The 104144-nt window shown below is 37.5% G+C and overlaps 1 protein-coding gene and 1 non-coding gene across 2 annotated transcripts; both read left to right on the forward strand.

Moving 5' to 3' along the window:
* Nucleotides 1–40003: 40003 nt before the first annotated feature.
* KPNA4 (karyopherin subunit alpha 4) lies at nucleotides 40004–97993 on the forward strand. The gene is made up of 17 exons (XM_061194510.1): nucleotides 40004–40237; nucleotides 66117–66161; nucleotides 67001–67090; nucleotides 67199–67228; nucleotides 67323–67375; nucleotides 73218–73313; nucleotides 73830–73915; nucleotides 75526–75612; nucleotides 77464–77633; nucleotides 77739–77783; nucleotides 80731–80862; nucleotides 84614–84742; nucleotides 86108–86212; nucleotides 89405–89476; nucleotides 91251–91413; nucleotides 94104–94198; nucleotides 95939–97993. The coding sequence occupies exons 1-17, from the start codon at nucleotides 40169–40171 to the stop codon at nucleotides 96035–96037; spliced, it is 1566 nt and encodes a 521-aa protein (XP_061050493.1). The 5' UTR covers nucleotides 40004–40168; the 3' UTR covers nucleotides 96038–97993.
* LOC133094187 (small Cajal body-specific RNA 7) lies at nucleotides 84957–85280 on the forward strand. The gene has a single exon (XR_009701402.1). It is a non-coding gene; the product is annotated as a small Cajal body-specific RNA 7 (non-coding RNA).
* Nucleotides 97994–104144: the final 6151 nt, after the last annotated feature.

A 104144-nucleotide genomic window follows, 5' to 3' on the forward strand; every position in this document is an offset into this window, starting at 1 on the left:
TTGGCTCATGTGACTTGGAAGACTGGGAAGAGGTCTAGCTTCAGACACAGATGAATCCAGGAGCTCAAGCGATCTCATCATGCTCTCTTTCACTGCTCTCAGTCTCTCCTATTGCAACAGGTTCTCTTTCCATGTGATAGGGACATTTCTGGTCATGTGGTCACCTTTGTTCCTGAGGAGAAGAAGGTAGGGTAAAATGGAACCCTGTAACTGACAACCCCTCAAGGGCCATGGGAAGTGAAGTAGGAGTTCCCCAATAGAAGGGACAGGCTAAACACACCAAACAAGAGATAATTACCATAATTTCCCAGGCAGTTTAATTTAGAATTATTTGAACATTCCCTTATAGGGCAGTATGGATCTTCATGACTTAAAAAAAAAAATCACTGGAAACATTTTCCAGGTTCCTCATCCTGCCATCCTGGTCTTTTGCTCATCTGGCATATGCTGCCATGTTCAATCTGGTCATGAAGGTGCCACCATATTCAGTTATACCATGCTTTGTCCCAGGAATACAAAAGCATTCATTTGAACTTGCTGTGTGTCTGGCTTACAGCTCTCCTAAGTGGGCTTGGAATAAAAAAATAAAGATATTTAAGGCACCTGGGCGTTCTGTGCTTTTCCATATGTATTATCTAATTCTCACAATGTAGATGATGAGTCTAAGATGGAGACAGACTGGATAAATTAATTTATCCAAGGTCATTGCACGTAGAAATGAACCCAGGTTTTGTAATCTCCAAACCTTATCTCTGTCCAAGGTGCGATGCTGCACAGGAAGTATTAATAATAACAATTGCTACTATTTATTGAGTCTTTCCTATGTGCCAGGCAATGTTTTGCAAATATTATCTCACATATTCTCACAACAGGCTATGAAGAAAGTGTTATAAACTCCGTTTTACATATGGGAGAACTGAAGCTGCCAGAAGTTAAGTAACTGTCCAAATCACATAGCTCTCTGGTGGAGCCAGGACTTAAAACCAAGTACATCTAAGAAAAAGGAAAATTTCAGAAGGTCATATGCTGTATGATTTCATTTATATAACATTCTTGAAATAACAAAATTGTAGGAGTAGAGAGCAGATTAGTGGTTGCCAGGGGTTAAGGATGGTATAACGGATTATGAAAGAGTAGCACAAGGGAGATCTTTGTGATGATGGAATAATTCTGTACCTTGATTGTGATGGTGGTTACATGAATCTACACATGTGATAAAATGACACAGACTTATACACATACATTATACCAATGTCAATTTCCTGACATTGACATTGTACTATAATTACATAAAATGTAACCAATGGTGGGAATAAGGTGAGACCTCTTTGTACTATCTTTCCAACTTCCTGTGAATTTCAAATTTTAAAAAACTAAAAATTACTTCAAAATTAAAGTTTTTAAAAAGTACACCTGATTCTAAAGCCCATGTCCTTAACTGCTGTCCTATATTATGGTTTCATTATTTGAGGATGAGACTAGCAGTCGAGCAGAGCATAGCACATAAGAAACTGAACATGATTATACAAATGTAAGGTATCATTATCATTTGGTAGCATTAGTCTGGAAATGTCAGTTCTCCTAGAAGATAACTTCAATATATTTTGCTTCCAGTAAGTCAGAAAGAGAAAGACAAATACCATATGATATCACTTATATGTGAAATCTAAAATATGACACAAATGAACCTATCTATGAAACAGAAACAGAATCATGGACATGGAGAACAGACTGGTGGTTACCAAGAGGGAGGAGATTAGGGGAGGGATGGAGTGGGAGGTTGGGGTTAGCAGATGTAAGCTTTTATATATAGGATGGATAAACAGCAAGGTCCTACTGTATAGCACAGGGAACTATATTCAATATCCTGTGATAAACCACAATGGGAAAGAATATTTTTTAAAAAGAATATATATCTATGTATAACGGAATCACTTTGCTGTACAGCAGAAGTTAACCTTCACACAACGTTGTAAATCGACTGTACTTCAATAAAAATTTTTTTAATTAAAAAATTAAAAAACATATGTATATTTTTAACATCTTTATTGGAGTATAATTGCTTTACAATGTTGTGTTAGTTTCTGCTGTATAACAAAGTGAAGCAGCTATACGTATACATATATACCCATATCCTCTCCCTCTTGCGTCTCCCTCCCACCCTCCCTATCCCACCCCCTAGGTGGTCACAAATCACCGAGCTGATCTCCCTGTGCTATGCAGCTGCTTCCCATTAGCTATCTATTTTACATTTGGTAGTGTATATATGTCCATGCCACTCTCTCACTTTGTCCCAGCTTACCCTTCCCCCTCCCCGTATCCTCAAGTCCATTCTCTAGTAGGTCTGCATCTTTATTCCCGTCTTGCCCCTAGGTTCTTCATGACCATTTTTTTTTTTTTTTTAGATTCCATATATATGTGTTAGCATACGGTATTTGTTTTTCTCTTTCTGACTTACTTCACTCTGTATGACAGACTCTAGGTCCATCCACCTCACTGCAAGTAACTCAATTTCGTTTCTTTTTATGGCTGAGTAATATTCCATTGTATATATGTGCCACATCTTCTTTATCCATTCATCTGTCGATGGACACTTAGGTTGCTTCCATGTCCTGGCTATTGTAAATAGTGCTGCAATGAACATTGTGGTACATGACTCTTTTGGAATTATGGTTTTCTCAGGGTATATGCCCAGTAGTGGGATTGCTGGGTCATATGGTAGTTCTATTTTTAGTTTTTTAAGGAACCTCCATACTGTTCTCCATAGTGGCTGTTATCAATTTACATTCCCACCAACAGTGCAAGAGGGTTCCCTTTTCTCCACACCCTCTCCAGCATTTATTGAAAAAACAAATATATTTTGCTTCCAGATTTTTTTTTTAAATTTATTTATTTTTGGCTGCGTTGGGTCTTCGTTGCTGCACACAGGCTTCCTCTAGTTGTGGCGAGCGGAGGCTACTCTTTGTTGCAGTGCGTGGGCTTCTCACTGTGGTGGCTTCTTTTGTTGCAGAGCACGGGCTGTAGGCATGCAGGCGTCAGTAGTTGTGGCACGTGGGCTCAGTAGTTGTGGCGCATGGGCTTAGTTGCTCCGCGGCATGTGGGATCATCCCAGACCAGGGCTTGAACCCATGTCCCCTGCATTGGCAGGCGGATTCTTAACCACTGTGCCACCAGGGAAGCCCACTTCCAGATTTTTAATGCATAACAAATCTAGGCATAAAGCTTGCTTTGCTCCATATGTGAGTAACCAGACCCAGTTATGCACCTTAGCAAATTTACTTGGCCTCCACCTGTGCCCCTTCCCCCACTTCTGCTACTTGCAACTACTACCACCCCATCTCCTAACATCATCAACTTCTCAGCTTCCCCTGAGGATGAGGGCTGGGCTTCAGCAAGGAGCCCAATTGATAAATTCCTTCTCCTCCCTCCATGGACGGTTCTGAGTCTCATGGGGTTTTCTTTCCATGTCTTCCTCATTTCTCTTTTTCCCTCATTCTTGCTGCCCTGGGATTGCACCACCAGTGAACCCATAGTAGGTAAGGTTTTTTTCAGGTTTTGTTTTCTAGGAAAACTGGACTAAGATAATGTGTGTTGCCAAAAAGTTCTGCTCAAATTAAATTTTGTCAGATTGAACTATATTTTAAATGAATTTAAGGGGATTTTTCTGTTTAAGATTATTTTAATGGAATGAGAACCTCTCTGTAATTCATATAGATACATTCTACTATCACATTCACTTTTTGTAAGGTTAGATTTTTACCTATTAGTTTTTCACAATTAAGTTTATAGAACACAGGCAAATGGCTCATACTAAAACAAACACAGTTTAAAAATGTATACATTTTTAAAGTTTGTAACCAACAGCAACAAGCATGCCCAGTGTGCCCAGATTTTGAATTCTAATACATTCTTTAATAAAAAGAATCAAGGCTCCTTAGGGAAATGGCTGATTCTAAAGCTGGGACAGGGAACATACAAGATGAAGCATTCTCTTGTGCTCAAAAAACAAAAGGATGGGGCAGGTCAAGGACATATGGGAGCCAATGTGAAGGAGCTCCCAAAAACAAACCTGGAAGAATCTGAGAGCAAAAATAATATAGCGTTGAATTATAACCCCCAAAATAAATAAATGTTCAGGAGTCCATACTGGTATAAATAAATGACTGAAAAAATGAACAAGAGAAAAGAGATGTCTTCCTTCTATTAGAATTCCAAATAATTGTTGTAGATACTTCCTCTCAAGGAGGTGGAGCTTACTATCTCTTCCTCCCTTGAGTGTGGGCTGAGTTTAGTCATTTGCTTCCAAGGAATAGAGTATGATGAAAGGGGGAAAGTTTCTTTTTTTTTTAATTTTTAAAAACATTTTATTATAAAAAACAATAAAAACAATAAAATATAAATAAAAATAGCAGTATAATGAACTCTTCTGTATCCATCATCCAGGTTCAACTCATAGTTAATCTTTTTTTTTTTTTATTTCTGAGATACACATTTTAAAGTAATAACTAGAATTATGACTTATAACATTATACCAGAACATATAAGATTTTTAGAAATTTCATGTAATGTCTGAAACATTTATATTAACATATTTCCATACAAATAACCCAATGAAAGTTTAGTGTTAGTTGTTTTGTTTGTTTGTTTGTTTGTTTTTATACTGCAGGTTCTTGTTAGTCATCAATTTTATACACATCAGTGTATACATGTCAATCCCAATCGCCCAATTCAGCACACCACCATCCCCACCCCACCACAGTTTTCCCCCCTTGGTGTCCATATGTCTGTTCTCTACATCTGTGTCTTAACTTCTGCCCTGCAAACTGGCTCATCTGTACCATTTTTCTAGGTTCCACATACATGCGTTAATATACGATATTTGTTTTTCTCTTTCTGACTTACTTCACTCTGTATGACAGTCTCTAGATCTATCCACATCTCAGCAAATGATTCAATTTCGTTCCTTTTTATGGCTGAGTAGTATTCCATTGTGTATATGTACCACAACTTCTTTAACCATTTGTCTGTCGATGGGCATTTAGGTTGCTTCCATGACCTGGCTATTGTAAGTAGTGCTGCAGTGAACATTGGGGTGCATGTGTCTTTTTGAATTATGGTTTTCTCTGGGTATACGCCCAGTAGTGGGGGGAAAGTTTCTTTATGGTGAAGAAACCTGGCAAACACTACCTAAACTAAATGAGCAAGGTTAACATAACCAGTGATAAGTCATATTGATAGCATATATCCCTGATATGATGCGATGAGAATGGTACTACACTTCTGTGATCATCCTCTCCAAAGCCTGTGACACCAGTCTAACCACACACACACTCACACACACACACACATACACATACACACACACACACACACACACAAGTCAAATTGAGAGGGATGTACAAAGTACCTGACCAGTACTCCTCATCCTCAAAACTGTCAAGGTCATGAAAAATAAAGAAAGCCTAAAAAATTGTCATAGATCAGAGGAGGCTAAGGAAACATGATGACTAAATGTAATGTGGTGTCCTGGATGGGATCCTAGAACAGAAAAAGACCATTAGTGGAAAAACTAGTGAAATTCAAATAAAGTCTGGAGTTTAGTTCATAGCAATGTATCAGTGTTGGTTTTTTAGTTGTGACAAATGTAGCTTGCTAATGAAGATGCTAACAATAGGAGAAACTGGGTGAGGGGCAGACAGGAACTCTCTGTACTATCTTGGCAACTTTCTTGTAAATCTAAAACAATTCTAAATTTAAAGTTAAAAAAACCCCTAAAACATTCTAACTTAACAGGTACTTATGATGTAATTTAAAAACAGAAACCAGAAAGGAAAAACATTGCATATAGATTCAGCAGGAGAGGAGAAAAAAAGATATTGCTTATATTTCACGTGAATTGTTATACACTTCCTTTTTAAAAATAGTTCTCTGATGGTGTTACTGGAATATTGTAAATGAAGAGGGAAATCAGAGAAGTAAAGGAGAGCAAGAGGCAAGGTCAGAGATTGGGGTGAAGGCTAAGGAAGCCAGAGTGAGAGGTCAGAGGCTGCTGAGCAGGCACCGCAAGCTCGGGGAGCCCACAGGTGGGCTGAGCAAAACAGCCTGCTTCGCCTCTTCCCCGGCAACGCCTACCTTGCCCGACACTGTAACCCAGTTGGAATTGAGCTCAGTAATGCAGAAAGAGACTTTTTGGTGTCTGAGGCAAGTCATTAAGATCTGGAAATCTCCATATCCCAGATTATCCAGAACTGCCTGGGTCAAAATCTGGATATTGGTGAGGGTGGGGAGAAGCTAAGCGACTGAGGGAAAAATTCAGCTAAGATTCTGTTTGCTCTTTGCCCTGCAGGAGCTCACCATGGTGCTGTCCAGTTTTCTCAGACACAAGATGTTTAGAAATAGACAAACTGCTTCAGGGCAGAAATAGAGACACAGATGTGGAGAACAAATGTATGGACACCAAGGGGGGAAAGCGGCGGTGGGGTGGGGGTGTGTGATGAAGTGGGAGATTGGGATTGACATGTATACACTAATATGTATAAAATTGATAACTAATAAGAACCTGCTGTATAAAATATAAATAAAATAAAATTCAAAAAAAAAAAGAAATAGACAAACTGCAACATCATTTTCCCTTTCATGGGATGGTGGTGCTAATTCATATTCAATAAACTACTTAGAAAAAATACGCCCACAAATAACACTGATTTTAATTGATTCTTATAGCTTAAGTGACTATAAATTCTACTCTACAGGAAAACCTTAAAAAAGAATGTAAAACTTAGCTTATATTTACTTCCATGTTATAAATGAATCACCATATAAAGTTTATAATTTAAAAAATCTTAGCTGATTTTATTATATCAACCCACTGGTAGAATAGGTATTATTTCCGTCGTATAAATGAGAAAATGTGAGGCTCTGAATAATTAAGTACATGGTTGGAGGGCATACAACTAGTAAGTAGCTGATCCAGGTTTAGAACCCAAGTCATCTGGCTTCAGTTCTCGACCTGATGCTGGTCACTCCATACTCTCAGCCTGCCTGACACTGCCAGGTCCCTTTATAGGCTCAAAACTTCCAGCTTGAATGGGGTGAAGGTAGATTCTGGTACATTTTGGGGATAGGTTGTGCCTCTCACACTGGCAGGTGAGCTTAACCTTGCAGCTCGCAATGTCCTGATCATGTGCTGTCAAGCAATGGGGAATTGGCTTTTTACACAGTCACAGTTTCACAAAACGCACTGAGTTCTAGGAAAGGCAGTGGAGGTTTCTTACATGGCATTTAAAAGTCTCCAATGAAATGATATGTTGATTGAGATTCTGACATTTACTTTAAAATAATCCAGGAGGGGACGGAGGGGAAAGAGGATACCAATGACATAGGAATGGCCATAAATATGTAGGAAATGGCACATACACATAAGAAATAGGAATGGCCTAATAACATAAACATTGAAGTTTAGTGATGGGTACATAAGGCTTCATTGTATCATTTCCTCTACTTTCGTATGTTTGAAATTTTACAAAGTAAAAAGTTAATAAATTAACAAAGATACAGAAATAAATAACATCAAGACTAGATCCTGGGGGAAAAAATAATTTAAATAAATAAATTGATTAGACTAGACCCTGGGAGGGAAATAGGTATCTCAATTTTGAAGAAAATAGCTAATTAGTTAGGGTAAGTTCACTTACTTTATAAATTTATTTATTTATTTATTTTTGGCTGCATTGGGTCTTCGTTGCTGTGCGCAGGCTTTCTCTAGTTGCGGCGAGAGGGGGCTACTCTTCGTTGTGGTGCGCGGGCTTCTCATTGCGGTGGCTTCTCTTGTTGAGGAGCACAGGCTCCAGGTGCGTGGGCTCAGTAGTTGTGGTGCACAGGCTCAGTAGTTGTGGCTCACGGGCTCTAGAGCGCAGGCTCAGTAGTTGTGGCGCATGGGCTTAGTTGCTCCATGGCATGTGGGATCTTCCCGGACTAGGGCTCAAACTCGTGTCCCCTGCATTGGCGGGCGGATTCTTAACCACCACACCACCAGGGAAGTCCGGTTCACTTATTTTAATACATAAACTTTAAAAGATAATCACTCAGCAACTAAGCCCGTGCGCCACAACTACTGAACCTGCGCTCTAGAGCCCGCGAGCCACAACTACTGAGCCCACGTGCCACAACTACTGAAGCCCACGTGCCTAGAGCCTGTGCTCTGCAACAAGAGAAGCCACCGCAATGAGAAGCCCACGCACTCAACGAGGAGTAGCCCCCACTCGCCGCAACTAGAGAAAGCCCGCACAGAGCAAGAAAGACCCAACACAGCCACACACACAAAAAAAGATAATCACTCAAACACAATAGAAGTTTATTTCTCTCTAACAAAATTGTTGTTCAGGGGAGTGTTGCAGCCTGGAGGAGTAGAAAAGTGAAAGGGGGTAGAGAATGCTCTGTGAAGTCATTCAGGGACTCAGTGAGGCAGTGGTTCTGCCATCTTCAACATGTGGCTTCCAAGTTCCCTCCACTTGTCACCATATTGGCCCATGAGAAGGAGGAAAGTAGCGCAATACCCACTCTCCTGAAAGCACAGTCTAGAAAGGCACATACTACTTCTGCTGCATTCCATTAACAAGAGCTTAGCCACATGAAACACTTAGCTGCAAGGGAGGCTGGACATTGTGGCACCATAGTTACAGCCTCTTTGGAAGAAAGAACAAATTTTGGTGGAAAACTAGCTGTCTTTGCCACAACAATCTAGTAGACTTAGCCATTAACATTGGCAGAGACCAATTTATCATAAAGCTTATGAGATTCAAACTTCTAGGCTTCTCACTTGCATAGGCCTCTTCCAAGGCCCTGTGAGGGGCCTGCATTAGTTACCAATTTCTGTATAACAAATTACTCCAAAACTTATCAGCTTAAAACAATAACCTTATTATTCCACACAGATTCTGGGTCTGGAATCAGGGAGCAGTTTTCTGGGTGATTCTGGCTCAGAATATCTCATGAGGTTGTAGCCAAGTCTGTAGTTATTTAAAGGCTTGACCAGGGCTGGAGGATCCCCTTCCAAGATGGCTCACTCACATGGCTGTGGGCTGGAGGCCTTAGTTTCTCACCACATGGGCTTCTCCATGGGGCTACCTGAGGGTTCTCACAGCATGGTAGCTGGGTTCCCCAGAGTGAACGATCCAAGAAAGAGAGAGGTAGAAGTCATAATGTCTTTTATAACCTAGCCTCCAAAGTGACATCACTTCTACTATATTCTATAGATTATATTGGTCTCACAGACCAATCTCAGTACGGTACTGGAGAGGAATTACACAAGGGCATGGATACCAGGACATAGGAATGCTTGGGGGAAATCTTCATAATGGGAAGCTGGCTACCACTAGGCCCCCAGCAGTGTGTTCACATGTTCTTGTAACATTTGCAAGAGTAAGATATTTTTATATTCTTTCTCTTAATGAGCCCCACCCCCACCTCCATTATATAAGTTTTTGGCCCCATGAAGCACGAATCCTTTTCTTATGTGACCTTGCTTGAAACTTTAAACGTCATTTTAGAATTTGGTGAAACTATTCCACAAACCAAAGTCATAATAACTAAATTCTGAAGGAAAAGAAGTAATTTTTCAAAATGCTTTTGTTTTGATTACTATTAATTTTACCTAGTTTGTGCACTGCTGATTTATTATCAATGCTAGATGAGAAGTTAGGAGATCTGGATTCCAATCCAGATTCTACCTCTAGCAAACTGGGTGACCTCCTTTTGATAAGATGCAGCCTGCTTTTTAAGCTGGCTTTTTTTTTTTTTCCTTTTGTCAGTACAGTGAGGGTTGCATTAACTAATCCATACAGGTACTTCCATCCAGCTCTTTAAAAGTTTATGATTTAATGATGTCTCTCTATGCCACAAATTCCTCATCCTTAAAAAGGGATAACAGTATTTACTTCATAGAGTTGTAGAGATGATTAAATGAGATAGCCTACATAAGGTGCCTGGAATATGCCTGGCAAGCAGTGCATGCTCAATAAATATTAGTCATTTTTATTATCTTATGCCTGAAAGCTAACCAACCTCAAGAAGACTATTTTGAATGCTTTTATACTATCACAGTAAGTTCAGTTTTCATCTCAGATGATAGTATAAATTTTTATAAGTTGGCAAAAGATAATGTAAAGTAATATCAAGGATGTGGAACAACTGGAACTGCCATACATTTATTGATGGGAGTATAAACTGGTATGACTTTGGCAAAGTATTTGATAATATAACCACTTAAGCTGAACTTATGCATATCCTATGATACAGCAAATCCTCTTCTGGCTATACACCTAACAAAATTAGTGCTTATGTCCACCAACAGACATATACAAGACTATTCATAATAGCTTTATTCATAACAGTCTTGAAACTTGAAATAAACCCAAAATGTCCTCAATAGTAGAATGGATAAAGTACAATACAGTCATACAATGGGATGAGTATAGCAGTGAAAAAGAACAAAACTCACCAAGATGATGTTGAGAAAAAGAAGCTACTTCATTATGTGGAGTTCAAAATCTGGCAAACAAATCTGTGGTGTTAAGAGGTCGGAAGCAATTACCTTTGAGAGGATGCTGATTGGCAGAGGCAGTGAGCAAGCCTTCTGGTCTGCTGGAAATGTCCTACATATTGATCTGAGTAGTGGTTACACTGGCATATACATATATAAAAATCAATCAAGCTTTAGATTTAAGATTTGTACATTTTATTGTAAGTTGTACCTCAATAAAACATTTTTTTAAGTTGGTATAGAAGAACATACTGCCAGTATCCTCGACGTAGGAAAAGAGGCTTGGCCGTGATTTAGATTTATGCAACTCTGTTTCATTTTAGCTAAATCTTTGACAATTATGGTCATTAGGCAGTCATTAATGAATAATTAATCATTTATTACTCCCCTATCATTTACTACCTTATTAATTGTGTCAACTGTTCATTCATTTCACAAATATTTAAGTGCTGAGTACTCTGCTAGGTGATGGGGCCACCAACAATGAAAAAAAGAGACATAGTTCTTGCCTCCACAGGGTGAGGTGTATTGGGGCAAAACAGAAAAGTAAATCAGGAATTACAATTGCTTGTCACAAATGTATTATGGGGATGTAGAAGGTACCTCCTGCTACTGGAGAACAAAGCAGGGGCAACAACCCAGAAGGGAAAGATCTACTGAAGAAAATAATATCTAAGTTGAATTCAGTGCCTTTAGAGTAGGAGTAGCATGCTGTTCTCCAGGCCAAAGAGAACATGGCATATCCTAGGACCTGGGAGAAGTTGAATAGGGCTGAACACAAAGTGTGCTGGAAAGGAAGCAAGGGGTGCAATAAATGATGCTGGAGAAGCCAACCCATGGAAGACCTTGCAAGCCCTGAGAAGGAGGTTAAGATGTTATTTATTCTATGGACAGGGAAGACATGACGTGGCATGTGTTCTGGATGTAGCAGTCTGTCTTCAATGTGAAGAATGAACTAGAAGAAGGAAGAGACTGGTTAGGAGGCTGTTGCAGTAAACTAGGCTGGAGGTGATGGAGCCTAAAACTAAGGCAGTAGAGGTGAGAAATGTTTGGGAAATACAAGTTGTAGGACTTGAAGTGTGGTTGGTTAAGCACAGAAGAGTGAAGAGTGAAGGTTGACACCCAGTTTCTGGCTTGAGTGCTCCTGTTGACAGTAGTGCCATTGCCCAGGGTAGGGAAGATAATAAAGAAGTAGTTTGCTAGTTTGAGGGATTTTGATGAGGTGAGAAGAGGAAGCTAATGAGTTCTGTTTTGTCTATCTTATGTTGAAGGTGCTGTTGAGTCACTGAGGTAGAGATATTCAGAATGCAGCTGGTGCTGAGGAGAGGTAACTGTCCTGAAGAAATAAATTTGGGGGAATTCCCTGGTGGCACAGTGGTTAAGAATTTGCCTGCCGATGCAGGGATACAGGTTCGATCCCTGGTCTGGCAAGATCCCACGTGCCATGGAATAGCTAAACCCGTGCGCCACAACTACTGAGCCTGCGCTCTAGAGCCCGCGAGCCACAACTACTGAGCCCGCGTGCCACAACTACTGAAACCCACGCACCTAGAGCCCGTGCTGCACAACAAGAGAAGCCACCGCAAGAAGTCTGCGCACCGCAACGAAGAGTAGCCCCCACTCGCCGCAACTAGAAAAAGCCGCGGACAGCAACAAAGACCCAACACAGCCATAAATAAATTAATTAAATAAATAAATTTATTTAAAAAATTAAATAAAGTCGGAAGTCAGCATTGTACAGTAATTTTTTTTTACAAATTTCTATAAAATTTAAAAAAAATTTTAAATTTTATTTTATTTATTTTTTTATACAGCAGGTTCTTATTAGTCACCAGTTTTATACACATCAGTGTATACATGTCAATCCCAATCTCCCAATTCATCCCACCACCACCCCCACCACCCGCTGCTTTCCCCCCTTGGTGTCCATACGTTTGTTCTCTACATCTGTGTCTCAATTTCTGCCCTGCAAACCGGTTCATCTTGTACAGGAATTAATTAAAGCTGTGAGAGTCGGGAAAATCTAAAATCACCCCTGAATAAAATGTAGAGTAAGAAGAGGAGCAGATTTGGTGTAGAACGCTGAGGGATACACATCTAGACGATCAGCAGCAGAGAAAGAAGGCCCCTCGGAAAGCATTGAGGAGAAACGGAGAAAAAGTAAGGAAACCAGATTGTATACACAGAAGCTAAAGGGAGGGAGATTTTTCTAGAACTGTTAGGTGGGCAACAGGGTCAGATGGTTCCAAGAGGTTACATCAGGAAAATCTCGGTGATCTTAACAAATGCAGTAGCAGGGAAGGTAGATGCCAGATTTCTGTGGTTGAGGACTGAATGGGAGGTGAGGGGGTTATTGTGTCTGAATCTCAAACACTCACCTTCTCTGAAATTGGGGAATCCTACTGCCCTTGCATTGACTAGTTTAGTATCGTCATATTAGAGTACTAATTTTAGACAACAGAGTACACTCTCACTAGTTTAAGCAGAAAAGGATTTATTAAAGAGTATTGGTTAGTTTACAGGATGTCTGGGAAGGCTAAGGAACCAACCTTGGTTTTTTCTTCTTTGTTTTTTTTTTTTAAGTTTTATTTATTGATTGATTGATTACTTGATTGCTATGTTGGGTCTTCGTTTCTGTGCGAGGGCTTTCTCTAGTTGCGGCAAGCGGGGGCCACTCTTCATCGCGGTGCGCGGGCCTCTCACTATCGCGGCCTCTCTCGTTGCGGAGCACAGGCTCCAGACGCGCAGGCTCAGTAATCGTGGCTCACGGGCCTAGTTGCTCCGTGGCATGTGGGATCTTCCCAGACCAGGGCGCGAACCCGTGTCCCCTGCATTAGCAGGCAGATTCTCAACCACTGTGCCACCAGGGAAGCCCCCAACCTTGGTTTTTGCACAGTCGTTGACAGCACAGCCAGGGGAAAGGCCCAACCACATCGTGGGAACTTTCCAGCAGATCTGTCCTCGCTGCCATCACCTGCTGCCTGCTACCCATGAACCTAGGATCTGGTCACTAGAACCTCTACAACAGCTGCAGCAGAAGAAACAAAAGCCTCTACATCTGTGCTTGCCAGAAGAACCGTGTGGCCACTGCCTTGTGATGCTCACTTCTGCATGCCAAGTCTGGCAGGGGTACATCTGCCTGGCAGAAGCATGAGTAACCCTTGCTACACTTCACGAGAGTCTTGGAAATACAGTCTTTAGCTTTTCAGCTGCTGAAGCCCAGGAAGGCAGGCTACAATGAACTGAAAAGGTATGGCATGATTCAGTCAGTAATATTGTCACTGTCCATCCCTTTGGCTATTCAGCAACAGTTCATCATTCTCCCCATGCTTAAAATTTCAAACCACAAATTGCAACAACATGCTCCTTCCTTTCCTAATGCAATGATTTCTTGTACAAAAGAAGTTACATTCATTCTCTCCCTTCAAGATACAGAATCTCATCAATAACTTCATTCATCTTTGGTTAATGTTTTTCCTCCTCTGGTTAAGTTACAACTCAGTATTGATATCCTGAAATCTACGGACTAAACTGTGAAGCTAACCACAAAATTAAAAGGTCAAGGGTAGAAAAACAAAGCAAGGAAGAAAATAAGGATAGCTTCTACAGACCACGAGGCTGTAATGGGCGATTATAACTTTCTTCTGCTCCTATTTAGTCTATGCTCCCTTTGCTCTCAGCCAGAAGCTTAAGTGGTTGGAGTCATTTACCTGATGAGATGACCCAAACCTTCTTTCCTGAAAGGTCTGAGCTTTTTATGACTCTGGCATATAGATTCCTGAGGTTTTCCATTGGCTTTTACCACTAGGCATGGTAGTAATAGGAGGCAAGGAGGCCCTAGGTCCCAGATATGCTCCTCCTTGCCTTCATTGTATAGTAGAAACCCCATCTCCCCTTTAAAATCAAAATCAAGTACCCCAGCCAATACATGTAATCTACCCCCCTTGTTCATGATGCATCAGGAATCCAAAAAGACCAGGTGTCAGTCTCAACCTCTAGCTCAATGAAACCACTTTTGTGTCTCCTAATGGACTCATTCCTCCCTTGGATAAGAAGACTGTCAGACCAGCAGGGACAGAAAGCAAAAATTTTGGGAGTGGGTCATTAGATTTATTGGTGGGAGGTGTCACTCCCACTTCACATACATGGGTTTCTGGACCCGTGTATTGTGGGCATGGAAGATATGCATTTACTGCATCCTAACTGATAGCATCATACCTCCACGAAATGTTGTTTCCCAGCTGGTACCTTAACTAGATCTCCCAAAGGACTATCTACCTTTCTAAAAGTCCATCCACTTCTAAGTGATGGGATACATAATAAGATCAGTGAATCTCAGCCATATTCTACTTCATTCATCAATAAACAAATTCCCTGGTCAGAAGCAATGGCTAATGGGATACCACAACAATGAACTAGGTACTTAGTAGGACTAGAGATAATGACGCAAATAAAAATTTGGCATTCAGGGAAAGTAAACCTATATCTATAGTAAATACATATTTACAGCGAGGAAGTATTGCTGTCCTCTTCATGATGGAAGAAGCCTATGTAATCAATCTGCCGCTAGACGGCTGGTTGATATTCCAGTGTTGAAGCTGGCTCAGGGCTCAGTTACTGATCGCTGCTGCAGGTATGTTAGGTACTCAGAAGGTGAAGTAGCCCAGTCAGCCCCATTGGAGGAAGCTGATGTTGAACCTATGCATAATCTCTTTCCCTGCCGCTACAGACCCTTTAAAAATGAGCCTTTTGAACAAACAGATGCCTGGAGAAAGGCCATTTTGTCCACCTAATTATTGATAACCTTCTCTGTAGGAGTCCTTGACAAGAATCCACATGGGACACAGTTATTCTCATACTCTGGGCAGAATCTAAAGATGTCCATTCATGCACTTCCTTCCTCAAATCTCGTCACAACTTTCAATCTAGTTTTTTCCATGACTTGACTTAGCTCATGAATCAATATAGATCCACACCTCAGAACGTCTCCTTCCATACAAAATGGACCACGAGGTGTTCCTTGTAAAACTCACACATCTGCATCTGCTCGGCAGAAAGAAGCTTGTTATGTGAGAAAACCTTGATGATGATTTCTTTTTCCCTGTGAAGGGGAGGCAAGGTCATCTGCTAAAAGTGAGGAAGAAAGTGACAGAATCAGAGATATGAGGAATTTAAAAGTTTTAAAATAGGGAGAGAACCATTTGGAAAACAAAGAAACGATTTGGGAGCAGTTTTGAAGGTGTCCAATTACATAGTTATGTGATTTTTCTCCAGAAGCCCTACTGTAAGCCACTGAGAAGCAAAAACCACCACAGTGGACAGGTACAACATGTTTACTGAAACTTCAAGACTATCCATTCACCTGTGTTTAAGTAGAATTCCTGGGACTTCCCTGGCGGTCCAGTGGTTAGGACTCTGAGCTTCCACTGCAGGGGGCAGGGGTTCAATCCCTGGTCGAGGAACTAAGATACCGCAAGCCGCTCAGCGCAGCCCAAAAATAAAAGTAAAAGTAAAAAATAAATAAATAGAATTCCTAGTTCACAAAATCAATTTACCAGTTCTGACTGAATCAGGGTTATTATTTACATATTAGCTTTTTAATAGCAGCTTTTGTCAATTAAGGCATAAGAGTAACGTATAAAAATTATTTTTCCAAATAAGGATTATTTGGAATAATCATCTTTTAAAATCTGTAAAATCAATTGATAACAACGGTTGCCTCTGGGAAGGGGGATTAGGTGGCTGAAAGATGAGAGGGAAAAGAGATTTACTTATCCCTTTGTAGCTTTTTTTTAAAAAAACAAGACATTCCCAAGAAATCATTGCTTTCCTGGAATATACTTTGTCTTTTTAAGTCTTTTCTTTCCTCCTGGTAGTTCAGAGACTTCTAATGTTGATTTAGAGGTGAATAAAAGCGAAGGCAGGGCCGGTGCTGTGCGTTGGGCCATAACCCTCCACAGTCCACCGGGGCTCCATCTCACCCAGACAACAGCCATTTGCTCATCCCTGCCTGTCTATAAACAACAAGAATTTGAATAATTGCAGGTTATTTACTTGTTTCTCTGTAAGAAGGACCTGGAGATGTGTATAATCAAGGATTTCTGAGAAGGGCTTGAGGCTGAGAATTACAAAGAACAATCTTCATTTAGGCTATTTCAAAATATCAAAATCAATAGATGAGCAAAGAAATAAAAACTGCAGGGGCTTCCCTGGTGGCACGGTGGTTAAGAATCCGCCTGCCAATGCAGGGGACACGGTTTCTAGCCCTTGTCCGGGAAGATCCCACATGCTGCGGAGCAACTAAGCCTGTGTGCCACAACTACTGAGCCCACGTGCCACAACTACTGAAGCCCACACACCTAGAGCCTGTGCTCCGCAACAAGAGAAGCCACCGCAATGAGAAGCCCACGCTCGCCACAACTAGAGAAAGCCTGCGCACAGCAACGAAGACTCAATGCAGCCACAAATAAATAAATAAATAAATAAATAAATAAATAAAAATTTTAAAGCAAAAACTTCAACGAACTTAGAGGTTGCCAAAATCTAGCTCTGAGCTTCCTGGAGGCCAGAGCAAAAAAAGAAATACTTTTTCATTTTTTTAATTGAAGTATAGTTGATTTACAATGTTGTGTTCATTTTAGGTGTGCAGCAAAGTGATTCCGTTTATATATATATATATATATATATATGTATATATATATATTCCATTTATATATATAATATATATATATATTCTTTTTCAGATTCTTTTCCATTATAGGTTATTACAAGATATTGAAATAGTTCCCTGTGCTATACAGTAGGTCCTTGTTGTTTATCTATTTTGTATATAGTAGTTTGTGTCTGATAATCCCAAACTCCTAATATATCCCTCCCCCCTTCCCCTTTCGTGACCATAAGTTGTTTTCTATGTCTGTGAGTCTGTTTCTGTTTTATAAATAAGTTCATTTGTACCATTTTTAGATTCCACATATAGGTGATATCATGTGGTGTTTGTCTTTCTCTGTCTAACTTGCTTCACTTAGTATGGTAGTCTCTATGTCCATCCACATTGCTGCAAATGGCATTATTTTGTTCATTTTTGTGGCTGAGTGGTATTCTGTTGTGTGTATGTCCCGCATCTTTTTTGTCCATTCATCTGTCGTTGGACATTTGGGTTGCTTCTATGTCTTGACTGTTGTGAATGGTGCTGCTATGAACATGGGGGTGCGTGTATCTTTTCAAATTAGAGTTTTCTCCAGATATGTGCCCAGGGGTGGGATCACTGGATCATATGGTAGCTCTACTTTTGGTTTTTTGGGGAACCTCCATGCTGTTTCCCATAGTGGCTGTACCAATTTACATTCCCAGAGAAATAATTTTTGTATTTAATTTGCATTTGGAATAAATGGAAGATGGCTGTTTTTGCAAAAAAAAAAAAGAAATTCCTCTTTTTTAAAAAAATATTTATTTATTTATTTAGCTGCACCCAGTCTTAGTTGCTGCATGCTGTATCTTCGTTGGGGCATGCGGGATCCTTTTTAGCTGCGGCATGCGGGATCTAGTTCCCTGACCAGGGATCAAACCTGGGCCCTCTGCATTGGGAGCATGGAGTCTTAACAACTGGGCCACCAAGGAAGTCCCTCCCTTTGCAGCTTTTGAATTTATACCAATTCATAAAAATACCTCTATAGTCCCTCAGTATGTCCAGCCTCGCCAGATACAAGTACAGTTCTCTAGAGGGCTGGATTTTCATCAGAGACTTGACTGGGAAAAGATCTGCTTCTACACTTACATGGTTGTTGGCGGCATCCAGTTCCTCTCCGGATGTCAGACTGAGATCCTCAATTGCTTGCTAGCTGTTGGCTGGAGGCTGCCCTCATTTCCTTGCTACGTGGTCCTCTCCTTAGGGAAACTCACAACACAGCATCTTGCTCTTTAACGCCAGCAAGAGAAAGTCTCAGCAAGACGGATGTTGTAATCTTAGTAAGTAATCACATCCATGTAACCAAGTACATCCCATCACCTTTGCTGTGTTCTATTGATTAGATGCAAGTCACAGGTCCCACCCGCACTCACAGGAAAGGGATTGCACAAGGACATGAATAGCAGGAGGTAGAGATCGTGGGGCCACCTTAGAGTCTGTCCTATACCACAGAACATGGCTTCAGGATAAAAACTAGGGGGAGGTGTCACAGGGGTGCCCAAGGGATCTGTTAGGACCATTTTAGTGAATATTTTTCAAATGACCTGGAAGAGAGGAAAAATAACAAAATTTGCCAGTTTTCCAATGGAAATAATTTTCTAGAGAGTGAGATGTCATGACATTGGGAATAAGGAAAGACTGGTCAATGGAAATCACAAGCAACAACGGTAGCAGCATCATTGGCAAGCAGCATGGGGACTTATATCTGAGAACCGTGACACAGAAGCAATAACGGAAACAGTCTAGTGGAGTCTATCAGCAAGACAAGGTGCCTGCCTTAAGGAGTGTCAGGTAATGCTGCCCCGAGAGGTCAGCAGTGGCGGAGGAAAACATGCTGGTCAATGCCACAGCAGGACAGCAATGGGGGTGTGGTGAAGATTCTCTTCTCAGAGATTGAAGGGAATTCACTGGCAGTCCAGTGGTTAGGACTCCACACTTTCACCGTCAAGGGCACGGGTGAGAGACTCTGATTGCTTTAAAAGAGAGAGAAAGAGAAAAAAGCATTTGCATTCCACTTAATTCAGGGGTATTTGTCATGGGCAAAAACTAAGTAGGTCATAGTATATGGTTGTCAAAGCACAGAAAAGATAACCAACTGATTAATTTCTTACAGACTGAATTAATTAAAAATGCACTTTAATATCAAAAATCCCATAATCTAAAGCTAAACTATATGGTGTTTTATGAGTATTTGCCCTCATTTGTGTTCAAGAAATATTTATTGAGCAGTCATTATGCTAGGAAATGCTCCGGATGCTTGGAATACAATGTGAACAAAGACAAGTGAGGTCCCTGCTCTCGTGGGGCTTATAATAGTGGGAGAGATGAGCATTGAATGAATAGTTACACAAATAGCCATATAACTATTACTGATGACTGCTATAAATGGTAAGAATAGAGTGCTTTGAGAAAAATATAGCAGGGAGATACAATCTGGCCTGTAGGATCAGGATTGAAGGAAAAGTGACATTCAAACTAAGACCTGAAGGATGGGTTTCCCTTGCGAGAGGAGGAAGAACAGGGCAGCAGAGGAAACAACATGGAAGAAGGCCCTGGGAGGGAAGGAGTTGAGATGTACTAAAGGACGAGGGAGGCCGGTATGGCTGGGACATGGTGACTTAGAGCTCGAAATGACAGTAACATCATGTAGCACCTGGACAGTAAGCATTTTTAAATTTTATCTTAAGGGCAACGAGAAGCCACTGAAAGATTTTGCAAGCCAAAAAAATGACTGCTATGGTCTGAATGTTTGTGTCCCTCCTCAAATTCATATGCTGAATCCTAACCCCCAAAGATCATGGTATTAGGAGGTAGAGACTTTAGGAGGTGATTAGGTCATGAGGGCTGAGCCAACATGAATGGAATTAGTGCTCTTATAAAAGAGGCTCCAGAGAGATCTTTAGCCCTTCAACAATGTGAGGACACAGCACAGAGTAGTCCACCCACACTGAATCTGCTGACGCCTTGATCTTGGACTTCCCAGCCTCCAGAACTGTGAGCAATGAATTTCTGTTGTTTATAAGCCACCGGTCTGTGGTATTTTGTTATAGTAGCCCTAACAGACTAAGACAAATGCCATAACATGATCTCCCTTTAAACTGTCTCTCTCATAGCTATTGAGGATTGGACTGGAGAAGAGGCAAGTGTGAACATACAGTGGCCAGTGAGAAAGTTTTGGTTGTCCAGAGAGATACAACAGTGGCTTGGACCAGGGCAATGACAATGCAGATGGAGAGAAGTGGACAAATTCAACACATATTTTGAAGGTAGAAAGATCACTTATTGGACGTGAAGTACCCTTCACAGGGAGATGGAGTTTTCAAGCATGACAACCATGTTTCAGGCATGAGCAACTGGGTGGACAAAGTTACCATTTACTGATAAGAGGAATGCCAAGATGGGCATAGATTTGGGGAGAAGTTGAAAAGGCTTCAGTTAAAAGATGTGAGATGTTCCCTTCACCAATGGTGGTAATAATAATAATAATAATAATAATAATAATAATAATAATAATAATAATAATGATTGTAATGATTAGGTAAGAACTGAGCCACGTGATTTTTCCTTTTCAACATAAAATATGCCTTAAGAGTTAGGAGGTAGAATATTTATGTGCTGCAGAAGCAGACCAGGATGTTACAGAACAACCTTTGGATTTTGAACAACTTATTTCTGAATGGAAATGCTAATGACATTATCTTAGGTTGGCAATATCCCATGATCAACTCTAGCAAGTTAGTTCTAAGCAGACTGGGCACCCCCCAGTTGACCAATCTTACCCTTGCTGATATAGTGGCTCCCAGAAAGTAAAACCTTTGGAACTAGGACCAAACAACTCTTTCAGAGTTTGTAGAACACAAATTAAAATCATGAATGACCAAACATTTCTCTTCTGAATATAAAAGAACATTTCTGAGCTCTCGTCCAACCACCTGAGGATAGCAGGAGACCGTTTCTCTAAGTGAGAATAAAGCTTATTCTGCCAACATTATTATAATGTGTCACTGCCAAGTGATGCCCATATTGTGAAAGTATTTTCTATGTTAACATTTCATAAAATTGATTTGTTCAAGTGTGTTTTGCTTTTCCATGTTGATTGGCCTCTCAAGTCAAACATTGTGAGGCTGCTAGAAACAGCACTGTGTCTTATTCAACTCTGAGCCATAGTGGATGTTCAATGAATGTTTGCTGGGTAAAGAAATGAACGTTTATTGTGTGGAATGTAAAAAAAATGCAGAAATATGATAAGTGAATTCAATATAGATAAGTGTTAAGATAAATGCATTGGAAGAAAATAGCTCAGATCGCACTAATGAAATACTAGGTTCTGAGCTATCAAAATACAACCAAAAAAAAAAAAATCTAGAACATAAATAACTGGTTTATGGAAAATATCTATTCTGTGTTTCTCTAGGATAGCAGCTTAAAGCAATGAACTGTAAACAGAGACTCCATTCACCATGATTTTAGAAATGTAGTATTCGGATATCAAAAACAAACAGGCATTGACCATAAAGAGACAATTTTTTATGTGAAAAAAAATCAGACAGCAGTGCATACAAAGTTACACACTTACAACTGGTTTATAAAAATAGAAAGTGGACTTATTTTGTAATACATCTGTCTCTTTGGAAACTTCTATCAAAGATAATAATTACTTTAAACAGTCATTCGAATTCTGTGATATTGAGGCAGGAAGAATATTTCATAAAATATAAATTAAAAGGAAATTGGTTCAAATCTCTGATGAATGATTCACATATTACCATTTGTTTCCATAGTTTGGTTTCTTTAGCATGGTTAAATTGTAACCTACCTGGTACCTATTCAGTGATCCACAACAGGGCACTCTAATTTTTATTGTGCAATCATTTATAAACCTTGGATTGTAGCCACTTTACATGTAAACACCACCAATGATGACTCTTAGGAAACCGGTGCTGTGTGGTTCTTTCCAACAGTGCTAAAGCTATAGCCCAACATGGTTTTTTTTGGTCCTTAAAGACTAAGAATGAGTTGCAAAAGGATTAATTCACCACCTGCTCTTCAACTTTAGCTTCAGAAACTGTTGTGTTTTTCAGAGAGAAACGAAGATTGGGGAGCAGATCTGGGAGGAAGATTTGGTTTATTACTGGATAAACTCCTAACGTTTGATTTTCTTTACGTATTTTACCACATGCATGTATTATCTTACGATAACCGCAAAGCCACAATTTTTTTCAAGTTAGCTACCTTTTAAAAAACTACGTAAGTAATAGTTGTTGTTGCTGTTCAATCTCTGCTTTCCCCAAAGTTTCATAGAACTTACTGATATTCTTACTATGAAATTCTCTATTATATTATGTAAAAAACAAAGCTGAACCTCTACATAGTCAATCGGAACAAGTTAATTCTCTGTATTCCCAGGATCATGATACCAAAAATAAGCTGAACTCTTCAAAATTCAAGGCTCTTTTTAGCAAATGTTTTGATCCCAATCCCAACAACTTTTTGTTGAAGCTGCTCATAGGAAATGAAACGAGCTGAGATGAATTGAGTTGGATTGTCTTTTATTTCTTAACCTCAAGCTCCAATCAACGTGCCGTAAGCAGAGGAAATGCATTGAAAAAAAAAAAAAAGGTTGAGAATCTGGACAAGTATTGATGGGATTCAGTCACTGGGTAAGAAAGGACTGCCTGGCTGTGTGAGGCACTGACGTTAAGGTGATAGGAAGCAAAGCAAGTTGAAGTCACCTGGGGTCCAGGGTCAAATTCACCCTGGAAATGAGCCCCAGATAAATTAGCTAATGTTATCTGTGCTCATCTGTGGCTCAGTTGTACTAGTAAGTTAACTTATTAAAGAATAGTGGGCAAAGAGACCTAGATCACCTCCATTTCCTTTCTTGGTGAGGTAGGCCCACTTAGGGCTCCAAAGTACAAGTCCGCAATTGCTTTGGAGAAGTCAAAATCAGAACCTAGGGCTTCTCTGTTCATCAAAATCGGGTTTAAAAAAAAAATGTTTTCTTTCTCCTTCAGCTCTATGTTGGTTCAAAAATATGGAACCATTTATGGAGAAAAATACTTTGCTGACAAAGCCATCCTTTTTCCTTTAAGACGTTTCAACATTCATCTAGCCTGATGTTTTTGTGCAAAAAAAAAAAAAAAAAATTTAGGCGTTAGGAAAGTTTTCCAGGATGATCTACACTAAAATACACAGCCTTTGCACATAGTCCAAATTTCTCTCTATTAGCCTTAAGATTTCATATTTGTGGTTTTCAGCGAGGGTGGGACAGGCTTGACCTGTGTACTATAGTTTGGAAGATATACCATGGTGATTTGAATATATCAAGTCGGTACCTATCCAACTCTAGTGGACACATTCACACACAAGCACAAAAGCCAGGGTCTCTGTCAGTACATCTCAGATTTTATCCCATTGCATTCCAGTGCCTTCTCACAGTAGAACGCATCCATCAACTGAACAGATTTTATCAAGCTTAATTTTCTTGGATTGTATTAGGAAAACAGCAGTCATATTCAATACACTTTTTAAAATTACACATGCTCTCCCATCATGAGAATAATTGTTCTGAGTTTACCTTTCAATTCCTCTGCTAACAGCGCCCTTTCCTTAAGTATATTCCTCACACCTTTATGATGGCAAAATTCCAAATTCATAATAATGCAATGTGACATTACAAAAGATTGCTCTAATACATTTTGGGTGAGTTTCTACATAAATACAATGTCTCCATAATATATTGTGACATTTGCTGCCACTTGTTAAATTCACTTTTATGGTTTTGGCTTTCAAAAAAATTGTATTCGCTTTTCACGAAAATCCCACGTAGTAAGGCACCACAGACTTTGGATTGAAACTATAGGGGCTGAGATTTAAATGATAATTCTCTACTGAATCAGCCACAAAATTATAAAGTGAAATTTTCATATTTTATTTAAAATAATCATCTTTATTAAAACCACTCGACATTTATTACTTTAAATTATTTTAAAGCCACTTTGAAAAGTACAGTCGGCACTTGAATAACACTGGGGTAAAGAGTGCCAACTCTCTGCAAAGTTGAAAACCTGCGTATAGTCAGCCCTCCATTTAATTCGTTCCTCTGTATCCGCAGTTGTGCATTCTCCAATTGAACAAACTATGGATGGGGTAGTACTGTACTACTTACTACTGAAAAAAATCCGTGTATAAATGGACCCATGAAATTCAAACCCATGTTGTTGAAGGGTCAATTGTAAAGAAATTCCACACCTTTATTAATAAACCTGCCACGGGAAGTCTGTAGTGTGATCCTCAATGCACAAACCCTGGAGCCAGGCTGTAGAGTGGGGACCTAACTTCTGCTATTTTAATTTCTAATTTTTTCTTGAGTTCTATCACTTCCTTTTTGAGTTCTAATTTATTTTGCTCTTTTATTTCTTATATATGTATTTTTTAATGTATTTTACCTCATTTTGAGTACTACCTCATAGTACTTCAGATCTGCTTATTGAGTATGTCTTTCTGACGTGCTTTTAATGTCTGTATGAATGTTATTTTACTCCTTATTCTTTTTCCTTATAATAACTTTGTATAGCATCAGATCTTGATATTTTCTTGTTGCTCATTTTTATATGAATTTAGTTTTACTGAATTTAAGAAGAAAGCTTTGTTCAGATAACTTTTATAACTTTGTTCAAAATAGGGCAGCTTGCTTTCAGATGTTTCCTGATTGTTCCCCTTTCCCACATTAGTCTAGACCTTTTTTTTCTTTCTTTCCTTTTTTTTTTTAATTGAAGTACAGTTGATTTATAATACTATGTTAGTTTCAGGTGTACAGTAAAGTGATTCAGTTATATATATTTTTTTCAGATTATTTTCCATTATAGTTTATTACAAGATATTGAATATATTTCCCTGTGCTATACAGTAAATCCTTGTTGCTTATCTATTTTATGTATAGTAGTTTGTATCTGTTAATGCCAAATTCCTAATTTATCCCTCCTCCCACTTTCCCCTTTGGTAACTGTATGTTTGTTTTCTATGTCTGTGAGTCTGTTTCTGTTTTGCATATAGATTCATTTGTATTATTTTCTAGATTCCACAAATAAGTGATATCATAGAGTATTTGTCTTTGTCTGACTTACTTCAGTAAGTATAATAATCCCTAGGTCCATCCACATTGCTGCAAATGGCAAAATTTCATCTTTTTTATGGCTGATAGTCCATTGTATGTATATATACACCACATCTTAAGCCAGTCATCTGTTAAGGGGCGCTTGGGTTGCTTCCATGTCTTGGCTATTGTAAATAGTGCTGCTATGAACACTGGGATACATGTATCTTTTCAAATTAGAGTTTTCATTTTTTTTCTGGATGTATACCCAAGAGGGGAATTGCGGGATCATATGATAGCTCTATTTTCAGTTTTTTAAGGAAACTCCATACTGTTTTCCATAGTGACTGCACCAATTTACTTTCCCACCAACAGTGTAGGAGGGTTCCCTTTTCTCCACACACTCTCCAGCATTTATTATTTGTAGACTTTTTGATGATGGCCATTCTGATCAGTGTGAAGTGACACCTCATTGTGGTTTTGATTTGCATTTCTCTAATAGTTAGCCATGTGGAGCATCTTTTGATGTGCCTGTTGGCCATCTGTATGTCTTCTTTGGAGAAATGTCTATTTAGGTCTTCTGCCCATTTTTTGATTGGGTTGTTTGTTTTTTTGATATCGAGTTGTATGAGATGTTTGTATATTTTGGATATTAGCCCCTTGTCAGTTGCATCATTTGCAAATGTTTTCTCCCATTCAGTAGGTTGTCTTTGTTTTGTTGATGGTTTCCTTTGCTGTGCAAAAGCTTTTAAGTTTGATTTGGTTCCATTCATTTATTTTTGTTTTTATTTCTTTTGCCTTGGGAGACTGACCTAAGAAAATATTGCTACAATTTATGTCAGAGAATATTTTGCCTATGTTCTCTACTAGGAGTTTTATGGTGTCATGTCATATTTAGCGGACTTTCTCTTTCTTTCTTGACTGTTCCTGTCCTGCTAGATTTTGATTATGCGTCCAATCATTTCTCTTCAGTGTGAAGCCCCAGCCTTGAGGCAAAACTAATGCGTCAGTTTTTTTTGTTTTTGTTTTTGTTTATTTATTTATTTATTTATGGTTGCATTGGCCTTCGTTGCTGTGCGCGGGCTTTCTCTAGTTGCGGCAAGTGGGGGCTACTCTTCGTTGCAGTGCGCGGGCTTCTCATCACGGTGGCGTCTCTTGTTGCAGAGCATGGGCTCTAGGCACGCGGGCTTCAGTGGTTATGGCACGCAGGCTCAGTAGTTGTGGCGCACGGGCTTAGTTGCTCTGCAGCATGTGGTATCTCCCCAGACCAGGGCTCAAACCTGTGTCCCCTGCATTGGCAGGTGGATTCTTAACCACTGCGCCACCAGGGAAGCCCCTAATGGGTCAGTTTTGAGAATTAATGGGATTACAACACTCTGGCCTGTGGGCCTTACCTTGAGATCCTCAGTTTCCTAGCCACCTACTAGCTGTGTGACCTTGGACAAAAATTGCTGTACCTTTCTGTGCCTCCATTTCTCCTTTCATAAGATGAAAAAATAGGATGATCAGTTTTCATTCAAGGTGGTTAACACATTGACACCCAGGAATCACTTTTTGAATGTTTGGTTAATAAGTAAAATATCCATCTGCTCCTTCTTTACGAACTCATCTTTAAGTTGTAGAAGCTCTGAGGTCATCCGATCACAACTATCCAAAATCCCCAGTGCCTCAGGGAGTCTATTCATGGGCTAGCCATAGTTAAAGCTTTAATTTACCCACTCAACATACCTCACACCATTTTGGTTATTAATAAAAGATTCAAGAGAAAGGAAAACTGCTCAGTGTCATCCTACTAAGGACACAAATGCCCTTACTTTGGTGTTGAGTCATTTCTTATTACATTTTTTTCATTTTTTTCTTCCCTAGGCTCTCTAGAAACTTGAAGGTAACTTTATTTGTATATAATCAAATAGGACTTCTCAACACCTGGTACTTGAGCAAAAGTGGCAATCTTTTTAGAATGGCCCTGGAAAAACTTTTCTTAAAACTCCAGAGCATTTTTTTAAAGGTTTCTGAAGTTTTCATTTTTTATAGCTTATGATTTACTGCTGAAAATGTGTATGATCTATGGTAAGAGTGTGCCATTTCTTTAACCTGTTGGATTGTATGTTTTCCCTTTTAAGCAACTTTGTTTTAAAACTTATGAATACAAAAAAGGCTAATCAACCAGATTTTTGGAATTCAAGTTGCCAAAAAGCATTTTTCTACATCAACCTAGGATTTATCTACAAAAATATGACCCCAAAAAAGTGTGTGTGGAGAAACTCATGACAACTAAATGCAATGTGTGGTCCTGGTTTGAATACTGGACCAGAAAAAATGTTTTCTTCTTTTTCTATAATTATCGGGAATTGATGAAATTTAAATAATGTCTATAGAGAGCAATATTGTATCAATTTTCCTGATTTAGATAATCACGCTGTGATTGTATAAAAGAATGAACACAAAACATTTGGGGAAAGAGGCATCATGCCTGCAACTTAGTCTTGAAGAGTTCAGAAAAAAGAGAGGATGTGAAAGCAAATGTGGTAAAATGTTAACATTTGGGGACTCTGGGTGAAGGGTAGAGGGGAATTTTTTGTACTGTTCTCTTACAACTTAGTGAAAGTCTGAAACTGTTTCAAAATAAAAAGGATTTTTAAAAGTTGGGGGGTTAAGGGAAGAAAGATAGTAAGATTAATGTTGGTAGGGGCACTTTGAGCATTTACAGTATCCCTGAATGTTGCATGTGGAAACAAAAACCTTATTTTCATAGAAAAGTTGGGGGCTTAGAATGCCTCAAATATCTTGACTAGGATTCCAGAACAAAGTCACTCCCCAGAAGTATTCACTTTGATAGGTGCACTGATGTTTGAGTCAGTAAACTGCCATTCCATATTAGCTGAATCAGTGATATCCTAAAGAGCTAATAACTCAGGCTAAGGTCATTAGAAATAGCAGGCACTATCAGATTGGCAGAGATGAAGTTGAGTTATTATGCTCAGCTAGCATGTGGGGCAACGATGGTGCTTGTAATCTGTTGGTGGGATTTAGATTGGTATAATCTGGTATAATCTTTTTTAAGGCGCCATCGGGTAGTATGTATCACATTTTAAATGTTCATACCCTTTGACTCAGCAATTTTACTTCTAGAAATTTATCCTAAGGAAATAGTGGGGTAAGTGAACAAAGATGTATATTCAAGGATGTTCACTCTGTCACAGTAAAGAACAGGAGACATTATGTGTCCATCAGTAGGAGATTAAATAAATAATGGTTTATCCATACACGAAAACATTCTTCAGCCATCACAAAGTATGAGATAACTGACAGGGAGCAACATCTCTAATATATCAAATAAAAAGTAGGTTGCAGAATAGTATGTATAATATGATCCTATGTATATTTGCATTACTTATTTACATTTAAAGTAGAGATATTACATAGGCATTTATTTTTAAAGAGTGAAGAAACATATGCCAAAAAGAATTTTGGGTAGGTAGAGAGTTAGAAGTGTATACATTGCATTATCCATGGCAGACTATGTAATTTGCAAGTCCCAGTGCAAAATGAAAAGGGGGAGCCTCTCGATAAAAAAAATTAAGAATTTCAAGATAGTGACAGCGATCATTAAGGCAAATGTGGGGCCCTTCTAAGTGCAGAGCCCGATGTGATTATATAGGTCACATGTCCATGAAGCTGGCCCTACATATACACTGTACTATACACTTAGATATATACTGCACTATACTATACATTACACTACAAAGTATATGCTAAGATATACACTACACTAAGTGGTAGTGTATGGAAGGGTGGGTGGAAATATACATGTTGTCTATCCACTCCATCCACCTCTTTGTTATTTTGGGTATAATAATCAGGGCAATACTTTGTGATAAGGGCAATTCAGAGTGTGTTTAAATTATTCCTAAAAGGAGCTAGCATGTTAAGGGTGCCAAGATTAACAATTTGCCAGTGTACCCTTTAGATCACTTTGCATGCCACAAGAGTGCCTCCAAGAGGACTGCCAGAGATTCAATGAGGAGAGAGAGATGTGCATCTCTCAAGAGAAATGTCTGTGGCAAATTTGAATTACTTTTAAAGAGGTTCCACTTTAATGACTATCAGGACAGATAAATGATGAGTGATTTTTTTCTTCTTTTCATGTGGCAAGTAGAAGAAAAAAAAGAACAAAAAATATAAACACGAATTTCCTATCTCTAGAAATTAAATAGCTCTTCTAGGCCATCTGGGTATCCATAAATATTTTTCTACTGCTCTAATTGTTCTTTTTTTTTTTTTGGCTGCATTGGGTATTCATTGCTGCGCGCGGGCTTTCTCTAGTTGCAGCGAGCGGGGGCTACTCTTTGTTGCAGTGCACAGGCTTCTCCTGTGGTGGCTTTTCTTGTTGTGGAGCACAGGCTCTAGGTGCGCGTGCTTCAGTAGTTGCAGCACGTGGGCTCAGTAGTTGCGGTGCGCAGGCCCTAAGGCACGCAGGCTTCAGTAGTTGTGGTGCGTGGTCTCAGTAGTTGTGGCGCTCGGGCTCAGTAGTTGTGGCACACGGGCCTAGTTGCTCCATGGCATGTGGGATCTTCCCAGACCAGGGATCGAACCCACGTCCCCTGCATTGGCAGGCAGATTCTTAACCACTGTGCCACCAGGGAAGTCCCTCTAATGGTTCTGTGATAGACTTGAATTAACCAAATAATAGTATTGCTAGTCATTAGTTGACTGTCTACAAGCTAAATGCTCCTCTGATACTTGTCTTTATAAGTAGAACTAAAAACCTGGGAAGTCTAATTTGGGATCAGCATGGTAGCTTATGTTCTGCCATGTAGAACGTCAAGGTTTGATTAGGCAGATCCTAGGGATGTAGCCAAAAAGGCAAGAGGATAAGACATTCTAATATCTAACAGGCTTTAAATAAGATGGTCTAACACTAACCAGGCCCTGATTCTCAATAGTTTTTATAGGGCCTAATGAGTGAGTGTTGGGATAAGCATGTAGGTGAAAGGACAAGGATTTCCAGGGTTCAACCAAGTGGGGAAGAGGTAAGAAAAACATTAAAAGATTTGTTAAAGATTTTATTTTGAAGTCCATCATAAGGTAACTAAGTCTAACTGACACACCAGGAGTTCCAGACCTTTGACTCTGTAGGCATCTGGAAAATTTGTTGAAACTATTAGAGAAGTTCTCCAAGAGACTTCAGGGTTTTGTATAACATAGTGACAGAACTATAAATAGAAAACTGATAAATCCTATGAGGTGTTATGTATTTCAAGGCTAATTTCTATGTCTTGAATGTGTTCAATCTTGTACTATTTTTAAATTCATTTTCTAGAATTATATGTGTATACATGGTACCATGTGTCACAGCTAATTTATGCTCAGTAATAGGGAAAAACAACTAATAAATACATCAGAGTTCTACTTGTATGTGATTCTCCAAGGCAGTCAATTGTTTTAGGGCATCAGTTCTGTCTTCATTAAAGTTATTAAAATCACTCATATTCATGAGAATTAATTTTCACCCGTCTGACTAGCACTACTATTCTCAAATTTCAAAAAAGGACCCATAATCCAGGTGTAAGACATTACTGAAGGTGGGAATCTATCATTTTCACAAATTAAAAAAAAAAAAGAGCTCCATTAATGCATCTGCCCTTTTTTTGTCTATAGATATTTAACTGCTTTGATCTTAAATATTACAATGACTTTTTCTTTTAAATGATATTATATACACACATGTGTTTGACATGAAGAAATTTCTAATGATATCCTCTGAAGACCGAATGGGTTATGATTTAAGAAATATTGAATTCCCCATTAATGAATGTGTTGCCCTTGATGAGAATGTTGAAGTGAGAATTCAAGCACAAAGTAGGTGGTTGAACTAGTTAACACGTGTGCTCTTTTCCAACTCTGAGACATCATGAATATGAAACAATTCTTACAGGTCTTGAACAGGGCAGAAGATGGTCACAGGGAGATGGGAAAGGAGGCAAATGAGAGAGACACCGTGAAGATATCCTATTAATTCAATACCATCTGTTCTTGATTGGACATGGAATGGCAGGAGAAAAGGATGAAGAATCAGTAACACTTAATGTTTTCAGCTCAAGAAACTAAGTAGAGTAGCACCATTAAGAGAAATGAGAAAGGATTAAGAATTAACAAGTTTTCCTTTTTTCATTGTTTTGATTGTGAAGGAATCCCCTTGAACAGGGTGACTAAAAATAAAATTAACTCTGCATTTCTGTTTTGTTTGTTGGTATCAGAGACCATTCTAGGAGACCAGTCAAGATGTGGCAGGAGAACCCATTCCTGACTGGACCTGTGAGGGTGTGGCCCCGAGGAGGCGGCTGTAGAGGAAAACCTGGCAAACAGGCTAGAATTCAGGAGTCGAGGAAGAACAGTTAATGGAGACATGCTCTGCCTCTTTGCAGATTGACTCAAGAACTGGGACAGGCCTGAGCCTTCAAGGAGCTAGGCAAGTGGCAGAGGATATGAGGTTTAACCTAACAACAAGGAACTCAGACTTTACAGGCTCAATGGAGCTAGTCTTTTAGAAGAATGTCATCAGTGGTATTCGAGAAAACTCAAGGGAAAAACTGGAGGTAGAAAGGGGACCCAGGAAAGTATTGCATCAATCTATTCAGAAAGTAAAATGGAATTGGATATTACTGACCTGTAAATTCTATCCTTGAAACATTAATTATGTGGTACATTTTTCGAGTAAGAGTCATATAACCGTTATTTTATATTTGCATTACTTTGAAAATTTACATGACATATCATCATCTATTACTGTGATACTTAAATTAATTATACTTATTTAACTCTATCCTTACCTTAGGCTGAAACCACCTTAAATGGGATGGCAGGCCAGATCTAGTAGTTCTCAAAGTATGTTCCAGGAACCAGTACAAGCAGCATCAAGTGAGCACTTGTTAGAAATTCAAATCTTTACATGCTATCCCAGACCTACTGAATCACAAACTCTGCGGATGGAATCCACCAATTGGGGTTTTAAGTCTTGCAAGTGGTTCTAAAACACTCTAAGGTTTGACAACCACTGCTTCAGGCATTTCAGACTTAGACCTCTTTAGAGCCTGTTTAGGAAAAAAATACTCTTCTGTTTTCTGTCGACTCACAGCACTACTCTCACTTCGGATCACCAAATGTGTGATTTTCTTTCCCACACCAAACAATTCTGCCACACCAGCTGGGTGACCTACATTTAAACTGAGTTCTGACACTACCTGGAGATAGTGTCAGATCCAACAGGTTAAAGTCTTGTGGGACTGAGCCCCACCCCCTGACATCAGTCACCAGTTGCAAGTTCAAGGTGTTACCTGTGCTTCTGACCTATAAGCAGTAAATTGGGGGTTCATATAACCCCCTCCTGGGGCTTGATTAATTTGCTAGAGCAGCTCACAGAACTCAAGAAAACAGTTTACTTACTGGATTGCCAGTTTATTATAAAAGAATATAACTCAGGAACAGCCAGGTGGAAGAGATGCATAGGGCTCAGTATGGGGAAAGGGCTCAGCTTCCATGCCCTGTCTAGGCTCGCTGCCCTCTCAGCACCTCCATGTATTCACCAACATGGAAGATCTTCAAACCAGTTGGTCTGGGGTTTTTATGGAGGCTTCATTAGCCACTGCTTCAACCTCCAGTCACCCTCCCCTCACCAGAGGTCCCTATCCTTAGGAGCTTTCCAGAAGTCATCATATTAACATAAACTCAGAGGTGGTTGAAAGGATACCCATTTCATTCTGGAGCTATTTCACAAGCTGAGAAGAAAAGGTATCCCTATAACCCTTATTGCTTAGGAAACTACAAAGGTTTTAGGAATTATGTGCCAAAACTGTGGAGGAAGACCAAATATATATTTTTTAAATCACAATATCATTGTGGTCTGGCAGAGATTTTTGTTAAAAACCAGCGAGGTGGGAATTCCCTGGTAATCCAGTGGTTAGGACTCTGTGCTTTCACTGCTGAGGACCTGGGTTCAATCCGAGGCCAAAAAAAAAAAAAAACCAGGGAGGCAAAATGGTTTTTTTGTCTGTTCGGGCTGCTATAACAAATTGTCATAGACTGGGTGGCTTATAAACAACAGAAATTTATTTCTCACAGTTATGGAACCTGGGAAGTCCAAGATCAAGGTGATGGCCAATTCAGTGTCTAGTGAGAAGCTGCTTCCTCATAGACCATAGTCTTCTCACTGTAATCTCATTTGGCGGAAGGGATGAGAGAGCTCCCTGGGGCCTCTTTTATAGGGGAACTAATCCCATTCCTCATGACCTAATCACCCCCAAAGGCCCTACCTCCAAACACTATCACATTGGGGATGAGGTTTCAACATATGAATTTTGCGGGGGCACAAACATTCAGTCCATAACAATGGCCAACTATAAATAGTGGGGGTTTGCAGCTGGTCAGGCCTGGAATCAAACTGGGGCTCCAGTACTTGTTAGTTGTATAGGATCTTGAGCGAGTTGCTTAGCCTTTCTGAACCTCAGGTTCCTCACACAGAAAATAGAAACAATAATATCTACCTTGAGAGGTTACTATGAACGCTGAAGTCTATGTGCCTAGATGGTAATCAGAGTGCTGACTCTGGTGTCAGACCCAGTTCAAATGCCAGCTCTTCTATTGACTGTGTGATCTTGGGAAAATTACTAAACCTCTCTGTGTTTCAGATTTCTCATCTGTAAAGTGAGTAATAATATACTTTCTTCATAGGGTTGTTGTGAGGATTCAATGAGTCAATATTATTAATGGCTTAGAAGACTGCCTGCCCCATAATTGCTCAATAATTATGTTTATAATAGAAATACAAATAACAACAATGATAATAATAAAATACATCACATAGATAGACTACCTAGACCTAGAATATGGTAGATATTAAATATTTGGTAGCAATTATTATTATTATTACTATTTTTAAAAATTTTTTGGCCTCGCTGCATGGCTTATGGAATCTTAGTTCCCCAACTTGGGCCCTTGGCAGTGAAAGCGCCAAGTCCTAAACACTGGACCACCAGGGAATTCCCAGTAGCAATTATTATTGTTGTCATTATAAAATTCTCAACAAGCATAGGATTATAAGAGGCTCCAGTATGTAGGCACCCCCTGATACTTTCATATAGTCTTTACATTCTAATGACTCCCGTCCCCTATGAATAAGCTCTATGGATTATATCAACATCAATTTTCTGGTTCTGATAGTGTACTATAATTACTCAAGATGCTACCATGGGAGGAGATGGAGCTGAGTAAAGGATATATAGAACCTCCTTGTACATTTTTTTTTTTGGCAATGCCTGTGAATCTGTAATTATTAAAAAATAAAAAGTAAAGAAGAAAAAAAAAAGATAGGGGTAGGGAGCATGCCTGAAGTGAGAACTACTGGGGCAAGTGGTTGGGCCCAGTTCCTTATTTCTCAGCCCCTAGAATCCTAACATTCCTCTTTACCAGTTTGGGCTACTGGAAGCCATGGGAGCCTGACTAGTGAGAGCTAGCCCAGGTTCCCATAACATTAGGTAAGATATGAATTTGCAGAATCTCTGATACATGGAATTTTACACGTAAGGAACACTGTACTTTGTCACTTCCTCACCTAGCACAGTTCCTGGTGCATGGTGGCAAAGACAAGAAAAGTGCTCCTCCCAACCAAAGTTGTAACTCTAAATACAGCATTTTCCTCATAGAACTATTGCCACATATTGTCACTAGGTTCTATGACATTCATATAAGTACTTTATAGATTAAATAAGCCCTTGTGGGTTAACTTGAACACCTACTCACTAGTCATGACCATGCTTTTATGCACACATTTCAAAGAACTAATCTTCAAGCAAACTTTTGAAATACCACCCATTTGTAAGTCACTGTACTTACAAACTGGTGCTATTAATACAAATTTTTTTTTTTTAATTTTATTTATTTATTTATTTATTTATTTATTTATTTATGGCTGTGTTGGGTCTTCGATTCTGTGCGAGGGCTTTCTCCAGTTGCGGCAAGCGGGGGCCACTCTTCATCGCGGTGCGCGGGCCTCTCACTTTCGCGGCCTCTCTTGTTGCGGAGCACAGGCTCCAGACGTGCAGGCTCAGCAGTTGTGGCTCACGGGCCTAGTCACTCCGCGGCATGTGGGATCTTCCCAGACCAGGGCTCGAACCCGTGTCCCCTGCATGGCAGGCAGATTCTCAACCACTGCGCCACCAGGGAAGCCCAATACAAAATTTTTAAATTGAAGAGGGATAGTGACTCTTCTCAATTCACTGATTTCAAGTTTCCAAATAGTGTTCTGCTTAACACTGTCTCAAAGTTCCCACTCCCCGCACCCACCAAGTTCTAAACTTGTTAGACCAAGGAAAGTTTTTGTGTTCGTTTGTTTTGTTTTAAGGAATACTTACTAACATCTAGATCTGGGGAACTCTCTGTTTAAGAAACACTGCTCTAAGTCATATGATCAGTCTCCTCGACTATTTGGTTTAAGTGGCTCCTTCTGTGCTGTTTACTTTTTTTTTTAAAGGAATTCCTTTATTTTTATTTTTTATTTATTTATTTATTTATTTTTGGCTGTGTTGGGTCTTAGTTTCTGTGCGAGGGCTTTCTCTAGTTGCGGCAAGCGGGGGTCACTCTTCATCGCCGTGCGCCGGCCTCTCGTTATCGCGGCCTCTCTTGTTGCGGAGCACAGGCTCCAGACGCGCAGGCTCAGTAGTTGTGGCTCATGGGCCTAGTTGCTCCGTGGCATGTGGAATCTTCCCAGACCAGGGCTCAAACCCGTGTCCCCTGCATTGGCAGGCAGATTCTCAACCACTGCGCCACCAGGGAAGCCCTGTGCTGTTTACTTTTTAAAAATTAAAAATGAAGAGTATACGTATCTTTTCATTTTTTCAATATTAGGGTCCAAATAAAAAGCAAGTGAAGGAGGCTTCCCTGGTGGCACAGTGGTTAAGAATCCGCCTGCCAGCGCAGGGGACATGGGTTTGTGCCCTGGTCCGGAAGATCCCACGTGCCGCGGAGCAATTAAGCCTGTGCGCCACAACTACTGAGCCTGCGCTCTAGGGCCCGTGAGCCACAACTACTGAGACCGTGAGCCACAACTACTAAAGCCCATGTGCCACAACTACTGAGTCTGTGCTCTAGAGCCCGCGAGCCACAACTACTGAAGCCCATGCGCCTAGAGCCCGTGCTCCGTAACAGAGAGGCCACCGCAATGAGAAGCCCGCGCACCGCAATGAAGGGTAGGCCCCGCTCGCCGCAACTAGAGAAAGCCCACGCACAGCAACAAAGACCCAACGCAGCCAAAAATAAATAAATAAATAAATTTTAAAAATTAAAAAAAAAAGCAAGTGAAAAAAGTTTAAAAAAATCTATGGATGTTTGCCTGGTGGCAATACAAATAGATATTTACCAATAATCAATGATTTGTACACATGAATTATGAGTATTTCTCCAATTAATTAGTCAAAACTAAGCTTAAAAAAAAAACTAAGTTAAAAGAAAAACTGGTGGCTCATCTTTCTCAGTCAGATTATTATCAACAGCTATGCTTTTAATCTCTTACCATTCTGGGACTTGACTCAAAATAAGAAGTAATTTTTTCCAGGCTCCTCAAAAGTCTGAGAAATCCTGGCAATAAAGAGGAATAAATAAAGTCCCCCACTACCTGATCAGTTCTGTTTTCCTAAGAAAATAAAAGCATATTAACAAAGGTCCAATGTTTTTTTCTCTCTAAAAAAAAAAAAAAAAAAAAGAACCACTCAACTATAAAAAATAGAAATTACACTTTAGTTAAGATTTAGCAACACATAAAACTGCTTCTTGTTTCAGTAAATACTGCCTAGAGCTTTGCTCAAGAAATCACTCATAATTCCCCAAACAGTAATACAAACTGTAAGATCCATATTCTAGATTAAAGAGGGATTCCACAATCTTCAAGTTAATATATGTATCATGAGCATACTCCAAACTGCTTAAATGAAATAATGATCAATTATAATTATTTTTGAAATTACATTTGATCAGCTAAAGCCCTGTATAAAGCTTCACAAATCCTCTCACAAGTCTCTGCTGCAGAACAGAGAAATAAATAAGAAAATAAACAGATAAATTTCTTTATTCAGAAAGTGACTCTAAGAGAATTTCATGACACATTGAAAGCTAGTATCTCCATAATATTTTAGACTTTTCTTATACCAAAATAATAACAAGTCAGGATATTACGTACCTGCTATTGAATATCCTGTTTAAAATAGGTCTCATGTATAAGTCTTACAGTGTTTGGTTATAAATATATTTCATAATACACACAAAAAATTGTTAAATAGTCTGTGTTGAAATGGTATTAATGGCTGCATATTACTATTTCCTTAGTTCAGCAAATTAAATTTCTGAGACTTCCTAACTAAGAGCTACCATATCTTGCCAATTAGATTGCCGATCTGCATTTAGATCTATTACCAACTCCCCGGAAAAAAAAATGTACTCCTTTTATATAAATTATGTATCTTCTATCTGGAAAGAACTGGAGGTACAGACACTAAACATGTAAAGTGAGTGGCAATGGGTAGTGATAATTTCAAATGAAAAATTTAGGCCAGCAAACAGACTACCTAAGCATTATAATTAAGGACAACTGTTCGTTTTAGAAAAGTGTGTCACGACTCCTTCTAAACATGTGGGGGGGGGGTTGCTCTGAAGCCTATGTCTGATCTACCCCCTGAACTTTAACCCTGGAGTGAGCATGATACCAAATTAAGAATTATTAGAAGGAACCCAGTGTAGATTAGAAGCTGTACTAACTCAGTCAACATTTTTAATCACGAAGTGTTAGCTTGTCTTTTAACTTATGAAACATACACTCACAGCAGCTTAGATTCAGGTCCTGCCTTTGATAGTCACTGAGTGCACACTACCATGCCAAGTACTAGGTGTCGGGTATATAGAGAAAAAAAACAAATATGGCCCTTGACTTCAGAGAGCTTATCGTGTAGAGAGGGAGAGAGACCTTAGACAGACATTAAACAAATATTTAAAACCGAAATTACAAGTTGTGGTTATTTCCGGTTTGTATTGCATCTCTCTTAGTGGATAACTGTGATCACACCCTTCTTTTAGGAGTACGGTATTCTAAACTGAATTTTCTTATCCTAAACTCACTTTGAAGACATCAGTGCTACAGTGTGCAATGTTACTTCAATTAAATGATTCTTTGGGGAATAAAGATTTATAATGAACATCATTTTAAACTTAGAATCGGCCTAAATCACTGAATTTACATTCAAGTGAACGTTCAGTGTGAATTATTTCCAGGTACAGCTTCTGTTTGCCTAGGCAGCTCAAAGCATACAAAGTATTGAGGACTTTAAAGGTATTATACTCATTTTAAACGTTTTATCTCTGCACGTTCTACCCCGAAAAATATACCGGTAAGGAAGTGGGAGGGACCAGGTGTAAAAGTTCCCAAAGTAGTTTGAATAAGGGTCTCTTCCCGCTAACTCGCCAAATTTAAACACACCCAAAGCTTCTAAACACCCCGCTTTCCTTCCGATCCCAATTGCTCCTGCATATTTGAGGAGCTATTAGTTGGATTTAAATATATTTTAAACCATTTCCTTCTCCCGCTTTCTAAAACATTTTAGTACGTTCTTTGTAGCTTGTGTTATTTCTGCCTCTGGTAATAACATTTCTGGTAGAGATGTATATCTTTGGAACTCATTTCCTTTCTCAACAGAGTTAAAATATTACATTTCCTATGCCAGGTGCCACGGTCCCCGCCTTCCATAAGTTAGTACTTTGCGGCCGAGGAGCTCCTTTAACTTTCTAAGACGAAATATCCAGGGGGGTGGTATCGTCACAGGATCATCAGCGCTTCCCAAGTTCCCACCTGTTGCGGGACTTGGTTAGAGAGGATGAATCAGATTCGTCTAAAACGTCCTTTGCCTTTTCCACCCAGTCTCTCCCGCTTTCCACTGCGCCTCCCGAACGCACGTCACTCCTTCCAGTCCAGGCCCCGAAGCCGGGCCCCCAGACAGCAGAGACCCCTGCCAGGGTAGGGAGCTCGGTTGAGAGGAGGGGGTTGTCCCGACCCGGGATGGAGCAGAGGCGCAGATCCCACTTCCTGTAAAGCCAGCGGAGCTCGCAAAGAATGCTCTGGAAGAGAAGGCTCACCGAAGAAGAAAAGAACGTACTTTAAGTGGGCTTCGACCCCGGACCCCAGACGTCTGGGGTGGGCCGTACATGAGCAAACCAACTCTTTCCCTGGCGTCTCCTTCCCCTTCCCCTTCCCGCCTCTAATTCTCTTTCGCTTCCTCCCCCTTGCTCCCGGGGCACGTGGTCCCTCCCGGCTCTGCCCCCGCCGCGCCCCTCCCCTCCGGGGCCAGGCCCGGGCCCCTTCTTCCCAGCGTCGCCCGCTTCCCCTTTCCGTTCGCTCTTCCGCCCCCGCTCTCCATCGTTCTTTCTGATTGGTTGAACGCACCGGAGTCTGGTTGGCCAATCGGCGAGCTGGGCTGGCGGCGATGGGCGTGGCCGCGGCGCCGGGGCCCTCAGATCGAGGCTTCCTCCCCCTCGCAGCCGGCAGCACATTCCGCCGCCGTTGCCGCTGCCCGGCCCGCAGTTGTCTTCGCCGGAGCTGCGGTCGCGCTGGGGTTAGGGCGGGGGGGTGGGGAAACGGGCGGGGAGAGGAGGAGAAGACCGCGGCGGAGGCAGGTGAGAGGAGGAAGGAAGCGACGCCGCGGCGGGCACAGCAGCACAGGCGGCGGCCCGGTTGCTGGGAGTGTCGGTGCGGCGTGGTGGTTGGGGCGGATCCCGCGGGGCCCGGGCGGGGGAAGGAGTCACCGGCCCGGCCATGGCGGACAACGAGAAACTGGACAACCAACGGCTCAAGAATTTCAAGAACAAAGGCCGCGACTTGGAGGTAAACTCGGGGGCGCCGGAGGGGTGGGGGCCGTGGGCCTCGGGTCGATCTACGCCGGGACTCGGAGTGTGGGGAGTAGGGGCGGGAGCCGCCGCCGGGCCGTGGGGGAATGGCGCTGGGGGCCGGCCCGTCCGTGACGCCTGTGCTAACGCGCCGGGAAGTTTGTGTCTGGCCTGGTCCGCCTCCGCCGGGGAGCGAGGTGCCGGGGTACCGCCGGCGCGGCCTAGGCCTGCCCCGAGGAGCCGGCCCGGCTCGGGTGCGAGGGGCTGCGCCGCGCGGCGGGGAGGCCGGGCGCGGCGAGTGCGGAGGAGGCGTGCGTGTGCCGCGCTGCCCGGGCCGGGCTGCGGCCCCCATCCCGGTAGCGGCGGAGATTCCGGCTCTCGCTCCCGCACCGACGTCGGGCGCCGCGGGCAGGAGGGCGGTGGGAGGTGGCGGTGGGGGGGGGGACTAGCGTGTGGCGACCGAGTGGGTCTCAGAACTTCCTCAGCGAGGCCCGAGTCGTCTCCACTTAAAGGCATTTTCTCTGGTCTTCCCGACTCCCGCTTTACCCCTGCCTCCCCCCAGTATCCAAACTACAGGAGTCAACTTCTCCGTTGAAAAAAAACACCCCCGGCGTGAGAGGCCATCCTGGTGACGCTAACAGTGCCTTCCAGCGGCCTGTGTTTTACTATGGATATAGCTGATTCAAGATGTGGCTCACGCTGTGCCCTCTTCCAGGCAAAGGATACCCCTTATTTCAGCTTGTTCACAAATCTCTTTACCCCCTCCTGAGAGACCACCAGCTGCATTCTTACATATAGAGTCCAAAGGGTTATACAAAGCTGTCATCTTCTAGTCTACAGTATCCTTTCCCTCCACCTGCCGGTGGTGGTGGTAGCGGGGGATGGGGTGGGTTGTGGAGTGGTACCATCACATTTTATTATTTGAAAAGGGTGAAAAGCAACCTTCATTATCTTAACAGCTGCTCCTGAAGTTCTTAGGCTACATACGGTGTGTGGGTTAAGCACACACCCACATCACAGATTTTTAATAGAAGACTTCTTGCCTTCAGGTTTAGGCGTCTAGGTAAATAGGGGTTTTTGTTTGTTTTTGTTTTCCATTCTGCATCTGAATCAGGAGGTTAGCTTTTAGGAGAAAGTGGTCAAGTAGTATTTTTTATGTTGTTTCTTTGTACTTTTTTATACTGAGATCTTCAAATTCCCATCATCTGTTTCTGAACTTTGAGCATTTGCTTGACTGAGATAGTAACTGTCTTTTGGACTTTCCACAAAGCCATTTACTTTCCAAGGCAGTTAGTGCTGTCTTAGTGGGTTTCCTAGTTTGAGGGACTATTTCCTAGTTGAAGTGAAATTTCAGCATCTTTATTGAGATAATTCATATGCTATAGAAATTGCCATTTAAATGTAGAACTTAACGATTTTTATTAAGTTTACCTAGTTGTGTAATGATGTGATTAAAAATTTTTTGACCAGTATTAATATTTAAAATGAGGGAAAAAATCACAAATTACAAAACCTAAAAACATAAATACCACAAAGTTACAAACATCCAGAGAAATAGCAATTAAATGCTTGACAGTCCTTCTGATCCTTTTCCCCTCTACATTTCTGGCTGCGCTTTTTTTTTTTTTTTTTTTTTAACATTTCACTGAGATGTAATTCAAATACCATACAGTTCACGCATTTGAAGTGGCTTTTGGTGTTTTCACATAGTTGTGCAACCACCAGCACAGTCAGTCTTAGGACATTTTCATGTAGAAAGAAACCCAAAGAAGAAACCCAAAGAAACCCAAACTCACTAGCAGTCACTCTTTGTCTTTTTAGATTTGCCTATTCTGGATATTTCATATAAATGGAGTTATACAATATGTGATCTTTTGTGACTTGCTTCTTTTAGGTAGCATAATGTTTTCAAGGTTCATACACTCTGTAATCAGAATGTATTAGTGCTTCATTCCTTTTTATAGCTGAATATTCCAGTGTGTGGATATACTACATTTTGTTTATTCCTTCATCATTTGATAGACTTTTGCATTGTTTCCACTTTTTAACTATTATGCATAATGCTGCTCTGAATATTCATCTACACATTTTTGTGTAGACCTGTGTTTTCAATTCTCTTTGCTTATACACCTAGGTGTGGAATTACTGGGTCATATGATAACTTTATTTATTTATTAAACATCTTTATTGGAGTATAATTGCTTTACAATGTTGTGTTAGTTTCTGCTGTATAACAAAGTGAATCAGCTATATGTATACATATATCCCTATATCCCCTCCCTCTTTTGTCTCCCTCCCACCCTCCCTATCCCACCCCTCTAGGTGGTCACAAAACACATATGGTGACTTTATGTGGAGTTGCCAAACTATTTTCAGGTGATCCTTATTTTTTGAATTGATGTTTCCCCTTACTGTGTATCTCTTATTATTTTAGTCAAAATAAGATTGTGTTGATTCTATATTAGAACAATATTATGATATGTGACTTTTAAAAAAATAATTATAAATACATATTAGGTAAAATTTTTTTGAGAAGTTCATTGTGCCTTATGGGCATCCTTGTGACTTTGATAACCCTGTGTGTGTATTAGGAATATGAATATTTTCACATTTCCACATAAGGAAATGGAATATGACTTTAAGGGAAAGTCATACTCTCTCCTCACTTGTGATTTATTCTGTCACATATGCCTGCAATGAGATAGAAACATCTTTTATTATCCTTAGAGAACACTAGAATGCCTATTTTATGTACTTATTCATTACATATATGCCTGTGTCCCTCAAAATACTAATTATGCCCATTTCCTCCCCCCTCAAAATATGGTTTCTGTATTGTGCTACAACAAATTCTAAGAAAATACTGCTTTTTGGTTGGTCTTACAGTGCCATGTTTCATTGGAAGGTCTTTGAAAAGAAGTATGGACCAGTGCTGTCCAATGAATTTTATTTAATCCGGTATATCCAAAATACCATTTCAACATGTAATCAGTGTAAAAAAATTTAATGAGATGTTTCATGTTCTTTTCATACTAGTCTTCAAAATCTGGTCTGTCTTTTACACTTACAGCGTATCTCAATTTCGGCTAGCTACATTTCAGGTTCTTAAAAGCTGCATATGGCTAGTGGCTACCTTATTGGACAGCACGGATATAGAGGATAGCGTGAGATAATTATAACATTTTTTGGTTTGATCTAACATTGTTTGATTCCAAATTATGATGAGTACAAAGTCTTAAGAGTTAATTTAATCTAATCTCTAACTGTGTGTGCCTTTGGGAGAATCAGTTAGTCTTAGGGTTCTTTCCTCTGTAAAACTAGAGGTCCTTGACATCTGCTTCATGAGTGTTGTGAAGATTAATAGGTTAATGTTAGGAAGATGCCTGGCAATTCTCTGAGCATTTATCACCTTCAGCTTTTCTTAGGGGGAGGAAGAAGATTTAATAGGATTCAGTGAAATTGATTCTCTAACTCCCTTATTTGCAGTTGGCTCTTTGTTTTTTCTCTGTGTGCATATATAAGTTATGTTGAACTTAAAATTAATGGGAACATTTTTAATGTAGAGAGATGTAATTGCTCATTGAAGGGCAGTTTGGGCACAGGGAATTAGTGACCCTTGTAAAGTCAGAATTTCTAAGAGTTGGAATTGAAACTGATTCCATAGCCTTCAGTCTGATAGTTATTCCTGTGTTACATTCTACCATTCTGGCTCCTCCAAAATATGGTCATGCTAACTTCTTGAAAGATAAAAGCATTAAAGAAGTTATATGTCAGTATCCATTTAAAATAACTTGTAGGAACTGTCAGATGACATTCAGGGTGTGGTTTCTTTTGTGCAGTGTGGTAGAGGATCATCATTATTAGTTTGAGATAGTAACGATAGCGAGGGTATGCACAATGCAACACAGGAAATGGGTAGTGACCAAATTTCAAATTAAAAAATGTGTCAGAATAAAGCAAATTAATCTCATCTAGCTTATGTTTTAAAAGTAGAGGGGGAATTCTCTTATAGACTTTCTAATAAACCTGCATAATTTTTATAGAAGTTCTGAGGTTATCCAGGATTGAATAGAGCATAAGTTATGTTAGAAAAATAATTAGATCTTATAAAAACACTACTTTAAGAAAAATATCCTAAAAATAAAAGAATATTAAAATACTGCATAATTGGAAACTTGTTATTGTCCACACAGCATCAAATATGAAGTCAGGTTGAACTTCAGGAAAAAATAGTTGCTTGGTTGGCAAGAGTTTAATAAATTGATCAGCTGTTTTATTGTTTAGAAATGGCCTTGGTGATTTGTTAAACTGTACAGAGTGAAAGGCATTGTTAAGCTATTAAGTCTTGTTAACTTTTAGAGACTGACCTCTCTCATCACAAATCTTGGACCATATTTACTATACTTAAAATAACCACTGTCTAATTTTTCATATAATAGTCCAAGCATGTGACAATATGAAATATCTGATAGAAATATAGTTGGGAATTAAATAATTGTTTTTGTGCTTCCTTTCAGCTTTCCTAGTTTATAAGGCAACCAATTTCAGAATTGCTTCATTGATAATTTTCTTAGAGATATCAAGATGTCATTTTTCATAGAGACTAGTATGTCAAATGTGAATATAACAAGATTGGGAAGAGTTGTAGGAGTGATTTAGCTTTAAAAGAATGAAACAAGTTTAGGAAAAATGTGTAGGTAATTTTTAAACATTGATCTCTTGTATCTGATAGTGGTTGTGGGTCCTTAAGATATTTTTAAATGTTTACTGGAGCAGCATTCATCTACTTGAGGCCTATAATGGTGAAATAAGAGTTTGTCAAATCTAACCTTGAACAATGATTGTGATACTCACTGGTTTAGTTTTGGAACAGAGCAGAAGTCTGATTAAAGGGAACTAACTTCTTGAGCATCTACTGTATATGCTTTTAATTGTATTCTCATTTCTCTCAGTCATGTAAGTAGGAATTATTATTATGTAAAGAAAAAAATTCTAGAGTTAAGTGACATAATAGCATAACATTCAAGGGAAAGGTCTTAACTCAGGAATGTCAAAGTGAAGTCAATACTATTTGTACTGTACTATATTACCTCCCTTTAACTTCTCTCAGCCTTAATACAGATCTCAAAGTTGATTAAAAGGCTATATGTGAAAGCACCTAGCATAGTACATGGGGTATAATAGGCATTCAGTAAGTGTTGTTTCCTTTTTTTTTTTTTTTTTTTTAAAACCAGATATCTGTTTGGAAATTGTGTTTTATTTGTGGACTTTAAACTAGAGAACACAGTCTATTTACTTACTGTGCTTTCCATTTAGGTTTAATAAGACGGGGATGAGGGAGACTCCTTTCTTCCACGGATAAAATGAAAACAATCTTTGTATTGGCACCTACTAAATAAGGACAATATATATGTGCTTGTTATGGTCTTAGTTCAGAAATTTTCAGAGCTTTGGGGCTCAAGACCCATTTATGTGGTTAAAAATAAGGACCCTCAAAAAGCTTTATTTGGGGGACTTCCCTGGTGGCACAGTGGTTAAGAGTCCGCCTGCCGATACAGGGGACACGGGTTTGAGCCCTGGTCCGGGAAGATCCCACATGCCACAGAGCAACAAAGCCTGTGCACCACAACTGCTGAGCCTGTGCTCTAGAGCCTGCGAGCCACAACTACAGAGCCCGCGTGCCACAAGTACTGAAGCCCACGTGCCTAGAGCCCGTGCTCCGCAACAAGAGAAGCCCCCGCAGTGAGAAGCCCATGCACCACAACGAAGAGTAGCCGCTGCTGGCTGCAACTAGAGAAAGCCCACGTGCAGCAACGAAGATGCAATGCAGCCAAAAATAAATAAATAAATGTATTTTAAAAAATTTTAAAAAAAGCTTTGGGAGTTTCTATTAATATCAGTTTTTACCATTTTAGAAACTAAAAGTAAGAATTTTAAAAAATATTAACTCAAAAATAACACTAACAAAGCTGTTTTTTAAAAATAAATTTATTTATTTATTTATTTTTGGCTGCTTTGGGTTTTCGTTGCTGTGCGCGCGGGCTTTCTCTAGTTGCGGCGAGTAGGGGCTACTCTTTGTTGCAGTGCACGGGCTTCTCATTGCGGTGGCTTCTCGTTGTGGAGCATGGGCTCTAGGCACACAGGCTTCAGTAGTCGTGGCACACGGGCTCAGTAGTGTGGCTCGCGAGCTCTAGAGCGCAGACTCAGTAGTTGTGGCGCACGGGCTTAATTGTACCGCGGCATGTGGGATCTTCCCGGATCAGGGCTTGAACCCGTGTCTCCTGCATTGGCAGGTGATTCTTAACCACTGCGTTACCAGGGAGGTCCCAGAGCTGTTTTATATAAACATAAATTTCTAACCGAAGATAACTTATTTTTCAAAACCCAGAAAATTTGGTGAGAAAAATGGCCATGTGTAACATTTTTTTGAGTCTCTTTAATGTTTGGCTCAAGTAAAGATAGCTGAATTCTCATATCTGTTTCTTTCTTTTTTGTTTTTTTTTAGATTTATTTCACTTATTTATTTATTTTTTGGCTGCATTGGATCTTCTGTTGCTGTGGGCGGGCTTTCTCTAGTTCCCGCGAGTGGAGGCTACTCTTCATTGCAGTGCGAGGGCTTCTCATTGCGGTGGCTTCTCCTGTTGCGGAGCACAGGCTCCAGGCGTGCAGCCTTCAGTAGTTGTGGCACACGGGCTTTAGTAGTTGTGGCACACGGGCTTCAGTAGTTGTGGCGCACGGGCTTAGTTGCTCTGCGGCATGTGGGATCTTCCCGGACCAGGGCTCAAACCCGTGTCCCCTGCATTGGCAGGTGGATTCTTAACCACTGCGCCACCAGGGAAGCCCCCTCATATCTATTTCTGAATTCAATCTTTTGGTATGTTCTTTTGGTTGAAGTATATGAAGAACATCCAATTTCACACAGTAGGCAGTTGGAAAAGGGAGGAATGTTTAATAGCCTTTTCAGATAATTAAGGAAATTATTCGTTGATATACCATATTATACCATATATGCCAAAACTCCAGAAATAACACTTTCTTAAAAGTTAGTTGCAATGTGGAATCTGAAACCATATTAGTAAACTTTTCTTACTTTGTTACATTAAAATCCATTGGTCTGTCTTGCACTTGGACATGCCTGATTTTGTAACATCATGTATTGGTCATTTGGAAAATATTAGTTCAGTGAGTTGTGTAGATCTTCCGAATGCTGACACATTTTATTTTACAATGAAAATTCACAATTATTAGCATCGCCACATAGCTCATCAGAAAAATCTTAAATATTGGTAATCTGTCAAGCTCACAGTGGTAGATACAAGTTTTCCAAAATTCTTATCTTCACTTGAAAGCTCAAATTTTGTCATTAGCAAGAGATACTTTAAGTTGTTTTCCTTGAAGCCATAAGTTCACTTTGCTCATTTTTGTGAAAACATCTGCCAGACACTTTCTAAATAGCCATAATTTGTCTCTCAGTTGTTCTTTCAAGTAAAAGTGATGTTCCATGAAAAAAGTGGCTAGTTCAATTAGCAACTCAAACAGTCCCACAAATACTTTTTCCTGAAACAGTCATCCTACTGCAGAAGGGGGTATGCTTTTGAAATGGTTTATGTGTAATCCCCATTTTATCACAAAATTTTAGAAAGGAAAGGCCGGTTTTTAATAAAAGTAATTTTTTTACTGTTTCATCAAGGACATTACTCTTTTTTTTTTTTTAACATTTTTTTCTTTTTTTTTTAATTTATTTTATTTATTTTTGGCTGCATTGGGTCTTTGTTGCTGTGCACGGGCTTTCTCTAGTTGCGGTGAGCGGCAGCTACTCTCCGTTGCGGTACGCGGGATTCTCATTGCAGTGACTTCTCTTGTTGTGGAGCACGGGCTCTAGGTGCACGGGCTTCAGTAGTTGTGGCACGCGGGCTCAGTAGTTGTGGCGCGCGGGCTCTAGAGCACAGGCTCAGTAGTTGTGGCGCACGGGCTTAGTTGCTTCGCGGGATGTGGGATCTTCCCGGACCAGGGCTTGAACCCGTGTTCCCTGCATTGGCAGGCGGATTCTTAACCACTACGCCACCAGGGAAGCCTCTCATCAAGGACATTCTTTAGTGAACAGGCTTTTTTCTTTTTAACTGAAACACAATGACTATTATTACAGCTTGGTGACATTGCCTTAATTCATGCTAAAGCACCAGCGGCTTTACCTATTACAGTGCAGTACAGTGCAAATGTTAACATAATAAAAAAAAAATTAGTAGTAGTAATTTAAGAAAATAGTTTTGACCTTGTGGACCCTCTGAAAAGGTCTCAGTGTCCCCACAGGGGCCCACTGACCACACTTTGAGAATCACTGTCTGTGTTTATTATTGTTGCTTCTGTTATAGGTGATTGTCACTTTTAATTAATAAAAGACTCTTGAAAGGCTTTATAGTATCACAGTTAAATAACATGGACTATGGAGTCACACCTGGATTTGAACCCTAGTTCCTCTGTTTAATAGTTATGGAAGTTAACTTAATCTCTTTAAACTACTTAAATGCTTAATAGTGCTTGGCATATAGTGCAGGTAGAGTGAATGGTGGCTATTTTTATTTCTACCAACTTGCTTCATCATACATTACATCCAAATAACCCCCTGTATTCCCTGTCAGATTAACATTTTGTTTGCAGTTCCTTTTGTACCACTGTGCACCATAATTCAAATCACATCACATGAATTGGAGAAGGCTTCTTTTTCCCTTCATTAGCGCTCAAGTGAAAGCCTACTTTCTCCTGCATGCTTAACCAAATTGTCACAGAATTACTAGTTTCTGACTTCATTTCTCTAATCCTGTGTTGTAAGTAGGTTAGTAAATACTTTATGAAGATTTTGTAACTGTTGTCCCATAAGACTGTAAATTTAACCAGAAAATAGCTCTTATTCACACTATTTGGTACACGTAATGAAAAATGGTTTAAGGCCATACACATTTACTGGTACTACAAGATTAGCTTGATTGTTTACAATGCTGAACTGTTTTCTGTTACTGTTTGTTTACTGTTAGGACAAAATTTGATTAGCTATCGCTCTTACCCTAAATTTAATTTACATTGAACTTAATGTAAATTACATTTTCAATAATGGTATATTTTGGCAAACCTGAAATTTCTTTAAATTTGTATTAACAAAAGTCAGAATCCTAAGATAATGTGGTGTTTCATAATTTGGTGATAGACATATTTTTAATATTAGAAAGCAAATTACGTTCTGTCTCAGTTTCTAGTTCTTTAAATGAAAGCTTTAGTTGCCCAGTATCTACTCTTAATACTTGTTTCAGTTTTTACAGCATGTATGGTTCCTTAAAGTAAGTGTTATGTGAATTTAGTTACAGTAGTTGTATCCTGAAGGCCCTACAGCTAGTCTCTACCTGGTTGTATTAAACGATCCTAACCTTTTTGCCACCCATCCTGCCTATTCCCCTGTTCCTCTTTAGCCACTTTCAGCTGTTGCAGGTCCAGAAAAGAAGAAAGCAAAATAAAGTCTTAAGATTTTTGAATAATTGTTACATTACTCTTGGTTCTTTAGTGATTATGAAACCCCATATTTTCTGTCTTTGTTTAGAATAGTGGCTTTAAATACCATAAACTCTTTTTCCATAATGTTGATATTAAAAGTTAGGTCTCATAGCTTCAGGCTGAAAGAGCTGACTTTTTAATATTATACAGTTTTGTTTTGGGGAACAGAAACCCAGCTCAAATTAGTTAAAGCAAAGTGGGGAATCTGGCTCTCATAACCCAGTAAGTTCGAAGACATAGCTCACATTATAAGAGTTCTAATGAAAGTCTAGGGAGGACTCTGATTGATCAAGATTTGATTGCATACTTACACCTGAATTAATCACTGTGGGCAGAGGAATGTGGTTCTGTGATTGGCCAGCACAAAGTCATGTGCCATAGGCCAGCTGTGTGTGTGTGTGGGGGGGTGCTTTTGTTGGGGGAGGGTGTTGGTACCTCCACTTAAACCACAGGTTTCTCCAAAGAATGAGGGGTCTGTCTGTTAGAGTAAGAAGAACGGAAGAAAAAACCTATTGAAGACAAAATTATAAAGCACTACCATCCAATACAGATGTAGAATGGTTTCTTATTTTGCCTTTGACTATTATGTAGAGGTGTTCACAGGTATAGCTACATAATTGAGTTCATTGTTGATCAACTGTTTTCTCAAACGTCTTATATCAGAGTTTTCACACATTTTTCTCTTAATGTCTTGAATAATTTTTCCCAATTCCCTTTTGTTGTCCAGCTTTAAAATGGTATTATCTTTAAATTATGACAAAGCTTATTTAGGACCAATAAACAAGTATGATCCAACAGCATTAGTCATTAAGCTGAAAACCATAATGAGATACCAGTTCACACCTACTAGCATAGCTGTAAGCAAAAAGATAGACAATAACAGGTGTTGATGAGGATGTGGAGAAAGTGGAACCCTCATACATGGCTGATGAGAATGTAAAATGGTGCAGCCGCTTTGGAATGCAGTTTGGCAGTTCCTTAAAAAGTTAAAGGGTTAACATGTGACCCAGCAGTTCCACTCCTAGGTATAAAACCCAAAAGAATTGAAAACAAGTGTCTGCACAAAAACTTGTACATGAATGTTCATAGTAGCATTATCTAAAATAGGCAAAACATGGAAACAACCCAAATGTCCATCAACTGATGAATTGATAAACAAAACCTGGATATGCATACAGTGGAATATTATTCTACCATAAAAAGGAATGAAGTACTGCTACATACTACTACATGGATGAACCTTGAAAAAATGCTAAGAAGCCAGTCACAAAAGATCACATATTCTGTAATTCCATTTATACGAAATGTCCAGGATAGGCAAATCCAAAGAGACAAAGTTGATTAGTGATTGCCAAGGCCTTGGGACAAGGGGCACACGGGGACTGGCTGCTAATAGGTATAGGGCTTTTTGTGGTGAAGAATATGATCTGGAATTGGATGGTGGTGATTGATGTGCAACTTTGTGAATATATTAAAAACCACAGAATTTTACACTTTAAATGAGTGAATTTTATAGTATGTGAATTATATTTCACTAAAGTTGTAGCTTAATTAAGAGAAATAAGTAGGGATTGTGGCAACTTTCTACTACCTAAGGGTCACAGGTGAACTCTTGGCAGCTCTTTTTCACTCACTTTTCATCTACCCTTCCCTGTATTGAATTCATTTGTTCGGCAAATAATTACTCAGTTTCTGTGTCTGAGGTTCTGTTGTAAGCAGTGAGGCTAGAGCAATGAATAACACAGGCTAAATTCCTATTCTCATGGTTTTACATTCTAGAAGGTCAAGATTTCTCAGATCCCTGCTCTAAACTGACCCTGTGGTGATATTTAACCACTGTGAGCTAGTGTTGTAGTAGATCCCTTATCTTTCTTTCCTAAACTCAAATTTATAATAAATAACATACCTTAAATTTGAAAGGAAAGGATATCCTAAATGTGTGGCATCCAGTAACTCTTCCCTTAAGATTTGTGGAAAAGGTTGATTTTTAGAATGAGAAGACCTAGGATTGCATCTCATGAGCTATATGCCATCAGGAAAGCTTTATAATAATTTTTTTAGCCTCAATTTCTGTAAAATTAAAATCCCACTTTAGTGGATACTTTCTTTGATTAAGCTTTTAAAAATGCAAGGAATAGGGACTTCCCTGGCGGTCCAGTGGTTAGGACTCGGCGCTTTCACTGCTGAGGGGCCTGGGTTCAGTCCCTGGTCGGGGAATTAAGATCCCCCAAGCCGCTACGCGGCCAAAAAAAAAAAAAGAGAGAGAGAGAATGCAAGGAACACCCTTATTCAGACTATGTCAAATAAGGGTAGGGTGTTAGGAACATTAAGGAACCAGTTCTCCCATTATCCCAGATATTTCAGGTAGGAGTATCTTGGTAGGAATTCATGGATCTTTGCTCTACTGTTCTGCCAGCCACTAATTCAGCTACTAAATTTTATTTTTCCTAGGTACTGACTCTCTTAGTCTTTATATAATCTTCGTGTTGAATTACTGAGAGAATTTGCTTATGCTGATAAGCTCTGCCCAAACTGAGGCAGATTGTTTTTACTGCTGGCCTGCTTATGGATTGGCTTTTCCCCTTCACCTCCTCCACCAGTCACCTGTGGTGTGGGGAAGAGGGGTGTCACATAAGTAACACCCTTTGCTGGCTTTGCAACAACATCCCTGGAAAGAGAAGTTTCTCTATGATAAGGTTGTAAGTATGACTGTTATTTAGTCAATGTCACTCCATTCTTAACTTTTCTGTTTGCTTTGTACTCACTGTTAAAATCTGGGGCAAATCATTATTACTTCATCTCTACAGTGGTTGCCTTATTTCTGCTATTGCTCTGCTCTAATTCATAAAATAACCAGCGTGGTTCTTTTAAAAAATAAGTAAATCATATCAACGCTCCTCCTCTGCTTCAGTTGCATCCCACCACATTTAGCTTTCAAACTCCTTACTGAGACCCTTAAGACCTTGCCAGATCTGGTCCCTGTCTCCTTCTCCTACCTCTCTCACTTATTATCTCCTTTTACTATGCTCTCACTCATCTTCTTTTAATTCCTCTAACTCTAACACATTAATAGCCCTCTCTTCTTCAGGCCTTTCACACATGCTGCTCACATGTCAGAATGCCCTTCCCACTCCCTTTATCTTCATCCCCTTTCCTTCGCCTGCCTGGTTATTTCTCATCTTTTGAATCTTCAATATCATTTACTTAGAGGCCATCCCTGAACAGGCTAGTTGAAAGTTAAATCCCACTGTTGTTTTCCTTAAGAATACGTATCATAGGGCTTCCCTGGTGGCGCAGTGGTTAAGAATCTGCCTGCCAATGCAGGGGACACGGGTTCGAGCCCTGGTCTGGGAAGATCCCACATGCCGCGGAGCGACTAAGCCCGTGAGCCACAACTACTGAGCCTGCGCGTCTGGAGCCTGTGCTCCGCAACGGGAGAGGCCCGCGCACCGCGATGAAGAGTAGCCCCCGCTCGCTGCAACTGGAGAAAGCCCTCGCACAGAAACGAAGACCCAACACAGCCAAAAATAAATATAAATAAATAAATAAATTTATTAAAAAAAAAAAAAGAATACGTATCATAATTTGTTAGTGTATTTACTCAATGTTAAATTCTCCCATCAGACTATAAGCTCCCTGAGAGTATGAACCTTGTCTATTTTGTATACCACTCTATTCTTAATTCTTGTCACAGAGCCTGGCAGATAAGTGGCACTTAAGTAAATACTTGTGGAAATCAAAGGCAACTTTAAAAAAGAAAAAAAAAAAAGAGAGTCATGTACTCTGATTAGAATTAGTGACTAAATCAAATTTTTCAAATCAAGTTAATTTTTCTCTTTTTAAAAATGTTTATTTATTTATTTATTTTGGCTGCGCTGGGGCTTTGTTGCAGCATGTGGGATCTTCGTTGCAGCGTGTGGGCTTCTTAGTTGCAGCATGCGGGCTTCTTAGTTGCGGCATGCGGGCTTCTTAGTTGCGGCACTCAGGCTTCTTAGTTGCGGCATGCGGGCTTCTTAGTTGTGGCATGTATGTAGGATCTAGTTCCCGGACCAGAAATTAAACCTGGGCCCCCTGTATTGGGAGCTCAGAGTCTTACCCACTGGACCATCAGGAAAGTCCCAAGTTAATTTTTTTCTCTTGAAATGGTAATGGCATGGTAGTTGTAGAAATTTTTTAGAAAAATGGAAAAATAAAATAATCCTCCATAATCTTACTGCTATTAATCTTTTGGAATGTTTCCTTTTTCTTGTGTACATTTTGAAATATATTTGGACTTAATTTGGGTTCTAATGAGAATAACTCATAGTAGAATATAGCAAAGTTTCTCAAGTTTGGCACTATTGACATGTTGGGCCAGATAATTCTTTGTTGTGGGAAACTTCCCTGTGCGTTGTAGGATGTTTAGCAGCATCCCTTGCCTCTGCCCATTTGATGCCAGTAGCATGTCTGTCCCCTTCCCCCCAAGTTGTAAAAACCAAAATTGTCTCCAGAAATTACCAAATGTCTCCTGAGTGGCAAAATCACCCTGGGTGAGAACCATTGGGACACAGTCTTGTGGGATATAAAATTAACAAACACTAACAAGGAACAACCTGAAAAGGAAATTGAGAGGCATACCCATTTACAGTAGCATCAAAAGGAATAAAATACTTAGGAATAAAACTAACCAATGAGAAGAAAAACTTTTACACTGAAAACTGTAAAATGTTGCTGAAAGAAATTAAAGGGGACACAAATAAATGGAAAGGCATACTGTGTTCATGGATTGAAAGACTTATTATTGTTAAATGTCTGTACTACCCAAAGTGATCTACAGATTTAATGCAGTCTCTATCAAAATCTCAGTGGTATTATTTGTAGAAATAGAAAAATCCATCTTAAAATTCATGTGGTATCTCAGCGGGCCCTAAATAGCCAAAAGTAATCTTGAAAAAGAAGATAAAGTTGGAGGTCTCATACTTCCTTATTTTAAAACTTAGTACAAAGCTACAGTAATGAAAACTGTGGTATTTGCATAAAGTCAGACATATAGACCAATGGAATAGAATGGGGAGCCCAGAAATAAACCCTAGCATGTATGGGCAAATGATTTTTGGTGAGGGTGCCAAGACCATTCAGTGGTAAAAGGACAGTCTTTTCAACAAATGGTGCTGGGAATATTTGATATCCACAAGCAAAAGAATGAAGTTGGACCCTAACCTAACGCCATATACAAAAAATAACTCAAAATGTATCAAGAGCCTAAATATAAGACAAAACAATAAAACTCTTAGAAGAAAACATAGGACAAAGGCTTCATGACATGAAACTAGCAGTGATTTCTTGGATATGACACCAAAAGCATAGGTGACAAAAGAGAAAATAGGTAAATTGGACTACATCAAACGTTAACATTTCTGTACATAAAAGGACCCAGTCAACGTTGTGAGAAGGCAACTGGCGGAATGGGAGAAAATACTTGCACATCTAATATGTGGTTAATATCCAGAATATATAAAGAACTCCTACAACTCAATAACAAAAAAAAAACCTCTATTTTAAAATGGGCAAAGGATTTGAATAAACATATCTTCAAAGAAGATATACAGGTGGCCAACAAGCATATGAAAAGGTGTTCAATATTACTAGTTATTGAGGAAATGCAGATCAAAACCACAATGGGATACCACCTCATACCCATTAGAATGACTACTGAAAAAACAAAATCCAAAAAAAAAAAAAAAACAACCCCAGAAAATAACAAGCGTTGATGAAGACGTGGAGAAATTGGTACCATGGTACACTGTTGGTGAGAATGCAAAATGGTTCAGCCACTATGGAAAATGGTACGGTGATTCCTCAAAAAATTAAAAATAGAATTACCATATGACCCAGCAACTCCACTCCTGGGTTCAGAATATACCCAAAAGAATTGAAAAGGACTTGAAAGAGGTATTTGTACCCTTAATAGTCATAGCAGCATTATCTGCAGTAGTCAAAAGGTGGAAGCAAACCAAGTGTCCTTCAGTGGGTGAATGGACAAATAAAATGTGGTATATGCATGCAATGGAATATTCTCACTTAAGAAGAAAGGAAATTCTGGCACGTTACAATGTGGGTGAAACTTGAAGCCATTATGCTAAGTCACAAAAAGCAAAAATTGTACAATTCCACTTACATTAGGTACCTAGAATAGCAAAATTCATAGAAACAGAAAGTAGCTTAATGGTTGCCGGGGGGAAGGGGAAATAGGGAGTTGATGTTTAATAGGTTATAGGGTTTCAGTTTATTGAGATGAAAAGGGTTTTGGACATCGGGTGCACAAAAATGTGAATGTACTTTACTGAACTCTTCACTTAAGAATTAGTACGATGGCAAATTTTACATTTTTTAATAAAAATTTTTTTGTTAAAAATGGTTATGATAGTACATTTTATGTCGTGTATTTTACCACAATTTAAAAAGAAAGAAAAAACACTTGACAACCAATGTTAGTGAGGATGTGGAGCAAGGGGAAGTCTCATTCATTGCTGGTGGGAATACAAATTGGTACAGCCACGTTGAAAGACAGTTTGGCAAGGTTTCTTACCAAACTGAACATACTCTTACCATACAGTTCATTAATCACACTCTTTGGTTTTTATGCAAATGAAGGTAAGTAAACTATGATACATTGAGACAATGGAATATTTTTCAGCACTAAGAAAAAATGTTCTATCAAACTATGAAAAGACATGGAAGAAGCTTAAATATATACTACTAAATGAAAGATGCCAATCTAAAAAGGCCACCTACTGTATGATTCCAACTATATGACATTCTGGAAAAGGCAAAAGTGTAGAGACAGTGAAAGATCAGTGGTTTCCAGAGACTGTAGGCAGAGTACAGAGGATTTTTAGGGCAGTGAAACTAATCTGTATGATACTATAATAATGGTAGATACATGTTATTTTACATTTGTCAAAACCTGTAGAATGTACTCTAATGTAAACTATGGACTTTGGGTGATAGTGATATGTCATAGGTTCATCATTTGTAACAAAGGTACCACCCTGGTACAGAATGTTGATAGTGGAGGAGGGGCGAGGAATACATGGGAACTCTGTACTTTCTGTTCAGTTTTTCTGTGGGCTTAAAACTGCTCTAAAGTTTACTTTTCAAAAAGGTATGTATGGCATGATATTATTCATATTAAATGTATTAAAACTATTATAGATGTGTTGATATACAGTCAAAACACTCATGAGAATTCAGAAAAATGGTTGCTTCTGGGGAGGCAAAAGGGGAAAAGGAGTGGAGAGGGTTGAGGTTGGAATGAGGTTTCAGCAGTATCTGCAACACTTAGAAATTCTTATTTCTTTAAAAAATAAAGCAAATAGGACAAAATAGTGATATTTATTGATACATGAGTATCTTATGATTTTCTCTACTTTTTTGTATATTTGACATTTTTAAAAAATAATTTCATACTTAGAAGTGGTTAATTTGGGAATATATATGTTAAAATGTAGTCTACTTCATTGACTGCATTGATGGAGGGGGAACCATTATTTACACAAATTTAGTCTTGTCCTGAAATATACGACCTAGTCAGAAATAAGACTGCTTGCAGAGTGGCTTAAGAGAACAAGGAAGGGCTAGAGAGTGGGGTTTGTTTTCATTTGGAGAAATCTGTGTTGTGTAGATACCAGAGCTCACCTTTGGTTCTGTAATTTATTCAGGTACAGTACTGTAGCACAGTAAATAACATGTGGGTTAGAAGCTTTGAGTCTTGGGTAGTATTTTTCAGCTTATTAAGTGTCCAGGGATGGGAATAAATGGTAACAGGAACAGACCAGGATTCATAGTAGATTTGGGGTGGGATTCATAGTAGATCTGTGATGACAAGCCATATTAAATTATATTATTATTATATTATATTAATTATATTATAAATTATATTTAATTTATATTAAATTATAAAGTAAATATACAGTAATCTGTTGGTTCTCAGTCCTCATCTTATTTGACCTAACAGTACCATTTGACATAGTTAATTATGTATGCTTCCTTGAAAAGTAATTTTTTTTCACTTGATTCCAGATTTGCACAGATTCCTATTGCCTTCTGTCTCACTGACTGTTCCTTCTTAGTCCTCTGCCCCTTAATATTTAAAGTGCCTGAAGTTATGCTCACTCTGTAGATAATCTTATCAAATCACCTGGTTTTAAATACGATTTATACACAGCCAGCTTTCTCAGTTGGTATTTTTAGTCCTAACCTCTTCCTTGAAGCCTAGGCTCACACTGACTTCTTGACTCATTTTGATTCATTATAAGTATATTAAGCTTAGCATGTTCAAAAGTCATATTACTCCCCAAACCTGCTTATCATTCAGTCTGCCCCATCTCAGTAAATGGTAGTTCCATCTTTCACTTACTTGGACCAAAAACCTTCCATTCCTCATTGTTTCCTCTCTTTCACAGTCTTATCCAGCCCATTAATTAGCAAATTTTGTAGATTCAGTCTTCGGAATATATCAATCTTCAGAATCCGCATCTCGTATCTCCTCTGCTATCACTCTGCTCCAAACTATTATGTCTTATCTGGATTACTACAGTTATGGTGTATTCCCAACACAGCAGCTGGAATGATTCTGTTTTTTTTTTTTTTTTAAGTATGTAATGCTTAAAATTGATTCTGTTTTAAGTCAGAGTATGATGGCTCCTTTGCTCAAAACCCATCAGTGGCTTTCCATCGCACTAAGAGTAAATGCCAAAATCTTTACAGTGGCCATCCATTTCCTTCTCCTCTGTTCATTGCATGTCAGCCACCTGGACTCTTTGCCTTTCCTTTTCTCTCATGTCTGGTCCTTTTTTACTTGCTAATTCCTCTGCCTTGAATACTTTCTGCCAAATTACCAGCATGGCTTGCTTACTCATCTTAAGGTCTTTACTTAAAAATATCCCTCTTCTTGGGACTTTCCTGGTGGTTCAGTGGTTAAGACTCCACGCTCCCAATGCAGCGGCCCCAGGTTCAATCCCTGGTCAGGGAACTAGATCCTGCACGCTGCAACTAAGACCTGGAGGAGCCAAATAAATATTTTTTAAACATTTTTTTTTAAGTTAAAAAAAAATCCACTTTCTTGGCTTTATATTTTTTCTCTCTAATATTTGTCACTATCTAACATACTATATATTTTAGTTTTATTTATTGTCTTTCCCCACACTAGGTTCTGTGAAGACAGAGATTTTTATCCTTTAGTTCCCTGCTGTGTCCTTAACACTGAGAACAGTTTATGGTATATAATGGTCAGTAAACATTTGTTGGGTGAATTACTGGCTTTTTGTGTAGATGTACACATCTGTTTAGTATGTGAGCATAATTAGAGTTAATGCTTCTCAAATGGTGTTTTAGTAAAGTAATTCAGTGATTTGCCTTTTAATGAAGTTTTTCTGTTGCCATTGTGAAAGTCTTTGAACGTAAGTTCACAAAGAAAAATTAATATTTTGAAAATACTGAGGAAAAAGAAGGAAAAGTAGCTTATTTGAAGAGATATGCAACAGAAGCAGACCTAGAATGAAAAGGTAGTATGGTCTAGTATAAAGAACATTGGTCTGGGGCCAGGATAATCTGAGCCTTGGACAAGTCACTATAAAATGAGATAGTTAAATGATTTCTATTTTTTCCAGTTTACAAAATCCTACAATGATATTTGTATAGATTTTTCTGTAACAAAACCATGAATTTGAATTGATTATATTCATAAAATATACGTACAAGGAAAATATTCCTTAATCTGCTTTTCATGTTTTATTTTAATCTGATCTTGTTTTGTAAATGGAAATAATAATTGGTTTTCTCATGTGAGAATGCACCAAATAAGCAGAGATAGCAGATTTCTTTAGCAGTGTTGTAAAGCTTGGGTTCTGTTGACTTCCTTAACTTGGTTGAATCTCGTTTGGTTTCCTGTTCTTCATAGTTTTTCCCAATGTCTTTCCCGTATGTTTTCTTCAACTTGTTATTCAGTCAGTTCCTGAAATTGTATTTCTTCTATAAAGTACTCAAAACCTTTGAAGAGAAATGATCACTCTTGCCAGGTTTTTTTTTGATCAGTCTCATTCTAAAAGAGAGGGGAGTACCTTCCCTTTTGCTCATATAAAATTCAAACATGTATTGTTTGGTATAACAGGTTTCTCTATGTGTTGTCCTTAATCACTTTCTATGTGATTCTGAAAGTTCACCTTGCAACATTTCCCATCTTTGCGAGGGTTGGTCATATGTGTCTCACCAAACTTATGGTCATTTCTTAACCTTTTTTCTTTCCCTACCAAACACCTCCTCCTTGCCAGCAACAGACATGCACAGACACACATACACACAGAGTTCATTTGTTTGGTAATGATCTCTGTTACCAAATCTATTGAAAGCTCAATGATTTCCATGTCCTTTTGTCATTTGCAGCATAATTTAAGGCCAAAAAAACACAGAGCAGCGATGCCAGAGCCACACAATATCTTTTCATTGTTTAGAATTTTGAGCTATGGCTTTCTCAGTATTCTTAGCATAGAAGTTATTGCCATGGGTAGCAACTTGTACTAATGGCAATTTTAAATATTTTTGTGACTTTGTTTTTTGAAGTTGATAACATTGATACAATTTTTGAGACATAAAAGATGTTAGAATCCCTTCACTCTACAGATGAAGGAATTAATGCCCATAAACATGGTAACTTGACTAAGATTACAGTAATAAAAGGTAGAGCTGGGACTAGTAGCCATATACTAGTAGTTTAGCCATATGGTAGTTACCTATCCTGGGGGGAGACATGTATGTATTCATGTATTTTCTCCTCTGTTTGTGTGTATATACACCTCTTGTACAAGGTAGGTGAATATAGAAAACTTAGGAAATTTAACTTTTTCCTTTTCTTCTTACCTTTGTTTTCTAACTTTTCCAAATAGATATGTATAACTTTTGAATTTAATGTATTTCCCTGTTGTTTGAATATTGATTAGATAGTGAAACTCTACTGCAATGCCATTCCTTAGAGTTAACAACTATTAACAGTTTCTAACATTTTTGTGATTTTTATCTTTTTTTTAATTTATTTTTTGGCTGCGTTGGGTTTTCGTTGCTGCGTGTGGGCTTTCTCTAGTTGCAGTGAGCAGGGGCTACTCTTCGTTGCGGTGCGCGGGCTTCTCATTGTGGTGGCTTCTCTTGTTGCGGAGCACGGGCCCTAGAGCACGTGGGCTTCAGTAGTTGTGGAGCATGGGCTCAGTAGTTGTGGCTCATGGGCTTTAAAGCGCAGGCTCGGTAGTTGTGGCGCACAGGCTTAGTTGCTCCACGACATGTGGAATCTTCCCGGACCAGGGCTTGAACCTGTGTCCCCAGCATTGGCAGGCGGACTCTTAACCACTGTGCCACCAGGGAAGTCCCTTTGTGATTTTTAAAAAAGTACATTCATGTAATTTAATAAATTTAATAAGTTAAATTTCAGTGCTTATAATTTACATGTGGATCATTTTAAAGTATGGTATCTCTAGATTCGAATTATTTCTTAAAACTGCTCCAAAAGCTTGCCAAGGTTAAATCTGGCCTCCTACAGTGAATTTACTTTTAAACTTCTCTTATACTCAACCTCCATTCATCTTTTTACTTGTCAGAGGTAAGAACTTGATTCTGCTTATGAAGACTTTTGTCTATCACTAGTAGTGCTAATTAGAACTTTTCTCTCCTACTGCTGCTATTAATAAATATTATCGCTGAGAAATAAATCCACAGTTTGAGCAAGCATATAACGTTTAAGCATTTAACATTAAGCATTTAACTTTTTATTGTCATAAATGTGAAGTTCGAATTTATTTGCTAATCACCTGCAATTTAACAACATATATGCTATTTGGCAAAGGCATAAATAAGCACCATAATGACTGCTGCTGGAGAGATCAACAAGTGGAGATGAGAGGAGGGAGAAATAGGTAAAAAATGGGAAAACAGACTTTTATAGTTATTTATTTTTAGCATTTGGTTTACCATATTTATTGGGTTAAACAGCTGTTGTACTTATGTTTAGGATGCGATGGTTATTTAGGTTGAAAACACTAGTAACTCACTTTTAATTCTCTCTTGTTGTATATGCTCTATTTTCTACCTGAAATGCCTGTCTCTAACTGAATTTCCATTCAGTCTTAAAGATTCAGCTTATATTTCATCAGCTTATATTTCATCTCTATTACATAGTCTCTCTGCTGTTAAGATTCGTATGCACGTTATAACACATTACATATATTTAAATGAATAAAGTCAAGTAACATTTAGAATGGTGTTTGGCACCCAATGTTTGCTAAATGTTAGGCCTTATTACTATTTTATTAAATTGTACTTTTTTGTCATAAGAGTACTACCTCCTTAAGGCCATGGATATGCTATGTCTGGTCCATCCTTGTATTTCTCGTGATTGGCAAGTAGGTGATTAATAAATATTTGAATAATTGAGTGTGTGCTTTTTAGCAGGCTCTAAGTAGTAATACAGTAGTAATCCACGTTGGGGGGAGGATTTGTGTGTGTGTGTGTGTGTGTGTAACTTTTTAAAAACTGCTTTATTGGGGTATAGTTCACTTTGCATAAAATTCACACATTTTAAGTATACAATTAAATGATTTTTAGCAAATTTTCAGAGTTGTGCTAACATTACTACATACCAATTTTAAAATATAGCTCATCACTTCACAAAAGATCTTATGCCTGGTAAATTTTTTTATTCTTTTGCTTTTTTGTGCTATTATCTAAGTATCAGTATTCCTAGGGTAAAAATGACAGGCTGGATGAAATAAAATCAAAGTATTATATTCCTTACCTTTGAATGACTAACTTGAGAATTTTCTTTAAACGTTTTTCTCTAGTAAGACTTACTGAGTCCTTACTGATCTAAACCCTAACTTCTTACTCAAGAAAATTTAAACCGTTCAGTTTCATACAGTATATTATTACATCATCATATCTTAAATTAATAGTGTTTAAAGTTTTAAAGAAAACAGTATATTATATGGATAAAAAGTGACTTAGAAATTAACTAGCCATAAATTGGAAAGAAAGTACTCTACTTTTCACCCCATTGGAGCAGAGAAAGTAATTAATCCCTAGAACCTAGCACAGTAATGGATACATAGTAATTATTTGTTAATTTTAAAAACTACATACCTATTAAATGGAAATACCATTCTGTGTTCTGTAAGATTCACTTGTTTGAATTTTTTGACAATTTCTTGTTCCCTTTTGCCTGAATTTAGAACTTTGAAGCTGTATTACAAGCAAAGAAATATAAAAATTCTGGATGATCAGAGCAGCCTGAACTCTACTCTTTATTGGGGGTGGGGGGCTGGAGGCGGGCACCCTCTACAGCCTTTGTTTTTTAGATAGTCTTTGGCCTATAAATAAGCCTTTGGCCAGTTTGGCAGCCTTTTGGAATTCTGATTGACAGCTTACTGCATCAGTTAAGTCATGCGAATCCAGAACTATTCTATTTGTATGTAGTATGTAAAAACCCTGCTCTTTAAGATAAGTTAAGATTTAGAAAAAGAAGCCTTGTAAATCCCTTTCATGAGACCTCAGAGAAATAAAAGTCTTTCTTGATTCGAGATGGGGTTGTGATTTGAAAATGTCTAAATATCTAATACCACTTTTAAGACACTTTGTTTTTTGCAATAAAAAACATGGGTAAATGCTGCCAGGTTGTTGCGTAGGATATCTTTCTATCTTACTATTTCATTCAATCTTCTCTTTACCTTGGAGGTAACAGCTTTCTCTCAAGAGAAGAAAACTCTTTCTTGCTGTATTATAAAGAGGTTGTCAGTTCTTTTATTTTGCAACTATTTCTGTGGATAGTAATAGCCCAAAGCTTATGTCACAGCAACTACAGTGCTAAATTGTCTTGATAAATCCTTTATTAAGAGTTTCAAATTATCAGAAACTCCAAATTTAATAAGTAAGATGTACTAAAATGGGGAAAAATTGTGTAAATAAATATTTAGGTCAATATATAGCAGGTGTTTAGGATTTATTAATAGTTTGCTTTATTAAGAAGTTAAAGCCCATTCATTGTACATTAATCCCACTTCTTTAGATGGGATTAGAGACTAGACTAGAAATAATCTCTGTCCCTCAAAAGTCTACCTTTTACTGAACAAATCTTTTAAGTAGTACATTTTGCAGATTTTATTTTCTGTGAGAAACAGGAGATAGTTTTATGTTATTGTTTATTTGAATTATTTATTGTTTTTGTATTGTGATACAGCAAAAGCGCATTGTCTTGATAATAGTACTTTTGCTTTGGAATGAACCATAGGCTCTAAAATTGGCTTGAACTCTATTTGACTTTAAGACTTGTGGGAGACAATATGGCATAGTGGTTAACTGGCTTTGTATGAGACTGTCTGAATTCTAATCCTGGCTGTCCCACTTCTAGGCATGTAGCCTTGGCCAAGTAGTTTAACTTCTCTAAACCTCAGTTTCCTTACTTGTAAAAAGAAAAATATTTCTTCTTACTTCTTAAAGGCTGTAATGATTAAACTATGGTGAATATTGAAACTCTTGTTGTAATACTTGTCTAATTATTTTTATTCATTTTGCAGCCTATCTTATTAGTATTTTTTAATTATCTTGGTATTTTTATTTTATTTTAATATTTATTTATTTAATATTTATTTATTTATTTATTTATTTTGGCTGCACTGAGTCTTAGTTGCAGCATCAGGCTTCTTAGTTGCAGCATGCAGGCTTCTTAGTTGCGGCATGCATGCAGGATCTAGTTCCCTGACCAGGGATCGAACCCGGGCCCCCTGCATTGGGAGCTCGGAGTCCATTTTCTTAGCAGTTGCTGTACAGTGTATTAGAAAAGGCCTTGAAGAGAGAATTTCCAGTGCATTAGAGGAATAGCAAAGTTAGTGAGGATACAGCAGAATGAATGGAGAGAATGATAGGAGCTGAGATCTTAGAGGTGGTAACCAGGACGGTGGTGAGGTGGGAAGACTTAAGCCATTATAATGACTGGGCATTTACTCCAAAGTGGAGAGCCATTGGATGGTTTTGAAGAGGGGAGTAACATGACCTGATTGACTTTTTAGAAAGGAGTTCTAAAAAGGAGAAAGGAGTTCCTTACTGAGCCCTTATTCCCATGGAGTCTATGGGTGGAATTCAGGAGGTCCCCTGAACTTAGAAAAAAATTAATTACATCTTTGTTTTCACTAACTTCTAACTGAAACAGTATTCCCTTCAGTTAATAATGTAGCCAGTAAACCTCAGTAGTTATTAAAGTTACCTGTGATTTTTGTCACCACCAATAAAAATCAGATTATTGTTGCAAAATATGTTTCACCTAGTATCTTATCCAGTGCAATGGGCTTTCTCTAGTTGCAGCGAGCGAGGGCTACTCTTCATCGTGGTGGCTTCTCTTGTTGCGGAGCACAGGCTCTAGGCTCACAGGCTTCAGTAGTTGTGGCTCGCGGGCTCTAGAATGCAGGCTTAGTAGTTGTGGCACGCGGGCTTAGTTGTTCCGTGGCATGTGGGATCTTCCCGGACCAGGGCTCGAACCTGTGTCCCCTGCATTGGCAGGCGGGTTCTTAACCACTGCACCACCATGGAAGTCCTCTATGTTAGGTAACTTTAAAATGAGAAAAACACTTTAAAAAACAGAATGGTTACAGTATGTGGTAGAATAATTAATGTGCTTCTTAGGGAGAATGAAATAGATCTGCCTATACCACCATGGAAGATCTTTACGATCTTTAAATAAATAAACAAAAATAAGGTGAAGATCAGGATAAATAGATAAGTGTGTCAAAATCATAGTAAATCTAACAATGTTTACCTTTAGAGAAAGAAACTATGAATGGGCAGCAAGGTTCTCTCCCCTTCCCCCACTCCCCCTTTTTTAAAGCAGTTGCATTTACTAACCTTATACATATATTAGTTTTTAAATAGGGAGTTCATATGGGGGGGTGAGATTACCTTGTATATATATTACTTTTTAAATAGGAAGTTCATATAGGGGGTGAGATTATGGGTTCTTTTACTCTTTGTACCTTTGTATTTTTAATAATTCTTATGTTACAGTTTAAAATTTTTATGATATATCCAATATGTTATAGCTCCATTAATAATTTCAAAGTGATGTTCAGTATTTGAGAATGTGAATATGAAATGAAGATAGGAAATCATCTATATAATATAATCTTTATTATGAGTAAAATATGACTGTATATATACGAGTAGAAGAAAAGATAAGGGAATGTACATCAAAATGTTAATATCAGTTTTCTCTGGGTGATGGAATTTGAGGTGATTTTTTAAAAATAATTTTCTTTAATTTCTTGTAGACTATGAGAAGACAACGAAATGAAGTTGTAGTTGAATTAAGGAAGGTGAGCCTGATTAATATTGGGTACTTTCAAACATAATTCTAACAACCTTACAGCATATAGAGAAATTAGCAAACGTATATTAATCTCAAGTGCTTAATTGGCATTTCTTTTTCTTTTGAAAATGGAAAGATTGACTAAATTTGACAAGCTATTGAAGTTGACAAGATCCAGTTTGTCCACTATCCAAATATAGAGATAAACACATTATCAAATGATTTTTTCTTCTGTAATTTTAAATGATTTATATAAAGTATATGTCATACTAAACAGTTCTGCTATTTACAGTAGTAATTACTCCATAAAAGGAACTTGGTACTTAAAAATTTCATCGACTTTTCAAGTATTAAAGTAGGTTAGTTGAGAATATATTTTTAAGTTTGTCCCAAACGTTTTTAGTGAAATTCAAGTGGCCCTTAAGTTTTGTAAGGTATTGTTGATTTTTGTCTGATTTTGAACTGCCCAACTTTTGCTTTGACTTTGTTTTTAGGTGATAAAGAGAAGCTCCCAGATGATGTATAAAATGGTTTAGTACTTTTAAATAAATATGTATGTTTGGTTCTGGCTAAACTGTACACTATCTTTTTTAATCAAATTATTTTGTTTTTTTTGTTTATTTATACATTGTTCACGGTTCATTAAAAATGTAATATTTGGGGTTTGGGGCTCAAATTAGTGTTGCTTAAGTGTTTAAATCACAATTTGGTTTAATTTTCTGCATTTGCATTTTACTTTTAAAAGTCACTTCATGTTTTTTTGTAGGCACAGGACTGCCTAACCTTTGTATGAAAGTATTTAGCTTTTAAAATTTAACTGAAGTTTTGTTTTTTTTTTTTTTAAAGAATAAAAGAGATGAACATCTCTTAAAGAGAAGGAATGTACCACATGAAGATATCTGTGAAGACTCTGACATAGATGGCGATTATAGAGTGGTAAGTAATTGTTATTCTGGTAATTTAAAAATACCAGTGAAAAATTTTTACATAAATACAGAATTACAAGGTGATTTTTAACTTAGTTTTCCCTAACTTTTTTCCCAGCAAAATACCTCTCTAGAAGCTATTGTTCAAGTAAGTTGAGTTTCCCCCCCTTTTCATTTGTATTTCTTGGACTTAACAACTAATTACTGTGTATCTGCATCAAAAATTGTTTTGTTTTTTATAGAATGCTTCAAGTGATAACCAAGGAATTCAGTTAAGTGCAGTTCAAGCTGCTAGGTAAGTTAAATTTTAAGGACATATTTTGTAACTTACACAGGAGTTCTCTTTTGGGTTTTCACTATATAGTAGTCCTGTTTCTTATATTAACTTTGATGACAAACAATAAAGAACAGTCATGGACCAACTGAATTTATTTTCAAAATTATTCTCTGATTTAGAGTATTAAAATTAGCAATTTTCTAAACTCACTAATACATTGAGGCTTTAGTGTGGCTAATAGGTACAAATGCTAGGGAAAAGTTGATTTGACAGGGTATTGCTATAGACTAATAGAAAAACATTATTTATAAAGCTTTTTACCTTTTACTGATTAATAGGTATTTAATTTTATTAAAAGTCAGATTCATCAAATCCTGCTCAGGTCGCTAATTCTTCTCACAGTCCTCGTATTGATCAAACAATGAATTGAATTAAAGCTTACTGTAGCAGTGTACAGGGAAGTACACATTAAGATTTAGGGCTACAGAGACTCCCACTTCTCAGTCAATGTAAGAATATTTAGTTATTTTTGCACATTTCTGTTGTAAAACCTATGCACTCATATTTTAAGGGAAAAACAAGAAAAAATTATTACTGAGACATTTGTATTAATAAATAGCTTGGGGAAGACATGGTTGTATCATAGTACAATATAGTGGTTTCTTTGGTTTTTTTTAATTAATTTATTTTATTTTTGGCTGCATTGGGTCTTTGTTGCTGCGCGCGGGCTTTCTCTAGTTGCGGTGAGCGGGGGCTACTCTTCACTGCAGTGCGCAGACTTCTCATTGCAGTGGCTTCTCTTGTTGCAGAGCACGGGCTCTAGGGCGCGCGGGCTTCAGTAGTTGTGGCACATGGGCTCAGTAGTTGTGGCACGTGAGCTTTAGAGCGCAGGCTCAGTAGTTGTGGCACATGGGCTTAGTTGCTCCGCAGCATGTGGGATCTTCCTGCACCAGGGCTCGAACCCGTGCCTCCTGCATTGGCAGGCGGATTCTTAACCACTGCGCCACCAGGGAAGCCCTCTTTGTTTTTTTATAAATAAAAGAATAACAGGGGCTTTCCTGGTGGCGCAGTGGTTGAGAATCTGCCTGCCAATGCAGGGGACACGGGTTCGAGCCCTGGTCTGGGAGGATCCCACATGCCGCGGAGCAACTAGGCCCGTGAGCCACAATTACTGAGCCTGCACGTCTGGTGCCTGTGCTCTGCAACAAGAGAGGCCGCGATAGTGAGAGGCCCGCGCACCGCGATGAAGAGTGGCCCCCACTCACCGCAACTAGAGAAAGCTCTCGCACAGAAACAAAGACCCAACACAGCCATAAATAAATAAATAAACAAATACTTAAAAAAAAAAAAATAACACCCTATGTTGTAATTGTAGGAAAGAGATGCTTAAGCAAGAAATTGATTCTAGTTACAGAATTTTAAAGTGGAAAAAAACTTCACAGTTTTATATAATATCTTATCCAGTGCATGAGTCCCTTTTATGTTTATTAGACTTTCCTACTTTTGCGTATTCACTTTAAATGGCCTAGAACACATATGGAAATTATAGAATTAAAGTGTTGCCCACCACAGGTAGAAGAACTTCTTAGAGAGGACTTTGCTGTGTAGGAAGAAAATCACAGAAGTTTTCACATCTCAAAATGGCAAATTAATGTTAATAGGAAGAATGATTAAGAAATTGATACATTATGTTCACCATTGTCAGAGTTGATTATAGTATTGGAGCAGCTCTTCTCAACATGAGTTCTATAAGATAATTAAAGCCCTAAGGCTCCTAAGGCAGGGGATCTCAAAATATAGTGTGTGGATCCCTAGGAGAGCCTGGGATAACTTCAGGGGGTATTATTTTCACAATAATTCTAAGACTTTATTTGCCTTTTTTTGTTGTTGTTTTTACTTTGTTAACATTCACATGGATGTTGCAAAAGCAACTGTGGGTAAACTACGGGCACCTTAGCACAGAGCAAGACAGTGTCACCAAACTGATGATACATTGTAGATACTGTATGTGCCATTTTACAGTCAAAGAAAAAGGGCCATTTCTCTTTAAGAATGTCCTCAGTGAAGTAATAAAAAATAATTTCTTTTATTAAATTCGAAACCTTGATTAAGAAAGACTGGGTTTACAGACAAAGATGTCACAAAAAAAGAAAACTACAGGCCAATATCACTGATGAACATAGATGCAAAAATCCTCAACAAAATACTAGCAAACAGAATCCAACAGCACATTAAAAGGATCATACACCATGATCAAGTGGGGTTTATCCCAGGAATGCAAGGATTCTTCAATATACGCAAATTAATCAACGTGATACACCATATTAACAAATTGAAGGAGAAAACCCATATGATCATCTCAATAGATGCAGAGAAAGCTTTCGACAAAATTCAACACCCATTTATGATAAAAGCCCTGCAGAAAGTAGGCATAGAGGGAACTTTCCTCAACATAATAAAGGCCATATATGACAAACCCACAGCCAGTATTGTCCTCGATGGTGAAAAACTGAAACCATTTCCACTAAGATCAGGAACAAGACAAGGTTGCCCACTCTCACCACTATTAGTCAACATAGTTTTGGAAGTGTTAGCCACAGCAATCAGAGAAGAAAAAGAAATAAAAGGAATCCAAATTGGAAAAGAAGAAGTAAAGCTGTCACTGTTTGCAGATGACATGATACTATACATAGAGAATCCTAAAGGTGCTACTAGAAAACTACTAGAGCTAATCAATGAATTTGGTAAAGTAGCAGGATACAAAATTAATGCACAGAAATCTCTTGCATTTCTATACACTAAAGACAAAAAATCTGAAAGTGAAATTAAGAAAACACTCCCGTTTACCATTGCAACAAAAAGAATAAAATATCTAGGAATAAGCCTACCTAAGGAGACAAAAGACCTGTATGCAGAAAATTATAAGACACTGATGAAAGAAATTAAAGATGATACAAATAGATGGAGAGATATACCATGTTCTTGGATTGGAAGAATCAAAATTGTGAAAATGACTCTACTACCCAAAGCAATCTACAGATTCAATGCAATCCCTATCAAACTACCACTGACATTTTTCACAGAACTAGAACAAAAAATATCACAATTTGTATGGAAACACAAAAGACCCCGAATAGCCAAAGCAATCTTGAGAACGAAAAATGGAGCTGGAGGAATTAGGCTCCCTGACTTCAGACTATATTACAAAGCTACAGTAATCAAGACAGTTTGGTACTGGCACAAAAACAGAAATATAGATCAATGGAACAGGATAGAAAGCCCAGAGATAAGCCCACGCACATATGGTCACCTTATCTTTGATAAAGGAGGCAAGCATATACAGTGGAGAAAAGACAGCCTCTTCAATAAGTGGTGCTGGGAAAATTGGACAGGTACATGTAAAAGTATGAAATTAGAACACTCCCTGACACCATACACAAAAATAAACTCAAAATGGATTAAAGACCTAAGTGTAAGGCCAGACACTATCAAACTCTTAGAGGAAAACATAGGCAGAACACTCTATGACATAAATCACAGCAAGATTCTTTTTGACCCAGCTCCTAGAGGAATGGAAATAAAAACAAAAATAAACAAATGGGACCTAATGAAACTTAAAAGCTTTTGCACAACAAAGGAAACCATAAACAAGACCAAAAGACAACCCTCAGAATGGGAGAAAATATTTGCAAATGAAGCAACTGACAAAGGATTAATCTCCAAGATTTACAAGCAGCTCATGCAGCTCAATAACAAAAAAATGAACAACCCAATCCAAAAATGGGCAGAAGACCTAAATAGACATTTCTCCAAAAAGATATACAGATTGCCAACAGACACATGAAAGAATGCTCAACATCATTAATCATTAGAGAAATGCAAATCAAAACTACAATGAGATATCTCACACCGGTCAGAATGGCCATCATCAAAAAATCTAGAAACAATAAATGCTGGAGAGGGTGTGGAGGAAAGGGAACACTCTTGCACTGTTGGTGGGAATGTAAATTGATACAGCCACTATGGAGAACAGTATGGAGGTTCCTTAAAAAACTAAAAATAGAACTACCATACGACCCAGCAATCCCACTACTGGGCATATACCCTGAGAAAACCATAGTTCAAAAAGAGTCATATACCAAAATGTTCATTGCAGCTCTATTTACAATAGCCAGGACATGGAAGCAACCTAAGTGTCCATCATCGGATGAATGGATAAAGAAGATGTGGCACATATATACGATGGAATATTACTCAGCCATAAAAAGAAATGAAATGGAGGTATTTGTAATGAGGTGGATGGAGTTAGAGTCTGTCATACAGAGTGAAGTAAGTCAGAAAGAGAAAAAGAAATACAGTATGCTAACACATATATATGGAATCTAAGGGGAAAAAAAAAAGGCCATGAAGAACCTAGTGGCAAGATGGGAATAAAGACACAGACCTACTAGAGAATGGACTTGAGGATATGGGGAGGGGGAGGGGTGAGATGTGACAGGGTGAGAGAGTGTCATGGACATATATACACTACCAAATGTAAAATAGATAGCTAGTGGGAAGCAGCCACATAGCACAGGGAGATCAGCTCGGTGCTTTGTGACCACCTAGAGGGGTGGGATGGGGAGGGTGGGAGGGAGGGAGATGCAAGAGGGAAGAGATACAGGAACATATGTATATGTATAACTGATTCACTTTGTTATAAAGCAGAAACTAACACCATTGTAAAGCAATTATACTTCAATAAAGATGTTTAAAAAAAAAAAAAGACTGGGTTTATTTCCTACGTTGTGCAAAGAATCGTACCATTTATTACGGAAAATACTGTGAAGAAGCAAGTGGAATAATTCTTGCTTTGGTAAGAAGTTTAGAACCTAATCGGGAAGGCAAAACTGTATTAAAAATAGAGATGCTCAACAGCGAATGTAGCCATATGCCGTGTATATATTCTCGGAATTCAGAGAGGGTATTTTGAAAACATTTAACTTGAAAAGATAGAGTTTGAATAGGCAAAAAAAAGAGCATTCCAAGTGTGGGGAATAGGATTTGAAGGGCCTAGAAATTAGATTGAAATGGTCGGACAGACAACTGACCTGTTGTTGAATTACAGAGAATAAGATTAGTTAGATAAATAAGATGGAGCCAGTTCGTGGAGTGTTATAAAAAACTCGGTCAAGGAGTTTACATTGATAGGGTAGTAAATTAGCAGCCATCACTTGGTTTATATAGGGGAATAATCTGATTAAGCTTGCTTAAACATTGTCTTCATATAGTAGTGCAGGGGATTCAAATTGGTGAAGATTTGTGTTAGGCCACATTTAGGATTTGTCAGCTAAAACTGCAGTCTGCCATATGTGTAAATGGGCACTAGGTATTGTTGTTTTACTATCTAAGCTCCATGAGAACAAGGATGTGTCTGTCTTGTTCACCTTAGTATCTCCAATATCTCTCTGGATATTTTCCTATGTATTGCTGTGTTTATTTCATTTCCTTTCCTTTAGTTGTTGAGATGAGAATGTTGTTGAGCTTTTATGACCTTTGATTTGGTATATAGAGTAGGATGAAGAACTGGACACTAGTATCAGCTATAAACTTGTACCAGCATCCTATCTGCTTTTGTCCTAACTTAAAAAAAAGTAGTTCATGTCTTACCATTCTTTTTCCTAATTATTAATAATCTCTGTAAATTTATAAATTAATCTTTTTATAATAGAGAAAAGGTTGCATTATGTAAATTTAAAAAGTAGCTTGCAGGGAGAGTATTTGTGCCAAATATTCAGTTTATTGTAATATATCAAATGTGAATTTGAATTTAATTATATGTCATTAAGTTTCACAAGGGGTATATTTATATCTCTTATAGGAAGCTTTTGTCCAGTGATCGAAATCCACCAATTGATGACTTAATAAAATCTGGAATATTGCCTATTTTAGTCCATTGTCTTGAAAGAGATGACAAGTAAGTACATTATTTTAAGAAATAATTTAGGATGTATCCTTTGCAGAAGACAAGATTTTCTTGTAGTTAGTTTGGTCTTTAAAGAAAAAAAAAAAAGGGCTATAAGATGGAGTTGAGAAGCCAAAGTGAAAAACAGTGTAAGGTATGTTTACACCAAGAGAGGAAAGTAAAGACCAAACGGGAACTTGAGAATGATATATTTAACTTTTAAGCTTTGAAAATTGGCAAGAACTAGTTTAGCCAGATAGGTACTTGAGAAAACTGTTTGGGTAGTAATGTGCCGGTATCTTAATACAGAGTTCTTACTAAGAATAAGGACACCTGAGGAGGTTGTATGCTTTTTATACCGAAGAGATATTTTAAATAGTCATTGGAAGTTAAAAAAAAAGTACTGGGTGCATAGATCTTTTGAATAAAAATATTTAATACTTTTAAAATGCTAGGGGGAGGAGTGGTTGGTAGATATTTGGGCCAATGTAGAAATTCCTGCTGTTTAAAATTATTTGTTTTTTGTAGTCCTTCTTTACAGTTTGAAGCTGCATGGGCTTTGACAAACATTGCGTCTGGAACCTCTGAACAAACTCAAGCAGTAGTTCAGTCCAGTAAGTTGGTTATTAAGAGACAAAATTGTGATTTTCAAAAAAAAGTTAATTAAAAAACTCAGTGCTTTTCCTAAAAGAATAGAGCTATTTATATTATAAAGTAATTAAGTATTTTGAATTCAGTAACAAATAAGGTAGTTGAAATAGGCCAACTCAAGTATGTTACTTTGATCATCTTGTCCCATTGACTGACATTTTCTATTTCCAAAAATTCATTTGATTCTAAATCTGAGAACATTTCGTAATTATAGTAGTAGTTACATTATTGTGTTTATAGGACATTACATAAATAAAGGTGTTTTTCCTGTTGCCATACTACCTGTTAGGCACTGTTAATGAGATGTCCATTATACATTTTAAAGAAATCTTCTTTTATAAAGTAGTCCTACTTTAGAGAATGGCTTGAAATTTTTTTTTTTCATTGTTATTATAGGATTGGTTGTTTTTTATGTTCCAAGAAATGTAAGTGGGAAATAATTATTGAAAGTAATAACTTGAATTATTTTCATAAGTACTATTTGATTCTTCTACTAAACAAAGAAATTAATAATTTTAAAGAAGGTACTTTCAAAATCCCCTTCAAATATGTAAGCAGTATACTTGTCTAAGCCTGTTAAAATCTTAAGCACTGTCATGATTTTGAAAGGGAACAAAAGTGTTATGCAGTGAGGATTTTATTATATAGACACTTGTATTATAATATTACATAGAAAAGATAATTTCCTTAAATCTTAATAAAACTGATTAATTTTGGGTTCATGTGATTTTAGGGTTTGGTTTTTTTGGTTTTGCTTTGTATAGTTGACTGTTTAGTTAATTTTATGATCTCAAGACAATGTCTTAATCCCTCTTTTTCCTTTCTCTTTTGTGTTCCTTAAAGATTAGAAAGAGGCTTAGAATTTGTTTTAACACTGCTAGTCTGTCTTAATATACCAAAAGTAATGGATAAATGAATTACTTTTTACTATAAGTAAGCATGATTGATCTACATGTACTCAAAATAGCATTTTTCAGAGCAATATCAGAGGGAAGAAAAGAAATAGAAGAATCATTTGTTCAGTGCAGTATTATTCTGTTAAACGTCTCTTTGTTTTTCCTTGTGTTAAGCAACAGAATCATTTTCTGATTCAGAAGGTCTCACGTGGCACAGGAATCACTGGCCTGGCTAAAGACCCATATGATGTTATTTTAAATTTCTATATTCAAAAGTTATTTTAATAATTGGAGTTTTTTTCAAATTTGAAGATAATGCTAATCTTTAAGGAATTAATTTCTTGAAATTGGAATTAAATCCAGTTTTAACTGTGAATGAAATTTTATCAGCTTAATTTGACATTTGTCTGTATGTTAAAACTCACTTTGATGATGTATTGTCTGCTAGCCAGAAATTTTCCACTACCGTTATTCTAATGAAAATCAATTAATGAAGATATATTTTAAATATATTTTTGATAGGTTTCTTTCTTTTGGGATTTCAGCAAAGAAACAAGTTTGATTTTGGGTTTAGATTATAGTGTTTTCAACCTTTTTTCTTTCAATTTTATTGAAATATAATTGATATGTAACAGTATCTTCAAACTTAAATGATAGCTTATGTTTTCCTCCTTCAGATGCTGTGCCACTTTTCCTGAGGCTTCTCCATTCACCCCATCAAAATGTCTGTGAGCAAGCAGTGTGGGCATTGGGAAATATCATAGGTTTGTCTAAAACTTGTAATACTAGTCCAACAATCGTTGTTATCATGTACTATGTAATAAAAATGACTACTAGTAGTTGAAAAGAAAAAGCAATTTGCCTTTTTTAGTACTAGTTTTTATGAACTAGTTTACAGAAATTACAGCTGTTTAAGTATAAACCCATAGTAAACAGAATGAACATTTTTGTTGCTTGTGATACCATTATATCTCTTTGTATATAGTCACCTCTTAATTATTTGAATAATTATGAAATATGTATGTGATTTAGGTATTTTCCTCTTTCTCCTTTATTATGTTGGTCCATTTTATTCCTCAACTCTCTTACTATCCTAGGAAATAATAAAAAAGGAGGAGGCAAAACTTAAACCAAAATTTTTCTCTATAATAGCAGTTCTGAGAAGAATCTAAATTGAAATTTTTTATATCTCTTGTGGATTTTAGTGCAATGAAATATAGTAATGTTATCCACTATCATCATGAAGTCATCATCATACATGTGGTATCTGTACCTTATAGGCAGTCTCATTAATGTTGACCACCATGATTGCCATACCTTCAGGTTTTTTCTGATAAATAATTGTAGGAAGAATAATTAAAGACAATTCCAGTATTTCAAGAATTTGTTTTTTAACTACAGCCTAACTTTACCCAAACTCAAAAATTCAAAAATCTATCCTCCAGTGGAGAATGGAAAAAATCTGGGGTCTGAACTGTATTGTGTACCATGATGTTAAAAGTTATTTTTGCCACAGATTTTTTTATTTTTGCATGGAAGTAATCAGTTTTGCTCTGATATACCTCATCTTTATTACCCTTTTGGGGGCCAAGATGGAAGGTAAGGTATGGTTCCACAATTGTGAGTTTTCAAATGGGAGAATTTCCCTATAAACTGTTCTTGGCATATGGTATATTACTGTTAGGAATGCTATCGTTTGTATATCCAGAGTCCCTCACTTTTATACCAAATTGTAGATTTAGAACTATTAATACAACATCTTGATCTTTGGCTTTTAATTCCAGTGACATTATAGAATTAATTAGAATACATGGATGCAAAAAGAACAAGCATTTTATCTTCAAATACCACAGTGCAGGGCAAAGTGTTTTCACTTACGGAATGTAATACGTCAGTGTGGCTTTCATACTACAAATTACAGTGATACTCTAGATAGAGGAAATTAAATTTGGCACTTTTCTCTAGGGCAGTGATTCTCAAACTCTAGCCTGTTACCAAAATTATATTAAGGGCTTGTTAAAACAGAATCCTGGACCCACAGAGTTTCTGTTTCAAAAGATTTGTGATAGGGCCCCAAAATCACTATGGGAACCACTGAGCTAGGGGTATTGGTTCCCTCTCCCCTGCCTTTTTGAGACATAGTTTCTAAGTGTATAGAGTAATTTATAGTTAATATTCTCTATGCTTTGATATTAGATCATCAGTATAAATTCTACAAATATTTTCTCTGTAATGGTATTTCAATATATCTCTTTTTATAACATGAAAGTTTCTTAAACTTAGAGTACCATTGAGAGAGAAGAGAAAAAGCAACAATTCTGTGTTCACAAAGTACTTTAAAGCCTTACTGAGGCTTTTAGATGGCATAAAAACATTTTAGGGTGAACAGCATATAAACCTGAATACATGAATAATGTGCAAAAAATCTTAGTACCTTATCTTGCTTCTCTTGGCTCAAAGACCTAAAATGTGAACTAGGTTATTATTGTCTAAAACTTTCACATAAAACAAAATAGTGTACTTGGTTCAAATACAGGAAGTAGCATATTGAACCCAGTGCTTTACGTTTTCTGAGTTGCTTATTGTATTGAATTAATAAATCCTTCTTCCTACAGGTGATGGGCCACAGTGTAGAGATTATGTCATAAGCCTTGGAGTTGTGAAACCTTTACTTTCCTTCATAAGTCCATCTATTCCTATAACATTCTTAAGAAATGTTACTTGGGTTATGGTCAACTTATGTCGCCACAAAGACCCACCACCCCCAATGGAAACCATTCAGGAGGTAACAAGTATTTTTGTTTTTGTTTTCTTTTAAAGTAAAGTAGATATCATTATGTGTATGTTTTTATCTGTGTATATTTTAAAATCTATATGTTTCTCTCTTCAGATTCTTCCAGCTCTTTGTGTTTTAATTCATCACACAGACGTAAATGTGAGTAAATGCTTCCCGTCCTATATTTTTATATGTATATATGGTTAGGGCTTGTCCCAATGACATAGGGGAGAAAATGACATTATGTCAGTGTACTCTATCAAATTTTTTCATTTCAGGAGCTGCAGTACATAGTTTGGTATTTTATATTTTCTCTGTGTTTACCCATATCACAATATTTAATTTCAGTGAAGAAATCAAGCCTGTTATTTTGGTCTGGGCAGTAATGTATGTACATATATTATATATTAGTGTTGTGAAAACTGACATTGGAAGTTCTTAAAGTTGCCAGTTAGTAATCTCTCTCACTAAGATTTTATCTTTGATTGTTCATGAGCTTTTTATGAAAGCTCATTTTGACAGCTGGCCTTTGAGAGAACACTTAACACCTAGTGGTATTATTTTTCGAAAGGTAATAAAGAGAAATATTTGTGCCTTTATGCATGGGTTTGTATTCATATACCATTCTTACACCAAACCATGAATATCAGTTGCTCTTTAATTTCATATTTACTCTATTAATTCATGTATAGTGACTTTGGTAATGGCTTCACTTGGTGTAGAGATAATTCTTGAGTATACAAACAAAAAGGAAAAAAATCAGTGCAGACTAGATTTTAAACATAATAAATATATCCTACTCATACTTAATAACACAGAGAGCAAAGGAGAAAGCAACTCAGGAAGTATGAATGAGTGGGAAACTGCCGTAACTGCTTATAAATTCAGTCTAGCCTTCATTGTGTTAGAAGAGCTAGGAATATAATGGGTAAAAGAAAATCACATGAATAAAACGCATAGTAACAATCAGAACCTTGTGTAGTTCTTTAAAAACACAGTTTGGTATGATCAGTGTCTGACAAGCTGCTTCATTCCTTCACAGTTTCTAGGGTATTAATACCCTTTTGCCAGGATCTCTGTAAAGATATGGAGCAAATTAAAGTTAGAATTATACTGCATCAAGCAGTGACACAATGTGCTTGATATTCATTAGATGAACATGATCTTGTCCTAAAGATATTTTTTCTAGCTCCAGATAGTCTAAGGTGTTTAAAAAACAAACAAGCAAAAAAAACACACATGTAAACAAATTTTGGTTTTGGCTTATTATAGCCAAAATCTTTGATTAAATTACAGTTTTTTGTATTTTACTTTTATTAAAAGATATTCAAGAAAGATTAATCTCAAAGTTTATAACTCTTCTGGAAAATTAGACATCTTGGTTGACCTTATTCAGAGATGTATTGTGTTCTTTCCACTTGTTTACCCCAATCCATTTGAGATTGTAACTCCGTTTTTCTTGCTTTTGATATATCTTGAATTTCTCAAGCCAGTTTGCATTGTTCTTTTTTAGTAGCATTAGTAATATTGTTTACTAAACAATAATGTTTACTAAAAATGAAATCTTCTTAGGTTAACACTTAAGAACAAGTTCTTAAATCAGGCCATCAAAGAAGTAAAAAAAGTAAAATAACGAAACTGCTTCCACAAACCATAAGTGAAACATTGAAATTACACTCTAGTTGTAATTAGTAAACTTATCATAGACTTAACTTTGCTGACACAAAAAGTGCCTATGAGATCAGGTCTGATTTAAATTGTGATTTTGATGTGAGCATATTAATGACATGTTTAGTATTGGGCCTTTTTAAAAATATATATCTGGATTTTACATACAGTCATGCACAAGTAACTTGAAGTTTTTTTGCCTATATCAACAAATTTTGGCAAAAAAAAAGTTACTTTTGTAAGTTGAAATTTAGTTGTCTCACATATTTTGATACCACTTTATGTGTGTGAATTTTTCATTCGGTGTCGTCTTTTTACATTAAAAATATCCATAGTGCTTTCTTGAATTTCTGAAAGGAAAAATGGCAAAGTGCTATTTTCTTCTAGGAGCTTCTTGGATGTTTTAAACATATCATTGATTTAGAATTTAAAGGTTTCAGACTTTTCTGGTTTGTCTTTTGACATAGAGTTCATATTCCAGAAAGGCTTTCGAAAGTAAAGTTTCAGGCACAATTATTTATTACTGTGTTTTTGTCAATAATTGTATTATTTAGCAGTTTAACAGTTGTTTGTCATTCTTCGTTTTGGCCATAACTTCTAATTAGGACTTCATATACAAAGAAAGAAGAAACACAATGGCCTGTTGTACTTTGAAATATAATCATTATAAGTTAATTACAGAGGCTTTTTTTTAAAAAGTACTTTTGGCAGCTGGTGTAAATTATAGTTTTGTTTGTTTGGTTGGTTTTTGGGGGTTTTTTTGTTTGTTATTTTTTGTTTTTTTAACTAGAACATGTTTTTTGATTATAGATCTCACAAGTTGACCTATGGTTGCTTTTAATGTCTTGATCTGCAGCTGTGGGAGATTTCTATTTGGGAAGTTGCCTCTGGTTTTATAAGGCAAAGCAAACTGGTTGGAAAAGATGAAAGTACTATAATCCTAATACTGGAGTATTGGCTTTAGACCTACCAACATGGTATTGATGTGAGAACACCTTGAATATATTCACCTAGCCCAGATGTTTTGAACCACCGTGTATGTTGGATACATATACTCTTTCCAACTACATGTGTTTATCACAATGTCCTTGGACCTAGTATCCCTCAATCTGAGCATTTGGGAAAGAGAATGTCTTTTTCTCATATTTTATGTGCTGTGTAGTGTGTTTGTATCTTTGTGAGTTAAGAGTGGATACCAATCTGTGAACAAGATCATAATTAACCTAAACATCCTAAATATGGCTATAAGATGCACACACTTGATATAGACATTCATAGATGATGATGCTTAGTATAATAGAGAAGACTGATTCCAGTGAATTTAGAGAGAAAAGGGAAGAAAGAAGATAGTAGAACGATCATAGGTTAGTCCATATGGTTAAGAATTTTTGAAATGAGAAAATATTCAAAGGCTATTTGAATTTTTTTTATTCATTAGATATTGGTAGATACGGTCTGGGCCCTCTCTTACCTTACTGATGCTGGCAACGAACAGATACAGATGGTAATAGACTCTGGAATAGTCCCTCATTTGGTTCCTCTGCTCAGCCACCAGGAAGTTAAGGTTCAGGTGAGTTTTTTATTGATAAAAACATGCCACTATTTGCTTTAAGTGTGACATTTGAACATGGGTAACGTCAATAGTGTAAAGTATTTTTTTAACCTAATAACAACATATCTGCAATGAGAAGAGTGAGTTATTATATCCCCATTTTAAAGATGGAGAAAATGAGATAGATTACTACAAGAACCTCCTCCTCTCCACCCCCCAACCCCCCCAAAAAAAGCCAGGTTGACTTCTTTGTAAATTACTGATTTCTAACATAGACCAGGGCAGTTCATATAGCAACTTGGGTAGCATCTGAAACAAGTACTGATTATTTTTTCTACTTTTCCTATTTTTCTTCTTCCACTCTCCTGCTCCTTCCCCCACCCCCCTCCCCACAACAGCTGTCCTTTTTTATTCTCCTTCACTGCACCTGGCAAGTTTAGTTAATGCTTAGCTTCACTGGCACTGTGATAAAGGCTTTGTACTGAAATGTGCTGCTTAGGGGCTTCCTAAATTGTCTTCTCTCAGTTATTTAAAATCTTTTTCTTTAATTTTGTTTTGTTTTATTATTTTAAAATCCTTCCATATAAATATTTATCCCAAAGAGTCTGCATCTAGAAAGAGCCAAAAAAGAGAAGGTGAGAAGTTCACACAAATATTATAAGCAGTAGCTGTCAAACTACGGTGGTAAAGGGAGATGCAGCAAGCAGCAAGCTCTCCCTACCCTTCTGAGGTAAATAGCATGGTTTAATCTTAGAATGACTAAGAGCCTATAAAGCACAATAATAGCATAAGGAAAACTGTTAACCTGATTCACTATTTCTCAACCATGGCTGGACAATAAAATCAGCTGTGGGAAGCCTAAAGAAAAAAAATTAGTGTATTTCCCTTGCTCTACTCCTAGAAATTCTGTTTCAGTAAATCTGGATATTTCCTAGAAACCTGGGCTTTAAAAAGCTCTTTAGGTTATATTCATGTACTGTCAAAATGGAGACCCACTGCTATAAAATTTAAAGCACTTTAAAGAAAAGAGGGAACACTTAGCTAAATTCAGAAGAATTGATTAATAGAATAATTTGTCATTTAGGGTTATTTGTGGTTTATTTTAAATATTCCTACTAGATTCTTATGAAGTTTGCATTTCTTAAGTGTGGTACTTATGTCTTGGTATAGGTTTTTGGTTTGCATTTTGTTTTTGTTTTTTCAGAATGCATCTTCAGTTTAATACTGGACTTTATTGAGAAAATAGGGCTTGGACTTTCACTTGAGCCAACTCTCAAGGAAAGTTAATGTTCTGTACTTTACCTGGTAACTAATAGAGATTTTTAAAAACTTTTTCAACTTTCATGCCATAATTTAGGAACATAGAAAGAATAATGTAATGAACTATGTAGGTTTCCTCTATATCTGTACTTCCCCACCAAATTATTTTGACACATATTCCAGATATCATCTAATTTCACCCAGGTTGCATCTCTAAAAAGTAAGGCTATTTTTTTTAACATATCCACAATACCATGAGAGCACTTTAGGAAACCTTAATGTTAAAATCCGATCAGTATCTGAATTTTACTTTTTGCCTCTTTTTTTTTTTTTTCACAATTTTACCAAATCAGTATTCAAACAAGGTCAACACATTGCATGTGGTAGCTATGTCTTTATGTTTCTGTTACTCTACAACTTTCTTCTCCTTTTTTCTTTCCCCTATTAAATTTATTTGTTAAAGAAGCTAGACCACTACAAAACGTTTTTGAAAGAAGTTGAACAAGACCTAAATCAGTGGAAAGACATCCGTGTTCGTGGATTGGAAGATTCAGTATTATTAGGATGGCAGTGCTTCCCAAATTTATCTGCAGATTAAATGCAATTCCTGTTAAAATCCATATGGAAATGCAATGGACCCAGAAATAGCCAAAACAATCTTGAAAAAGAACCAAGTTTGGGGACTTCTCACTTCAAAACTTGACTACAAAGCTAGAGAAAACAAAACTTTGTGATTCTAGCATAAGGATAGACATATTGATCAGTGAAATAGAATCAAGAGTCTAGAAATAAACTTACACATTTATGATCAATTGATTTTCAACAAGGGTGCCAAGAAAATTCAGTGAGCAAAGAATAGTCTTTTCAGCAAATGGTGCTGAGGCTACTGGATATCCATATGTAAAAGAATGAAGTTGGAGCCGTATTTCACACCATATTTTTTAAAAATTAACTCAGAATGAATCAAACAGCTTAATGTAACATTCAGAAGTATAAACCTCTTAGAAGAAAACACAGGCATAAATCTTCATAACCTCAGATTAGGCAGTAGTTTCTTAGATATGACACCACAAGCAACTAAGGAAAAAATAGATAAATTGGACTTCCAAAATTAAAAACTTATAAGGAAACCATCAAGAAAGTGAAAAAGACAACCTACAGAATGGAAGAGAATGTTTGCAAATCATATATATGAAAAGGTATTTGTGTCCAAAATACATAAAGAACTCTTAAAACTCAATAAAAAAAAATGACAACCCAATTTTAATATTTATTTATTTATTTATTTGGTTGTGCTGGGTCTTAGTTGCAGCAGGTGGGCTCCTTAGTTGTGGCATGTGGGCTCTTAGTTGCGGCTCGAGGGCTCCTTAGTTGTGGCATGCGTGTGGGGTCTAGTTCCCGACCAGGGATCAAACCCAGGCCCCCTGCATTGGGAGCGTGGAGTCTTAACCACTGCACCTCCAGAGAGGTCCCAACAACCTAATTTTAAATGGTTTAAAAATTTTAATGTTCTCCAGAGAAGACATACAGATGGTCCATAAGCACATATGAAGATGTTCAACATCCTTAGTCATTAAGGCAAAGCAAATCAAAGCCACAGTGAAGTACCACTTTGTACCCACCAGGATGGTATAATCAAAAAGACAGTAACAAGTGTTGGCAAGGATGTAGAGAAAGTATAATCCTCATACATTGCTGGTAGGAATGTAAAATGGTACAGCCTCTTTGGAATATAGTTCGACAGTACCTGGAAAAGTAAGATGTAGAGTTATTATATGACCCAGCAATTCCATTTCCAGGTATATACCCAAGGGAACTGAAAACATATTCACACAAAAACTTTTGTATTATCTTATTTTCTTTATGGCCATAATTACTATCTAAAATTATCCTTCATACTTACTCGTTTATTGGCTGTTTCTTCTTACAATAATGGAAGCTCCATAGGAGCTGGGTTTGTGTCTGTCCTATTCACTCCTCTGTTCCTAAATCAGTGTCTGACACAACTTGCTCAAAAAGGTTAGGTAGGCATGAATGCATAAAGGTATCTTTCATAACCTGGGGCTTCCCTGGTGGCGCAGTGGTTAAGAATCTGCCTGCCAGTGCAGGGGACACGGATTCCATCCCTGGTCCGGGAAGATCCCACATGCTGCGGAGCAACTAAGCCTGTGTGCCGCAACTACTGAGCCTGTGCTCTAGAGCCCATGAGCCACAACTGCTGAGCCCACATGACAAAACTACTGAAGCCCATGCACCTAGAGCCTGCCCTCTGGACAAGAGAAGCCACCGCAATGAGAAGCCCACGCAGCAACGAAGAGTAGCCTCCGCTCCCTGCAACTAGAGAAAGCCCATGCGCAGCAGTGAAGACCCAATGCAGCCAAAAATAAATAAAACAAATTTATATAAAATAAATATGTATATATCTTTCATAACCTGCCTAACATACCTTTGTGGTAATAAGAAGTGATTCATATAGAACAACATCTCATTAAATCTTTTTATGTTTCAGACAGCAGCACTTCGAGCTGTGGGCAACATTGTTACTGGAACTGATGAGCAAACACAAGTAGTTTTGAACTGTGATGCTCTTTCACACTTCCCTGCACTTCTGACACATCCCAAAGAGAAAATTAATAAAGTAAGTATTTTTAAATACTATTTAATAATTAGCATATAAAGTAGCCATTTTCATTTGCAAAATTAGAGACTCAAGTGTCTTTAATACTGATTATTAATATAAACTGTCATTTAGACATTAAGAGAAAATAAAGTATTTTACTCTTTCTGACATGGATTGGTACATGATTTTCCACATACAAAACCGATTGTAAACAGTGCACATTTGGCTCTCTTGGAAATGATGAAATAGAGATAATTGGGTGTTGAATGTTGTATGATTGGAAGATTTTAATACGTAAGTTAAGTAATGTAAGTTTAATATTTTTTAGCTATTTGATAGAGTGTGTGTGCATGTGTGTGTGCTTGTGGAGGCTATGAAAAGGGGGCACTGACTGGTGATGCTGATGTTGGAGTGCATCTGAGGCTGTTGTAGAAGTACGTGGGTTGTTGATTACAACATTGCCGATGATTATAACCCAAGAACCGCTCACCTAAGTAGCCTAGCACCCTAAAATCTCTAACAGGTTCATTAAACGTGATCCTGTGATCTGATCCAAAAGAGCCGACTGCACACTAGGAGTAAAACTTGTTTACTACTTTTTTAAAATAGAGAAAATGTTTCCCTTTAGTAAATTCATATGTTTAATAAATTTATTAACTTTGGTAAATTATAGCAATATCCTACATAGGACATTAGGCAGATATTTTGTCTTATTTCATTCTGTGTTTTTACTATGCATTTATTATCTGTGAAAAAACATGACTTGTAATCATCTTGGTAGAAGTAGCACATTGTGTTGTAAAGGGTAGCATAAAAAGATCATTAAGGTAGACCAGTAAAGCAGTCAAACATCTGGTTCCACTTTAACTCTTGAGAGAGATGGTGCAATGAATGACTATTACAAATAAGTATACTAAAACAATCCACTATTTCAGTTTTTGTGTCTCCATTATCATGAATAATTGAGAAATTTATCTACTTTGGCTAGGACTCAATCAGAACAGAAGAGAGAATAAATAAAGCACGCTATGTGAGGAGGACGCTGAATCTCCTTTACAATTGTTTTAGGATTTGTATTTGTATTGCAGCTCATCACTTCCTTAGTATTTGTTCAGCCAAGCTTCTTTTGAGTCTTAGTATTTGGGAACATTGCTTTCAAGAATTTTTTAGAAGGGTTAGTTCATTATGACTTAGACTAGGGTCATTAGCAATTTGTCCAAAGAAAAATATAGGAAGGGGATAGGGGAATTCAGATTCCTAAATTTTTTATTATGGAACTTACTCCATAAAATCATTTGGACAGTGTAGTGAATGTGCTTTTTCCTAGTTCAACTGCAGATTTTATTTTTTAATGAGAAATATTGAAGGGGTCTTGTTCTACAGGAAGCAGTGTGGTTCCTCTCTAACATCACCGCAGGAAATCAGCAGCAGGTTCAGGCAGTAATTGATGCCAATCTTGTACCAATGATAATACACCTTTTGGATAAGGTAAGAAAGTCATCTTGTATGTATCTACATAAGAGGAAAAGAATTATGTGAATATATACTTTTCTGTTTAATTACAACCTATACAATGGCATGAGTAGTACAGTAAAATAGTATTAATATTAAAACTTTCAAGCAGTTTTTATATACAGGAAATAGTTCCTTTTAGAAACCCCTGGCCCTTTTTCTATATCATTCTTTTATCAAAATTACCATTATCCTGAAGTTTATTAAAAATTCATGTTACTACTACTGACTATAAATGCTTACATATTGTTCCAAGCACTTTACGTATATTACTTTATTTCTTTATTACTGTAACTCTGTGAGGTTAAGAATTATTCCCATTTGACAGATGAAGAAACTATGGTATAGACAAATAAATTGCCCAAGATCAAACAGCAAGTAAGTGTGCTATTTAATCATACACCATATCATTGCATGCTTACATTAACGTTTGGGAAAGAGAGAGTTTAAAGTGTCCAATCACAGCATGAGGGTTTTTTTCTCAGCACTGACCTGTTAATTAAAGAGAGGATATCTCGATCTTCTTTCTTCCATGTTTCCTACAAACTGGTAGTAGAGGCTAATTTCCTATAAACTGGTGGATCGGGTTCAATTTTTAGGCAGAAATATTTAATGCACTAATGATTCACATGAGGAGAAACATTCTATCTGTTTGTCCTACATTTAGTGATATTTAGATTAAGTCAGCTCAGATGTTATCAGCCTGTTCCAGCCAATTATTATAAAGTTATTCATCATTCTTTCACATAATGGTTTTTCGGCAGTCATGATGATCATTACCTAGATCACTTAATATACAAGGAACTGCAAAATGATGACTTTGTAATTCTGCCATTCTTTATGTATTAGCCATGATTCTTCAATAAAGAAAAATAAAGAGCTTTTCCTTATCAACTGTTGGTTTACTCTAAAATATATTTCATATAAGAAAGGCAAGACAAATGTTTGATTCTTGCTCATTATCACTCAGTTTTTGAATGACATGGTTCCCTAATGACCTCAAAAGGAGACGAGTGTAAAGTTTTTAGTGTCATTAAGGAAATTATGGATTTACATATGTGTATATTTTTTATATAAGTTTTAGTCCTTTGTAGTTATTCTTTCTGACGTTCAGGTTGTCCCTGACCAATGGGAACCTCTTAAATTTGGTGCCTGTGTCTTTTTTACATCACTGCAGTAGTTTTTGAGAGCTTCCTACCTTTTGGATGTGATATGATTCCCAGGCTTATCTTGTATTTTCTGATCTACACCTGGAATTAACTATTTTCCGGGGTGTCCTGGTTCCTTTTTGTAGCAAATGGTATTTAAAGATCATAGTTCAGGTACTAAGGATGATCATTGCTACAAGGTTGTCGTGGTATCTAGGCTTGAATGAACAAAATAGGTGATAATTTTTTTTTAAAGAAAGTGAAAAATATGCATATTGTAATTTTATGAACATGAGATTCATAAAAAACAAATCATGAATGAAAGGAAGCTATCAGATATTACTGGGTATTTAAGATAGCAGTGTTTTTATTTTTACTTCTTCGATTTTATATTTTTATCTCTTTTATGCTGGAAATCTTCCTAAATACATGAATATAATTATTTGACTTATATATTGAGATATATAATATAAAATCTATCAAAATAACAAGACTACATTGACACTAACATGATTACTCCACTTTTGAGATTTCCTTGAGGACTTTTTTGTCTTTAGGATGTATTCCATCAATGATGTACTTAAAAATAGGGTCACTTGAAATAATTCCTGTATGTGTGGTTAAGATATACAACTTGATATACAGTTAGGTTATTTCTGTTTGTTTTTTATTTGGGGGAATTACTTTAGGTTTTGTTTTTTATTTTTATTTTTTTTATTTTAGGCCGCACTGTGCGGCTTGTGGGATCTTAGTTCGCCGACCAGGGATTGAACCCAGGCCCTCGGCAGTGAGAGCGCGGAGTGGTAACCACTGGACCACCAGGGAATTCCCTTGTTTTTTATTTTGTTTTGGTTATATGAAGCATTTATAGTGTCCAAGTAAAGAATAGGTACTTTGTTTTCAAGGTATATACACAAAGGTCTAACTTCTGTTTCTGTTCATTCCTCCCTGTTCTTTCCTTTCTTTACAGATAATCGTTTTTATTAGTTTTTGGTTTATTCGTCTCTTGTTTATACTTTAAATATAAGGAAATGCCTATGTAAAGTTTTTTCCATGTTTTTTGCCAAGTTGTATTTAGGATTACTGGATCTACAAATAGACATATATGTAAATTTGCTATATAATACCCATCCACCTCTAGAAAGGTTGTCCCGTTTTACACTCCTACCAGTCTCACCAACACATATTTGGGATTTCTCAATCTGATAAATAAGAGTAGATATCCCACTGCAGTTTTTCTTTTTCTTTTTTTGAAGTATAATTGATTTACAATGTGTTAATCCACTGCAGTTTTAATTTTCATTCTTATTTACATATTTTTTTCTTAATACATCCTAAGCATTTTTCCAAGTTGCTAGTCATCTTAACATTAGTGGCTGGTTATTATTTTATTCTTTAGATTTGCTATAATTAGTTATTCCTATGTTGTTTAAGTTGCTTTTACTTTCTGACTCTTATGTGCTGCTAAGACATTATATGGAAAGATACATAATATTACTTTGTTTTGAACTATTTGCTTGGTAAATTCTGAAAGGTGAGATTACTAAATCATATATATGACTCTTTAAATGATTTTTAAATTTATTTTTTCAATTTATATTTGAAAGACAATATATGAGGGTAATGTCTTTATGACAGTCTCATTAATGGTGGATATTTTCATTTTTATAACTTTATGTGTTTAAAAGGATACCTTACCCTTGACATTTCTTTGATTAAAGTACAATTGTACATTTCCTTTTTTTTTTTTTGACTGATATTATTTTATTTTATCATTGACTTCATTTAATCTGATATCACTGAACAGCAATATCAAGTCAATTTGTTGCCGGGAAAGTTCACAAAAAGGAATCTCCATTTGTTTAGGGTAATTTGAGTTCAAAGCCTTATCTTTATTATATGTATATAGAAAGGCTAGAAGAAAACCTGGGGGAATAAGCAGTTGAAAAATCATTTCAGAAAACACCTTTTCCAGTTTACCCTATATTGCAATTTGTATCCTTTAACTTTGCTTTTACAGGGAGATTTTGGCACTCAGAAAGAAGCTGCATGGGCCATAAGTAACTTAACAATTAGCGGAAGGAAAGATCAAGTAAGTTCAGCTCTTATTTATTTCTCAAAACTGATAAAATAACAGTACCAATAATTCTAAGATTTAGATTTTAGTAAATCATAATTTAAGATAATAGCAAGATAACAGGCATTCTGTGATATATAAAAGTGTCACCTTGACTTCCTTTAGTTATATTTCGTAGATGTGAAGTGTTTTCTTTCCAGCTTCTTGGCCTACAAGAATTTTCTAATCCGTGGTAAGATGAAGCACTTACGGTCAGGGTTGTTTTTTTTTGTTTTTTAACAGTGTTAAAAAAAACAAGACTTTTTAGGTTAATAGGGCAGGATGAAACTGCCTCACAGATTCTCCTTACAAATGAACAACAACAAAAATTGTCTGGCAGCAAACCAAACAAGGAACTAAACTCAACCAGAAAGCTGGGACTAAGAACTAGAGTGAACAATGTGAGATGCCTAGGGCATAAAATATAAAGAGACACTTAACTCTCATAGTTGTGCAGGTGACAAAGCTTAACATTGTGCCAACTGGCGAAAGAAAATGAGTTTTAAAGGTCCCAGATATGGGGGACTTCCCTGGTGGTCCAGTGGTAAAGAATCCTCCTTACAATGCAGGGGACGTGGGTTCGATGCACTACAACTACACGATGTAGTTGCACTACAACTACTGAGCTCGTGCACCTCAATTAGAGAGCCTGCCGCAAACTCTGAGCCCGCGTGCTCTGGAACCCGCGCGCCACAACTAGAGAAGAGAAAACCCACATACCGCAACTAAGACCCGCGCAGCCAAAACTAAAAAAAAAAAAGTCCCAGATATGTTTCACAGACAAGTAAAAAAGGATGAATTTGGAGCTGATAATTGTCACAAATAAGCTATAGACTGGTGGTGACCAGTGAATCCACTCAAATATGAATACAGAGCAGAATATAAATACAATATGTGGAAATAACTAAATAAAAAATGATAGAAGAATATTTTGCAAATTTTATGGAACCAATAGAATAGCAAATTGAGAGGTGGCCAGGTATATATGAGTGCTAAATGTTATAGCAAAGAGTTAGAGGATGCTCTCACATTGAACAATTGTAGTTTTAAAAAAATAATCATCCAGCCTCTTAACTGATTTCATAATTTCTTAATGTTAGAAAGGATCTCTGAAGGAAGTACTCCTTATGGCAAAGAAATGTGTCATATGAAGTTGAGTGATTCCTTCATTTTCACTTTAGTTTTTTTTTCTAAGTTCATGAAAAATAAACATACTACATTAAAAAGAAAAGAAGGTTAGATTAATGTAGTCTAACTTAACATGTGAGAGGTGAGGTCATATTTCCATATTCAAGATTTTAAAGTCAAAATTATTCCAGTGAGGACTTCCCTGGTGGCGCAGTGGTTAAGAATCCGCCTGCCAATGCAGGGGACGTGGATTCGAGCCCTGGTCCGGGAAGATCCCACATGCCACGGAGCAGCTGAGCCCGTGCGCCACAACTACTGAGCCTGTGCTCTAGAGCCTGTGAGCCACAACTACTGAGCCCGGGTGCTACAACTACTGAAGCCCGCATGCCTAGAGCCCGTGCTCCGCAACAAGAGAAGCCCGCGCACCGGAACTAGAGAAAGCCTGCATGCAGCAATGAAGACCCAACGCAGCCAAATTAAATAAATAAATAAATAAATAAATAAATAGATAGATAGATAGATAGTAATGAAAATTTAAAAAAAAATTATTCCAGTGAGATAATAGGGTGCACGAATGAAGTTCACTTAACACATATCATATCATGGTATTTTCATTCTTCAGGTGGCCTACCTAATCCAACAAAATGTTATCCCACCTTTTTGCAATTTGCTGACTGTAAAAGATGCACAAGTTGTGCAAGTAGTACTCGATGGACTAAGTAATATATTAAAAATGGCTGAAGATGAGGCAGAAACCATAGCCAATCTTATAGAGGAATGTGGAGGTAAGTTTATTATAAGCCATTGATATTATTCCACATTTTAATGTTCTTTTTATAACTACTTTTATTTTCTAACTAATACAGCACTTCTGTATTTTTCTGTCTTAGATAATCAAGTAACAGAATAAAGTAAATACTGTATTCTATATCTGCAGTCCTGCTCAGCTTCTTGCATATGCTTAGGTAACTGAATTGTTGCCGTATATTGAACAGGCACTGTGCTAAGGTACTGGGAAGACAGTGGTAAACAAGACACAGTCCTTGCCCTCAAGGCATGTAGTCTAGTCGTGGAGATAAATATGAACTGATTTAATGTGCTAATTACCCTAATAGAAATGTACAACAAAAGGAAATACCCTAATCCATCCTGGAAGAAGCAGGAAGTGACACCTGAGCTGGATTTTGAGAGATGAATAAGGATTAATAAAGTAAAAAGGGATGAAAGGTGTTCCAGGCAGAAATAACACCATGAGCAAAGTCTGAGGTGAGAAATAGCATTCAGCAAATTATAAGTAGTTTAGTGTTGCTGAATCACAAAATATGAGGTAGAAACTGCCAACAGATAAGGCTGCAGACTTAGCCATTGACCAGGCCCCTGCAGTCTTAGAAGCTTTGTAGCACAGCAGATACTTCAGGGCAGTGGTTCCCAAATCTGGCAGTGTACCAGAGCCACCAGGAAGGTAAACAACACGTCTCAGCTTTCAACCCTTAGGATTAACATGTAGACAGAACATGGAAGTCTCAGATGTGGCTGTGGAATAACATGTAAATGTTATCAACCTGGATAAGCATAAAAGTAAAAATCTTTCTGATAGAAGTTGAGAAGTAAATGAAAGGAGGGAGAGGTAACTAAGAGTAGGAGAACCAGTATCTTCAGCCTCCTTAGTAGAGTTCAGAGGCTTGAAAATTAATAAGAAGTAAGTATTTTTAAAGTTACTAAAGTGACAAATAGAACAACAACAAAAAATGCATAATTATCAAGTTGGGAACAGGACATGGGGAATACTGTTAGGGAAATAATTAGGAAGGGAGTACCAGAAAAATTAAAAGCAGGCATTGTTAAAAAATTTTCCTACTTGTATGTTTTTTTCTTTTACCATATAAACATTTTAATTATTAAAATTTTATTTTTATATATTAAAATAAAAATATAGATCTTGAGCATTGCCTACTTCACTGGAGGCGAGCCCTAGGAATATGTATCTTACAAACTTCCCAAAGGATTCTGCTGTAGGGTATGACAAGCCATTGGAAGATTTTACCTAGTGAATTGATGTGTTTAAATGGAGCCATGGATATGAGGGGAATGGAACCATTAGAGACAAGTAGGAAACCACCTATGTGGTTTCCATATATTGTGGTGAGGCCACAATAAATGAAGGCAGTGATAGTAGAGAAAAAGGGGAGATGACAAGATTCAAGAAATAGATAGACTTTAAGGTTTTTGAGATTTTATTATAGAGTATTGAGGGTAAGGGGAACTTATTAGTCTGTCTCTCAGATTTCAAACTGTTGTTGAATATCACCAATAAGAATACGGTATAATAAACAGTGTAAATGAAGAATAAAAATTACAAGTAACAAATTGCAAATTTGTTAAATATTTAACAAATTTATTTAAATTTATTTAAATAAATTTATAACAATTTATTTAAATAGCAAATAACAAATTGTGTTTTGGATAGTTTGAGTTTTAGGTACCTGTGAAATATCCTTGTGGAATTATCATACATGTTTAAGATTTTCAACATGTGAAGCTCAGAAAAGAAATGAAGCCATAGATTTATAAGTCCTCAGCCTATATGTAGTAGTTAAACTTTTTCATGGAAGGGCCCCATAAAGAGAGTGTGAAAAGTGAGAAACATGCCCAAAACAACTTCTCCACTTAAAGAATAGATAAAGAAAGAACACTCATGACAGGGCAATTTCACTTTAATTCAGAGGCCTTAAAATTAATGATTACTCCTATAAAGCAAAACAATACCCAGTTTGCATATCAATAGGTTAAGTTTATATATTCTGCCTATGATTTAATAAATTTATTAATATTTACAGGGAAAATTCCCTTTTCCCCTGAAATACTGTGGTTGATCTTGATCATTTTCATTATACTTTAATAGCTGTCTTAACATTCATATTTATTAATCACGAGTACTTAAAAGTTTTTTTCCTAAATTCTCACTAGAAAAACTTGGCAGATGCTACAAAGTAGAAGGAATTTGCTTTTAACTTTTTTTTTCCTTGCGTCTTTGGGGATGTGTGTGTGTTTGTTTGTTTGTTTTTGGCCATGCCACATGGCTTGTGGGATCTCAGTTTCCCGACCAGGGATTGAATCCGGGCCACACAGCAGTGAAAGCCCAGAGTTCTAACCACCTGGCCACCAGGGATCTCCCAGCTTTTAACTTTTAACAAAGCAATTTTACATGTTCTTACTCTTTATAAACACTGATGTGTATAGTTATTCTGCTGAGTAGATAGATGTCCCATTGCTTATGTTTATATGTAGTTAGACACTCAGATAATTTTTTAAGATAAATATGCTATATCTTTGTGCATAAAACCTTTTTATTTATAAGATTCACCTTTAGAATAGATTCCTCAAAATTGGATTTTGTGTCCCCAAGATTATTGTAACTTTTTTGTCACTGCTTTTTAAATATTACCATTATTTCACTTTATAAAATTTCTTACAGGACTGGAGAAAATTGAACAACTTCAAAATCATGAAAATGAAGACATCTACAAATTGGCCTATGAGATCATTGATCAGTTCTTCTCTTCAGATGATGTATTTAATAATTTTATAATTTTCTTAGTTTTATGTATAAACATAAGTCTGGATGAAATGTAAGCTAGGACATATATGTATATATTTTGGGGGAATGGAATTGAAATAGGTACATGACAGTAATGTTACTTATTTCAGAAGTACAAATATTTCAGTATTTTAAAGTCCTTCAAGGTATTAAAAAGTAGTACTAGCTCTAATGGCAAAAAAAAAAAAAAAAAAAGAATTTTTTGACAGTGGATAAATCAGGCTTTATTTTCCCTTGATGTCTTTATAAACAAAACAGTGAAACTAGTATATCCTATAATAAATCCATTATGACAATAATTAGTTAATCTGTATTTGAATATATTGTCACTGTTATTTTTAGTTGGTGACCAAAAACTAATACAAAGATAAATAGATAAAATGAAAAAAATTATCAAGAAACATAAGTATTTCATGTACTTATAATAATATATATATATATATTACTATATAATGTAAGGTATAGTCCAGAAGAGTATCTTCAGATTGTCAGTATATGGTAGTTGAAATTAAAGAATTATTTTTAGTATCGCCTCTTTGGGAAAGTTAAATCTAAAATTAAAGCAGTTGTTTCTTAGAAAATTACAGTGATTATAGATAGAACCACCAGTAGATCTCTTGAATGATTTTCTCAACTTTTCAAAAAAAAAAAAAAATGGAATGTTATTAAATATTTTGTTAAGCATGCATGATTTGAGCATTAACTTGACAAGGATAATACTAAAGAAGAATTACAGATTATCAAGCTAAGTCCTATTTAGAATATAATACTAGTTGAAAAGCATACTTTTTTAAAGGTAGTTTTTGTCGCATGTCTTAAAGTTGGATTTTTAGAAGTCCTAATTGATAATTAGGTATACATAAGACCTTATGATTTCTGATACTTCAACGTGCAGGTCTTGTTTACTCTGTTGCATCATGAAAAGAATAATAAAGATGATGTGCCTATTTATAGGAACTACACTATAGGTGCATAGTTTTGTGGTATTTCAACCTTTAGATATAAGGCATATAGAAAGAATATTATACATTTTTAGCAGACCTATTATTTTACTACTGTAAGCTCAAAAGTCATTTGTCTCCAATTGCTATTAAAAGATTAACCAAAGAATACACTTACTGTCCAAAAGTGGTAGCATTACAGTGAGTATACTCTCTGAGTTTGAGATGTAGGACCATCTCCAGTGTATTACTTCTCTTTCATTCTTTCAGAAGATATACGTTTTGCATATTCCCTTAAGTTTCCTCTCTTTTTGGCATCCCTTAAGACAAAGCCTTTATAAAGTGTTTCAGGTTTCTAAAGGGGTGGTAAGACAGTGTTGGCACCCATCATCTCCCATACTTTTTTTTTTTTTTTTTTTATTAATTTATTTATTTTTGGCTGCATTGGGTCTTTGTTGCAGTGCACGGGCTTCTCACTGCGGTGGCTTCTCTTGTTGCGGAGCACGGACTCTAGGCGCGTGGGCTTCAGTAGTTGTGGCTCGCGGGCTCTAGAGAGCAGGCTCAGTAGTTGTGGCCCACGGGCTTAGTTGCTCTGCGGCATGTGGGATCTTCCGGGACCAGGGCTCGAACCCATGTCCCCTGCATTGGCAGGCGTATTCTTAGCCACTGCGTCACCAGGGAAGCCCTCCCATACTTTTTAAATGGAAATAGTACTACAATGCTATTTTTTTTTAAACTAATTATCACCTTCTTTTTCCTTTTTTCCCTTAGATTGATGAAGATCCTAGCCTTGTTCCAGAGGCAATACAAGGTGGAACATTTGGTTTCAATTCATCTACCAATGTACCAACAGAAGGGTTCCAGTTTTAGAAAGATGTTGTGGAAGTTAGGTACAATGCAGCACTGAGATATATATATATATACACATATATATAAAAAGGTTTGATCCATCAAGCTTGGCTCATGGGATCTGCTGCTGCATTAAATCGGGAAAGAAAATGTGAAGATTTCATTTGGAATCACAGAAAATGCCCAAATGAGGTCAAGATGGCGAGTGGGTGCGAGTGAGAATGAGTGGCAAAATGTAACGAAAACTTTACATGAATGCTTATTTAGGTTGTTCAGAGTAAAAGGGCTACAGGTCACAGATCTTCAGTGCCTGAGGAGGAACATTGACATTATATCAGCTGAGGGGAAAGTGCAGTTATGTCATCTTCAAGCCTTGTAAGCATAAAAGAGAATAGGATGCCCATATAAGTCAAAGGAAAATGAGCCCAGGCCTTGCTATGAAGCAGTGTGTGAATGGACAATGTTGAATGAATGTCTGGCTCAGTGATAGAGAGCCAGGTTCATCTTTGAAATCTAGGGCTCTTCATTCATGAAGCAGACTCCTAGTCGTGGAGTGACTGTGTACGAGAGTATGGTTGTGCTGTATGTGAACGCATGCAAGCTTGATTTGCCTTCAGGGGGCTGATAACAAACCTAGTAAATCATCAAAGTGAGATCATAAGTGTTACTGTACACTGGACATGAAAACAAAGACCAGTTCAGCAGCAGACATTGGTGTACTCTGCAGCCTGTGTTTTCTATTTCCCTTCTTCCCTTTTCCCACCCCTCCTTTTTTTTTTTCCCTCTCTTTTTTTTTTTAGGGTTTTTTTTTGTTTTGTTTTTAGTTTTTTTTTTTGTGGGGTTTTTGTTTTGTTTTTAGTTTTTATTTACTTTACCTAGTACGGCTTTTTAGTTGCTTCTCAAGTCAGAAAACTTTCAGGAAGGTTTCCCTGTGCATTTGCACCAGATGAATGTTTGATGCTATGAAAAGCTTTCCATATCATCAAAACTAATTTGTGTAGATTTTTGCATGAAAAAAAAATCATAAATTTCCCTCAAAATAGACTGTGTTGCAGTACACAAGTTACCATAATAGTATAAAACAGTAAAATGTGCTTTAAAAAGCCATCCTTTTCATTTTCAGAGATAACATAAAGATCTTTGCATGAGGTAAATCTACAGCCTAGTTCATTTTTAGATTTTGTTGAGTCCTGTAAAGAAGAAGAAGAAAAAAGTTTCAGTTGTGGTAGAATACCGTGCTGTGTTTAAATGTTACTTGTTTTCAAACTTTGTTTTCTATGAAAATGATATGGAAACTTCTAAAATGGAATTTGGTGCATATGTACTGCTGAATAAAGACCGATGAAGAGGTTTGAGTAGATGTACAAATCAAGTAATGGTTTGAACACCTTTAATAATATGCCTAATCTGTTCAATTGTTTTAGAATCTTTTTATCTTAGATGTAGGCAGCCATGAACAATCTATTTTGAGCCACTTTAGGGAGAAAACTTTGTATTTTTAAAACTTGCATAAAAGTTATGCAAGTGGTTTTTATAAATTGGAATAATACCTCAGTTTTGAGGTTATGCACACTAAATTAAATGTGACATAAATTAATTTGTACAAAAAGAACTCTTTATAAGGTGGCTCATTGTAGGAAATCCTGTGCCTTCCCCTTTGAGCACAAGTGTTGCATGAACAACAGTTTGCTATAAGAAACATACCAGATTAGCCACCATTAGCATCTATATCTACTTTGTGTTTAAAAATCAACTGGTAATTCTGAAACACTGTAGAATGGATAAAAATTATTTTGTGATCATAACTCTTTGTTGAACTAGAGTATTTTTGCAGCATTCCTTGTCATCAGAAACATGGTTAAAGTTTAAAACTAGAAGCAGCAGAAAACTAGCTTGTAAAATTTATCCAAGTAGAGTGCAGGCTAGGCTGTCTTGGGGAAATAAACATTAAAACTCAAAGCAATGTTTTACATGGGGCGTGTGTCTGTGCTGTGTGGATTTTTTTATATATTAGTGTAAAGTTAAGAGTAACTCAGTGGCTTATGTTTGCTTGTCTTTCATAAGCTTTTGATATAGACCCAACATTACAGAAGAAATTTCTTAAATTATTTAATTTCAGTATAGACGTATTAATATTCTAACTGACTGAATTTGTTCAGGTGACACCATCTTTGCTTCTACTTTCTCCCTGTCCAAACCAAGATTTTGACCTTCCTTCACCCCTCCAGCAAAATGGACTGAGAGAGACAACTTGAGCTATATTTTAAGTATTTCTGTAACTACAACATATGGTTCCAAATAGATTGCATACAAAGCATGGTTTTTACAAATGGCTTAAGTTACCAGAAGGTGGACATAATAGTACTTTGCATAATTCATGTTTCTTAGTAAACAAAAACCTGGTTCAAAGTAAGCCAGTGAGGTTATAATAGGCCAAATGATTTTATAGAATAATTTTCTTACAGATGCAGGACTCATGGCAGCTTGCTTATTCAAGGCCTGCAGGAGAATCTGATCTCAGAGAAGGCCCTAAGCTCTCTTTTAAAGGGCTTGCCTGATTAAATCAGGCCCACCCATTATAATCTCCCTTTTGATTGACCCAAAGCCAAACTGATTAGTACCTTAATTATACCTGCAACATCCCTTCCTCTTGGCCTTATACCATAGCCTTATCACAGAATGATATCCATCATATTCACGTATCCTGCCAACACTTGAGTAAAGGGGATTATAAAGGGTATGTACACCAGGGAATCTTGAGAGCCACCTTAGAGTTCCTATACCACAAAGAAATATTAGTATTTAGAGCTGGAGCAGTTTAGAAGTGATCACCTGATATATTACAAGCTTATTTTTAGATGAAGGTTACCTGTGAGAATCTAATGAAAACTTTGGACCGGCTTCCTTCCAAAATGCATATACATACAGTTTTAGGGGTTCTGTGGGAGTCTGAATTTCAGAATATGAATGAACTGTCCCAGTCCCCCACTTCAGATGATAAGAGTTGCGAAGAAGTGACTTGATCAAGGCCAGACAGCTACTAAGGGCTAGAGAAGACCCAGATTGTACCTCCCATACCATTGGAAGCTATGCTTTCAATTACTGTTGTAAAACTGAGTTCATTTAAATTTGTGAGCCAATGCAAAAAAATGTTTATGCAGCTTTTCATATCTGTATTTTGAGGAATGGCTAACACTAATTCTTAGAGAAGCTTGTCTGAGTTTTGAAATTACAGTTGACCCTTGAACAGTATGGACTTTGCAGGCCCACTTAAATGCCAATTTTTTTTTTCACTAAATACATACTACAGGGTCAACTGTACTTTAAATCATCTTTAGATTACTTGTGATACCTAATACAGTGTAAATGCCATGTAAATAATTGTTAAGTACAATGTGAGTGCTGTGTAGCTAGTCCCTTGAACAAAGCTGGGGTTAGGGGTGCCGGCCCTCCGCACAGTCAAAAATCGAAAATCTTCATAACTTTACTGTTGGCCCTCATATTCGTGGTTCCACATCCGAGGATTCAACCAGCCACAGATCATGAAGTACTGTAGTGCATATTTAGTGATAAAAGTCCATGTATAGGTGAACCCAGGCAGTTCAAACCCATGTTGTTCAAGGGTCCACTGTATTTGATTTCTTTGAGTTTCCAAAAATTGATCTTTCATTATGGATATTAAGAAGGTGAACTACAAACAGGCCAATTTAGCTTGAATCAAAAAAGTTACTAGTTAACACCTGAGGTTTAATGGATTATTTACTTCTTAACATTTTAAACATTTAAGGAGAAAATGGTTTTTCTTTTTAACAAATAAGCACATTATTGAAGTGTATACTCTTTAAAAATATAAGTAATGAAATTATGCACATGTGCCTTTAAATAAAATCACAGTGCACATTTATAGTCTTATTGTAATGAGTTAATTCCTAAGTTAAAGGAAGATGAAAAAAATGAAGATTTGTAAAGCCTATATTCCAGTGTGATCAGAAGCAACTGAACTGTAGTGTCACATTGCATATTAACTGTCACGTCAATAATATACAGGAAGGTAGATTGAATGTTTTTTCTCTTAAGACTTATCTAAGAAGTTCCATTAATTTTGAATATTCTAAATTCAGGCCCTTTAGGTGACAAATTTGGTTCAGGATGTCCATGCCAGGATGTACTGTTGATAAAATTGACTTGGCAGCTGCTACTTGGTGTATAAGAGCAGCTGAGTGTGGAGGAAAGTAAATACTGCCCTGCAGATTCTTTCTGATTTACCTCTTACCAGAGGCCTGCACTCCTGTCTTTTTTTCTTTTTTTTTTTTTAATTAATTAATTTATCTTTGGCTGCGTTGGGTCATCGTTGCTGGGTGCAGGCTTTCTCTAGTTGTGGCGAGCGGGGGCTACTCTTAGTTGTGGTGCGCGGGCTTCTCATTGCGGTGGCTTCTCATTGCAGAGCACGCGCTCTAGGCACATAGGCTCAGTAGTTGTGGCGCGCGGGCTCTAGAGTGCAGGCTCAGTAGTTGTGGTGCACGGGCTTAGTTGCTCCGTGGCATGTGGGATCTTCCCGGACCAGGGCTCAAACCCGTGTCCCCTGCATTGGCAGGTGGATTCTTTTTTTTTTTTTTTTTTTTTCCTTATTTTTGGCTGCGTTGGGTATTCGTTGCTGCACGCAGGCTTTCTCTAGTTGCAGCGAGCAGGGCTACTCTTTGTTGCAGCGTGTGGGCTTCTCACTGGGGTGGCTTCCTTGTTGCGGAGCACGGGCTCTAGGCACGCGGGCTTCAGTAGTTGTGGCTGGCGGGCTCTAGAGCGCAGGCTCAGTAGTTGTGGCGCACGGGCTTAGCTGTTCCGCAGCATGTGGGATCTTCCCGGACTAGGGCTCGAACCCGTGTCCCCTGCATTGGCAGGCGGATTCTTAACCACGGCGCCACCAGGGAAGCCCCGGCAGGTGGATTCTTAACCACTGTGCACCAGGGAAGTCCCTGCTCTCCTCTCTTATCACTTACATTGTTGGCCCAATTTCCACCTTCTCTCCACAAGTTTTGCATCTCTGCAGCTCTAAATATGCTTACTCCAGGTTAACTTAGTTTTTCCAGACTGTCAGTTCTTCCAGTTTTATTCTTCGTGAAGAAAATTTTTTATAACCTTTTCATTTCTTTTTGTTATTCTTCAAGCATGAATCCTACTTCCAGATCATTCATTAAGTGTCCCATCCTCTCTAGTCCTCTGGTTTTTGAGCATTCCGAGCCACCTTTCCCCCATACTTTCTACATGGTTACCTTTTTACTGACTTTGTAATTGGATACTATAATGCTAATATCCAACACTTGGACTCAGCTTAGGAGGGTATTTCTCTTATCTTAAAAAAAACAAAAACAGGGAAAACGCCTGGCGGTCCAGTGGTTAAGACTCCGTGCTTCCACTGCAGGGCGCCCAGGTTCCCTTCTCAGCCGGAGCACTAAGATCCCACATGCCACACAGCCAAAAGTCATGTTGGCTCATAGTTGTGGGGTTGGGAAGCAATCGACATACCCTTAGTCTCTCCTGCCTTACTGCCGTACTTCTTGTTTCTCAGGGGTTGTCCCCCTGTTCAACTCATTAACGTAAAATTTATCTATTACCTATTATGGCTATTTTCTATCTCCAACCATTTCCCTTTGTACTTGCCAGTGTGCTCCCTCCATACACAAATTACATTCTGCCTCAAATCTAGTAGCTCCCATCTACAAGATGCCCAACCTATGTAACCATATAACTGATGCAGAGAAACTGGTTTTTATCTTTTTTTTTTCCCCTTGAACCTGTTTAAGATGGTTATAGGGAAAGCTGTTAAGGAGCTGTGAAGGTACCTAAATAGTAACTTTGTTCCAGTCTGAGTCAACTAGTGATGTACTGAAATTTTGTTTCCCTGTTCTCTCTATCCCCGGGTAACTCTTTTTTGCGGCTCTTCCCAGCTGCAGAGAGTAAAAAAAGCTAGAGGTAGCAGATAGGAAGTGTCTTGTTTGGATCCTGATTTCTCAACCACTTTACATACCTTGAACATTCCAGATATCTGTCTCCTTCAGGAAGCCAAATATATCCAGTACCGTCTACTACCCTTGCCATCCCCGTTAGCTCTCACTTTGCAGTGTGTGTTTTACGCCGATGGTAATTTTTCAGTCTGTAGAGTCTGTTCAGTTACTGCTCTATCACATCTGCATTTTAGTCTTTCCACTAAATTGTAAGCTTCTTAAGGGCCAAAGTCAGCAAATAAAGCTCTGTAAACCCCATGAAAGTGCCATGAGTTCTGTGGACACTCAATAAAGGTTTGTGATTACAGTACAACCTCTCACATGAACTGATAGTAGTGACTATTTCTAAAACTCTTCAATTTGGAATTTTTCAGTTTGCCTCATTGCATCTGAAGTTTAGAATGTTTTCTGTAGGAAGGTGTTCATTGCCAGATGAATGCTCATTTCTTTATTTCCTTTTTTCACTTTTGATATTTACCCAATGTCAGATCTGGATATCTGACACAGGATATTGCAATGCATCGTCATGTGTCTTTCAAATACCAGCCTTCCATAATATAAAGCAGGGGATAACCTAATATATAATACTATTGATGCAATTAATTTTTTGAAATGTGTGATTTATTGAAATATCTTTGCATCATAATAGTGTTTTTACAAAGAAAGTATCCAAACCATAAAGGTAAGTGATTACTGTTTTAGTCTATAGTATGAAATTATTAGAATGCTTTTTGGTTATTGATGTTGCAGTGTTCTTTTTTTTTTTTTTTTTTTTTTATTTATTTATTTTTGGCTGTGTTGGGTCTTCGTTTCTGTGCGAGGGCTTTCTCTAGTTGCGGCAAGTGGGGGCCACTCTTCATCGCGGTGCGCGGGCCTCTCACTGTCGCGGGCTCTCGTTGCGGAGCATAGGCTCCAGACGCGCAGGCTCAGTAGTTGTGGCTCACGGGCCCAGTTGCTCCGCGGCATGTGGGATCTTCCCAGACCAGGGCTCGAACCCGTGTCCCCTGCATTGGCAGGCGGATTCTCAACCACTGCACCACCAGGGAAGCCCTGCAGTGTTCTTTGATTAAAGTAATTACATAAGCTTTCTTCTACCAGACTAGTAATTATACAAATTCTTAGATGCTGGAAATAATTAGGAACAAGCCCAAGGAAGTCCCTCAGTTTTATCTAGTCCTGATCTAAACAATTCTGATAATCACCATGGTGTTTACTCATTTTTTCCTGTTCAGTGTTGCAGAGGCCTTAAGAGCAAATTCATACAGTGGTCCCTTTGATAGAGTTTCTGGCTTCATATCCTAGCTCTGCCACTTAACTCCTGTGGAACCTTGTAAAGTTACTTTAGGTGCTTCTGGTTCTTCATCTGAAAAATGGAAAATGTAGTAATGCCTACCCAGTGCGTTATTTTGTGGTTTAAATGAGTTAATTCATGTAAAGCACTCAGAATAATCCTACGTAAATAATAAGCACAGCAGCTAGGAGAATTTCCCTTTTACTTTTGCTGGAAATAAAGGCAGAAGCCTTATTTTTTACATTTAACAAATACCTGAGAACCCATGTTGAGCTAGGCATTAAATCAGGAGTTAGAGGTATGAAGCCAACTAAAATGTGTACTTGCTGTTAATTTGGTTTACTGAGGGAGAGACAGTCAAATGGATACATTAAAAGCAGTAAGTACGGTGACAGGTGTACGTGGTACCTTTGGTAAACTCCACTGTTTGGGGACTGCATCAGAGCATTTGATGGAGCATACAAAAAATTTAGACTTACTCTCTCTAAATTCATTATCTCCAACTTAAGACTTTCTTTGGCTATTCAGACTTTAATTTTTTTTCAAATCCTAACCCTCTATTTCTCCCTCATTAGTAGATTACCTTTCCTATTTTAGGGGCGGGGAGGTGGCAAAGAGAAACTATATGAGAGAAACTCCCTCAGCTCACTTCCTGCTTAGAGACTTATATTAGAGGAGATAGATATCTTTCCTCATAACTAGGGCAGTCCCATTGTCTTCAATCCTGTCTCCTGCTACTTCTCAGGAATCTCACACTGTGAATTATGGCTTTTCTCTCCTTTGTATTCAGCTGTTCCCCTTCAATGTGATCCTTCCCATTAACATTTGAACATGCAAC

Source organism: Eubalaena glacialis, chromosome 6 (assembly GCF_028564815.1).
Source record: "Eubalaena glacialis isolate mEubGla1 chromosome 6, mEubGla1.1.hap2.+ XY, whole genome shotgun sequence".
Taxonomy (NCBI): Eukaryota; Metazoa; Chordata; class Mammalia; order Artiodactyla; family Balaenidae; genus Eubalaena; species Eubalaena glacialis.

Bases quoted from the DNA above. Each gene is read 5' to 3' on its own strand.
- KPNA4 (XM_061194510.1), top strand. From the start codon at position 40,169: ATGGCGGACAACGAGAAACTGGACAACCAACGGCTCAAGAATTTCAAG. The intron at 77,634-77,738 runs GTAACAAGTATT...TTCTCTCTTCAG, and splicing joins CAATGGAAACCATTCAGGAG to ATTCTTCCAGCTCTTTGTGT. The intron at 86,213-89,404 runs GTAAGAAAGTCA...TTGCTTTTACAG, and splicing joins TAATACACCTTTTGGATAAG to GGAGATTTTGGCACTCAGAA.